Below are 118,394 nucleotides of genomic sequence, written 5' to 3'. Positions count from 1 at the left end.
CTCTGTTTTCCAAATACCCAAATAATCCTGCTCTCTTACATATTTTTTCCCTTTGATTTATCACATTTCCTCTCACATGATCCCTCCCCCTATTATTTAGTTTTAACCTCGCTCTACCAGTTTATTTAAATAGCTGGCAAGTACACTCATCTGAGAATGGTTCAGGTGAAGGCAGTCTCAATAGTACAATTCCTACTTTCCGTAATACTCATGCACGTACCCCATGAAAAAAACATATATCTCCCACCACTACTTCATCTCACCAGTCATATTAAGCCTATGTCAATTTGTTCATGGCTCAGATAATATTCCAGTGATGGTTACCTTTGTTGTTCTGCATTTTAATTTCATCCCTAACTGCTCATAGGACTGAATCTCATGATATTTTGACTAAGTGTTATGGAAGATTTCTTTCCACAAAGCATACTAAGTTTTCTCAAGATCCTGTCCCAAACTCTCTTTGTTAACCATCTACTGTACACCCTTCTCGTCCAATACTTGCCTTTATTCTATCACTCGCTGCAGCTGGGAGAACTTGCCACAGCTGGGATACTCCGAAATAGACCAGTATCTCTGGTTCTGCCAATGGCTGTTGTGCAGTCATACAGAGCATGCAATTTGGAGGTTGTGACATTTTCCCTGTATGTGATAGAGAAGGGGAAATTGTTGCCTTGCTATGTGGACAGGGAGTTTCTTGTGGAATGGTTGGTACAGTAATGGGATTCCTCTCAGGACTAACAGCCTCTGCCAGCCTGGTCAGAGATTGGTGCCCAAATCACCCTGATCTCAGCTGTCTGGAATATCGTTCAACAGAGTAGGAAAAAGGTCAGTTACCTCCCACCACTGTGTCTGGGTAAGTGCCATCATCATCTCTCGATATCTCACATTCAATCTCTACCATGGAACCATTGTCCCACCAAGGCTCACATTTCTACCATTCTCATCACTGCGTGCAACATCTTACTTCACTCGCTGTCACTTGAGGAGAAAGTGAGGTCTGCAGATGCTGGAGTATCAGAGCTGAAAATGTGTTGCTGGAAAAGCGCAGCAAGTCAGGCAGCATCCAAGGAACAGGAAATTTGACGTTTCGAGCATAAGCCCTTCATCCTCATTCCTGATGAAGGGCTTATGCCCGAAATGCGAATTTCCTGTTCCTTGGATGCTGCCTGACCTGCTGCGCTTTTCCAGCAACACATTTTCAGCTCGCTGTCACTTGCCCAATACTCCCCCACCACTAACCCTGCATGGTCTTTGTGCTGCCTGCATTCTCAGTCAGGACACCTCACCACCTATACCAACACTAACAACAGTACCACCCACTTTAATCTGACCTTTTCTTTCTTCATAGTAGAACAACCTATATGCTCTAAAGTGCACGATTGAAATGCAGAAGCACATTCTAAGTGGATCAGCAAAGTGTCATGATCAATGAAACTAAGCTGCCTTTTCTTCCAAATGGCATACAAGAACCATCTGATTTTTATTTTTGGCTATATTTTGCTAATTTAAATATGTTAATTTTTCTGCCTTGCGAAGTGCTCTCCAGTTGGAGATGGAGAGACAGGGACCTTGGAGAGAACTGGTGAGCAAATTGCCAATTTCTCTGACAAATATATGTTGGGTTCATTTCATCAATGATAGGAATATGTGAAGACTGAGTGTGATGATATATCATGATTTTGACTTTGCCTTCTCTGTGTCTCTCAGGACCTACAACCATACAAAAATTGTTGCAGGATATCTATGAAGGTGATTCTTCAGCAGGCCTCATTTCTCACAGGACTTTAGTCCAACACTAGCACAAGATCTTGTCCCAGGATGAGTTCACTTTATCTGTTGGTTGGGTTTTCTGTCAGTCGTTCTCATCTAAGAATGATCTTGAGTAAACATTTGTGAGAAAAACAGTCATGAAGCACCTGTATTATGGGTGCATTCTCTCCTCAATCTTTTCTCAAGCTCTTTTGAGCTATGGTGTGGAGGGGCCACTGTTGGACTGGGGTGGACAAAGTCAGAAGTCACACAACACCAGGTTATAGTCCAGTAGGTTTATTTGAAATCATAAGCTTTTGGTATGCTGATCCTTCGTTAAGGTAAAGTATCAGGAATTCACTTAATGAAGAAGGAGCACTGCGAAAGCTTGTAATTTCAAATATACCTGTTGGACTATAACCTGATGTCATGAGACTTCTGCCTTTGTCTATTGGACTAGACATACATGTTGAACATTGGGGCTATTTCTGAGAAGGAAAATGCAAAAGGTGCACAAGCACATTGTTAGGTACTGCCCACATTCCACTTAAGTGAAGAGAGGAGCCCAACTCCATTATGGATTTGTGGAATATTGTATCGGAGGAAGGTCCATCCTGGAGGCAGAATCTGATCAATGGAACTTCACTCAAGGCTAGATTAGAGTGGCGCTGGGAAAGCACAGCAGGTCAGGCAGCATCCAAGGAGCAGGAAAATCGATGTTTTGGGCAAAAGCCCTTCATCAGGAATGAAGGCAGGGAGCCGCTGGGTGCTGCCTGACCTGCTGTGCTTTCCCAGCACCACTCTAATCTAGACTCTGATCTCCAGCATCTGTAGTCCTCATTTATGCCTAGTTGATTTTACTCAAAGTTGTCAATTCAGTAATTCAGGCTCTCACCACACCCATTCAAACTTTCGTTGGTAACTTATCTGTTACCATGCACCTGTTCTGTGTGGCACAGCATGGTTAGTACTGCTGCCTCACAACACCCGGGGCCTGGGTTCAATTCCATCTTTAGGTGACTTTCTGTGTGGTGTTTGCACAATTTCCCCATGTCTGCATGGGTTTCCTCCGTGTGCTCCAATTTCCTCCCACAAAGATGTTCAGGTTAAGTGGATTGGCCATGGGAAATACAAGACTACAAGGATTGGGGGGGGGGGGGGGGGGGGGGGGGGCGGTGCGGTGTCAGGATTGGATGCTCTTCAGAGGGTCAGTGTGGACTCGATGAGCCAACTGGCCTGCTTCCACACTGTAGAGATTCTATGTAGATGTGATGAAGACATCTTATACATGGCCTTGAATGTTAGTGACCTCCAACAATCTAGTCTACAGCAGGGTGCTTGGAAAAATGTTTCTGGCCTAGGACAGGGACAATATCTAAAGGAAATATGGAGGTGGGAACTATATTCACTTGTTACATTTGGAGTATTTTATTAAGTTAAGAGTGCAATATTAAATATAAGTTATGTGGTTTCCTAGTTGATGGAACTATGCAATATTTCTCTCATCTTGATTGTCAAAAGATTTATATATTTAAATCATAAATATCAATAAATCCCTTTGCAGTCATTTGGGGCTGTTTTTCATGCTGTAAAGACATCATTAACAACATGATTTATTGTCCTCACATTCCACTTAATGTCAAAGTTTCAAAAAAGGAACAATTGAAACTGTGGAGTCAAGCGAGTATGTAAGGTCCCTTTATGATTTTTAGTTTTTAATTTTTGCAGCTACATCACATTTGACTTTGTCTCATTTTTTCCTCTGCCTTCAAATTAAGGAGAAAACAAACTCAGGCTAAGTCAGGAAGTAAGTTCGAGAAATTCTCTTCTGATTCCTGACAGAAACCGTGAAAGGATCCGTTCAGAGACCCACCAAAACCAGTGACTCATTCACGTTCTATTGTTAGGTCTCTGAATACTTGCTTTTGGCAAATGGGTAGTCGCTCTAACTCTGAGCCAAAATGTCAGGATGCAAGATCTACCTGTCCCAGAGATGTGTTGTAACATGTCTGATTTTATTTTTAAACATTTGCGGTTTCATTCAGAATCAGTACAGTGAATCAGCAAATTACAACTTGTTTGTCTAGAAAGAGAAACACCTCCGAGTTCCATAGCTTGAATTTCTATCTACTTCAACCATTAGTAATTCTTCCATGATTTTAATGAAGATACTTTCTGAACATTTATATTTTTTCAAACTGTAAAAAGGGCCAGGCTTCATGGCCTTTGTAAGTCATAACCATTAAAGAATCTTATGTCATTCCTCAGAAGCATTTCCAGGATTCTTGTGTCACCTGCTGGGGGTGGAGGGGTGGGGGAGTTGTGTTTGACAGAATCCAGGAGAGGGAAACATGGAATGCAAGGTGACTTACTTAAATAGGGTAATGATTTTGATTCCCAATAGCAGGTTGAGAAGTACAGGTAAAGTGAGTGGCATGCTTATGGTGTGTCGAGCATTACTCTGGGTGATACTTGTAATACATTTGCCTGTCTTGAATGCACTTTTCTCAGAGAATCATAGAACCCCTACAGTGTAGAAGCCATTTGACCCAGCGAGTCCCCTCCAAAGAGCATCCCACCCATACCCCAACCATATTCTCAGAACCCTGTATTTCCCAGGTATAATCTACCTAACCTGCACATCCCTAGACACTATTGGCAATTTAGCCTGGCATCTGCCTGGCCTAACCTGCTGGTCTTTGGACTGGGGGAGGAAACTGGAGTACAAAGGAAATGCACACAGACTCAGTGAGAATGTGCAAATGTCACATAGTCACCTAATATGGAATCAAACCCGGGTCCCTGGCACTGTAAGGCAGCAGTGCTAACCACTGAGCCACACCATTAAGAGTAAAATGTTTTCTATTTGCATCTTAATTAGAAGATTAAGCCAGCAGAGCTCAGAAACCTTATGGCACCCAGTTCATGGTTAAAAATGGTGTGCATCAATGGCTTCATGCAGTTTTGTGTGAGGTCAGTGCTTTTCCTTGTTTAACACCACTTCATAAGGGAGGCGAACAGGAGAATGGTGTTTACGTGGAGGTTCAGCACTGGCAAGGGAGAGTCAGTGGCAGCGGCGTGGGCTCAGGTGTATATGGGCATGAAGTGAGAACAGTCTGGCATCCTGAGTGCGATGAGGGTGGAGGTTAGTTGTAGGAACTGTCAGTCAAGATAGGCCAAGTTGGCAGGCTATGAGCCAAGTGTAGGTAAATGGGATTAGTGCAGTTTGGTGTTTGCTTGTTGACATATACATTACTGGCCAAAGGGCCTACTTCAATGCTTCGTGACTCTAATAACAAAATAAGGGGCCAAAAAAGCAGTGCCCTCTTGAAATGTGTGTCCACTACAGAGTGAGGCTGGCAGAGTCCTCACACAGAGTACACCTGCAACATTTTAATGATCCCCACTGAGAGTGAAGATGGACAGTGTCCTTCACAATGCAGAGAGAGCCTGCTGAGTCTGCAGGTTCAGCTATGTCTCACAGAGTGGTAAATGTAACATTGGACAGGATGTAAAGCTTTAATAAAGAGTGAACAAAAACACAATATTTATCTTTCACAATAAGGCAAATGTTCTTGGCTCCCATGTTACCATCAATGTATGTCACACATGAAGTGTGCCAGTGCGTTTAGCTGAACTAAGCCAGTGTCAATGAATAACAATGCTGTACACGAATAAAGTGAAACAATGCAATCTGAAATACTTAACAGGTGAAATTCAAAATTGAGAAACAATTATGCCAACTTTGTGCATACAAAGAAGTCTCATTTAAATGGGAACAGAGTTGGCAGGATAATTTTGACCGTGGTGACACACAGGCTCCCTGTTTCACCAGGAGACTCTTTTATAACTGATCTGTAGCTGCTGCATCGGCAGCTGATGCAGGTCTGGCAGGTCAGGCAGCATCCAAGGAGCAGGAGATTTGTGTTTCAGGCAAAGGCCCTTCATCAGGCTTTTGCCTGAAATGTCACTTCTCCTGCTCCTCAGATGCTGCCTGAGCTTCTGTACTTTTCCAGCACCACACTCTCGACTCTGATCTCCAACATCCGCAGTCCTTTTGCCTGATACTAGGTCTGTCCACTGGGAAGATTTCACATGTGTTTCCTGTGCATACCTTTGGCACTGTAAATTTTAATTGTAACCACATGGGAAATGAGGGTGAACATGACACACACAGCTCCAGTTCTTCCAGCAGAAATGATAAACCACTGCCCAAACTCTTCCTAATGTGAACTCGATATATACCTGGACGCTACATTCAATGTGTGACTTGACCAAGGCCTTACACAAAGTAAGTAGTTTTTAAAAAAAAAATTAGATTTAGTTATCATAGTAAGAATCCTAGTACTACTTATTTACTATAGCACCATAAGACTGTAAGAAACTACAGAAGTTGTGTGCATAGCCCAGACCATCATGGAACCCAACCTCCCATCCGTGAACTCCATTTACACTTCTCATTGCTACAGAAATGCTGCCAACATCATCAAAGACTCCTTCCACTCTGGTAATACTCTTCTACAACCTCTTCCATCAGGCAGATGACACAGAAGCTTGAACACGTACACCAGCAGGTTCAGGAACAGCTTTTCCCCTGCCATTATTAGACTGATGAATGGACTCTCTAACTTCAAATAATGTTGATCTTACCCCACACAGGTCCTGTGCAGTGTAATCTGTATGCCTCATTCTGTCCAAGTGTTTTTCACTCAATGATTTGTGTGTCCTTGCTTACTATGATCTGCCTGTACTGCTCGCTAACAAAACTTTTCACTGTACTTAGGTACGCATGACAAAAAATCAAATCAAATCAAACATTCATTATTGACATTCTTGCTTAGCTACATTGAACGTGCAACTCAGTAGGGTATAAAATGTTAAGATTTGCACTCACCTCAGCACATTGAACAGCTTAATTAGCAACAGTGGAGAGGACAAACAGTATTCACTAAAGTTTTGGGACTGAAGAGGGTGTAGGTCACATTTAAATGCAGGGAGAGCAAAATAAAGTCTGGACTCCATTCTGGGACCTTTAAGTTCTACTCTGGGTAAGTTATTCTTCTGAAGTTATCTTTAGGTGTAGGTCACATGTGGTTTTTCGAAACATTGTCATGAAGCATGCAGCAAGGCACATTTCTTCAATAATAGATTTAGGTGGCAACCTGGATTATGTGCTCAAGTCTATGGGACTGGAGGAAAAACTGTTGCTGGGTTTTGATCACTTCATCTAATTGGAGTGGCTGCAGTTGGAGAAGGTGTTATAAAACCAAACTATTTTGTCCTCTTGAACCTCCCAACTTTGTGCTGCCTTACAATGTGTTATAATATATCTGAACATATTACTTAATAGTGGGTCAATCCAGAGTTAGCTGGCTGTTACCTGTACCTCAGTGAGCTGGCCTTTGTGGAATTTGTGACAGGGTCTCTACACTTGGATAGAATGTTAATATCAGTGTTACAATGCAGATAGAGAGAAACCCTAAGGAATTTCTGTGCCATGTTTTGCCATCACCAGAAAGATAGGTGGGAAATTAAGATGTGAAGAAGATGCAAGGGGACTACAAAATGTGGATAAGTCAGGTAAATGGGCAAAGATCTGACAAAAGGAGTGTAATGTGGGAGCATGTGAACATTTTGGCAGGAAGCATTAAAAAAAGGCCTATTGCCTAAATGAAGAGCAATTAAAGGTCTCTGAGATGCAGAGGTCTCTGGGTGTCCTATTGAATGAATTGGTAAAGGCTGGTGTGCAGATGCAGCATGTAATTAAGAAAGGTAATAAAATGCTATCACATTATGAGGGTGTTAAAGACAGAATCAAGGAGATTGTGCTTCAGTTGTACAGGGCATTGTGGGACCATATCTGGACTATTGTGTGTGCACTGTTGGTCTCCTTATTAAAGGAAAGAGGGTATAAATGCACCGGAAGCAGTTCAGAGACATTTGCTAAACTGCTTAAAACAGAAATAAAGCATTTTTTCCTTATAGAGGGACACATGTCTTTGGAACTCTTCTTCAAAATGCAGTGGAAGCAGAGTCCTTGAATCTTTTTACAACAAAGGTTGATGCCTCTTGTTTATAGAACATACAACATAGAACATTACAGCACAGTACAGGCTCTTTGGCCCTTGATGTTGCACCGACCTGTGAAACCAATCTGAAGCCCATCTAACCTATACTATTCCATTTTCGTTCATATGACTGTCCAACATTTAAATGCCCTTAAAGTTGGCGAGTCTACTATTGTTGCGGACAGTGCATTCCATGCCCCTACTACTCTCTGAGTAAAGACACTACCTCTGACATCTGTTCTATATCTATCACCCTTCAATTTAAAGCTATGCCCCCTTATACTAGACATCACCATGTGAAGAAAAAGGCTCTCACTGTTCACCCTATCTAACCCTCTGATTATCTTATTTAAGTCATTTAGTATCTCAATTAAGTCACCTCTCAACCTTCTTCACTCCAATGAAAACAGCCTCAAGTCCCTCAGACTTTCCTCATCAGACCTTCCCTCCATAACAGGCAACAACCTAGTAAATTGCCTCTGAACCATTTCCAAAGTTTCCACATCCTTCCTATAATGCAGTGACCAGAACTGTATGCAATATTCCAAGTGCGGCCACACCAGAGTTTTGTACAACTGCAGTATGACCTCATGGTTCCGAAACTCAGTCCTTCTATTAATAAAAGCTAACATACCATATGCCTTCTTAACAACCCTATGAACCTGGGTGGCAAATTTCAGGGATCTATATACATGGACACTGAGATCTCTCTGTTCATTTACACTACCAAGAATCTTGCCATTAGTCAAGTACTCTGCATTCCTGTTGCTCCTTCCAAAGTGAATCACCTCACACTTTTCAGCAAAAGTTTAGCAAAGGGGTGAAAGGTTAAAGGATGAAAGATGGGACTGTGGTGTTCACAATGCAGCCAGATAAGCCATTACAGGGAGGAAGAGGATCAAGAGAGTGAGTGGCCAAAGTCTGCTTCTAATTCATAAGTAGAAAGGCAGTAAGTTCCTTCTTAACCTTACAACACCGATTTGTTTTAACTTTCATAACTCTCATATTCTTTGGCTTGCACAGATGATGCTTTAAAGGGGATGGGGTCATTGTCTCTCATGCTTTTCTGACTAAATTAACATATTCAACGCTGCATAACATGACATTGTCCAAAACTCTGCTCAGCATATCCTTTGTCACACATAGATTCTATGTGTTCACTTATTGCCATGATCAGTATGTTTTGTGTATTTCAATTGAATAATAAATCAAATTCAGCAGGAAGATTTTGTCAGTATAAAATTAAAAAGGTTTCTTTATCTCTTGTACTTACGTCAATCTCAGTGAAATGTCTCTCACACTCATTTTTACATGCACGCCTCTCTCTCAAGAACTAAATACTGGAAAATATAATGTACTGTTGGATTATAATTACCTGTTCCTGGAAAACTGTTGTGGTATAGTGGTAGTGCCCCTACCTCTGGGCCAGGAGGCCTAGGTTTAAGATCAACTTACTCCGGATGTGTGTCATAGTATACCTGAACAGGTGGAATAAAATAACGTGTTATCAGTCTCTGATTTAGGAACTGATGGCCTAGCGGTATTATTGCTGGACTGTTAATCCTGAGACCCAAATAAATGTTCTAGAGACCTGAGTTCAAATCCCATGACAGCAAATGGTGGATTTGAATTCAATAACAGCCTTGAAGTAAGAGTCCACTGATAACCATGAATATTTTGCTGAGTGTCATAAAAACCCATCTGGTTCACTATCATGCACTTTAGGGAAGGAAATCTACCATTTTTCTCTGGTCTGGCCTACATGTGACTCCAGACCCACAGCAATGTGGTTGACTCTCAATTGCCTTCTGGGCAATTAGGAATGTGCACTAAATGCTGGCCTAGACAATGACACACTCACCTCATGAATGAATAAAAAATAAATCATTAATCTCCTGTATTGCAGGTGTATAGTTTCCTGAATGGGTTTGTGCTTTTACAACAAAAGGCCTTTGATAAGGTGCCACAGGGGAGGCTGCTGAGCAAGGTGAGGGCCCATTGTGTTCGAGGTGAGCTGCTGGGATGGATTGAGGATTGGCTGTCTAACAGAAGGCAGAGAGTTGGGATAAAAGGTTCTTTTTCAGAATGGCAGCCAGTGACGAGCGGTGTCCTACAGGGTTCAGTGTTGGGGCCACAGCTATTCGCATTATATATTAATGATTTGGATGAGGGGACTGGGGGCATTCTAGTGAAATTTGCCGATGATACGAAGTTAGGTGGACAGGCAGGTAGTACTGAGGAAGTGGGGAGGCTACAGAAGGATCTAGACAGGTTGGGAGAGTGGTCCAGGAAATGGCTGATGGAATTTAACGTGAGCAAGTGCGAGGTCTTGCACTTTGGCAAAAAGTATAAAAGCATAGACTACTTTCTAAATGGTGAGAAAATTAGTAAAGCCAAAGTACAAAGGGAATCTGGGAGTGCTAGTCGAGGATTCTCTAAAGGTAAACATGCACGTTGAGTCCGTGATTAAGAAAGCGAATGCAATGTTGTCTCTTATCTCAAGATGGTTGGAATATAAAAGCAGAGATGTGCTACTGAGACTTTATAAAGCTCTGGTTAGGCCCCATTTGGAGTACTGTGTCCAGTTTTGGTCCCCACGCCTCAGGAAGGACATACTGGCACTGGAACGTGTCCAGCGAAGATTCACACGGATGATCCCTGGAATGGCAGGTCTAACATATGAGGAACGGCTGAGGATCCTGGGATTGTATTCATTGGAGTTTAGAAGATTAAGGGGAGGCTTAATAGAGACGTACAAGATAATACATGGCTTGGAAAGGGTGGACGCTAGGAAATTGTTTCCGTTAGGCGAGGAGACTAGGACCCGTGGACACAGCCTTAGAATTAGAGGGGGTCAATTCAGAACAGAAATGCGGAGACATTTCTTCAGCCAGAGAGTGGTGGGCCTGTGGAATTCATTGCCACGGAGTGCAGTGGAGACTGGGACGCTAAATGTCTTCAAGGCCGAGATTGATAGATTCTTGTTGTCTCAAGGAATTGAGGGCTACGGGGAGAACGCTGGTAAGTGGAGTTGAAATGCCCATCAGCCATGATTGAATGGTGGAGTGGACTTGATGGGCTGAATGGCCTTACTTCCACTCCTATGTCTTATGGTCTTATGAGGGTCTGTAAAGCAAATGGTTCATAGTAAGGTTTCTTGTAGTTGAACTCCACGAGTCTGATTCTCAGGTGAATTTGAAACGAACATTTTGAGGAAAACTCAGTTAGAGTCGCCTACTTTCACATTTAATTGCTTTGGCTTTAATTACTTGTAGTGAATCTATGTTCTGGCTTTTTGACCAATGGAAGTATTTGTTCAGTGGCTTTGTTGGAACCTTTATGCAGATCAGTAAAATATTGTTCCCTTACCATATGATTTTTCATAAGTTCCAAGTCTTTTCTAAATAAAGGAAGTGTTCATAATGATTTCACAATCTGTGTTGTATTTAATACCTTTTAAGATTTCCCAGTCTAGTTTGGATGGGGAAAAATATCCTGATGCAGCATCATACAATGATACTGGTCATATCTTTTCACCTTCCACAAACTGAATTTTGATCTTCGTTTTTGTTCAGCCTGAAGCAGGAAGACGTAGTCTAGAAACTCTCTTATCCTTTGTGTTGGTTCATTTCTCAGATAAAGAGAAATGCAAATTCCCTGAATGGTTCTAACTATCCAGATTTAAGTAAGTATTCACCTGAAACTGTCAGTAGCACAAATGCCAAAGCAGCAGCCACTTCAATAGCTTGCTTATGTCCAGTTTTTTTAAATCATTGACAATAGGATCTTAATATGATGCTTCACTTTATTACCTCATTGCCCACTTACATTCATTGGCTCTCAATCACCCATGCTGTTTTTTCTAATATTCTCTCCTTTGGATTTATACCCTTTCATCACCTTGACATTTCCTATCTTTCTAATCTTTCACAGCCAAGAATCCAGTTTTCCTGCAATACTCTTATTTTGCACATATCTTTCAGCTTTCTCAATTCTAAACTCTGGAAATCCCTCCCTAAGCTTGCCCAGCTCTCTCCTTTGAGCTGTTCCTTAAAATTTACTAGTTTAGCTAAGTTTTAGTCCAATTGTTCTATTAGCTACTTTGGTTTGGTATCAATCTTCATCCTATTTTGCTTTTGTGAAACATCCAAGGATATGTTCCTAACTGTTAGCTATGACGTAAATCCTAATTGTTGTCTTCTGCATATTTTTGCTTGGTTATATGCTGGTTTTGCTTGGAAATGACTGGGTCACTGTACAGCTATCTAAATTTACAAATATTCCATAGAATCCATACAGTGTGGAAACAGACCCTTAGGCCCAGCAAGCCCACACCGACTCTCAGAAGATTATGCCACCCAGAAACATTCCCCTATTACTCCACATGTACTCCTGACTAATGCACCTAACCGACACATCCCTGAAGACAATGGGCAATTTAGCATTCACCTAACCTGCACATCTTTGGATTGTGGGAAGAAACTGGAGCACCTGGAGGAAACCCACACAGACACGGGGAGAATGTGCAAACTCCACATAGACAGTCGCCTGAGGCTGGAATTGAAGGCAGGTCCCTGGCAATGTAAGACAGCAGTGCTAACCACTGTCGCCCCAACTAGGTTTTGGGTTTCTTCCCACATTCTTCTAAAAGCTTTTGAAGTATACACCTTATCCATAAATATAAAATGTATGAAGTCATTTGGCTTGTTTCACTGATGGCATTTGGAGAGCTATTTAATCCATCCCAACAATCAAATGTTTTATTAATTGGAGCCACTGCAATGGTTTCTATTCCCATTCACACCCAGGTGTTGAAACAACCCAGTGAGATGATTCAGAAAAACCAAATAACTGAGGATGCTGGAAATCAGAAACAAAAGCAGAAATTGTTGGGAAAACTCTGGCAGCACCTGTGAAGAGAAAGCAGAGTTAACATTTTGGTTCAGTGACCGTTCAATGAAATGATTCAATCTATTAAACCTTAAGGGTGCCAGAGCCAAGGTTTGATTCCAGCCTCGGGCAACTGTCTTTGTGGAGTTGTACATTCTTCCCGTGTCTGCAAGGGTTTCCTCTGGGCGCTCCGATTTTCTCCCACAGTCCAAAAATGTGCAGGATAAATGGATTGGCCATGCTAAATTGCCCATTGTGTCCAGGATATGCAGCTTAGGTGAATTAGCCATGGGAATTACAGGGTAAGGTGGAGATTCTGGGTGTGATACTATTCGGGAGGTGGGGTGCAGGGTAGACTTGATGGGCTGAATGGCTTGTTTCCGTATTGTAGGGATTCTATGATTCTATATGGGGATTTTAATTTGGAATGGTTAATTAGTGGTAAGGATCACGGGTTTCACCATGGCATGATGTCAAGATGATTGTGGAACGGCTAGGAGTAGCTCCAGTTGGTCCACAGGGCCATTTTTTTGTATGACTTCATCATCACTATTGGTGGTAAAACAGTTCAGAGAGTGTTCAGCACATGGCAAGCAGCTCTATTCTGAAGTGGTAATTGGGATCCTTTGGAAAATTTGTGATCATGAATTTCATAGTAAAAGGACTCTAATTACTTAAAGCTGTGATATTGGGCCAACAATCAAGGTGGACATTTGCCCAGATATTTCAATCAGCGTCAGAAACCCTATTTCCAAATTTGACCCGGCCAACTTGCTTCTAGGTATCATCTCTGCTGGAGTTCCTATAACCAACTTGTCCAGGAATTCAGTAGTAAAGGAAATCCTGTTGGAGACCACATCCCCTTTTGGAGCAGACTACTGTGTTCTCTATATTAAATATCTAGTAGCACAGCTAGCCACTTTGATAGCTCCAGGAAGAGGCTAGCTATCTCAGATAAGTGTGGGGTTAGAATGCCAGGTGGGTGGGGGAATGTTGGTTGTGTACCAGATAAACATGGTGAATAGGATGTCAAGGTGCCAGGTAATTGAATGAAGGATTACGGTAGTTTGGAGGCATTGTCCATTCTAACACATGGGTGGGATGTGAGGGTAGACACAGTTTTTTGGGGAAGAAGTCAGGTCAGTGGGGAGGGGTTGAGTGTTACCAGGCCCAGAATGCGTGAGGTGGGGAATGTCATGTCAAGGTCCGGTTGAGGATGAGGAGTGACAAGTGCAAGGGTCTAGGTTGGGTGGAGGTGGTGATGACTGGGAGGATGGATGTCAGGCCTATAAAGGTCAATTGGGCTGGGGGTGGGTGAATTGTTTACAGGAGATCTAACAAGGGTCTAGGTGTTAACAGCTGGGAGGATACAGATGGGAAGGAGGGTCATTTTTGAGTTGAGAGATCAATTTAATGGTTACATAACTATTAATTTTAAATGAAACTGAATGTTATGAAGCGCCTGACAGTAAAGGGCTTTTACAGCAAGTTCCAGTTGCAGTGGCACTACCCTTTGGTATTTTCAATAGGACACTAAAGGCTGACAACTAGACAACTGCCCTTCTGAGGCAAGGAAACAGTTGGGGTTTAAAGAATATACGCTGTGATGTTAAAAGTTCAGGGTGTGGCAACACAGTCTGCCTACCTCTCACAAAATGTCTCCTGAGCCAGATGAGGGTCATTCTTTCCTATCGTTTAATCAGTTCCTTTATCCACTGCCAGGGTTTACTCTGAATCCTCACAGCTTTGATTTTAATGAATGGGTTTTTTGGTGTGAAATTTTCTCAAGAACAGTTTGGAAGTTGAGTTTGCACATTCCATTCAAGTTGTCTCTTCCTACAGTGTGGTCTCTTTGTCTCTAATGGTTGATATTTTATACTGAATAGAAGCGAGTCTTGTCTATAGTTATCAATGCCTACCCTGCTACATTTATTAAAAATGCATTAGCTAGTTTCCAATCATTGGTACTTCCCAGTGCCCACTGACTTCCTCAAAATGTTTAGCAGTTTTTCACAAAACTGTTCCCCCAGCTATTTCAGCACTTCAGATAACGTATTTCCTTCAAGAATTCCTCAATTTCAAAGGAATGTGGTGACTCTCCTCTTTCAGTCTAAATGCTTGTGAAGTTAGCTACTTAATTTCTCCATAATTACCAACCTGTTCATGAGATCTCAGTCTGAGTTTATCCTTTCACATGGACTACCAGTTTATTGATAATCCATCATGTTTGGGCATGGGATTCACTGTCTTCGCTAAACCACATTCCTCCTACACTATGAGCCTTCTCCAAGTTGGTTGATATGCCTTACAAGACACTTAGTAAAACACTGAGGTCCAGCACATCCTGAAGTTGAGCCCCTTCCAGAACTAAAGTTACTGCAGGGGTATGCAACAGATATTGATAAATCTTAGCCTTTATATCTGTAGTTGTAAGTAGGAGTTGTGCGATCATGTTGGGTCCAAATGGGCATGAAAGTGTGTTGCTGGAAAAGCGCAGCAGGTCAGGCAGCATCCAAGGAGCAGGAGAATCGACGTTTCGGGCCCCCTTCCAAATGGGTATACCTGGATTTCGATATAGCACAATATGATCTGTTTGGACTTATTCACTACCCAAACTGATAGCATTTTGAAATATTGCTACTTTCACATGGCAGAGCAATCTTGAACACAATGTTTAGTTTGGCTAGCCTTCTGAAAAACTGATTTACAAAATGAAATCATAGATTCATACAGCATGGAAACAGGCTCGAGAGCCCAACTTGTCCGTGCTGACCAGTTTCCGAATCTGAACTGATCCCATTTGCCTGCATGAAGTCCATATCCCTCTAAATATTACCTATTCACATACCTGTCTGAAAGTCTTTTAAATGTTGCAATTGTACACGCCTCTACCACTTCCTCTGACAGCTCAATCTATATATGCACCATCCTCTTTCTTAAAAAAATGCTCCTCAATTCCCTTTTAAATCTTCCTGTCACCTCAAACATATGTCCTCTAGTTTTGGACTTTTCTATCTTGGCTATTCATCTTTTCTATGTCCCCCATGATTTTACAAACTTCCACAAGATCATTCCTCAGCTCCCTAATCTCCAGAGAAGAAGTCCTAGCCTCTCCTCACAACTCATAAACCTTCCAGCCTCAATAATACACTTGTAAATCTCTTTTGTATCCTTTCCAGTTTAATAACGTCCTTCCAGTAGCAGCGTGACCAGAATTGTACACAGTATTCCAAATATGGCCTCACCAATGTTTTGAACAGCCATAACATAATTTCCCAGCACATCTACTAGTGTTCCGACTGATGAAGGCAAGGTGCGAAATATTAGCAAATAGGTTAATATGATTCGTTTGAAACACATGGTCCCAATGGTATTTCTGGTATCTCCTCATCTTCCACCTATGGAGCAGATGACTACATCAATCATGCTCTTTCTTCATTTAAATATTGTCTATTGTCTTCTGAGAGAGATCATCACGCAAGACCTCAGTTGGGTAGATGAGGTGTTGCGCTTTACTTTGCATACATTCCAGCCTTCCTGAAGTCTGACAATGAGTTGATATCAGCAGTGTGAATATTAGAGCCACTTCATAGAACAGCCTTGAATTTAAATATCACCTTGGTAGGTTTCTCAAGTCTGTGTGTAGGGCATGGTCAGTCTTGTTCTATAGCATAATGCAGGCAATTCCATTTGGGACAGCATTGGAAGCAATTTGATTCGAGTAGACTTCAGCATCTCTGACATTGTCTTTAATGGCAATGTTTGAATTTAAGTCCATGATCTTCACATGGCAAGTGCATAACCAAGAGGCAGAGCTGTATTCTACAGCAGGTTAGAGTAGGATCACTGTTACTGTGAAATTACAGCAAGTTTCAAAACAAGGTAATCCTGTTTATTATTCTTGGCCACTGGTGATGAAATGAAGTCAATGGGTAGTACCCTTTTCTCAGTATTTTGGGTGGGGAACATGAGTCATGGAAGTTTGAAATAAAATCTCAATTATGCAAATAATTAACTATTCACTAAACCACAAACAAATTAAATGTAAAATTAAATATTTAGAGATATGTAATACATTTCGTATTGATAGTCTTCTGTTCATACCTGATGAGATAGTAGTATTGTTACTGAACTTGAGACCAAAGCTACTATTCTGGGTTTAATTTCAATTCAATTAATGAATATGGTGTATTAAAGTTTGTCTCACCAATAGTAATCAACTTTCACTGACTTGTAAACGCCCATTTGATTCACTAACACCTTTCAGAAAGCTTTCCAAACACACCCAGTCTGCCTCACAAACACTTCTAGATCCCTGACAGTATTGGTGATGCATGACCAAAGTAGCTCAAACAAGTGAACATGGTTCAAGGGAAATTAGGGATAGATAATAAATATTGGCCTTACCATTGACAGTGCATTCCATGAAAGGGACAGGTGGTGGTGAAAATTCCAAAAACATCTGAGATCAGTGATCTTAACAGAAATGGAGTAAAGATTTGGTATCCAATGTTCCCCATGGAGGCTGGTCAGTCATTTACATGCATTAGTGAGGCTGTGTGCTTCAAATATTAGCAGCAATGTTGTCAAGGTTTGGGTTGGGACAGCCAACTGGACTAAACTTGTCTTAGGAAACCCGATGGCTAGGGAAGTTAGAAATAGAATATTTTATTCCTAACTGCAAGCCAAGAGGAGCAAAGAAGCTTGCCCACTGCCTGCCACCACAGTTTCAATTCACCAGTGTGGGATATAGGTGGATTGGTGTTACTTCTGCAATTCTGCAATTATAATTTCTGATACAAGGCGAATGAACTCACATCTGTGTGTAATTGTTTCAGCCAGGAGCTGAGTCAACAAGAATGGGAACTATGTGGAGGAAATGCATTTTTTTTTGTATTAGCTAAAAATGTATGCAAGAAAGAAACAGGACTGTAAAACAATGGTAAGATGCTGTGAAGACAGACAGTTAAACTAAATATGCTTGTATAAACAATCGGTATAAACATCTGTTTCTCACTTTTACAGAAACACAGGAACAAACCCCAATTAAAAGGGCTTAGTGATAAGATGCTGTGAAGGGCGGCACAGATGGAGGGAGTAAATAATGGCAAGGATGTGCCCACAGCAGGAGGAGGTCAAATGGCCTTGTGAGAACAGGAATAAGCATTTTGTCACAGACAAGGCTGGATAAGACAAGAGATAAACAGGAGTAATGGGTACCGGTCTTAGGGAAGTGGAGGATGTGAACAGCGGGGGGGAACAATGAAATAAGAAGAAAATATGTAGGAACCAAATTATATAAATATCGAGTATTTGTTGAATTCAGTGTGTTTTGTCCCTGCCTTGTGGACATCACACCCACTTGCAAGTGTGAAATAAAGGGCACTACTGATTCAGATCTTGTCTCAGACTGAAATTATTGAAGTGAGTGAGCTTTGTTTCTCACACCAGCAAACCAATCTGCTCTCAAATTACCCTCTCAAACTGATTAGCAAGCTTAAATTGTCAAAAGAAGTAGCTCACTAGAAGCTTCTCAGAGATGATTAGAAATGAGCAATAAATGCTGGTCTTGCCAGCAATATGTACATCTCAAAAATGAATTTGAAAAGAAACATTTATCTCTTCATCTTGCCATAAATATGGGGACAATCCAATTGTTCAGGTAAAGACAGAATTTCCACTTCCTGTTTATAAAGTAATACAAACACACAGTCTGTTTAAACTGTCAATACACTTTATTCTTAAATCTATTATCAAGATGTATATTCTACAGTGTTCCTTAGCTATACAAACATATACAGTTTAGTGTGCAATCCAGTACCGTAAAGACAGTGCAATCCATTTCTGAAAGTTTTGTATAACCGCCCTATGAGGGAAATGAAATAAACTGCTATCGCACTTTCTGAAGCTGTTAGTATACAGTGGCAGTCACTGAGGAAAACAAAAATAACTCGCAATAGAAATACAATTATTGCACATTTTACATCACTTCAAACTGACAAGCAAATTGTTGCTATCATATTTGGTTTATAAACATAAGACCAGTTTGGTCAATTTAAAAGAAGTTAAATTCCTATGCCACAGTCAGGAATTTCCACATGAACGTGCTCAAATCGCAACATCGCCCACAAACGTATTGTACTCATCTTGCAGAAGCTGGTTACTTTTCAAGCAGGCTTCGGACTCCATCCAAAATAGACCAGCTGAATATTGTTTGTAAACGACTGCTGGATCAAAATTCATTTTTAAAATATAAACATCAGCAATTCATAGGTTCTAGAGTATCCATTTGCCACAATATGCAGATAATTGTATACTCTAATTAAACAAATGTGCAATTCACAGAGCCAATTAGGGAATCTTTCTGCCGGATACATTGTGCATAAAGAATGCATTCTTGTTTATTTCCTATATACAAGAATACACTGTTCCTGTGTCTTAAATCACAGTTTTCTTAAAACTGAGAGCAAGCATAATTTTTTAGAATTTTAAGTATAAAGAAATTGAAACAATTTTGACCCATCATCAGTAACAGTGACACCAGTAAACAGTATCAAAATCAATAAAGAACTTTATAGTATTATACCGGTCAATATTATTGGCCCATCACAATTGAATACTGGTAAATAATTATGCAAACAATTTGAACTCAAATCACCATTTCAATGGTGTGAGTTTCTAGCTTCAGAAGGACAACTATTCATTGACATTCAATTCATTATTTTTGAATTTATAATTAAAATACTCAATTGTATAAATTAGTTAGGGTTTCAATTGAAACGAAGAGTATCTTTGGTCATCTGTTTTGCTCTTAATGCGCTTTGCATACAAATGAATAAATTGGAAAACACAGGTTATTTGGTGTAACAAAATCACATTCAATTGTGCGTAAGAACACTTCTGGAAATTAAAAGAAACCAAGGAAGACAAGAAAGAAGCTGCCAATTGACACCTATTAAAGGTCTTTGCCAGGAGTTTCTACTCTTTGGATCCAAAGGAGTTACAAGTTGATACTGAACCTGTTTGACCGATTTATGAAGACAGCTTCCATGGCCATTACGTCCTGGATTGAAACTTGAACCCAAAGCTTCAGAGGTAGATTCATTATGCCATCCCAGAGGATTATACATTTTTGAAGTATCACGGAAAATAACCAAATCAATCCAACTTAACCCAAACTAAAAGGCACTGTAACAATAAAATCAAATATCCAAAACAAACTTAAATTTTAAATTAAAGCTTGGTGTTCAGTAGAGATAATGCACTCTAGCCCCTATGGAGTGCTATTGGCACTGGGTATTCCTCCTCTATGGACACCTAAGCCTGGATGCAAACATGAAAGAGGGGCAGGAGAAGGTGAGGACTGCAGATGCTGGAGGTCAGAGCTGAAAATGTGTTGCTGGAAAAGCGCAGCAGGTCAGGCAGCATCAAAGGAGCAGGAGAATCGACTTGAAGAAGGGCCCATGAAAGAGGGGCAGTCAGTTGAACTCTGTAAAACCCACTGCCTGGACCGGTTAGTGGCCACGTATGCCAGGCCCAAGACCAAATCCATGAGAAGGTTCTCTGATCTGCCCATTCCCCTCCACTAGTGACCAAAAGAGTGCAGAGCTGAAAGTGCAACCAAAAATTAAGAAGCAGCCTTCAGCAAAAATGAAAGAAGATCCGTAATTTTGTGTAATCCACATAGATGTGGAACATGTACACCTCAAGGCCAGAGAAAACACAAGTGGCTTGAGAGTCTATGAAAAATCTGGATGACCTCCTGCTTATGACAATTGTGTTCAACACACCTCACACCAAACCTCCAATCAGCAGGAGTTTCTGTGTTCATCCTGTAAACACAATCAGCCGTGTTTTTTTTTTAAAAAGTTGTCACGGGATCAATTATTGTGTTTAATGGGAAAGGAATCAAGAGAATGGAATTCTGCACCAGACATTTCTTTACTTTATGTTAACATCTTTATGTTAACATTAGGAAGCCGCTAAATTTACAACAATTTATCAAATAGAATATTTATGAATACACAGTGTTAGATTCTCCTTAGCGTGCATTCTTTATAAAGCACGAAAAGATACTCTATAATGGAGATTTATTTTTTTAACTTTGTTTGAATTCAAGTTTTGTATTTTCTTTTAGTTCCTTTTCTGACCATCCCAGTTTCACATGTCATTCCTTAATCAAAAAGGCCAGGCTACTATTCCAGGAATCTCATGGAGCTATCATACACCACAAGTTACAATAGATCAGTAAAGATTAGCACTGATTTATTATCCCCTCTGTAAAGGCTTGCATTTTCTGCAGAGTGCACTGCCTACATTATGAGTTGTAACCAGATTATTCCTCTTATGATTTTTCACAGAATTTCATGGAGTATACAATATAGTAACAGACCGTTTGGTTTAAACAGTCCATGTTTACCATTATTTCCTACTTCAGCCTTCTCCCATTCTTCCAGATCTGATGCTGTCAGAATTAACCCTCATCATTTCTCCCTGATTTATTTATCTGGCTTCCTCTTAGATGAACCTTTGCTATTTGCCTCAACCATTCTCTCTGATAGTGAATATTTCGTTCTCAGTGCTGGAAAGAGGGTTCTTCTAAATTATCTGTTTGATGTCTTGATAAATATCTTAGATTGTTGGTCTCAGGTTTTGCTCTTCTGCACATGTGAAACTCTAAAGCTCTCTATCTACACCAACATTAAAACATACATGATTTACAAGATTCATTTTTCAGAACAAGCTAATCATCCTTTCCTCATAGGTACAACTTTGTATTTCTGATATCATCTTTACAAATCTATTTTACTGCTTCCTGAGTGTTTCTCCATCCTTTTGACAATATGTTGACAAAAATCATGTACAGTAAAAACTCAATTATCTAAATGAAACGGGCAGGGAGTATTTTGTTCAGATACTCATCCTTCGGGTAACTGATCTGATTGTAAACAAGGGGTAATTTGAGTGCCAGTTATCATACATGTCTCGGTTATCCAGCAATGCATGCCATAATGCTGTTTAATTGATAACCGAAGGCTGAGTTGCCTAACGACATTTTTAACGACCTTGAGATCTTGTTCAGATAATTCGAAATTCAGATAACTGATGTTCGGATAATCGAGGTTGGACTGTACATTAGTCCAAGTGGAGGTCTACTCTTGATACAAGGTTAATGGATCTTCTCTATATTTCAATTCTATCCCTCTAGAAATTAATTCTTCATTTGTCTTTTTCTCAGTGATCTTGTTAACCTGTGTCAATTTCATGAGTTTCATGAGTTTGATATTTGTGCTCCCAATTCCCTTGTTTCTTTAACTACATAGGTTCTTGTTTGCCAAACATGTGATTTACTTTTTTTTGTACTAAAATGGCATATCTTACACACTTGTACTATAATTCATTTTCCATTCCATCTCTTTTTTTCTCTAACTTTTCTAAATATATTTTAGATTACATTGCTTACAGTTCTGATATTTTTCACCATGTTTCAATAATCCCAATCACATTCATTTCTTTATCATATATTATTGCCTTTTGTTTCTCTGTTTCATATGGATGCAGTATAAAATGGTATAGAGAAGTTTAACTCAGCATCTATCATTTTAATTTAACCTTCTGCCCTATAACATTTTACTTACTATGTATGTAAATTTAGTTTAATCTATGCCATGCTCTCCTTTCCTTTTTCATTTATATTTATGCTTCCAACAGTTCTTATAGTTTCCTCCCCCAGCCCACCACTTACCAGAGTAAAGTATTTACAAAAAAACTTTGGCCTTTATGTTGATTTGCAATTAATTATCTTTTAGTCCATTGAAAGGTTTTGATTGTTATTTTCTCCCTTAGACTTAAAATTCCTACTTAAGCTAAATTCTCTGATTTCCAGTCCACCCACTTAACATTGTGACGGAAGTTCATTCTGTCCTACAATGCATCAGGCACAACAGACTGATGGGAAATTACATTTGCACCATTTGAATTCATAAGTTAAGACCAAAGCTAGCTCCTGCTAAATTGAGAACATGAAGTTCCATGATCTGAAATGGTTCAAAAAAAAAATAGCTACCAGTTGCCTTAGAATCAGAATTTTCCTTCCCTTGCAATTTTGTTAGCAATGGCTACACATCAACTTATGTAGCACTATCTGTCCCATTTAGATCACAATTTACAACACCTGTGTCATCTGAGGAATTTTGTGAGCGTCAAGGTAAAATTAGATTTACATAACAGTAAATCTGTCAGTGCCAACACATTGCAATCAAGTCCTTTGTTTTGGCGCAACAATATTTTCACCCAGTAGTGCAATAGGGACAACGTATTGTCATCTGCAGCTCCTATGGCACAGCTCCACTAAACGTAATGATTGGAAGACAGAGGAGTGAGTAGAATTTTGACAGCTGCTGCTGCATCTGAAAAGTAGTATGTTTCCTCAACTTCTGAGGCAGACTGTTTTCAGGCTTGTAACACACAGACACCTCACACCTATAGAAGACAAAATAATATAATTACAGGCTTTTTTAGATCAAAGGGTCAATACTGGGAAAAGCAGAACAATTTTGTACAGACCAGTTTAGGCAGTAATGATTGTTTAATTATTTTAAATCAATAAGCTAGAAATTTTAGCCCCTTTGATGTATGTACACTGCAATAGTTTTCTCAATGAGTAGATTGTTTCCTTCGAATGTTTTACTGAACGCATCAGTTTTAAAAGAATTTGAATTTCACATGGTTTGGAGTCGGCTACATAACGTGTGTAAAAATTATGATAAACATTACATCTTTGGATAGACTATAGAACCTTATTTATCCTTCATTGTTTGTATGTTCATAATTGCCTCTAATTTCCTTACTGTTACACAATGTTGGTTTGTTTACATGCCACAGTAGATTTCAAAATTGAATGCATGCCTTCTGAGATATTCAGAGGAAATGTGACCATAACAATTACTGTGAAATTTCAATGATTCTTTGTACTCATTAGAATGAGGAAGGCTCATTTGACCTGAAATGTTAACTCTGATTTCTCTCCAAAGGTGCTGCCAGACCTGCTGAGCTTTTCCAGCAACTTCTGTATGTGTTTCTGATTTACAGTATCTGCAGTTCTTACGGAATTTAAAGGAAGGTTGTTATTGCACTGGAGGGGGTGTAGAGGAATACTGACTGGGATGGAAAATTTAAGTGATAAGGAAAGGTTGGAAAAGCTTGGGCTGTTTTCCTTGGAGCCGAGAAGACTGAGGGGGCGATCCGATTGAAGTACACAAGATTATGAGGGACATGGACGGAACAGCTGCCCCCTTTAGTTGAAGGATTAGTCATGATGGTGCACAGGTTTCATGTGAGGGGCAGGAGGTTTAGAGGGAATGTGAGGAAAAACGTTATTACCCAGAGAGTGGTGATGGTCTGGTATGTGCTGCCTGGGAGGGTGGTAGAGGCGAAATGTCTCACATCCTTTATAAGCACCGAGATGAGCACTTGGCACATCGTAACATTCAAGACTGTGGGCCAAGTGCTGGTAAACGGCTTGGGTTGAAGGTCAAGTGTTTCTGACTTGTCGGTGCACTCTCGATGGGCCAAAAGGCCTGTTCTGTACTGCATGATTCTGTTGAAAACTCAGTTGGCTGGATGGCTGGTTTGTGGTTCAGAGTCATGCCAACAGTATGGGTTCATTGCTGCAAGAGCTGAGGTTACTGTGAAGGACTCAGCTTCTCAACCTCTTCATTTGTCTGAGGCATGGTGACCGTCAGGTTAAAACACCATCAGTTGTCCATGTTTAAAGGGAGAGTGGCCCTATGACCTGGACTATGATAACTTTACCTTTTTCCTTTTATAGCACTATCCTTCAGTTAGATAACAATATCCACATGCTAAACAAAAAGATTGTGTGGAAAAAGCAGATGTAGTTTATTGATCCATGTAAACTATAATGGTTTGCATGTATACCACTTACTAAGGAGTTTTCAAACAGTTGGACTTCATAGAGTAAGGACCGTATTAGCTGATAATGAGCAGGACTCAGTGGCTGGCTCACTTCACATCGACCCAGAAAGCTATGGGTTCAAATCTTACCCCAGCCTTGAACATTTAAATGAGATTGACTTCTGGTTCAGTATTGAGAGATTTTACATAGCTAAAGGTATTATTGGCTGGCTGTGGTTTGAATACAATTTCACAAAGTTATTAGAAACCCCACTGCAGGGAGTTCTCCAAGTAACCTAGTCGGTACTGCTTCCTCAATCAACACCACACAAAACTCACTCATTATGTTTGCGGGATCTTGCTGCTTGTAAAATGGCAAACACAGCGTTAGAAAGACTGCTAAAATTAATTAATGCATCTGAGGAATGTGATTGAAGTGATACATACTAAATTTAAAAATGCATTACAAGACGACCATTGTTTCTGCAATTGTATCTTTTTATTTTGAAATATATTTGCAAAAGGTGAAACAAATGGTGAGAAATGTGAACTAATTCTCCTACCTTGTTACACTCTGAAGAACCTTTTGCTCATCCTGGTCCAGACAAACAGCAAACGTGGTATTATTAATCCCTATTATCTGTACCTTGTCAATCTTGATTTTGGTCACGTTTATTTGCTAAAACAACAGAAAGAGATTGACATTAAGTATGTTGGTTTGTCAAACATTCTAAGTCATATGTACTCAGCATCAAATGTTCTGATCAAAGTTAATTTCCTTTCCAATAAGAGGACATCTCCCCCCTCCCCCTAACCCCAAGGTGTCCTCTTAAAAGTTACTTTTTGGTTTGGAAAATGACTTTTTCATTCTCACTAACTCCTTTATTGGTTGATTCAGTCATGTAGGAACATTACTTTCATATTTGTGTTGACATGGGTATTTGGATCACACAGAAGCAGCATTAGAAGAATTCATCCATATTCTCATAATTATCAATCCTCCATTAAACATAAAGCCACAATACTCTAGATACTACAGTACTAGAACTAATAGAAGTCAACAGACATAAATTAACAATAAAACTTATTTTTTCCCCAAAATAACTGAGCTACACTTCAACATCCAAAGCCATCACTCTAAACACATCTTCCAGATTGGTAGGGGTTACATCTAATGAGCTTCCATCATATATTCACAGAGCCAGAGTATGTTTACCAGGCAGTTACTATCTTTTATACTGCAATTTCAGACTTAAATTGAGCAATTGACAGAGTGTTCATTACAATAGCATCCACTACGCTTTTTCCAGTAGCAGCTCCTGAACAACTTTAAGCTAGAGATTCCACAATCATTTACAAGTAATTTGTTATCTCAGTGAGTTCAAGTTTTCCTATTTCCCTGTTGGCTGAGTGCTACTTTGTTGATGGGTTTGAATTTTTTTTACACTTCCTTGCAGTCTGCCTTCCGTCATCTATCCCCTCTGCATGCAGCCTTCCTCTTTCTCCCACCCTCACAGCACCCCTTTCACTCTCAAGCCTCTGTTGCAGCTCCACTTACTAGGCAGCCAATGAGCAGCCAGGATGGGAGAAAACCAGTTTGTGATTAGAGGAACAATCCTATCTTTCCCTTCCATTTAACTTAGCGGGGCAAGTTTTCTCTGTTTTGTCATCCCAAGATTGAATTTTCCCAGGCATTTGGGGATTTTAGGGGTAGACTCATTACCCATGTACCTTGAACATTGTTTACCAAATTATTTTTAGACTGAGTAACCAACACAAACTTGAATGCTGTTTGTTTACATGATTTGTGCTTATTCTAATTGAGCAGAAGGAACATTTTGGCCTTTGAGTTATACCATTGGATGGACAGTAGACAAAAACAGAGTTAACTGACACCAATTAAGACAGCAACAGGTTTGCCCTATGTTTGGGAAGGAAGTGACAATGACATAATAAACACCACCATTTCCCCACCCCAGCCCCTGGAAATGTGAGTGAGTAAATTGGAAAAAAAGATCAATTTTATGTTGGGATCTGAGTCCTTGTGCGTGTCAAAAATTCGAGTCCAAATCCAGTTGAGGCAGACAAGATGAAAGATTCCTGCTCACTTCAGAGATACATTCAAAAACATGTAGGTCCAGATTATATAAAAGCCATTCAGACACAATTCACCAAAATTCCTGATGAAGGGCTTATGCCCGAAACATCGTTTCGCCTGCTCCTTGGATGCTGCTTGACCTGCTGAGCTTTTCCAGCACCACATTCTCGACACAGAATTCACCAAAAGCTATGATTGCATTCTGTCAGTTGGAATACATAATATTGAAGTGAAAGAAGGGTATTCCAATCTCTGGTTTCCTTATTCTCTGGAAACAGCCAGTTCTAAAAGGCATTCTTCCTTGGTAATATTTCCTCACAATGTATTCTTAGAACTCTATAATGCTCATTGTTATACAACAACATAAAGATTCAGACCAAAGCACTCACAGCACTGAAATAAGCCAAATAGCCCAACAAGGTGAATAGTCCACACAAACTTAATTCCACTCTTTTTCACCTAACCCTATCAATATATTCCTCCTCATTTGTTTCTTGATCTCAATAATTAAGAAGGATAAGATCTTCAATTTCTAAATTCAGAATCCAGCTGTGAACTCTTGACAACTCATGACACTTGAATTTTACAAACAAGGACCGTGTAAACTAAAACCGGCAAGTGTAATTTGCAGCAACAACTGGAAAAAGGAAACATGTCCTTCAATCTTTGGAATGTCAGAGTATATGCAGCACCATATCATAAATGATATAAGCAATGGAATCAACAGGACATGTACTGAGAAATCACTCCCAGCCAAGATCCAGAAAATAAAGACATTGGTTATTGTATGTTTTTAAAGAGGTGTTGTGGATGTGCAGAAGAGGATGCCAGTACTGCAGTAATAAAAAAAAACACATGTTTCTGGCTGTGGTAGTCACAGACGAAAAGATAAGCTACACGTATTGCAAACTTGTAGCTGACCACTAAAGCTAATTGATAGTGTGTGTGCACACTGTCAACTGCTAACAGGGACAGCTGCAACTAAAACCACAGTACTTTAGTCTTTGCCAATACCTAAACAGTTAAATATATAGTATCATTGAGCATTAATTAGATTTGATAGTCAGCTCATGCACTAATTAATTTAAAGTGGTTTCATTAATCACATTAAAAATGACTTTAAACGGCCAATTTTGCATTTTTGTGCTCTGACAGGGAGTTTCATTCACTGTGACTACACATTGCAAATTGTTTTTTGACAATTCACAGGATAGTAGTGAGAAGGGACTGAGGAGTTTTCCAGGAGAGGTTGGCCCAATCACCACAAATGAGGTGGAGAGGACCAATATCTAAAAAAGCAGTGAAGCCCAAGTTTTATATTATTCTAGTGCTTGCCTGCCTCCCTCCTCAAGCCAGATAAGAGAGAGATAGAGAAGGGAAGTTGTTAGAAAATTTCTCTGAGGCTTAGAAAGAGCAGGGCCTCAGTAGTATGCGTCATAGTGACTAGTAAAAATGGTAGGAACTCTGGGAAAGCTTACGTGTGGCACATAAAATGTGGGAGTTTTGGATCCACAGGTGAGTGGATCTGCAGGAAGTGCCAGAAGGTGGTAGTTCTTGAACAATGTGTAGCTGATTTGGAGTAGCAACTCTCTTCACTGCACACCATACAGGAAGGAGAGAGGTGTCTGGAACAGTTATAGCAGAGAGTAGTTACTCAGCAAGGTCATAGGGAAGCCAAGAGGAGTGTAGAGACCATTCACCAAAAGGAGGTATGGGCCCAGAAAACCCAGTACTCCTTGGAACTGTATAACAGGTAGGAAATTTTAGATAACTATTCAATGATCTCCAGAAGCTGCAGTCCTCACTGTCGCTGAGCATCAGTGGTGGATAATTCAAGGGAAAACTATAGTACCATGGTGTTAGAGGCTAAGAACAAACCAATATAAATACCGGAAGAAACATCAAAGCAGCGCTTCACATGAGGCTCCAACAGCACTGATGATGTTCCCTAGCCAGGGAACGAAACGTTTGCAGCAAAAACTTCCAGCTCGGCAAGCAGAACCACAACAACGGATACCCGAGCTACAAATCTTCAATCAGATTTTAAAGGCTAAGAAAGAAGAGTTAGTAGGCAGAGTAAAAAGGTGTTAGTCGTGGGGAATTCAATAGTTGAGGGATAGGCAGTCTAGTTTGCAGCTGAGATTGAGTGCCATATGCCTCCTAGCTGCAAGGGCTTGTGACATATCAGAACAGCAGGATAGGCTGGGACTTTTCTCACTGGAGTGTAGGATTGTTGAGGAGTGACCTTTAGAGGTTTATCAGATCATGAGATGTAGATAAGGTGAATGACAAGTGTCATTTCCAGAGGCTGGGGAGTTTCAAGACTAGGGTTATATTTTTAAGGTGAGGAGAGAGGTTTTTTTTAAAAAAGAAGGCATGGGAGGTAATTTAGTTACACAAAATGGAACACAATACTCCAGAGAAGACTTGTGATGTTGAAAGTGAACAAAAAAAGTTTCTTCCCAACAGACAAGAGATAAGGGCAAGTTATACAGTATACATATAAATGCAAAGAAATGAGGGAATGCATTTTGGTAGAAGAAACATAGTGAGGCAGCGTAGTGGTACAACACTGAGGGGGGTACAGAAGCAGGGGGACTCTGGATTCGAAAGGATAATTCTCTGAATGTGGCCATGCAGGCTGAAAGATTGATAGGATTATTCAGAAGATTGATAGGATTATTCAGAAGATTGATAGGATTATTCAGAAGATTGATAGGATTATTAAGATTGATAGGATCCTTGTGTTTATAAATTGAGGCATAGAATAGAAAAGCAAGTGATGGTATACCTTACAAATCACTGGTCAAACACAGCTGGGATATTGTGTTCCATTCTGAGTAGCTTAATTAAGAAAGGATGTTAAAGCCCTGGAGAAGCTTACTAGAATAATGCCAGAAATGAGGGATTTTAGATACAAGGAAAGATTAGAGAAATTGAGCTTATTGTCCTTGGAGTGGAGAAGATTAAGATGGACAGTTCAAAATTTTTGAACAATTTTGAAGGGTGAAGAAGGATAATCTGTTTCCATTAGTAACTAGGAGTCACAGCAAGAAGAGGAGAAACTTCTTTACTCAGTTGTTTAGGATTTGGAATGTACTACCAGGGAGATAGATGGTGGTAGACTCCATAGAAGCTTCAAAGAGAGCTGAATGTAGCTCTTTCAGTTCATCACTTTCAAATCTATAGAGTTAGGGCTGAGTGGTAGGTCATTCAAGAGCCAGTACAGATGTGACAGTCCAAATAGCCGCCTTCAATACTAAAATTCAGTGTTTCTCTGCTTCTACTTGTGACCACAGTGTGTGAATGGACTCCTCCAGGAGCACAAGCATGCAAAATTACTCTTTGTGCTTTTAGTTTCAGGACAAGGCTGTACTCACTTGGTTATAACCTTTCTTGGATTTAGAGTTCTGTCGTTTCACCACCTCGGTCATTGAAAGATGAAGGTATTCTGTATTGAATTCTGAAACATGCAATATTATATTATGTTAAAATATAATACTAAAATTCAAATGCATGCAGGAGATCTCTATTTGTTTTAGAATACATCAGTTATCTTGTACAAGTGCTTAAAAAGTGATAGTACTGAATCTTTAAGTAGCATAGTTTTATGAATTTGGTGTATAATTTTGAAAAGTCACTTTTGTAAACTACTATGAAGCAAAAATATAAACAATAGGAGAAACAACATTAAATATTTAAAGTGTTAGACTCTGTCTCCTCTTAGTCTTAAGTACTAGGTTTGCACAATTTTTGTGGATATTAAGGTAAGTGAGGAAAAAATCCTTGTATCTTGGAGCTTTATTCTTTAATTTCTTTTCACAAAGTTGTTCAAAGTAGTTGACTCACTTTACCTTTTTTACAAAGTAGTTGATTCAGGTTATCTTTATACCTTTCTTTCTTTCTGATTATCCTGAAGTGATTACCTCTGTCCAATCGTTCTGAAATTTAAATTGTGTTCCTAACCAATGAGTGTAGACGATTGCACCTGTAGCAAGCAAAATCCCTAATGTTCACTCTCCTAGCATCTTCCTGCACAGACTGAAGGACATTGATTGGGAATGAGTCTTGTTCAAAACATTGCATCACATTCCTGCTCTGGAAGCAGTCAGAAGTCACCCAACACAAGATTATAGTCCAACAGGTTTATTTCCAAGCACAAGTTTTTGGAGCACTGGTCCTTCAAATGAAGTGACTAAGGAGCAGTGTTCCTTAGCTTGTGATTTCAAATGGTCCCAATGGACTATAACCTGGTGTTGTGACTTCTGACTTTGTTGACCCTAATCCAACATCAGCACCTCCACACCATATCCTAGAAGTACTAAAGCCAGGTGTTTGGTGCAAATGTATCCAACTGAAGTCTATTTTGAGACACAATAGGTTGTGTCACTGAACGCTGAGGCCCTGAGTTTAAGACCAACTCTAGGTTGAAGAAGTTGCATTTGTAATGGGGTCTAACAGGTTGAATGCAAACTTGCAATTCCTCCCAAAATCAGGTAATGGTAGGCTGTAAGACAGGGAAAGATTCCCAATTAACCATGTAATGGAAAGAAGATTGGAGTTTCTACAATTTCTAACAGCAGGCCACAACCAGCACATGAAAAGTACGTGTTGCCGATGCAAAACTGACTCCTTGGAAGACCACTTGGCTGGACAGCCTGATTGGTACCAACAGCACAGGGTTCAATCCCTGTTCCAGCTGGAACTTCCCTCCTTGCCTTACCTGAGGCACTGAGTTGTACCTCAGAACTCAAGAAAAGAAAGATCCAACTGAGATAATTTGACGTGGCGCATGCCTAGAATTGAACTCATGACCTTGGTGTTGTTTTGACAAGTTATGTCTCAGCTAAGTGAGATCAATCGAATTTTGTTATGCAATGGGTTCTGTGATGCAATGGTAGTGTCCATATTTCTGAGCCGGAAGGCCCAGGTTCAAATCTCACCTGTTCCAGAGATATAGGAGAAGATAGGGACTGCAGATGCTGGAGATCAGTGTCAAGAATGTGGTACTGGAAAAGCACAGCAGGTTAGGCAGCATCCGAGGAGCAGGACAATCGACATTTCGGGTGTAAGCCCTTCAGCAGGAATGAGGCTTGTGGGCTGGGTGCTGAGATAAATGGGAGGGAAGTGGGGCTGGTGAGAAGGTAGCAATAAATAGATGAAGGTAGGGAGAAGGTGATAGATCAGAGAGGAAGGTGGAGTGGATAGATGAAAAAGACAATGGACAGGAAAAGAGGGCAGTGACAACTTGGAGGCTTGAGCCTGGGATAAGGTGGGGGGAGGGGAAATGAGGAAACTTCTCCCCAACTTCATCTACCTATTGCTTTCTCAGCTACCTTGCCCCCAGCCCTCGAATCTCATTCTTGATGAAGGGCTTATGCCTGAAATATTGATTCTCTTGCTCCTCGGATGCTGCCAGCCCTGCTGTGCTTTTCCAGCACCACACCCTTGACTCTCCTATACAGATATGTAGTAATTACCCTGAAAAGATAACTGAGAAAATACCTTGTACGCTAGCTAAGGATATCTTGTTATTTCATACTGATTGGATGTCATACATTGAGTCATAGAGATGTACAGCACAGAAACAGATCCTTTGGTCCAACTCATCCATGCTAATCAGATATCCAAAATTAATCTCATCCCATATCCCTCCAAATCCTTCCTATTCATATACCCATCCAGATGCCTTTTAAATGTTGAAATTGTACCAGCCTTGACCACTTCTCTGGCAGTTCATTCCAGATGTGCACCATTCTCTGCATGAAAAAGTTGCCCCTTAGGTCCCTTTATCTCCCTCCCCCCCCCCCCCCCCCCCCCCCCCCCAAACCTATGCCCTTCGGTTCTGGATGCCCCCATCCCAGGAGGAAAAAAAACTGACTATTTACCCTATCCATGCCCCTCATGATTTTATAAACCTCTTTAAGGTCACCCCTCACCCTCTAATACTCCAAGGATACAACCCCAGCCTAGTCATTTTCCTGTTGCTCAAAACCTCCAACCCTGGCAACATCCTTGTATATCATTTCTGAACCCTTTCAAGTTTCACAACATTCTTCCCACAGGAGGGAGCCATAATTACAAACAATATTCCAAAAGTGGCCTAACCAATGTCCTGTACAGCCACAATATGACCTCCCAACTCCTATACTCAATGCTCTGACCAATACAGGCAAACATACTAACCACTTTCTTCACTATCCTATCTACCTGCGCCTCCAATTTCAAAGAACTATGAACCTACACTCCAAGGTCTCTTTGCTCAGCAAAACTCCCCAGAACCTTACCATTAAGTGTCTAAGTCCTGCCCTTATTGGAATTTTCAAAATGCAGCACCTCCCATTTATCTAAATTAAATTCCATCTGCCACTTCTCGGTCCATTAGCCCATCTGATCAAGATCCTGTTGTACTGAGGTAACCTTCTTCATTGTTCACTTTTGTCCACACCAATTTTGGTGTCATAGGCCAGACCAGGTAAGGACAGCAAGAATTCCTTCCCAAAAAGGACATTTAGTGAACTGCATCAGTTTTTAATAACAATCAATAGTAGTTACATGGTTGCCAGCAGGCAATCTTTCTATTCCAGACTTTCGTTGAATTCAAATATCATCATATACCATGGCAGGATTCAAACCCATGTCACAAGATTATTAGCCTGAGGCTCTGTATTACTGATCTGGAGACATTATCACTACGCCATCACCTTTGTAATGGGAGCAGCCAAGCATGTAATTGACATTGAATGTCAATTACAGAATAAGGGCATGACAATCACTTTTCTGCTTCAGCCTTCTGTTCCTTGAAATAAGTCTCCAGTGTTATGTTGGTGTCTTGCAAGTCAAAATATGTGAAATAAAAGCAAAATACCATGGATGCTGGAGACCTCAAAGTGCTGGAGAAACTCATTAGGTTCAGCATGTCTGTAGCGAGGAAAAAGTTAATGCAAACTCTGAAGTGTCACAGGACTCTAAACGTTAACTGTGTTTCATTCACCACAGATGTGCCACACCTGCTGAGTTCTCCCGAACTTTGTTTCTATTATAAGTGTGTAAAAGTGTTGCATTGGACTAGTCATTTTAATGACAACAATTTTTTTTTAAGCAATCTATGAACCTTGTGTAAACTTTGCAAATGGTGCAAACTTCCTAATGCACTGATAAATGGTGTTTACAGAATTAACAAGGTGGCTAGCTGGAGTGACTAAGTAAATACAAGTTCAGATTGTTGATCTCAACACAGTTAACTTGGTTGCAATGAATAATATTACCCAGCTCATCATATTTGTTGCAGGCCTTGCTAAGATTTACAGATGTACAGTTCTTCTCTACATTGTTCCATTGGTTTCTTCTGCTGACTGTGGCCTGTTGGAAGACAAGAAAAATTTACAATTAGAATGAGGTGACCCATCGCTGGTCTGTGTTTTGTCAGCATTGTGAATTTTAGATCAAGATTTTAAAGTTAAAACCCTGTGCACTAACTTAAAAAGTAGATAGTGTAAATGATTAGAGAATAACTTTTTTTTTCGAAGTCAGTTTCCCAGTAGATTTAAATGAGCTACGTTTTGAGATATGCAGTGACAACACCAGCATTTATAGAGGAATCTGATAGTTCCCAAGACCATCTGATTCATGAAAGAAAGGAAAAGTAATTTGTTTATTAGAAGCAGATTAAATTTTAATTTAGTTGTGAATCTTCACTCCAAGTAGATATGTTTAGTTTTAAACTGGATTCAGTTTTGCAGTTTTCACTGACTTCCATTGGTGCTCTTCAGTGTGATGGTGCAAGTAGCTAATCAAAAAACTGATCTGGAGCTGAGCACTAAGCAAAGATGCAATGAACTGAATGAAAAGCGGTACAATTTAACCACTGAAGCAATTCCACTTCAGACCATCTAAGGCATATGATCTTACTTGAAACAACTTCTTGCAAATTAGTGTACAAATAACTTTGAAAAAAACTTTATCAGGAACTACAAGAACACCCTCCTCCCCACTCTGCCACTAACATACGGCCAGGATTACAAAACCTAACTGGCCATGTGATGTGTCAGGTCTTTAAATGGCTTCTCATCCAAATTGTTTACAGTTCTCTGCCCAAAGCTTTTACATTAATATATCACTCTGACAAAACAAATTTCAACCAAATATTTAGTGACATTCCTTAAACTTTATTCCTCTTCCTAGTTGCTTGGATTCTGGACTAACTTGCTTTGAAAGCTGTGGTGGCTGCTATATTTCAACAGACTGGAAATAGTGCTGCAATTTAAAAAATATTTTTGTCATTTTTTTTACACAGGATAGAAGAAACTAATTGTAATCATTAACTGATATATCAATTTGTCAAAATCATACAATATTGGAAAGGCAATGGTCTTGTGGTATTTATTGCTAGACTATCAATCCAGAAATTCCAGGTAATGTTCTGGGCCCTAGGTTTGAATTCCACCATGGCAAATGGTGGCATTTGAATTCCCTAATTAAGAGTCCAAGGATGACCATGAAACCATTGTCAATTGTCAGAAAGAACCATGTCATTTGCCATTCTTATCTAGTCTGGTCTACATGTGACTCCAGGCCCACAAAAATATGGTCAACTCTTAGTTTGTTAGGCCATTTCAGAGAAAAATTATTTGTCTTCATTTTTCTATAACAGTATTGATAAGTGTGATGATGGAGTTTAAGTCCCACCTTCACATTGTCAGTCCTATACAACACGATTTAAAGTATTATCATTATAATAAATGGGGCAGACCTCAAACAGATATAGTAACTAGACACTGAGCATCCATGAGATCTGTGGACCGTCAGCAATAGAATCATAGTCTTACAGAATCTGTAACCTCGTGGCCCAGCATATTCCCCCACTCTGCCATTACCAGCAAGCCAGGGGACCAACCCTGGTTCACTGGAGAGTGCACAAGGGCATGCCAGGAGCAGCACCAAATATGCCTAAAAATGAGCAATCTGGTATAACTGCATGCCAAGCAACAGAAACAGTAAGTGATAGACAGAGCCAAGTGATTTCTCCACTGATAGACCATAGATCTGATCTGTAGTCCTGCCATATCAGTCATGAATGAATGTGGGCAATTAATTGACTCACTGGAAGAAGTGCCTCCCCAAATATTCCCATCCTCAAAGATACAGGAGCCTAGCACATCAATGCAGAAGAAGGCTGAAGTATTCAAAACAATCTTCAGCCAGAAGTGCCAAGTGGATGATCCATCTTGACCACCTCCAGAGGTCCCCAATATCACAGACGCCAGTCTCCGGTCAATTTGTTTGACTCCACGTGACATCAAGAAATGGTTGGAGGCATTCAATACTGCAAACACTATGGGCCCTGACAACATTCTGCCAACAATACTGAACACTTGTGCTCCAGAACTTGCTGCTCCCCTAGCCAAGCTCTTCCAGTACACATGTTACGCTGGCATCAATCTGACAACATGGAAAATTGCCCAGCTAAATCCTGTACAGAAAAAACAGGATAAATCTAACCTGACTAACTACCATTCCATCTATCTACTCTTGATCAACAGTAAAGTAATGGAAGGTGTCATCATGGTGCTATGAAGCAGCACCTACTCAGTATTGACCTGTTCAGAAACATCCAATTTAAATTTTGCCAGGGCCACCCAGCTCCTGGTCTTATCCCAGAGTGAGGTAAGAGTGACAGCCCTGGACAACAAGACCCCATTTGACCAAATTTGGCATCAAGGAGTCCAAGCAAAACTGGAATCACTAGGAATCGGGGGCAAAGCTCTCCCTTAGATGGAATTATACCTGGTACAAAGGAAGAAGGTTGTGGATGTTGGAGGTCAGTCATCTCAGCTCTAGGGCATTTCCTCAGGTATTACTCAGGGTAATATCTTCAGCCCAACCATTTTCAGCTGTTTCATCAATGACCTCTCCCCCATCAATATGGTCAAAAATGGAGATGTTTGTCAATAATTGCACTGCATTGTACAATATTCTGCATCATTTGTGACTCCTCAGATACTAAAACAGTCCATGTTCAAATGCAACCTGGACACTATTGAGGCTTCAGCTGACAAGTAAAATTTGCACCACACAAGTACCAGGCAATGACCATCCCCCATAATCTAACCACTGCCACTTGACAATCAAGGTGCTACCATCTCCCACTATCAACATCTTAGGGTTACCTTTGATCAGGACTGGGCTAGCTGTATAAATACAAGAGCAGGTCAGAGGCAAGGAATACTGCAGTGAGTATTAACTTTCTGACTTCCCAAAGCCTGTCCTCCATCTACAAGACACATATGCAGGAGTGTGATGAAATATTTCCCACTTGTCTGGATGACTGCAGCTCCAACAATCTTGATACCATCCAGTGTGTTTGATTGGCCTCATATCTACACCTATTTACTCCCTCCACCTCTGATGCTCAATATCAGCAGTCTGCACTATCTATAACATGCACTGAAAAATTTCACCAAAGATCCAATGGAAGCACCTTCTAAATCCAATGACCACTACCATCTAGAAGAACAAAGGCTATAGATACATGGGAATACCATCACCTGCAAGTTCCACTCCAAGACACCCACCATCCTGACTTGGAAATATATCACCGTTCCTTCAGTGTCACTAGGTCAAAATCCTGAAATTCCCTTCCTAATGGCATTGTGGATCAACCTACAGCACAACAAGGAAGCTCACCACCACCTACTAATGGGCAACTCAGGACAGACAATAAATGCTGGTCAGCAAGCAACGCCCACATCCCACAAGTGAATAAAAAATTGCTTCCAGTGTAATGTGACTCATACTATCCTGTTTGTGTAGTGTTCTACATCCATTTATTAAACTGTAACACAAATCTGCTTACAGCAGCATTATCCATGTAATGTAGCAGTGCAGTACACACTGAATCTTACCTTGCAGTAGGCAATCTGCAGCGCTAAAGGAACTGCTTCTCTGTCCCCATCAATGCCAAGCCTTTTACTCCCAGGTCCTACATTGTTTTAGAATTAAAAAAAAACATTAAATACAAGTTTTAGAATCCACAAATCTAACAGGAAGTAAACTTATGTATTCACTCTTCAGCCTTTATGAAAATGTAACTCCTTTTTAATAAACCTTTCTGTGTGTCAATCTAGTAATATTGTGATCTAAGACTATGAGGAAGCTTGTTGTGCAACATTCAGGGAGTTACTGTGATGGATTGACAAAACTGGCAAAGACATCAGAAAATAATGTGGGTTAGCCCATGAGCTAAATAAACTTCTTCTGAGTTTCCGTAAGATCTACAGTTACACCCAGCAACACCACAGCTGTGCTGTTTTAACACACAGAAACAAACATGTCTCAGCAAACTGATTGCATGTTAGTCAAAATTCTGCTTAATTTAACATTCAATTTGTAATATTTATTACAATACTGCTTGAAAGAATTTAAACTTGGCCGATGTTTCCAAATACATATCTTTGCTTTTAAAAATCAGAATTTTAAAGCAGCACATGCCTGGATAACTATTTTGCATCTAAATGAAAAGTTATCGTTGCCTTAAAAACAAATACGTGTTTGTTGTGTCATATTCAGCCGAGGTTGAGGATAGACATTCCTTGCCTCTTCAAACCCTTAGATTAGCCTGAAGTTGTTAATTGCAGGAACTCATCCTTGGTTAATGTGCCAAAAAAACGTTAATTGGATGCCAACATCTTTCAAGATAGAACCATAACAAACATTGTAGGTAGATAGGAAAATCTTTTTTATCAGATCCACATAAAGTAAAGCAAACCTGAAGCTTTAATTGCTCTTGTAGCAGCAGATTGTCCCAGTTCGAGTGAATAAACAAAAACCTCAGATCTCCTCTCACCCCCTGCCAGGGTTAGCTGTTAAAAGAATGTGCAATTCATCAGATTTATTTCTCTGCTTTGTGCATGCAAACAAGTTTTTCTTGTATACTCTCTGCTTGCCATGCAAACCATGCAAAGTATGGCAGTACTGTGAGTCACTGATTACAGTTAAACACATTGTACACATTAATGAGAAGCTCATTATGGGCTAATCGAGCAGCTATTTATTTTGGCACCACTGCTGAAACAAAGTTTCTGTCACTATCGTGAACGAAAATAAAGTGACTAATCATTTCTAATATGTAGGATGGGGAAGTTACATCAGACTATGAGTTCATTTATCTGAAGAACTCACCCTGTATGAAGAATAAAGGAAGTATTCAACTTTCATAGCTGATCAGCAGCTGCAGTATTTAACTTGGTAAATGACATACTTTGCAGAATAGCAAACACCAAGTTCAGTAATAAACATTGGCTCAGACAACAGGACAAACTTTTTGCTAAACTTCAAATATTGTGAAAAAATCTTTTATGTCCACCTGAGAAGTCAGCTGGGGATATGGTGTGAACTATCATTCAAACTACAGCACGGTTGACAATGCAGTACTCCTTTCGCTTTGCATTGATGAGACAGAATGGAACATGTGCTCCTGTATCTAGAGTTCTGTTGAATTCACAATCCTGTGGCTCAGATGGGAGTAATGTGGGAAAAAGGAATTATGAGCAGGAATAGGCTACTCTGGCGTGTGTCATGCAAAGAGGTCACAGCTGACCTGGCTATTGGTTCCACTTTCCTGTCTGTTTTCTCAAACCCTTGCTTCCCCATCATTAAAAAGTTAATCTAACTCAGCCTTGAAAACATTCATTGACCCAGCCTCCACTGCCTGGGCAAGTAGAATTAAAAGGCTGACTCTTCAATCATTATTTATTTTGATTATTTTTGTTTGTGGCCTATTGGATTCATTTATTACTCATCCCTAGTTGGGAAAGTAGTGCTGAGCCTTTGATGTATTGTGACTACATACATGATTGAATAGATCACTAGGCCATCCAGAATAGATCACTTCATTGTGGGATTACTTGGTGGGGTTCATATGCACTGCTTCTGGATTAGGGTGAGCCAAAGGGTTATGAGGCTTCAATTATCTCAAAAAGCAGCTCAGAGACAGACAACTACTCTGTTTGAAACAATCTATGAACCCTAAATCTTAGGAACATTAGAAGCAAACATTGAGGTCAAAAGGGAATTTTATTTCAGCCTTGATTGAGAATTGTCTCCTGTCCCAAAGAGAACCAAGGAGGAGAAAGGGAGGACTGCAGCGAATGTGTTGCTCAGAAAGCACAACAGTTCAGACAGCATCCGAGGAGCAGGAGAATTGATGTTTCGGGCATAAGCTCTTCAGTTTATGCCCAAAACGCTGATTTTCCTGCTCCTTAGATGCTGTCTGAACTGTTGTGCTTTCCCAGCACCACACTCTCGACCAAAGAGAACCAAGCAGAATCTCTTCAGAGATTTCAATGCTAGAGTTGGGTCTAATGCAAACCTCTGGAAAGCGGGATTGGCAAGGATGGTGTAGGGAAAACAGACAGCAACAAAGTTAACCTCTTGACTGAATTCCTAAACAAAGTCTGGTTATACAAACACCCTGTTTTATCAGACATATAAAGGCAAGGCCTCAGGCAACTCTTTCACACTAGACATTGGCACCTGTTTGACTAAGTCACCATTCAAGAAAAGGATGACAAAGAGGTTGGCATTACCCATGCCATGACAGCAGTCAATGACAATTAGACTGACCATCAACTAACCTAGTCTACCATCTCTATTAGTTTGGCCCAAAACCAGCATCAGCCATGTTGCACTCTGACAGTAAATCAAAGATCAATGGACTGAAATGACCTACTCAGTCGGTGCCTCCTGGCCAAGCTGACAACACTCATTGAGTAGAATATCCATGGCACCTCATCTGACCTTAAGCACAATCATAAATGGCACTTGTGAGTACACAGAGTAACAATGAGCCATCACTGGAAAGAACAGTTGTCAGAGATATATGAGGGAATTGGTTTTAAGCTAAACAACATCTAGAAGACAACCATCCTCATTCAGCTCATCCTGCCGGACAACACTGTCTCCTGACGATTGAGATCTGGAGTGAGCCATTGGACAATGTGGATCAATTTGGGAACCTCTTGTCAGTGAGTGCAGGCATCACCAATGAAATTCAACATCACCTCTATTTATTGCTCATCCATATTTATGCTGGGAAAGTGGGAGGTTTTGATGCATCGAGACTAGTTACACAATTGAACAGATCACTAGGCCATGTAGAATAGGTCACTTCACAGTGGGATTACTTTGTTAGTGCATCCTGAGAAACAAGCAGAGTGTTTGCTTCAAAGCTAACATTAGGCTCATGGACTACAGGCAGTAGTGTTACCAGCCCTCCTGAATTATTTGGAGATGTGGACAATGCACAGCAGACTCCTCAAATCTCTTGAGAAATATTATCGGCTAAACATCCTACAAATTTACTGGCAAAATTAGTGTTCCAATACTAACGCCCATTCACAGGCCAACATCTCCAGTATTGACGCATTGATCCCAATCAGGCTGGTGCTCTGGGAGGGCCATGCCTGACACCAGACTTCCAAATCAAGTCTCTACTCTGAGCTAGCAGTTATCAAGAGGGCAGAGGAAATGCCTCAAGAATATCCTCAAATCTTCCCCAAAATAATCCCTCCACTAACCTTTGGGAATCTCTTTCACAAGACTAAATCTGTGAAGGAACTAACAATTTCAAGCTTCTCAAACCAGCCTGGAAGAAGAACAATTGCAAGCAGCAGAAAGGGATGTTTGAAAACATGAACATTGCAATGCCTCACTTCACAAAACACCACTTCTCCCACTTGTGGCAGGTTGTGCAGACTCAAAATTGGACTCAGGGATCACACACCAAAGTGGAAGAAAGTCATCTTCAATCAGGGGGATTGGCCTAGAAACAGATTGGAAAGTGTTGACAGGTTGATTAATCAGTGATGGGATTTCTAGTCAGGACTTCTGGGTCCTATGACCACATCACAATCACCTTTTAATGCAATGTTTGCTTTATCCACAAGTAAGTTGGATTGATTATTCACATAACACACCACTCGAGACACTCAACATACTGTCAATTTAAGCAATTCAGAAAATGCCACAGAAACTGCTTCATGTGATCATCCCAGAAATTCCTAACTGTCTAAGACGTTTTTTTGGGAAAAGTCACAATGAACCTCAAAGCAACTAACAAATCCTATACAAAGGCACAGAAAATAAATAAATCACTGAGGAAATATCACAACAATGCAGATGAATTGATTAAAATAGCCACGTGGTTTGTTTCCATTTACACATCAAAACAAAAAATCAGCTCACGACCTTTGAAGTCAACCTCACTGTCCTGATAATGTCGTGACAGTAAAATTCCGCAAATGCAATGAGACCCTAAAATGTAGACATACCTCTGCTTGGTAAAGCTGGACCAACACTGGATAGGCAGCATTCCGGCAATAATAAAGGATCAGGTCACCCAGGATGGAAAGCTTCTCTTGCACTCTTTCAGCAGGCTCATTCTCAGACTTAGAAGGTTCCTACAAAGTAACCGAAAAAATATATCAGTAACCCATTACAAAAGGTTTTAAATGGTAGCAGTGAGATTCATAAGAAATATGCCTCCTAATAATTTCTGAATTATTGATAACTTCATTTCTACTTGAAATTGTGCTCCTACTTGTCTCCGAATTGAAACATTCCTTACTCTTTTTTTCCACCCTCCTTGTCAATAAGGAGGCTATCTGCTCCATGTGCTATCTAATAACCAGAACCAGCTCAGGTTTAGGATACAGTGCTGCTACTGATCGACCTTTCTACATTGGGTTGAAGAAGTTTCTTGGTTGCAGTGATGAAGAGGTCACCCACACATCGGTTAATAGTGACTGGTAATTTCCCATCTTCCAACAGGCTCACATTAATTATTTGCAAAAATAACTAATAGGATTATAGAATTCAGGTCATATGACCAGGTAGCTGAATGGCGTGCTACATCAGGGCAATAAAAATCTCTTTCATCCTCAGTTTATTAAAATTTTAGGCAAAAGTGAGGACTGCAGATGCTGGAGATCAGACTCTAGATTAGAGTGGTGCTGGAAAAGCACAGCAGGTCAGGCAGCATCTGAGGAGCAGGAAAATCGATGTTTCGGGCAAAAGCCCTTCATCAGGAATATCTAATGTTGCAAACATGAAGCAAGAAGTTGTGCCAATTGCGGTTCTTAGCAGCAGCATTAGATGAAGTGTTCACTTTAACCCCAACTCTGGACAGACACATCAGGTTACACTGCACTTATGGGCAGCCTGCAGTGTAAAGTTTCACATTGAAATAAAGACCAATTTTCCTTCATTTTAAACATATATTTTTGTAAGTCAATTGTAGTAACTAAACATATACCCTCATCAATTTATATTTTTCCCACACGTATTTTACTAAATTGGGACATTTTTCATTTATCTGAGGCAGATCTCATTAAAGAAAGAAATGTTTTACAATCCTTGCATGGGTGAGTCTCAATGGGAAGAAGCACGTGGCTTAACATAATGGAGGAATGAATCGGAGGCTTTTGGCAAGTTGTGTTAATTATTTTTGGCGGGCTTCTTGTTGCAAGGCCTGGTCTGACCAAACTCGCAGCATTAATTACCCACCATTAATTACCCCTATGGTGTCTCTTAGGTTCAATTTCCACCCCTTCTTACCATTTACCATTCCTGGAACAACTTATTACTCAGTCAATAACCTGGGAGTCACTTGTGCCTGCCCCACCTTTAAAAGCCTATGGTGCACCAGGCCAAGAACTGTTAGTCCAGAGCTTCCCTATCCAGTTGATGATATTTACCACAGACATGGCAGACAGAGGAGGTTGATGCCCCACTTTGTGAGCAGGGACCTGAATTAGCCAAGGTAAAAACCCATGAGGGTTACAGAGATGGGAGTTGGAGGGCGGGATGCTCTTTGCAGGGTTGGTGCAGACTTGATGGGCCAAGTGGCCTCTTTCTGCACTTAGAGATTCTAAGATTCTATACATTCATAGATGCAATGTGCTTTTTCTAAAGCTTGTTAGGCAACTGTTAAAAACAAAAGCTTAGTCAAAGGCTTGTTGCTATAGTTGTGTAACGGACAAACAAATTGATATATTTTCAGGTCTGAGGATAATTTTCAAGAGAGGTAAAACTTCACAATCCAACTAGACCCGCGACCTTGAGAAGGGCACCTTGGAAAAGAAAATATGACTTAACAAAGAGAAATAAGATAAAGCATCAGATTATTGTAAAGTAATTACAAGGGACGTATTTGTACAGAGATAATTATGAGAAGATATTAGAGGTAGCTGTATGTTCCTTCCACTGGCTGCTAGATTTGCAGCACATTTAGTTTCTGAGCTATTGCCATGCCACTGAAGATAAACTCTTTCGAACCTCAATCTCTCATTGATGGCCACAGTCACCACGTACACACAAGGATAGTTTAAAAACAGCAAGCAACATATTAGTAAAAGGAACTCTTGAGAAAATATATGAAAGGTAGTAGTTCTTTTTTGACTGCAGGCTGCCGCACTGCAGAAGAAGCCACATTCAGAGTAAAGGAACGTAAGGGAGAAGGAAGGAACAAAAAAATCCTAAGAATGATACAGGAAGTAATTCCGCTATTAAGTACACATATCCAGGATATTTGCACTTACCTGGCAAAGCAGAGTTGTTGGTAAGGTCAATAAGTCTAGAACATTTCGTTCATACCAGGAATCCAACATTCCAATATAGCGTGCAATATTATTGGTACTATCTTTGTCTGCTGCCTCGACTGAACTGAAGTCCTAAAATAATAACAACCTCATGATAAACACATAGAGTCATAAAGATTAGATTAGACTTACAGTGTAGAAACAGGCCCTTCGGCCCAACAAGTCCACACCGACCCGCCGAAGCGCAACCCACCCATACCCCTACATATTACCCCTTACCTAACACTACGGGCAATTTAGCTTGGCCAATTCACCTGACCCGCACATCTTTGGACTGTGGGAGGAAACCGGAGCACCCGGAGGAAACCCACGCAGACACGGGGAGAACGTGCAAACTCCACACAGTCAGTCGCCTGAGTCGGGAATTGAACCCGGGTCTACAGGCGCTGTGAGGCAGCAGTGCTAACCACTGTGCCACCGTGCCGCCCACAAAGTCATAGAGATGTACAGCATGGAAGCAGACCCTTTGGTCCAAGCCATCCAGATATCTCAAATTAATGCAGCCCCATTTACCAGCACTTGGCCCATATCCCTCTAAATCCTTCCTATTCATATACCCATCCAGATGCTTTTAAAAAGTTTTAATTTTACCATCCTCCACCACTTCCTCTGGCAGTTCATTCCATACATGTACCACCCACTGTGTGAAAAAGTTGCCCTTTAGATTCCCTTTAAATCATTAATATTGAAAAATTAAGAAGTACTTTTCATTTTTAATTAAGTATTCTTTTGATCAAAGATTTTCATTTTGCACTCATCAGGATAACTCACAAGAATACGAACTGGGGGAAAAGCTAACATTTATACTGGTTGAAAGGAGAGGGAAATACCTGATTTGAAATCTACACAAAGCCTGGCAGTTAACAATCAATCATCATTCACTGCTGCATCAGTTACTCTAAAGTCAAAGATTTATTACATTTGATCGCATTGAAAAAAAGCAAATTGTTACCAGTTGTGTTGGCGGTCTCTGCTGGTTATCTGGGGAGAGGTTTGTAAACTGTACTGCACTTCTTAGTGAGTCTCTTTGCAAAGGAATATAAAAAAATTGCATCCTGAAGTATTTTGTGAGAAAGGGACATTTACTCTCTTGTAATCTGAAAGAAGAAATGATTATTATTAATTTGTGACATGGAACAATTCTAGTTTAGTTTGTGACATTAGTTTGTTAATTAACTACCATGACTTTTATGTTAGAACAGAGTTTTATTTTCTCAGGTATGCATTGTGTCCAACATATTTGCACAGACACATTTTCTGTTTGTACTTTGATGTGAACATGCTGTAATCCTAACTGAGATTTAACTATTCTGGATTTGTCATCATTGAGGTGGCAAGACACTCATTTCTAAATTAAAGAATCGATGTGATCAATAATGTAGTCCTTCTTTTACACCATGTAAATCGATCGGTCTCAAACAAAAATATAAAACTTCCAAGAAAAACAAAATAGGCTCCAAGAAAATGGAATTTTACAAGAGAAAGGTGGATTGTTGATAAGTATGATACTACAAACATAAGCAATTAAAAGCAATTTACAGCATAATCCTGAATACACTACAATAACAGAAAATTAATGACAAAATTTGGCTTATGTGCGTCACTTGGGATTGTGATTTCCCTCAAATTGACCATTTTGTGGAGGATTGGATGACCAATAGAATGTTCCTGGATGTCTTGAAGCTGGATTCCCTCTCTCTGCAACTCCATGTTCGCTCTCACTGTAACTGTTTGGTGGGCTTTCCCATCAGAATGAAGATGGGGTAACATCCACCATTGACACTAATTGCCAGCATTTAACAGGTCAAAGCCTCATCTGAGATATCACCCCCATTGTCACTTTCCTTTATACTTCATGTCCTATTTGTGAATAAGATCATGAGGTACTTATTTTACTGTTTGTTTTGTATGTGCTTTTTTCTCATGTCTAGGGAATATGGTGCATCACATGCATAAAACTATATACATTCTATTAACATGTACATTCTATTAACACATATGTTCTATTAACTATATTAATATGTGGATTAATCAAAGGTACACAGCCTTCAGTGAATTTATCAATGAGGACATGTCCATCCACATTTTCCAATCTCCTCCTATTTAAGATTTATTCTGAATATCTATTCCTCCTTCCAAAGTGGATAACCTCACATCTTCCCATATTATTTTCCAGTTGACACACTCTTGTGCATTCACGAGACCTATTCAAATCATTGTGAAGACACTTTATATCTTCACTTAGCCTTGTACCATCTGTAGATTGGGATATAGTGTATTTGGTCTTTACCTCCAAACCATGGATACACATTGTGAATAGCTCGGGTAAAGTACTAATCCTTGCAATGCCCCAGTAGTCACAACTTGCTAATGCAGGAATGATCCAATTATTCCTACTCTTTGTTTTCAGGCCATTAGCTAAACATTGATCTATCACATTACATTACAAATGGAGTGGGATGTAATGAACTTTATCAAAAGCTTCCTGTAGTAGAGGGGAATGTGGAATTCGAAACACAACCAAATCATTATTGAATCCATTTGTTCATTGAACAAACTATTGAACGGCGGAGAAGCCTCAAGGGGCTGAGTGGTCTACCCCTCTCCTAATACAGACGTCTGCACGGATTGGTACCCTGCTGCATTTTTAAATAAGGTTTGTGCCTTTTTCTGCACTTTCTTCCTTGTTGTATTATGGTAACTAAAATGGTGTTCAACACAATGCTGAGGGGATGTAATGTACCAAATAGTAATTGACAAACTCTGGATTGCTGGCTGCTGTACGTACCTCATTGAAAAGTAAGAATATTTAGTACTTCCGAACCAATTGGGATATTTTGTTACGGATTTCTCAGAAGCCCAGAGTCCAAGAACCAAACTGACCATGACATGTTTAGTTGTAACTCTGACTAGGGTGTTGGCTTCACTCAATTGTCTTTCAACCATTGACCAGACTGGATTCTGTGAAGACCTCTTACCTGAGACGGCTGTAGGCTCTTGCGACTTTTCCAAGAACTTTGTCAGTACCAAAAATAACAATTCGCAGTGTCATGGCTTTACACTCATCCTCGAAGCTGAGGTATGGTCTCCTTTTGAAGCACGTGCTTTGTTGTAAATGTCGTTCAAAACAATGATTAAAGGTTGCATGTTGCGGCAGGGAGTTGGAGCGCCTGGACTTCATCGGAAGTTTATATTTGATCTCGGTGCAGCCCAAGCTTTCTGCCCGGCGAAGTGGTAAACTACTCGATGATAAGATGTAGCTGCTTTTACTCAGGTTTGTGGAGGACTTGTTTAAACAGTATCTCGGATCTGCTTTGTTTGTAAGGCTGTTCCTGGCTCTGAAGAAGTTAGATATTTTTTCCGTTAGTTTCTTTCCCACTCTACAGTGCTTTTCCTCTTTCTGGTCGGACACACTTGTTGTCTCAGGTGAACTTTCATCCCCATCTTCTATATAACCACTGTCCATACAGTCTGAGAGATTGGAGACAAATGATTTCATGTAATCTCTAGATGTCACAGATATTGTAGATATCACGGAATCTCGCTCATTTTCAATTGCATCCTCCTCCCCTTCCTTCTCAAACTCCTCTTCATCGTTATTATTGTCAGACAAGGGAAGTAATGCCATGTCAGGAATCTCACATTCTTTCAGAAGAATATCACGCAAAACATCTAAAATAAAGTAACAACATCCAGTCAGAGGCAGACACATTGACGCACTTATCGATGTATCTGATTCAAGACCAACTCTTTGCTGTTTGCTTACCAAAATTATCCTTGTCCCAGTGGTAGCTATAGCAACTGGCAACTGGCAATGGAATTGTTTGCAGTTTAGCATTCTGGCCTATTCAAGATTACAAGAAGGCAATGGTCATTTTATTTCACATCATTAAAAGTGACAAGTAAACGCTAAGCTGTAAAGTTCCAAAAACAACACTCTTTCGAAATGCTTCTTTTCCCACAATGACTGTCACTGGATGTAAAATGGAACCATCATGTGGAACTTTGTGAAACCCCAGCCACTGATGGGACCCAACGTACAGCAGCTGACACATTTGAAAGCTTGCGGGTACACTGTGTATTCACAATGTGTTAAAAACAAAACAACAGCAGCAACATTATAAGGGCCATTGACTGAGAAAATGTTTTAGATGATTCACGGGCAAATATCAGACAGAAATTGCCTCTGAGCTATAAATGCAGATATTAGGAAGGGCTGTCAAAAAGCAGAATTGATTGAAGATGGCCAGGTTTAAGCTTCCTATCAGTCACTCGCTGAGAAGAGGTCTTGATGGTGATAAAACTTTCAGCCCAATATCAAATCAAATACATTCACAGATTTTCTTCTCAAGACTGGAACTTAAAGCTCCACCTTATGGACTGAGAACAACAGATGTTCATCTCTTTGGCAACTTTTACCGATTATGAAGTAATAACTTCCTTTAAAGTTAATCTTGCTGAAATGAGTTACACGGTTCAAATTCAGTCCAAAGTTAACTTAAGGATAGACAATAGTGAAGATGGTGGGAATCGGATGGCAGAATCCAGCCAAGCTCCCTCCTGGTAAGGAGCAGAAGGTGATGGTGGCACTTCACTGTGCGGGAATTCTGGGGGGAGTGAAATCTCAACAGCAACATGAAGATGAGCAAGTCAGTTGGAGGAGGATTAACTGTGGATCATAGCTCTTGAGAGCAGTGCATTTACAAACCTGGCATATTTTATACGGCTGGGGAACTGAGGTCAATAGCAGAGGGGAACTGGAGCAGCAGTGCATCCTGTGATGATCCATCCTGGGACAGTTTACTGGCCCTCTGCCTCCCTGGCACCTCCTGGAGTCAGGAGGTGAAGGAACACCTGGAAGCAGGTGGGTGTGGAAGAGGGTGGCATCACTAACCTATGGGCCACTGGGTTCTGTGTTCAGCCACTTGGTGAACCAGCTGATCGGGATGCCTACATGGGTGGGAGAGGGTTAGTGGCATCAGGACCAGCCTCAAATCCCAGAGACCCCACTGTCTTATAGGTTATAGCTGTTCCCAAAGACATCTGGCCTTGTGATCCCACAGGATCAGCAGCTTCTGATTGGCCAAGCCTCCCGGAACCAAGGCTGGCTAACTCTGTGTAATCAGCTTGTCCTTGCCAAGAGGGGAATCCAGCTCTCCTTCAAATCTGCTGGAAGAAGATTGCCTCCCCTACTACAGATTTATGGCCCAGTGGATGACAGTGCCATAAGAATCTCATGGTGTGACTGTCTTTCACTGGAGGCAAAATTCAACTTTGTTGCACTCACTAACATGGACCCATAACCAGTTCAGTTGGGATTTGTGATCTGTATGAGTACTGACGTTCACTGAGTTCCAGGGATAGGCAAATGCCTCATTTTTGTATTGAAATGAGGTTCCTGCACCTATTTCCAACTCTGCCCACTGACCCCCCCATTTTCAGTTAGATTGTTGGAACATACACTGTGCAAGATTCACCCAGTACTTCAAAGTCATGAAAAGGATCTAGGAGCAGAATTTGGCCATTCAGCCCATTGGGTCTGCTCCACCATTTGACCATGGCTCATATGTTTCTCAATTCTATTCTCCTACTTCCTCTCCGTAACCCTTGATCCACTTACCAACCAAGAACCTATCTATCTCTGTCTGCAAGGAAGTTATTACTTTATAAATGCTAAGAGTTGTCAAAGAGATGAAAATCTGTTGTTCTAAGTCCATAAAATAAAGCTTTAAGACTCAATAACTCGGTCTCCACAGCCTTCTGCAGCAATGCATCCCATTGATTCATCACTCTCTGTCTGAAACAATTCCTCCTCACTTTCGTTCTAAAGGGTCATCTTCTCATTCTAAGGTAGTGCCCTCAGGTCCTACTCTCTTCTATTAATTGAAACATCTTCTCCACATCCACTCTATCCAGGCCTCTCAATACTTTGTAAGTTTCAGTCAGACCCCACCCCCCCTCCCCATCCTTTTAAACTCCACAGAGGATAACCCAGGGTCCTCATCCACCACCCTCTAATGACAAGCCCTTCATCCCAGAATCATTCTTGTAAATCTCCTTTGCTCCCCACCAATGCCAGCACATACTTCCTTAGCCGCAGGGCCCAAAACTGCTCTTGATATTCCAAATACAGTCTGACTGAAGTCTTAAGTAGCCTCAGCAGTATATCCCTGCCTTTGTATTCCAGCCACCTCAAAATTAATGCTAACATTGCATTCACCTTCCTAACTGCCAACTGAACCTGCATGTTAACCTTAAGAAAACCCTGAACTTGCACTCCTAAATCCCTTTATGCTTCAGATTTCCAAAGCCTTCCTCCATTTAGGAAATAGTCTATGCTTCTATTCTTTCTACTAAAATGCAGAACCTCACACTTTCCCACATTGCAATCCATCTGTCACTTCTTCATCCACTCTCCTAGCCTGTCTGTGTCCTCCCGCAGCCTCCCTGCTTCCTCAGCACAATCTGCCCCGCTCCCTATCTTTGTGTCATCTGCAAACGTAGCAGCAATGCCCTCGGTTCTGTCATCCACATCATTCCAAAACCAGGGCCTCAAACCTTTGCGATATTTAGTTTATCTTTGTTTGGAAATAGACATGGAACAGGAGCTGCTGACCAAATAGTACAAATGCAGCTGCCTTTACCCCCAGCTCCCATTTCCTGGTCATTCCCAGGTATATCTGAGGACTGAGGGTGCTGACCAAAACTGATGCAGACCAACAAGTGAACTGTATATGGTACTCAACGGTCACTCTGACATACCCAGTCCACATTGGAATTACAACCAGTTTCTGGCACTTTCTGATTCTGAACTCTACTAAAACTGGTTTTGAACCCGAGAGAGAACCTAGTCTGTTTCCCAGATGTGTAATTAATAAGCAAGTCAAGGACATAGTACACCAGCACCCTCTTGTGGCTGCTCTGGGTAATATCAAGGACTGGAGCTTTGACCCTGTTCCAGAGAGTTAAAATAAATTAACTACATGTTCCACTAAATTTAATTAAAAACCTTTTAATTGACATTTTGAACAGTCAATTACTAATGATCCACAATCTATTTCTAAGTCCTAATTTGTTTGCACACAACTGGGAATTTCAAATAAGTATTAAATAACTTCACAAATTTACAGTTAGAATTACTTATTATGATTCCTATTCTAATATTATTTACAAATTTGAATAATGCACCCTTTAGCTCTACTTGTATCCAAATAGTTGAGAAACACTAGAGGGCATAGGTTTAGGGTGAGAGGGGAAAGATATAAAAGAGATCCAAGGGGCAACTTTTTCAAGCAGAGGGTGGTACATGTATGGAATGAACTGCCAGAGGAAGTGGTGGAGGCTGGTACAATTGCAACATCTAAGAGGCATTTGGATGGGTATATGGAGGGATATGGGCCGGGTGCTGGCAGGTGGGACTAGATTGGGTTGGGATATCTGGTCGGCATGGACGGGTTGGACCGAAGGGTCTGTTTCCATGCTTGTACATCTCTATGAGTCTATGACAGGCCTTACTCTGACTTGTTATTGCTGAATGCAGCAATGCTTAGCTCATCAAATCCACACAAAATGGAAGGAGCTGAGTGTATTGCAAATGGCATTCTCAGCTGTTCTAACAAATCAAAGTGGTCTCAATGCAGAGAGTCAGAAATAGCTTTGCTATGTATATCAACAACATTACTGTATGACTACAGTGAAATCAAAATTTCAGCTTAGAGAATATTATCGTATGGTGAACTAAGACAGTCTTAACACAGTAACACAGCTGGTGACCAACACAGTGGACAACATCTAAACATGTGCATTACAACATGGTGATGTCGTTTAACATTCAATCTTCAACTCAAAAAATAATCACAATGCATTTGCACGACCCCTGAAGCTACAGTGAATGTCTGTTCCACTTTCCAAGCAAGAGTGCTGCTCCAAACCCTTCTCCCCTGAAATCAGTAAGTCCTTGCTGTTCCCACCTCTGCCAAGCTGACCTCCCAAGGAGCAATCCACAAGGTCGGAATCGAGGCAGTTGGGTGTTAGCAGACAAGTAACTTAGTAGGTGGGGCACCATCTGGGGAGAGAGAAAGCTGAGGTAACCTTTCAAGTCCAGTGGTCCTTCAGAAGAAATACTTTTGAAGAAAGCTCATCAGACTTGAAACATTAAACTTTGCTTTTATCTCCGAACAGATGCTGCCACAGCTGTGACGTTTCTCCAGCAATCCCTGACCTTGGTTCTGGCCATACTATTGTACAACGAGCACTTTCCAAATTTCAAATTACAAGTTTGAATTGGAATTCGGAATTCTGGCTTTCCCTTCTCGGTCCTGGGAGGAGTGAATCAATTGGGTCATTGCAGCCGGGGATTTGTATTCAGGGCGTTGCCATACGGCATTCCTTGCTGATCTCTTGTTCTGCAGAAGGTTTGGAGCATCAATATTCCATGCAAACAAACAAAAAACAAATCATACCTGTTTCTGGGAGCACTCCAAATCTCTCCTTTATCTCCTCTAACTTGTTCACTAAATATTCCTTGGCTTTAGCAGGATCCTCCATAGTTGCTGCGATCTCCATAACATCAGAACAATTCGAGAAAATATCCAAAAGTTCATCTGCAGCTTTAGTCTAATAAAAAGCAGAACAGGTTTATTGTAGACCTCTAACCAGTATTTGTCATTTTAAGCAGCAGTAGAACTTAATATCATTTAATGTCAGGACAAAATTCAGCTGAGAATTTTGCTCTGACACCGTCCAAAAAGAAGCAGGAGATTACTCTCAAAGTGTTGGCCACAGTTTATCCTCCAGGTGGCAACAGTGAAACAGATTACCTGGTCATCTATCATACTGCCCTTGACTGGAACAAGTTACTGTTTAGATCAGAGTGGTGCTGGAAAAGCACAGCAGGCCAGGCAGCATCCGAGGAGCAGGAAAATCGATGTTTCGGGCAAAAGTCCTTCATCAGTAATCCTGGTTTCCAGCATCTGCAGTCCTCACGTATAAATGCCGGAAGAAACATCAAAGAAGCGCTTCGCAGGAGGCTCCACAGCACTGATGATATCTCCTAGCCAGGGGACGAAACGTTTGCAACAAAAACTTCCAGCTCGGCGAACAGAACCACTACAACAAGCACCCGAGCTACAAATCTTCGCACAAACTTTGTCCTCACGTTTGCCTGGAACAAATTACTACAGATGCTGGAATCTGTACTGAAAACAACAAATGCTGGAGATCACAGCGGGTAGGGCAGCATCCATGGAAAGTGAACAAGCTAACGTTTCTCCTAACTTGTGTTGATTGGTTGCTTGATTGGTCACAATATGTATAAAGAATATACTGGTAAGAATAACGATTGGTCTTAAGGAAATGGAAGGTGCTATATAAATACGTCTTATTTCTTTCCTTCAAAATTTACAGATTTTCTGCCAGACTTGCTGCAAAGTCTGTGCGCTTGTGACCTTTAAACAGCCAGAGACTCACTCACGTCAAGACGTGAGTGCCCTGGAATTGTGGCTAACACAAATGAATGAGGTCTGTTCTTAGGGTGATTGTTGGTATTTATGGTATTAAAATGAGGTGCGGCAAATGTTAAACTGACTCGATGGTCTGTTAATTGAGGAGTTGTGATTAAATTATTTGGTTGATTAAAACATGAGACAAAACATCAAGGGTTGATGTCTTGAAAAAAAAGCACCATAGTTTTATCATCAAGGAATCACAGGATGGCTACAGGACATCAGAAGACCATCCAGCCTTATGTGCCGGTGCTGGCTCTCAATATTCAAGGCCAAATTGGCTAAACCAAACATTCCCTCACTCTTTCCTTGCAGCCCTGCATTTTGTTTCTCTTCAGAAAATTATGTAGTTCTCAGACAGTGTGTTCTGGATCCTAACTATTCACTGCCTTAAAAACAAACCTTTTCCTCATGACATCTTTGATTATTTTGCCATTCATGAACAATTACTGTCTCTTGATTCTTGATCCTCCGTCAAATTTCAAAATTCCAAATTTGGATTGGGATTGGGAATTCTGGCTTTCCCGCCTTAGTCCTGGGGTGAGTGAAACCAACTGCCAAATCCTTCTTGCCACATTTTTGTGACTGAGGACTTCGAACCCAGCACTTGACAAGGATTCAAACCTGAATAAAGTCTGACAGTGTCATTGGTTATAACTTTTACTTGTGAAACAGTTTCTCCGTGAACTCTGTTGAGACCCCACATGAGTTTGAGCACCTCATCCAAATCTGCTTTCAGTCTGCATTGCAAACCAGCCATCCAGCCAACTGAGCTATATATGGTTAATAATACACATGGAATCCTACCACAGAAAGAAACTCCCTGTTACTGGAGTCTGTCATCTCCAGAACTATTTTTACAGACCCGGAGGGAAACTGGAGTCCTCCTTAAACCTTCGTTCACTTCACGTTTCATATTTGCTATTTTTTGTGCAGCAATGAGACCGCAAGTAACAGTGTCCAATTAGTAACTCAGCTTCTGCATACATTAACAGATCACGAGTATATGAAACCAGAGGACAGGTTTCTAAGAATTAATGTGGTTTGATTCAAACCAAAGATTTATCAGATGCCAGAGTAAAAAGTGAGGTCTGCAGATGCTGGAGATCAGAGCTGAAAATGTGTTGCTGGTTAAAGCGCAGCAGGTCAGGCAGCATCCAAGGAACAGGAAATTCGACGTTTCGGGCAAAAGCCCTTCATCAGGAATCAGGATTCCTGATGAAGGGCTTATGCCCGAAACGTTGAATTTCCTGTTCCTTGGATGCTGCCTGACCTGCTGCACTTTAACCAGTAACACATTTCAGCTTTATCAGATACCATCCTCCCCAATGTGGTGTGATGAAAAATAAGAAGGTTCTGTTCTTAGAAGGAATGAAAACTAATCTTCACATGAAAGTGGGATAAGGGACAATAGTCACCTGTGCCATGAGGAGCTGCGTCAAGGCCAAAGATGGTCAGCCCACAAAATAAGGACAGGAAGGAAAGACAGGGCAAGGAGATCCAGGGAGGGGAACCACCATCGTCCTGAAGGAAAATCAGCAGTTCCCCTACATCAGCCTGACAGAAGCACAAAGCTGTTGTTACTGTGACTGACAAAGACTACCACTAAAAAACTGCAAGACCTCTAATCCTCCATTTTAGAACGGATTCAGGATCAATGAAGAATCTTATCTGTCACAAGGTGTGTATTTCCTTTCTTTGTGTAATAAAGTTAAAGTACCATATCTAGATTGCTATTTCTCAATAGACTATCAAAAAACTGCTATAAATTGCTGACTGTCTATATTAGATTACTGTGATCATGAACCCCTTACAGTCAACAATCCACTCTGCACCAGCTCTAAAGCATACACAACAATCATGATCCCTAGAATTGGACACTGTACACCTGGAGAGGCTGAACCAGTGTTTTATGGTTTTTTACCGTAACACTCTCAACTTACCTTCCACAGTAGGAATTCCATGTGACTTATTAATCATAGGCAGCTGATTTGGCTGAATGGCTCATTTGTGATGTATACAGCATGGGTTCAATTCCTGCACTAACTGAGGTTACCACGAAAATCTCTCCTACTCAATCTCTCCCCTCACCCGAGGCACGGTGACACTCAGGTTGAACCACCACCACCACTTGTATGTTTCTCTCCCTAACAAAACAGTAGCCTACGGTGTGGTTAGACTTTTTACTGTAATGTATATGATTTGTTCCTGCAATTCCTTTAGAATTAATCCAAGTGACTGAGAACCATGTACTATCTCCCATACAGAACGTCCCACCATATTAAGTGCCAGTCAGGCATTTAATGGGTCACTGTTGAGCCTCTCCACAATTTAGATTCTTGGGATTGGGAATCCTACCCCCTGCTGGCCAGTTAGAAGCCAGAATATAGTCATTGCAGACAGCGCCACTAGGAGGATTGGTGTTGGCTGTTGGTATTGCACCCAATAGAGGCCAGGGATCAGTGAAGGTTCCAGACCGCATGTGCAATGGCATGTTGGGAATTATGAGCTGGAAGTTGTGAAAGGAGGCAGGAGAGAGTCAGAGGTGGGAGTAGGCTGATGGTTTTCAGTGGGGCCCTTTCCCAACTTCCTGACTCAAGGTCCCTTGATTAGGCACTGAGGGCCTGACAACGAAGAAATCTGGCGAACCAATGAGCTAACAGGCCAGGGCAGAAGGATAAGCCCCTAAAGTAAGCCTCAATCAGCAATGGGTGGGAAGGCTATCCACATCCTTCCTGCCCAGATTTAACCAAGACTAAGGCAGGAAGGTGGTGAGGTCTTCCCCCAGCACCCTCCCACACAATTAAGCTCACCCTCTGTGCCCTCACCCACTACCTCAGGGGAGAGCATTAAATGCTACCCTTCAATTTATATTGCTTCACCTTATTCTTCCAAGCAAGATGTATTCCTCCACACATCCCTGCATTAAATTTTGTCTGCTACCTGTCTACCTATTCCATCAGTCTTTGTAATGTTAAAATGATCCTCCTTTCAAGTTTTGCCCCATCTTCAAATTCTGAAATTGTGCTCTGAGAATCTAACTCTGTCTCAGTTACAGAGATCAAACAGTGGTCCAAGTCTGGATCTGTAGGCACCCAAACAGGAAACAGCCTGACACCACTCTTGGTTTCCTGTCACTCAGCCAGCTTCATATCTATTTGGACACTGTCCCTTTAATTCCATGAGCTCCAACTGTGAATCAGAGCATGCTCATTAATATCAACTTGGAGCTTCCTTACCTCAAGTGCATTTTGAATGTCATTCAAACAATACTTGACACCAAAAACGGCCTGGTACATGTGCTTAACCAAGGTGATGTAAGAGGTTCCCAGAGACTGTTTGTTGTTGCTGATTTTCTCAGCCACTGACAGAAACTCACTGGATACTTCGGCTGGATTCAGTAGGAGTACCGTTCTGAAGAGTGAGAAAAATAAGAAGTGTAAACTCACAGGTACAAACTCAAACACTGCTACAGTCAAGCCTTTGAGGAATAAATTCAGCCAGACTGCCTTTATTCTGGCAAAGCATTTGATTCCATGACCTGTTTTCTCAAGGACGGGGTAATCGACAAACTGGATCTCATATAGACTAGGTCCCACTGCGGGCCAACAGTCTGTCTTTTCACCAAACCTCTGCTCCAGAAGGTGGTGAGTTTGAAGGCAGGGTGGAGGAGTACACTGCCTTCTGCCTGGATTGGGGCCATAGCAGGAAGACTTTCCCAACCCATTGCTGAGTGAGGCCCTAAAGTAGCAACTTAACAATGGTTTCAGTGTCCTGGCTATTGAGATGAACCCAGCTACGAGTGGGCCCAATGCCAGAAACCCACCCTGTTTGGGTATCAGCCATTCCCTGTCAGTTCCCCCCGTAGGGCCACTTAAAGAGCAGAGGACAGGCCTGAGGTGGAAAGACGAACCAAGGAATGCAGCCTGGCAGCCTGTTAAAGTCAGAGTCAACTGCAGACAGTCCAGCTTGGAGCTATGATCAGGATTGTGTTGCACGTTAGTGGAAGAAAGGGAATCCTAAAGTGGAATCATCCACTCTTCAACTTTATAAATTTCAGATTTAAAAATTGGCCTTTGGAGCCTCTGAGAGAGAGAGAGCACAAGAGAGATTGAGTGAAGAGTGCCTGTGCATCTTTATGCCTGTGTGTTTGTGTCTCAGTGTCTGTCTGTATGTGCTCATGTGTCTGTCTGTGTGTATGTGTGTGTGTGTGTGTGTGAGAGAGAGAGAGAGAGAGAGAGAGAGAAGACTGGGTGGCTGAGTTGCTGTAGAAGGATATTTGCCCCTTCCCCTTATGGCCACCAGGAGCCAGTGAAACTGTTCCTGAGACTCCCATGGAGCTGGAGGCTGACTGGAAAATCCCAGTTAGTCTCCCTCTACCAGCCTTTAATTGGCTGGTAGTCCTGCCTTTCCCCCACCCTCTCTTTCCCACTTTCAGGAAAATGGCTCATAGGTGGGAAGGAGTGGGAAGTCAACATGCAGGCCATCAGTGTTAAATTCCATGTCCATCTACCTCAGGCTATAAATTCCTTGGTTTCTGTTGTCATAGTTGTTACCAGCTGAAAATGTGTTGCTGGTCAAAGCACAGCAGGCCAGGCAGCATCTCAGGAATAGAGAATTTGACGTTTCGAGCATAAGCCCTTCATCAGGAAACGTCGAATTCTCTATTCCTGAGATGCTGCCTGGCCTGCTGTGCTTTGACCAGCAACACATTTTCAGCTGTGATCTCCAGTATCTGCAGACCTCATTTTTTACTCGAAGATAGTTGTTACCAGACCTACTGAGTACTTCGAGAAAAAAATGCCGTTTATTGCCAGTAGGTGTCAGGATTGAGACAAACAACATATGGACCCTGAAAGTGTGTGATTTTCACCAGTCTGCCCATGAAAACCCCAGAGAAATGGAACAGCTATGTTTAGGAAAAGCTTACTGCTTTGTAAGGCCTAGAACTTCCATTCACCTCTTCAAGTGCCACATTTATTTCTTTATTGAGTGTGCTCGCAGTCACGGACCAAGCAGTCGTCTTGTCAGAAATTACATGAGGCTTTTTAGGCTGTCCTTCAAGTCAGAAGGTACTCTCTGACAATTTGAGCCATTGTTTAGGAAAAAAGTATTTTTAAGTCAACTGTTCAAGGTTACTATTACACACCTCCGGAGGAGGTGAGACTTGAACCCACACTTCCTGGTCGAGGGGGTAGGGGTATTAACTCTGCACCATAAAAGTGCCCTGATTTTGTCATCAACCTGCTCAGGGATGTTATTCTTTAGACTGCAGCACAGATGTAGCCCAGATGGTTTTGGAGACACTACTGAAGCTGAATGGCTGCATAGAGGCCTTGGTCAGCCCCGGAACACTTTAAAAGTGAACCGTGTCACTGAGGGTGATTAAAGCTGGGTGTATGAGCAGCCAGGTGAAAACAGACAACCAGGGCTGGAATGCGAAAGTAGTTTCTACTGAGTGTTTTTCTTCTGGGCAATGATTAGTAAGAAGTCACTCCAAAAGACTTGTGAAGCAAATTTCAGCAGTTTCAGCAGTGAGGGACGTCATTGGATATGAACTGCATGTGACCAACTGTATCAGGATGCAAAGAATGACAGACCCACTGCTATCTATTTAACGGAAATTAATGTCTTACTTCCAAACAAAATAACAAAATGAATGTTCATTATATAACATAGGTGTCCTTTTAATATATTGTTGATGAAAATGTTTGCGTAGTTATTTTGGTAATTTAGATACAGTTTTAAATGTTTCTCATTGTCCTCACTTGTAACTTGAAAAAATAGGTAAGCTAGTCATTAATTTCATTTCAGTTTATGACATTGCTTATCCACCTACGTCTACCTATGAACAAAGACTGAAATTCATTTTAAATTAATACATGTGAAGTGCATTCGAGAGACATCCTATTGTATTAATTTAGGTTCTTTCAAAACAGACACAATACAAATGGTGAAAGTGATTAATTATCAATCAAATCTAGTCATAATGAACATGCATTCTTCGGGAACTGTTTTTGCACACTTTTACACAGATTGAATCAATAAGTAGATACTGGCAGGATATTTTACGATGTCATGTCATATAATTTAATATATGGATGAGCTCTGGTGCGTGGAATTAATGGCAGAATGGGAACACTTACTTGCATGCAAAGTAGCTTTTTCTGAAAAAAAGCAAATGTTATCCTGCTATGCTGGCAATAGTATCATACCAAGCGCTCCCTCTGCCACATTTCTTCCAGGCATGCTTTACAGCAACTGCAGTTCTTTCGGATTTTATTTTGTATTTAACTCTCTCCCTACGTTGTTTGACATTATAATACCATTAATTAATCCTTTTTTTTAAGCTGTACACACATTGCTTGGGATCATCACAATGCTGGTTCAGAGCAAGTATCATTCTTTTTGTATTTGGTGGTGGTTTGACAGCTGGATGACTTTCCTGTGTCTAACCTTTCCCAATTATCCAGGCTGGGCACTGGCACCAATACACACTGGCACTCGCCTGAGGTCAGCAGTGGAGGTCAGGCAAAGGATTCCAGTGGTCTACATGTTTCAACAGTTCTATTGTAGTTTAGAAACTCTGTCCATCCTCAAGAACGAGGAGATAGCACGTCAGCCAACAACTGGTGTGAGCTTCAGACATAGGAACAGTGATGTGGAAAGAAATACCATTAGAAGTTTCTTGCATTATTTTTGAAATTTACATCATGGTGAAATGCTATTGCAACAGCTTTGCTTTTGGTGTCAAGAGGTTTAGATGGCTTTACTCATTTTTACGATCAGCAAATCAAACATCTTCTTCAAACTACTTTCAGTTGACAGGGTTGAGAATGAGATATGATTGGTCTGTTTACACTTTGGGTGAAATGGTTAAAGATCCATAGACAATGTGAACATTTCTCTAATTATCTGGTCCTTACATTGTTTTGTTTTGAAGGTTTTTGGTTGTTAACCCTTGTTCTGCTCTCACCAACCTCTGGAATGAGATTCCTACAAGGTGAAACAACTTGTTAGCATGAATTACATTCTTTATGTCAATTTATCCATCAAACAGCAAAAGTTGTCAATTAGAAATTAAAATTTCTTTAGTAATAATAACAATTCAAAGCTTACATGCTGTAATTAATTCTGCAGTATAAACTCAGACAGATCAATTCTTGTTGCATACTTATGGATGAACAGTTAAAGGCTTTATATCATTGTTCACAGTAAGTTATAACTACATAAAAAAAGTCCGAATTAAACAAATCAAATACATTGCTATAATAGTCATGAATTTTAAAGCAATCTTTCTGGATTTGATTCAACATAAACCAGACATGAGAAATAATGCCACTTTGCCCACTTTTTGCCTGTTTCAGATACGATGACAGGTTGTCTGTGTTCGTACAATCAGGTTTGCATCATTTGACTGAACTGGATATCCCCTTTAAGTGTGTGCAATGATTAGTCTAGTGGAAGCAGCATCAAAGTGAGAACTCCAGAAAATGAGAATGTACCCCAGTCCCCCCATGGGGTATGGCAGAGACAGACTGCCTTGTGCCTTCCTGCCTCACTCTGAACCTGCATCCCATGTGGAGGTGCCCACACCTTGGGTCTGGTGGAGATCTCAAGAGGCCACTTGACAATTAAGTGCTGCATTCCAGCTCTTGCAGCAGGGTGAGGTGGGTGTTCCATAGCTTTTACTGTGCAGGTTGGTGTCAGACAAAGAGATGGGCGCTGGGATGTAGTAGGGATTGCTGATGACTATGAAGGCTAGGAGAGGGGTAGGGAGTGAAGGTCAGCAATAGGGTAGGGAGTGAAGGGCAGGGGTGGGGTAGGGAGTGAAGGTCAGGGGTTGGGTAGGGAGTGGAGGTCAGGGGTGGTAGGGAGTGGAGGTCAGCGATAGGGTAGGGAGTGAAGGTCAGGGGTGGGGTATGGAGTGAAGGTCAGGGATCTGGTAGGGAGTGGAGGTCAGGGGTGCGGTAGGGTGTGAAGGTCAGGGGTGGGGTAATGGGTGGAGGTCAGGGGTCAGGGAGTGGAAGTCAGTGATAGCGTTGGGAGTGAAGGTCAGGGGTGGGGTAGTGGGTGGAAGTCAGGGGTCGGGGAGTGGAGGTCAGTGATAGGGCAGGGAGTGAATGTCAGGGGTGGGGTAGGGAGTGAAGGTCAGTGATAGGGCAGGGAGTGAATGTCAGGGGTGGGGTAGGGAGTGAAGGTCAGTGATAGGGTAGGGAGTGAATGTCAGGGGTGGGGTAGGGAGTGAAGGTCAGTGATAGGGTAGGGAGTGAAGGTCAGGGGTGGGGAAGGGAGTGAAGGTCAGTGATAGGGTAGGGAGTGAATGTCAGGGGTGGGGTAGGGAGTGAAGGTCAGTGATAGGGTAGGGAGTGAATGTCAGGGGTGGGGTAGGGAGTGAAGGTCAGTGATAGGGTAGGGAGTGAAGGTCAGGGGTGGGTTGGGTGGTGAGGTTCAGGGGTTGGGTAGGGTGTGAAGGTCAGGAGTAGTTTAAGGAGTGGAGGTCAGGGGTTGGTGTAGGGAGTGGAAGTCAGGGGTGGGGTAGGGTGTGGAGGAGAGCCATGAGGATGTGGAAGTGACCCATAGCCAGATGATCCACATGGATCCTATGCTTTAACCCGGATTCCACTCCTGGACCATTAAGCAGCTGCCAGAGACTTAGAAATAAGGCCTGAAAAGACAGAAGAAATTTGGGACAACACACATCCCAGGAAGGGCTGGCCCAGGACATGAGATTTCAGGAAAGGACTGGAAAATCCGAGATGGTCAATCCCCCTGAATTAATGTAACTTTCCAAAGGAAACTGAATATATATTGAAACAAAAATATTTGCGGGGTTGTATGAAGACCAGTAAGGTCAGGATGGGCTGAATAGTCTCCTTTTTTGTTGTAAGGTTCTTTTGAACTGTCAAGGCAAATAAACCTCTCTCAAGCCTTTCTCTTGTTTTGAAGGTAACCAAGCAAAATAGTCCTGGACTTGGGGCTGACATTTACAATGTACATTCCTGAATCCTGATGCATTGCACGTCTCAGATAATATTACCAGGTTCTCAATTAGACTGAAAATTCCATAAATATCAACAAAATTATTAAGTGCATTTAGAACATACTCAGGCAAGAAATTACCCAGACATTAAAAGGAACAAAACAGAAGCAAATTTTCTGTTGCCGGAATTGCAAAAAAATGGACTCCAAATTCCCCTTACGTTATTGTTTATTCACCAACTCAGATTGTCTACATCTTCTGATTTCAATTGCTTGGAAATTTTCACTTCTGCTTCCCATTTTAAATATTTAAATTAGAGATCAAAGTGTATTTTTTGAGAAACCAGCTGCATAGTGAAGCATGAGCCTGAGCTTCAGCTTTCGATCTGTTCACAATTACACAATGAAGTAAAATCCACAGCCATATCCACAAAAGAACTTGATATTCTCAATCAAAATCTGTTTCTGTTCCCATTTAATCAAATAATTTGATAATAAAACTTTAGTTGATCCACAATGAGATTTAAACAATGCATTTTTCACTCAGCATAATTGTGATCCAAGCCATTTGTTTGCTCTAAACCACTCAGAATTCTATCTCAAAGCACAGTTGGTAGAATTCCTGCCTCTACACGGGAAGTTCTTGGTTCAAGTCCCACTCTGGGACTTGATGGCCAATGGGTGTATAATAATAACGTGGACAAATAGGTTGAGTCTTAGCTTGTTAAGTGCTGCCGACCTGAACCTACAGCAGGCAGAAAGAACAGCAGATTCCTCATCAGCCGTGTGATAGAAAGAAATTTGAGTTTCTATCATCATAATCCATGGTAACATGCCTCTAAACATACATGCTGCTACATCAGCTCAGGGTCATGGAGCAGCTGTTGGATGATGGACAGTGTAAATCTGATTGGTTCCAACAACACAGGGTTCGATCCCAGTTCTGGTTGGGCTGGGTTAATGTCCTGCACTCCTTTCTCTCCACATGGTGGAGATTGTGGTGCTATGAATCAGGATCTGCCCTTCACACAGAGAACTCAAGCAGAAGCATTTGGGAAACAGTGATCACAACACCAATTGGTTCAGAGTGAAGGACAATGAGTGAAGGACAAGTACAAACATAGTTGTGAAACATATTCATCAGGAAGTTATCAGGCTTTAGGGAGTTAAGAGGGAAGCTGATTCAGGTAAGTTAGAATCATAGATTGGTAGATAAATCAGTAAATGAATGTTTGGTTGGCTGGATGGCTGGTTTGTCATGCAGAGTGATGCCAACAATGTAGGTTCAATTCCTGCACTGGCTGAGGTTACCATGGAAGAACCTGCATCTCAATCTTTCTATTTCCCTGAGGCACAGTGACCCTCGGGTTAAATCACAACCAATCATCTCCCTCTAATAGGAGAGCAACTCTATGGCCTGGTATAATGATAGTAACTATTTTTAGTTAGGGTGCAGACTTAAGGCATTCCCAAATGTAATGCAAACATAGAGCTAAAGCTCCTTGGGTAAATAAAGATTTAATTATTAAAATGAAACAGAAAGAGGAAGCTTATATTAATGCCAGATTCATTATTCAGTAGAAAATTATGTTAAATACAAAAAGCACAACGTGGCAGATGCTTAAAAAAAGAAACATGAGGGGAAAATATTAAAATAGATTAGTGGGTGACATAAAAGGGAATCTAAAACTCCTTCTGTGAAAGGGGAATCAAAGAAAGGGTTACAGATCAAAAATTAATCTTCTTGTGGAGGCGGATAAATTGCTGAGATAATAAATAAGGACTTTACTTCTGTTTTCATGAAAATAGAGTATTATTGTCAATGCTACAGGAAGGGCAGAGGTGGTCATGAAATTTTGATAGGATAAAATAATGAAAAAGAGCTGACTAAATGATTGGAAATACTCAAAGCAAAACAGTCACCCAGATGATATAAGCTGCATACTCAGTTGCTAAGCTGAAAATTGTGGAGGCTCTGATCACGGTCATTACTGGGGATGTGGTAGTATATAGGTTATGGCATTGAGAGTCAAATCACAGCAGGTGGACTGCAGCATTTCAAGAAGGCAGCTCACCACCACCTTCTCAAGGGCAACTGGGGATGGGCTATCAATGCTGGCCCGCCAGCTGCGCCCACATCCCACAGATGAAAAAAAAAGTCCCCAGACTGATAATTCAGAACCAATGGGCTGAATCTTACTTTTATTTTGGCAAAGTCAAAGTTGTATGGAGTGTTTAAGGAGTTTACACCATAATGCCCATTCACCATACTGGCCCTATTAATTATTTACCATAGTGGTCTCATATCCAATTTCCATCCCACCTACCTCACACTGTTCCTGGAACAATGTGTCACTCATTGAGTACCCACTAAAACATAGGCATCCCATGTGTCTCCAGCAACAGTAAAAGTGATTCTGCACTTTTCTGCAGACGGCCCCTGGCATTCCAAAGGTGGCCAGGGTTCTTATGTGAGAGAGAAGGGGAAGATGACACTCTGACTCTCCTCCGATAGGGACCTGGAGGTTCTGGAGGATGGGCTGGTCCAGAAGAGGCAGCAATACCAGACCCTGCCAGCCTGGTCCACCCAGGTCAGTGCCATCTCCATGGTGCAGCAGAATTGTAAGCAATGCCACAAGGCAGCTTCTTCTCTTTTGCTTGGCCAGGGTAAGTGTCACACTCCTTTCTCTGATAATTCACACTCACTCTATCTCTGCTACATGCTCTATTGCTCTGTAACACCTTCCCTCACTCACCGTCACCCTGATATCCCTCCACTCCTACAGCAGTAACCTTGTCTGGCCTCTGTGTTGTCTACTCAGTCCCTCAGGCTGCCTCACCATCTTACCTCAACATGTTCCAGTACTAACAGCCATGGTGCCCACAGTCCTCTCATTATATCCCCCCCTACAGTCCAGAAGGGGAGACCCTGAGATCATATACGGGGGGTATTCCTGCCATTCAGATGCTCATCTCCCACAAGGAGAGAATCCAGGCTCCCACAGGAGTAGGCCCGGAGCACTCCTGCAGGGATGCAACAACATCCTCCAAAAGAGTAAGTACCTCTCTTTATTCCATTGACACTCGCCCATTAACCCTCAGGGGCTGCCGAATATTCACATGCATTTACCTTCCATTTCCAATCTATTTGTCCTCAGGACCAAAGATACGGTGACAGAGGGATCCAAGTGTGCTCTCCAGGTGGCCCTCCCTCACCAGGAGATGGGCTGATGCTAATAGGCAGCCAAGTGGAGGAGGAATCACACACACAGGCCCCTCAGAAGTCTCCCGTCTGGACACTCCACTTCCATCCTGAACCCACTCCCTCCCCAACCTTGGACATTTAGGCACAGGAACTTGCCTCTGACAGAATGGCACTGAGCATATGTGGGTATGTCCAGATACAAGCCATCCACCCCATTCAAGTCACCCCACCAAACTTCCAGGGTCAAACATCTCCACAGTCAAACTGGCTCCTCCCACTTCAGCTGCAGGACAAGGAAATGCAACAAGATGTAGTGGGAGGGAGGGGCAGAAGAAACCATTTTGAAGGCACCTTGAGGCCAAGGGTTCCTGAATGTGGATCACCACTTACCCTCTTCCAGCATTTTGCCCTCCCCTTTACCATATCCTTCCTTTGGAAACTACTGCTGTCCTCAATCTCTGTTCTCCTGAGCTGAAGGCCTTAGGCCAGAGGGTAAGCTGTGAAGCTCAGTCCCACAGCAAAACCACCCTTTCCCCTCCCCCACTCCTCCATCTTTCCCTTTAGTTCCTGTCTACAGACCCAATGGACTGAATATGACCCACACCCCTGAATGACATGGTGAGATGAGGATGGCCAATCCCGGATTGGTGCCTCTATATCTCCTACACTGTATTAACCCACATTCTGAATTGGTAGACAAAGAACTGACTCACTTGTTGGACTGTTTTTAGCATGGTCACCCATTCTCACTTACTTGTAGGCTCATTATCACATTATATGGGTTGCATTCAGTACAGCTAACCCATTTTCTCACTCTTAGTTCTTATTATCTCTTAATCAGCTTTACTGCTGTCTTGCTGTCCATTATTTCCTTGTTTGCCCACTCCTTGCACATCTCTGTCGCTCCAGGCTCTGTCTCTTCCTATCAACTCATCCTTCCCCTCCCCAGCCCACCAACCCTCTTTCACTTTGGCTTCATTATAAACACCAGATTTTCTAGTTACTAACAGTTTGGATGAACAGTCACTGGACATGAAACATTAACTCTACTTTCTTCCCACAGATGCTGCCAGACTGAATGAGTTTCTTCAGCAATTTTGGTTTCTGTTTCAGAATAAAAAGCCATTCTTGGTAATGGTGACCATGAAACTAATGGATTGTCATAAAAGCACAACTGGTCTATTAACATCAACAGAAGCAAATCTGCTGTTCACACGTAGTTGGGTGTATATGTGACTTCAGGTCCACAGCAATTTTGCTGACTCTAAGTTGACTTCCGAAATTAATGAACAAGCTCCACAGCTGAAATTGAGAAGGTGGCTCCAGAACACTACACAGTTTGTGGGCGGCACGGTAGCACAGTGGTTAGCACTGCTGCCTCACAGCATCAGAGACCCGGGTTCAATTCCCGACTCAGGCGACTGACTGTGTGGAGTTTGCACATTCTCCCCGTGTCTGCGTGGGTTTCCTCCGGGTGCTCCGGTTTCCTCCCACAGTCCAAAGATGTGCAGGTCAGGTGAATTGGCCATGCTAAATTGCCCGTAGTGTTAGGTAAAGGGGTAAATGTAGGGGAATGGGTGGGTTGCGCTTCGGCGGGTCAGTGTGGACTTGTTGGGCCGAAGGACCTGTTTCCACACTGTAAGTAATCTAATCGAAAAAGAGCCATTCCGCATGGATAACAAACGCTCGACTTATCAGCTATATCCTCACTGTGAATGAATAAACAAATCTTCCAATCCTTCTCAGATGTGGGATTAATACCAAAGGAGTGGAGAATTGTAAAGTATTACAATCTTGATCAAATGGAATGATTAACTCGACCAAACAGTTTGCTGCCAGTAGTAGAAAACTTTTAGAGAAAATAATTAAGACCAAAATCGATTGGAACTTGGAAAAGAAGTGATACCAAATGAAAGTTACAGCAGATTCGTTAAAGACAAATTATGTTTGACGAATGTGACTGGGTTATTTGGTAAAGTAATAGTGGCTGGATGACAGTTGATGAGGTGTATGTGAATTTCCAAAAGGTATTTCATCAATAGACTCTTTAGCAAAATTGAAACCTAAAGGGGGATCCAGGAGACTGTGGCAATGTGGATATGAAATTAGCCAAAGGGCAGAAAGCAGAGAGTAGATGAATGATTGTTTTTCAGACTGAAGAGAAGTATTATGAAGGTCCTCATGGGATCAGGGGTTGGGATCACTTCTCTTTTTGACGTCGAACTGAGTGTACAGGACATAATCTCAAAGTCTGGAGATGAAATGAAACCTGCAAATGTTGAAACCAGGAGAATAGTAACAGATATCAAGGGGTCACAGACTGGTTAAATGGGAGATATGTGGCAGATGAAGTGTCAATAAGAGACTCATTCAAAAAAGGGTGTCAAGAGATCACTAGTACAGGACAATTAGTTAAATATCAATGTTAGGGAACAGTTTGTAAATTTTTAACAGGTAAACAAAATAATATGCATATGGAAAGGTTTGAGTTTATCAAGGAGAACAAATATCTCCTCTACCTCCAACTCCAGGCACATGTTCCTTCCACTATCTCTGATCAGCCCTACTCTCACTGTAGCCATCCTCTTGTTCCTCACTTAAGTGTAGAATGCCTTAGGATTTTCCTTAATCCTACCCACTGAAGCTTTCTCATGCCCTTTGCTAGTTGTCCTAAGGAGGAAGTGAGGACTGCAGATGCTAGAGATCAGAGTCGAGAGTGCAGTCCTGGAAAAACACAGCAGGGCAGACAGGAGCAGGAGAGTCGATGTTTCGAGCATAAGCCCTCCATCTGGAATGAGAACACTCTCGACTCTAGCTCTCCTGAGCTCTCCTTCCTGACTACCTTGTAACCCTCTAAAGTCCAGATGATCCTTGCCTCCTCAACCTTAAGTAAGCTTCCTTCTTTCTCTTTACTTCTTCCACATCACTTGTCATCCACAGTTCTTTCAACCTACCATCCCTTCCTGCCTCAGTGGGACAAACCTATCCAGCACTATCAGCAAGTGCTCCATGAACAACCTCCACATTTCTGCTGTGCATTTCCCTATGAACATCTGTTCACAATTTAGGCACTCCAGTTCCTGCCTAATAGCATTGTAATTCTGCCCCCCACCCCTCCCCAATTAAATACTTTCCCATACCGTCCGCTCTTATCTTTCTCCATGCATACAGTAAAGGTCAAGGAGTTATGACCACTATCACTGAAATGCTCTCCCACTGAGAGATCTAACACCTGGCATGGTTTGTTGCCAAGCACCACATCAAATATGGCTGCCCCTGTAGTTGGAGAAAGTGAGGACTGCAGATGCTGGAGATCAGAGCAGAAAAATGTGGTGCTAGAAAAGTGCAGCAGGTCAGGCAGCATCCAAAGAGCAGGAGAATAGACGTTTCGGGCATGAGTCTGAAGAAGGGCTCATGCCTGAAACGTCAATTCTCCTGCTCTTTGGATGCTGCCTGACCTGCTGCGCTTTTCCAGCAACACATTTTTCAGCTCTGCCGATTCAGTTGGCCTACCTATATACTGCATCAGGAATCCTTGGTGGACCCACCTGACAAAAACTGCTCCATCCACACTATTTGAACGAAGTAGGTTCCTATCAATACTAGAGAAGTTAAGGTCACCCATTGACAACAACCCTGTAGGGCAAGTAGGGGAGGCCCTTAATGAATACTTTGCTTCAGTATTACTACTGAGTGGGACCTTGACGTTTCTGAGGACAGCGTGAAACAGACTGATACGCTAGAACAAGTTGATGTTAGGAAGGAGGACGTGGTGAAAATTTTGAAGAACATAAGGATAGATAAATCCTCTGGGCCAGACGGGATATATCCTAGGTTACTGCAGGAAGTGAGGGAAGAGATTGCTGTGCCTTTGGCTATGATCTTTGCATCCACACGGTCCACTGGAGTATTGCCAGATGATTGGAGGGTGGCAAATATTATTCCCTTGTTCAAGAAAGGGAACAGGGATAACCCTAGGAATTACAGGCCAGTCAGTGTTACGCCAGTGGTGAGAAAATTACTGGAGAAGATTCTGAGAGACGGGATTTAAAATTACTTGGAAAACCATAGGTTGATTTGAGATAGTCAGCATGGCCTTGTGAGGGGCATGTCATGCCTCACAAATCTTATTGAATTCTTTGAGGATGTGACAAAACACACTGATGAAGGTAGAGCAGCGATGTACATGGATTTTAACAAGGTGTTTGATAAGGTCTCCCATGGTGGGCTCATTCAGAAAGTAAAGAGGCATGGGATACAGGCAAATCTGGCTAGCTGGCCCATAGAAGACTGAGGGTGGTGGGAGATAGAAAGTATTTAGCCTGGAGCTCAGTGACCAGTGATGGTCTGCAGAGATCTGTTCTGGGACCTTTGCTCTTTCTGATTTTTATGAATTACTTGGATGTAGAAGGGTGGATTAGTAAGCTTGCCGATGGCATGAGGGTTGGTAGAGTTTTGGATAGTGTGGAGGGCTGTTATAGCTTGCAACAGGACTTTGACAGGATGCAGGGCTGGGCTTTTAAGTGACAGATGGAGTTCGACCTAGGAAAGTTTCAAGTGATTCACTTTGGAAGGTTGAATTTGATTGTAGAATACAGGGATAAAGGCAGGATTCTTGACAGTGTGGAGGATCAGAGGGATCTTGGGGTCCATGTCCATAGATCCCTCAAAGTTGCCACCCAAGTTGATAGAGTTGTCAAGAAGGCATACAGTGTGTTGACTTTCATTAGCAGAAGGATTGAGTTTAAAGCTGTGAAGTTATGCTGCAACTCCATGAAACCCTGGTTAGACCACACTTGGAATGTTGTGTTCAGTTCTGGTCGCCTTATTTTCGGTAAGGTGTGGAAGCTTTAGAGAGGGTACAGAGGAGATTTTCCATGATGTTGCCTGGATTGGAGGGCATGTCTTATGAAGAAAGGTTGAGGGAGCAAGGGCTTTTCTCACTGGAGTGAAGAATGATGAGAGGTAACTTGATAGGGGTGTACAAGATGTTGAGAGTCATAGATTGAGGATAGCCATGGAGGAACTGTCGATCACGAGGGGACATCATTTTAAGGTAATTGGAGGAAGGTATTGAGGAAATGTTAGAGGTAGATTCTTTACACAGAAGGTAGTGGGTGTGTGGAATGCATTGCCAGCAGTGGGAGTAGATTCAGATACATTAGGGACATTTAAGCAACTCTTGGATAGGCACATGGAAAATAGTACAGTGAAGAGTATGTAAGTTAGTCTGATCTTAGAGTAGGATAAAAGGGCAGCACAACATTGAGGGCTGAAGGGTCTGTACTCTGCTGTACTGTTCTATGTTCTATTATCTTTGTTCTAAATACAAAACCATTATTTTATGCAACAAATTATGATGATCTGGAATGTTCTATCAGAAAAGATAGCAGACATATACTCAACAGTAATTAAGAAAAAGATATTGGATAAACATTTGAAATGGAAAGAAATGCAGGGCTTAGTGCCAAGAGCAGAGATGAGGCAGTCATTGGACAGTTTTTTCCAAAGTTCAGGAGAGACACCTTGAATCATAGGCCCCTTTGTGTCATACCAATGTGTGATTAAACAATTCTTGGAAATTGATACCCTTCCTCAGGAGAGTTGAATAAATTGAGTTTGAATCTATGCAAATACAAAAGGCACAGCATGGTCTATTAATCAAAGTAAAGACTGAATGCCTTTTACTCATTCTAATTTCTTCACGCTTTCTTCAGCATTAGTAAAGCCTCTTGGGAAAAATGGGCAGGACTAAAAAATATTTGTTACATCGCAGTTTGGCCAACACAGCATTAGCATAAAAACTAACCACGAGCATTTACTATATTTATAACGAATGAATGTCTTTAGTAGAACACACTGACAAAATTCAAACCATAAGACCACAGACTTCTGAATTGACAGAAGCAGACATTTAAATGAGGTCATGTAAATATTCAAGAAGGGGATATCCAAGTTACGAGAACAGGTGAACCACTCTGTGTCAACAAGTGTGAACACAAAATGTGAAGAGACTTGGCTTGATTTTCAAAGTCCATATTTAGTGGAACAACACAAGGACACTTTTGATTTTCAGTGCAATTGGACATTATATGAGGAGATTGTAAAGCAAATGGAAAACCCCAGATTTCTTCATGGAATTCAAGCCCTCAAACTTTCTTGAATAGTTTTACATTTTCCACATTTCAGGACATTATGAAGGCAAAGCTAAAAACAGAATTTATCTGGACTTTTAAGCAACAAACATCACCATATAAAACTTGAAAATAATATGACTTACTGTTGGGGTTCTGTTCGCCGAGCTGGGAGTTTTTGTTGCAAACGTTTCGTCTCCTGTCTAGGTGACATCCTCAGTGCTTGGGAGCCTCCTGTGAAGTGCTTCTGTGATGTTTCCTCCGGCATTCATGCAGGAGGCTTCCAAGCACTGAGGATGTCACCTAGAAAGGGGACGAAACGTTTGCAACAAAAACTCCCAGCTCGGCGAACAGAACCACAACAATGAGCACCCGAGCTACAAATCTTCTCCCAAACTTTGAATATGACTTAATGTACTTGACTAATATATCAGTTAACATTTGATCAGTTAAGTCTTGCAAAGAAAATAATTTTATGCTTATTGAAGAGGCATTTGACAGATATAAAACCTTTTCTAAGTATAGTCCTCAAAGAACGTAATTACAGGACTGTAGTTTGTAAAATACTCCCACCTGGTGCCTTCATTTCATCTTGGATAAATGTTAGAAGGTCCTTGCAAATATTACAATAAGGTATGGGCCACGTCAGAAGACCATGGTAGATATTGTATGCATTCTTGAGTAGGTTACATTCAGGCGGAAAATACGGAGTCTACAAATCATAACAGAACAGATTAAGTAAATGAGCAAAGACTAAACTACCCTATCAAAAGAATAATGATTTAAAGGAACTTCAATTAATAGAAAATTATCTTAATTTTCTGAATATTTTATAGTTTTTGTTTTAAAGATCAAATGATCTATTCTTAGGTGTCTTCAAGAGCCTGTCAATAACTAAATATTCAAGAGTAATACTAAGATAGCATCTATACACTCCTGCTTTGATAGATGAGAATATTTCCAAAAGACCAAAAGAAATAGGAACAAGAGTTGGCCATTTGGCCCCTCGAGCCTGCTCTGCCATTCACCAGGATCATGGCTGATCTGACATTCCTCATGTCCACTTTTCTATTCTTTGATTCCGTTACTGATCAAGAATCTATCTATCTCAGCCCCAGCTATGCACATGGACTCTGCCTCTACTGCTCTGTGGCAAGGAGTTCAAAGGACTCATAAACCTCTGAGAGAAGAAATTCCTCCTCAGCCCAGTCTTAAATTGGCTCCCTTTATTTTGAGCTGGAAATGTGTTGCTGGAAAAGCGCAGCAGGTCAGGCAGCATCCAAGGAGCAGGAGAATCGACGTTTCGGGCATGAGCCCTTCTTCAGGAAAATAAACTCCAGCATCTGCAGTCCTCACTTTCTCCTAGAAGATTTTAACCTACTGCGAATCCTCTTGCAAGGATGCCTTCCTTGAAGAAGCTCTCTTCCTCCCTCTACAAGGATTTCAGTGAGTCCCTCTCTCACTGCACACCCCAGGTCATCTCCTCTGCCCAGAAGCTCTTCAAATTTCCTGAAGAAGGGCTCATGCCCGAAACGTTGATTCTCCTGCTCCTTGGATGCAGCCTGACCTGCTGCGCTTTTCCAGCAACACATTTTCAGCTCCCTTTATTCTGAGACAATGTCCTTTGGTCCTAGACTCTCCTGCGATCTCCCAAATTCTCTCAACATTTACCATGACAAGTACCTTAGGGATGTTTCAATACGTTTTAATGAGATCACCTTTCATTCTTTTAAGCTTCAGTGAGCAGAATCCTAATCTGTTTAGCCTTTGCTCAGAAGACAATCTCTCCAATTGAGGATCAGCCTATTAGGGATCATTATGTAAAATGCATTACATTAATAAAGCGCTTTAACACGGGGAAAATGTCAAAAGCACAGAATAGAAAAAAGGAAAAAGAAGCTGAGGCAAAGAAGATAGGCTAGTTTTGGTCAATTAGTGAGATTTAAGGATGGTCATAGACAGGAAAAGGAGAGAATGGAATCTAAACAACTGAGTGAACAATCAGAAATGATGTGGAGAAATGACCAAAGGATGGGTCCAAAAGCAATGAAACAGAGAATTCAAAATGAAGGGGCTGGGAAGGCGTGGGAAGCTTAGCGAAATGAGAAAATGGTGCACCAGGGATTTAAATACAAGGAGATTTGTACTTTTGAGAGGATAGAGAACTTCACTTTCCATGACCTTGAGATCATTTGTAAATGTAGTGTTCAGAATTGGAAAAATTCTCCAATTGTTCCCTAACCAATAGTTTCAAATGTACATTATTTTTGTACATAAAGAAACACACTGCACAGTGAAAAGAGCTGCATTTTTTCCCATTAAGGTGCTTACTCAAGCAAAAGTTAAAACTTCACAATGACTCTGGAAGGTTTCTTTTAAAAATCACTTCTACTTTCTAAATGTGATGTTAGAATATCACACTATTTGAACAAATATATTTTTCTATTACATGATTACTTTTACTTACTCGTAGAGTAGTAGAATAAAACATTAAAGCTAGTGGCACCAGTAAGTCATACTGACACATTTCCTGCACCTGCAAAACATAATTCACATATGTCAGACATCATACTATCCTCAAAAGTGATTTATCATTTGTTCATACAACATTATAAAAGGAAATGGGTCATTAACATATGTGTTCAAATTGATTTTCAATGTTACACCAGGATAAAATGTTTCAGGTAACTTGGTATCTATTTTTGTTTCAGCTGATCAATGGAAATTATCATTTTTTTTGGAAATAAGAAAACACTAAAACAGAGTTTGTGTATTGGTACTTCGATACAGTCGCGTCAAAGCCACAGGATGCAGGTTCAATGTGTGCAATTTACCACAGAATGGGAGGGGGACTTCCTTGCTTCATTGTAAAGAAATATATATCCAGGGTTTTGAATATGATAGTGAACAGAGGAAAATTTCCCAAAGATCAATAATCCACAAAAGCAGAAACAATACAAATAAATCTTGGAACTTTGCTCATGCAGCTTCCTTACAAAGATGAAGTAACCAATTATAAAGGCTGGGAAGGAGGGTGCCCATTTACTCTCATGCCTGGGAGGGCGGGGGGATGATTAAAGAGAAGGAGCTCGTGAATGGCATATCACCAGCTGAAAGGCCTGTTCTCCTCCTGTAAATTCTATGCAATTGTAATTTTAACAGTTTCAATTAGTTTGAAAAATGAATATTTTCATCCTTATTGTTCTTTAAACTAAGTGAATTGATTTGATATCTGGTTACTTTCCTCAGGAAAATTTCAACCTTTCTTTTGAAGGTGGAAATCCATGAAGATGGTTTTACCAAAGACACCAACTCTCTGATATCTCATGCAAGTGGTTTGTGTGAGACCTGGGTGACTATTTTAAGTTGAGAAGCATCACAGTCCAACGTAATGGTGTCCTCCAACCTCATCATCCACACAAACATTGTTTTTAGCTGGGGCTTACCAAGAGCCGGTAATGATTCATTTTCTAAGGTAGTAAAACATTGATAAAATTTGATAAACAAGCAAGGTGCTTGAGACCTTAATTGGTGGCTTAGCAGCTGTGTCACAAAGAATGCTGTTGACCTTTCAGAACAGGAATAGGCCATTGGTCTCAGTAAGTACTTATGATCCATATGAGACTCTTCCCATCCTACTTTACCTAAACCTATCCATATTACCTTTCTCTCTCTTTTACCTAACTTTTCCGTAAATGTATTCATTTCAACTACACTGTGTGGTCGCAATTTCCATATTCACACCACTCTGCTTCAATACAGTTTGTTGGATTTATTGGTGATGATTCCGTGCCTAAGAACCTTTATCTTGAACTCCTCTACATCTACTCTATCAACCTACCTCATAATTTTAGACATATACTGGGTCACCCTTCAGCTTCTCTGTTCTAGAGAGAGGAGCCCCAATTTTTTAATGTTCTGAATACTGCCCCTGACTGAAATCAGCAGAGAGCTATAATTGGAGGTTTTGAGGTGATTTGCTAACTTTTGGGAAAGTAGTGAACTCAACATGGTTTATCAGACTGGTATCAACCACAAATGCTTGGTTACTAATTTTTTTTTAACAATACTCCACCTTCGAACATTGAACAAATAAGTAAATGGCTTACAGGAGGGATTTTGCCCCTCCATATTTCACATCATTTCCATCCACTCAAATGACAATCAGCATCATTCCTGAATGGTTAGAAAAACATATCCAATACTATGGTCAATTTATTGGAATGTACATTCTCATTGTCTTATTCTCAACATTAAACTTAGATAAAACAGTAAGGGACCTATAGTCAAAATTCTGTGGGCATTTGTGAAATGCATTGTTTTCCCTGTTGTGGTTATGATCTCAACAACAAATACACACCATATAAAATTAGTATTCTGTGGTGATCTCTTTACCAAGAATCGCACACTAACCTCACAGGGAGGCACATTTGTGTTTCATGGTGATCTTTATATCAGGGCTGCAAATCTGCAACTAGTTTGCATTCTTAGATAAAAGTTGCATGTGTCAAATCTGCCCTACAACGTGCCCCAGCCCAGAGCAATCTGCATAGAGTCAGGCTTTAAATCAAACTCCATACGTTAGAATCTGTAACAGCTTAAACAGAGTATGCTTTTTGTGACATGAACTGCACAAAGTATGTTAAATTGCATTATTTCTTAGTTTGGATTTGATTTGAGAAATAGAATTCAAACCAAACATTGAATAAGAATAAACTCAAGAACAAGTACAAGAACAGTTCATCTACTTAGGCATCTAAATGAAAATTGTTAGTTTTGGTTGTGTTTTGAAGCAGGTAGTTCATATTGGTCATTTTAGTTTTCAATGATAATTTTGTTGATGCATTTTGCTCCTCATGAGTTAAGCTCCTTGAATGTGTTTACCCTCAATGCCCCTTAGTTCTCAATAAGTTCTCAATTTGTGGGCTTGTTCCTTCTTAGATCCTTCAACAGCTATGAACCAAAGGTAATGTCGAGGATATTTTATAAGGCTTTGCTGTGGATTCAGGGGAAGGAGGAATGCTCCCTTGACTCCATGTGATCACCTTCCTCTTGTGGGTTTCACTTCACTGAGAAGGACTTGAAAAGACATCACCTGGTCAGGGGAGAGTCTGTCTGAAAGCACATTCAGCTCAATCTAATTATTCAGGTCAGGAATTTTTAATGATCCTGGTTCCTGAGTCCTTTCAATATGTGATCATAGAGTCATAGAGATTTACAGGAAACAGACCCTTCGGTCCAACTCGTCCATGCCAACCACATATCCCAACCCAATCTAGTCCCACCTGCCAGCACCTAGCCCATATCTCTCCAAACTCTTCCTATTCATATGCCCATCCAAATGCCTTTTAAATGTTGCAAGTGTACCAGCCTCCACTACTTCCTCTGGCATATATTCCATATATGTACCACCCTCTGAGTGAAAAGGTTGCTCCTTAGGTCTCTTTTGTATCGTTCCCCTCTCACCCTAAACCTATGTCCTCTACTTCTGGACTCCCCCACCCCAGGGAAAGGACTTTATTTATTTATCCTATCCATGCCCCTCATGATTTTGTAAACCTCTATAAGGTCACCTCTCAGCCTCCAACGCACCAGGAAAAACAGTCCCAGCCTGTTCAACCTTTCTCTATACTCAAATCCTCCAACCTTGGCACCATCCTTGCTGAACCCTTTCAAGTTTCACAACATCTTTCTGATAGGAAGGAGACCAGAATTGCTCGCAATGTTCCAACAGTGGCCTAACCAATGTCCTGTACAGCCGCAACATGACCTCCCAACTCCTGTACTCAATACTCTGACCATTAAAGCAAAGCATACCAAATGCCTTCTTCACTATCCTATCTACCTGTGACTCCACTTTCAAGGAGCTATGAACCTACACTCCAAGGTCTCTTTGTTCAGCAACACTCCCTAGGACCTTACCATTAAGTGTATAAGTCCTGCTAAAATTTGCTTTCCCAAAATGCAGCACCTTACATTTATATAAATTAAACTCCATCTGCCACTTCTCAGCTCTCTCCTTCTGCAGACCACTCCAGGTTCATTTTCTCCCCTTTGTCTCTGAACTTGGACACAGATTCACAGGAGAGAAAAAAAATGTCCGATAAGGGAGTGAAGAGGAAATTTCCCTGAAGCAGCAGGAATTAAATAATAAGAACAAAGACTTAAACAGTAGCTCCAGGTAACCAAAGAAGAGATGGAGGAAGCAGCTTCAAAGTAAGAAGCAAAATAGGGAAAATGGGAAGAATTTGAAGAAAGGATGTTTAAAGCCAAAGGCCAAAAGCAATGAAGCAACCAGCCCAGGAATACAATGACAGCTCAACCCAGTTCTAAAGCTTGGGGTGACAAGTGTCTCACAACAGTTGGGAGAGCCAGCCAATACTGGACTCCTCAAGGCAAGGTCTATATGAAGGTTTATGCCCGAAATGTCAACTCTCCTGCTCCTCAGATGCTGCCTGATCTGCTGTGCTTTTCCAGCATCACACTTTTCAATTCTGATCTCCAGCATCTGCAGTCCTCACTTTCTCCCACTGAAGCCATTGCCGGTCAGTTTGTGGCCCCCTGAAGGAACTAAGGCCCCAGGGACAGAGACTCTGTTGTCATGAGTGAGCTGCTGATCAATCAGAGGCAAGCATGGGCAGTTCTTAGGAGAAGCCTCATTCCTGATGAAGGGCGTTTGTCCAAAACTTCAATTTTCCTGTTCCTTGGATGCTGCCTGATCTGCTGGGCTTTTCCAGCATCACACTCTTGACTCTAATCTCCAGCATCTGCAGGACTCATTTTCACCTGTTCTTAGGAGAAGCTGTCCCACTATTTTCTCAACACCTTCACATTGGGGGAATCTCCAAATTATTGTAGTCTGAATCAAATGCATGTATTCTGACTAATCTAAAAATGCACTTGTGAACTATTCAATCTCATACTCACGAGTTACGAAACTAAGCAGTTCAGTATGTCTAAAAATGCTTCTGATTCTGAAAGTAACCTGTAAAGTATTGTCTATCATACATTCACAAAGTTTTCCTTATTATGGCAGTTACTTTTTTCACGAAAACATGCATTATACCTTTCACAAACCAAACCAATCAATTTCAAACAGAAGGAAGTGTCTGTAAACTCTGCTGAGATGTCCCTTACCTCCTGAGTTTTGAGCAGTATCTTCTCAATGAGGATTAAAAAGCTGTGGGGATCTCTGCTCACGAGTTCTTCCAAGCTCCAACGGTTCACACAGAACCCAGCTGAAAAAGAAAGCCAGGATTGGTTGACAAACTAACAGCAGCTAGGGACTCAATATATTTATGTAATGGGATTGAATGCAAGATTTTCCCTGCCGGATGGGAAATGATTGAAAGCAGATCAGTTACCAGCCTGGATTGCTCATCGTCTGATTCAATATTCCATTGACTACATTGTGCCAACTTGTTCAATAAGATGAGCAGAATTGCCAAACTTTCTACACGACATCTACACATAGACATTCAAGGTAACAGTCACTGGATAGCAATTAGCAGAGAAAGCATGATTCCAATTCTAGCATCTAGTACATTTTTGATCTTTATTCCAGCACCAATGGTAGTCATGTGTTCAGCCACCAAGCATCTTAAGCTTTGTAATATCTTCCCTAAACTCTTCACCTTTCTTTATCCTTGAAGACCAGGATTTCTGTCATCTGTCCTAATACTTCTTTAGGCACTCTTGTGTCAAACTTTGACTAATACCGCTCCTGTGAAATACCTTGGCATTTTTAAAAATGAAATTAAAGATGATGTCTGAATGTAAAGTGCTTTTTACAAATATTATCTATGATGCTCCTGTTGGATTCTACTAGGAAATAGGAAATGAATAGGAAACAATAGAAGTTTGAACATGAAGTAGAATTTTTTTGAAATGCTTTAACTTTGAGAATGATTAATAAAAGTTAGGGGAACTCCTGGTTTTAAATGCCTCGGGTTCAGAACAGATTAATTCTGTGTTTTTGACATGGCAGAATAAGTGAAAGCTGGAACTCTCTGCAATGTTGCATAAAAGTAATATTCTATGAATATTTTAGAATATTAGTTGTTGAAAATCATTGCATTTCAAGTTAGTTCCCTTTTCTACCCAGATGTATGAATCTAAATCTTTCTGGTGCTGAGTAATTATTGCAGTTTCGGAACAGTCTTGTGTACTGTCAAGGCACTATTTACAGAATCTATTACTGTCAATTCAGAACTAATTTTACACAAATTTGTCCTTCAGAAAGCAGTTTTTCTTTTACACAATGAAGTAAGTCATTTGTGTTGATCATTTCCCTTTATAAGCCTGCAAATGGCAAAGGGCATCATACTCAGAGGCTGGGACTTTTTCCAGTGAATTACCCCATTGAATATCGAATTGATTATGTGAATGAACGTATGTAAGGAACAAAAAAAGTATGATTTAACATTTATATCTGTGCACTTGGGTACCTAAATCAGTGTTTTGAAAAATAAAATGTGCAGTTATGTTGAGTCTGACATCATCACAAAAGAGCTTTACAGCCAATTAAATATTTTCAAAAACATTTGCTACTGGAATGTGGTGAAAATTATTAGTTACTTTGGACTGAAAGAATCCACAAACAGCAATGAGATAGTAACTGAATAATATAATTTCAGGGATCAGAACTGGCTCAGACACTAGGAACACTTCCTTGGGATCTTTAACATCTACTCGGGAAAACAGAGGTGCCAATTTCAGTCATCACTAATGCTTTCTTGCTTTAAAATGTAGGTATCTTGATTGTTCCAACTGGTATTCCAGTTGCTGAAACTGGCCTTGAACCCATAACCTTCTGACCCAGCCTACTACCAAGTCAAATTAGACACCTATGAAATTATACTATTCTGGTAAGAAGAAAATATCTGAATAACACCAGTAAAATGGCTATATTTAAAAGATTTCAAAAAAGAAATAATGTATAAGTTGAATCAATGACAGCTTGAAAGAATCTTTTTAAACAATTATTGGGTGAAATGCTAACATTAATAAATCATTATTATCAGTCCCAACAACATTCAGTTTGCAGGTAAATCAAATACTTTTGCAAATAAAGCAAAGAAATCATGTTCCAGAAGATATTCTTGCCCTCTAGTCGAATTTATGTCTTCAGCACATTCTCACATAGGCTCATATTCATTTATTTATGTGTACCGAGGAGGAGGTGGAAGTGAAGATAGTGAAAGATACTATGTCAGGCCATATGTGTTCTTAGAAGTGGGGAGGATGCTCACTTTAAATAGCAGTTTTTGTAAACAATGTGTGTAACATTTGGCAAAAATGATGAGAAGTAATATACTTATCTGTTCAGTCTGAGTTGCTGAAGTGTGTGCATGTCATCTACTTAACAAACTCCAGATCTTACACCCACTGCTACTGTGGTTTGATCAGAATATCATGAATGTGTGATCACTAAATGCTTAGCATTATAAAAAATGTTATTCATGATCTAGAATGTATCAGCTTACCAGGAATTCATTTTAATGAAATGGGACATAAAGTTATGGTTAATTTATCTTATCTGCAAGGGACTTTTAAAAATAATAGGTTTATACTGCTACTGTAACTTTAATTCACTTTAATAATAAACATCAATTAATCCTGATGAAAGGTTACAATTGGAAACATTGACTCCCCCACCTCCTCTGATATAGCTTGACCTGCTCTGATTTTTCCAGCTTCACTCTTTATCCACATTAATCAATCATTGACCACATCTCTCCATCAATGACAACAAAACAAAGGAGCTGGTCTTTCACTTCCAGAAATGGAGGGAAAGGCATGCCCTCGTCTGCATCAATGGTGCTGAGCTGGAGATGGCTAAGAGTGCCAAGTTCCTGAGAGTAATGATCACCACCAATCTGTCCTGGTCCACCCGCATCAATGTGAGGAGGCTAAGGAAATTCGTTTTTTTCTTAAGGACTCTTAGTGACTTTTATAGATGCACCATATCTGGATGCATCATAATATGGTGTAGCAACTGCTCTTCCCAAGAACACGAGAAACCATAGAGAGTTGTGAACACACTCAGTCATTATGCAAAGCAGCCGTCCATCCACTGATACCATCTATACTTCTCACTGCCTCAGGAAAGCCACCAACATAATCAAAGATCCTCACCACCCAGGTTATACTCTTTTCCACCCTCTTCTGTTGTGCAGAAGATATAAAAGCTTGAATACGTGTACAAATAGATTCAAGAACAGCTTCCACCCCGCTGTTATCAGACTTGTGAACAGACCTCTCTAATGTTAATTCTGATCCCTCTCCCCGCACCTTTTCTGTGGCTGTAACACTGTATCCTGCACTCTGCTGTGCCACCCAGATGCACTCTGTGTGGTTTGGTCAATATTGATTATCTGTATAGCAATCAAAGCAACACTTTTCACTGTATCTCTTTACATGTGACAGCAATAAATCAATCAATCAATTTTGTTTACACCTTCATTTATAAATTCAGATCTCTGCTTTGTGATCAAGCATATACAAGACTTCTCTAATGTAAGTAGAATCAATCAAGGAAAGATAAAACTTGCTTAACTATGAGGTCAGACAAGTTAGAGGAGAGATTAAAAAAAGAACTGCAGTGAGAATTGTTTAAACATTGGCCATTTTCAACTATTTCAGAGCAATAATTCAAAAACAAACTGTACACTAAATGATAATCCCAAATCAGCAAAATGAATGTCTTGTGAATAACAAAATGCTCTGATCAGATTACATCTTGAATGATGCACTTGGCTAAATGCTTACTGAAATACAAGAGGATTATTCAATTATAAATTGACCACATTTGAACACATGATCTGAACTGGCACCTAAATGTAAAACTGAGGGAACACTGTAATGACAACAGTCACTGACACCTCTGCCATCCCAGGAGGATGTAAAGATCTCATGGAACAAAAGGTGACTGGGCCAGAACTCTCCTTCAGATGAAAATAGTACAACAATGGGATATCAATGTTGCCAGGGGATTGGTTTATGAACAAGGGTTGGAAAAATCTTGCGCTTCACCTTGGCAGAAACAAGAGGAAAGAACTTTTCAGAGGTATTTAAGATACCAAGTGGAAGGGAATAAACCTAGTGAAATCAGGGGCTCAGATGGTAGCATTCTAACCTGAGTCAGAAGGTCGAGAGTGCAAATTTCACTCAAAGGACTTCAGCACAGAAATTTGAAGTGACACTCCAATGCAGTATCGAGGGAGTGCTACTTTACTGTTGGTGCTGTCTTACAAACGAAACATTAAACTAAGTCCCCAGCTACTCTCTCAGGTAGATATAAAGTATCCAAAAATCACTATTTAAAAGACTTGCAGGAGAGGTATCCTGGTGGTTTGGTTCATATTTACCCCTCGGTCAACATCACAGAAATAGGAATCTGCTCAATATGGTGTTACTATTTTGGGACCTCGCTGTGCACAGAGTTGTCAGTTGTATTTGCTGCATTTTAACAATGACTTCACTTCAGAAATGCTTCATTGGTTGCAAGGCTCTTCAGATATTCTGAGGTTATAAAAGGTTATATAAATGTTAGTCTTGCCTTTTCGTACAATAACATATTAAACAGTAACTAAATGACTACACACCCAAGTTAATTTAATGAACAATTTGATTTTATCCTTCTCTGACTGGGTGTTTGGGCTTTACAGCATTTCTGCTGAATCTACTGGACTACACAGAGTCAACATCCATGCTAATCAGGTCAAATCTTTTTCTGTGTCACAGTCAGTCTGCACTTTCCAGAACGTCTTTAAACTTACTGAGTTGTAATTGTTACAATAGTAGTAAATGTGCGCAATCAAATTCTAACTTCCTTCATTCTCCTGGTGTCTATGTGGGTTTCCTCCGGGTGCTCTGGTTTCCTCCAAAGTCCAAAGATATGCAGGTTAGGTGGATTGATCATGCTAAATTAGCCCATGGTGTCCATGAATGTGCAGGTTAGGGGAATTGATCAAATTAAATTAGCCCATGGTGTCCAGGGATGTGCAGGCTAGGGGAATTGATCAAATTAAATTAGCCCATGGTGTCCAGGGATGTGCAGGTTAGGGGAATTGATCAAATTAAATTAGCCCATGGTGTCCAGGTATGTGCAGGTTAGGGGAATTGATCATGTTAAGTTAGCCCATGGTGTACAGGGATGTGCAGGCTAGGGGAATTGATTCTTCAGGAATGGAGGAAGAGAGCTCCTTCAAAGAAGGCATGCTTGCAAGAGGATTCCTGAAGAAGGGCTCATGCCCGAAACGTCGATTCTCCTGCTCCTTGGATGCTGCCTGACCTGCTGAGCTTTTCCAGCAACACATTTTCAGCTCTGATCTCCAGCATCTGAAGTCCTCATTTTCTCCATGTTAAATTTGTCCATGGTGTCCAGGGATGTGCAGGTTAGGGGAATCGATCATGTTAAATTAGCCCATGTGTCCAGGCATGTGCAGGCTAGGGGGATTGATCATGCTAAATTATCCCATGGTGTCCAGGGATGTGCAGGCTAGGGGGATTGATCATGCTAAATTAGCCCATGGTGTCCAGGTATGTGCAGGCTAAGGGAATTGATCATGCTAAGTTATCCCATGGTGTCCAGGGATGTTCAGGTTAGGTGGATTGATCATGTTAAATTTGCTCATGGTGCCCAGGGATGTGCAGGCTAAGGGGATTGATCATGCTAAATTAGCCCATAGTGTCCAGGGATGTGTGGGCTAGGGGAATTGATCATGTTAAATTAGCCCATGGTGTCCAGGGATGTGTGGGCTAGGGGAATTGATCATGTTAAATTAGCCCATGGTGTCCAGGGATGTGTGGACCAGGGGAATTGATCATGTTAAATTAGCCCATGGTGTCCAGGTATGTGCAGGCTAGGGGAATTGATCATGCTAAGTTATCCCATGGTGTCCAGGGATGTTCAGGTTAGGTGGATTGATCATGTTAAATTAGACCATGGTGTCCAGGGATGTGCAGACTAGGGGAATTGATCATGCTAAATTAGCTCATGGTATCCAAGGATGTGCAGGCTAGGGGAATGATCATGTTAAATTAGCCCATGGTGTCCAGGGCTATGCAGGCTAGGTGACTTGATCATGCTAAATTAGCCCATGGTGTCTAAGGATGTGCAGGCTAGGGGAATTGATCATGCTAAATTAGCCCATGGTGTCCAGGAATGTGCAGGTTAGGGGAATTGATCATGCTAAATTAGCCCATGGTGTCTAAGGATGTGCAGGCTAGGGGAATTGATCATGCTAAATTAGCCCATGGTGTCCAGGAATGTGCAGGTTAGGGGAATTGATCATGCTAAATTAGCCCATGGTGTCTAAGGATGTGCAGGCTAGGGGAATTGATCATGCTAAATTAGCCCATGGTCCAGGTATGTGCAGCTTAGGGGAATTGATCATGTTAAATTAGCCCATGGTGTCCAGGGATGTGCAGGCTCGGGGAATTGATCATGCTAAACTAATCCATGGTGTTCAGTGATGTGCAGGCTAGGGGAATTGACCATGCTAAATTAGCTCATGGTGTCCAGGGATGTGCAAGCTAGGTGAATTGATCATGCTAATTTAGCCCATGGTGTCCAGGGATGTGCAGGCTAGGGGAATTGATCATGCTAATTTAGCTCATGGTGTCCAGGGATGTGCAGGCTAGGTGAATTGACCATGCTAAATTAGCTCATGGTGTCCAGGGATGTGCAGGCTAGGGGAATTAGCCATGAGAAATGCAGGGATGGTTTGGGGCGAGAAGGTGGAACTCTGCAGGATGGGTTATGTGTGGGATGCTCGTTGGAGGGTTGATGCAGACTTGATGGGCTGAATAGCCTCTATCTGGATTGTAGAATCATAATGTCCTACTGTAAAATCACAAAGTCATACAACATGGAAACAAATCTTTCAGTCCAACTTGTCGTAGCCAACCAGGTTTCCCAAACTAAATTAATCTCATTTGCCTTTGTTTGGCCCCAGCATCCACCACTTCCTCTGGCTAATTCTGTGATTCTGTCTGATTGTAATACATGAGACCTTTCAAGGACAATTCTCTTTTAAGCTGCTAATTGCACACCAATTCAAGGCAAAGGGCAAGATTTATACTGTACTAGAGGAGATTGTTGATTGGACTGATAGAACAGGGCTCTGCATATTAATATATGTAGCTTCCAGTACACAGAAATATACTCAACTACTCGAAGGTAGATACATTAATATATGGGGCCCTGGTCTTTGCAGACAGAAAGAACATCTACGTGCATTGTGTCTGTTACAACTCAACAAAACAGGTGACAGACATTCAGTGGTTCATCTCTTTAGGAATGTCCAATGCAATCAGAGTCAACCTGCTTGGTTTAAAATTTCAATGAAGCTGGTATTTGACAGTCAATCATCATTAATCAGTGCATTCGCCATGGATATGCCACTATCAATCTAAGTCAAATTGCAACCCAATCAGCAGTTTCTTTTCATGCAATAAAAATGCTGGCTTTCCTTTTGAATTGGGATTTTTGCAAATTACCCTGATGAGTACAAGTTTTATCAAAATGTTTCTTTTTTCACCAATATTCAAGTCTGTACTCCCAAAGGATTATTATTTTTGCATTATTTTCCTTAGGTTTCCCAATTTGATTTTTTACATCGGTCAAGTACGTAAACTATTGCAATGCTTTTCCTTAGAAATTCTCTTCTCTGATCGAGCCAACAGTTGAGATTAATCTGTATGAAACTTAAAGGAAACATTTTTCACCCATCTGTCTGAAGAAGCATTTGGCTAGAGTTTCTAAGGAGTGGTATACAGATTGCCACTCCAGCCTCTCTTTCTTTTACAAAAGGGAGAGAGCTTCACATTTCTAATAGGAGATTCTGATGAGGTCTCCCACAGAAATGGGGAGCTGTATTTCCTTTCTGACAGTTCTTTCATAGCATACCACTGTCAGAGGAAGGTGAACCATATCCCCTTTCAACAGCAGTCAGCTACTGTATTCTGAAATGTAAAGGTGATGATAGATGCTCTGACAGGTGCAAGTGTAACCATAGTGTGCTTCAAAGGTAGGGTACCAGATGAGTATGGACGACCATTGCCAGGTAAGTCAGATGCCAGGTTGTCAGGAAATTATGAAGCTAGCTGAGTTAGGGTGCCAGGTGAGTAAGGAGTCAGGTACTGGGATTACGATTTCAAGTGGAAAGCTGATTGGATAAGGTGTCAGGATGCAACTTGGCAATTGAGCCATATGAGTGATGCACGTATAGGGTAGTTTGGGGTGGTTGGGAGAAATCAGGTCCAACAGGGGATGGGGAAGATAGTTGCTGCGTCCAGGAGTTTCAGGTCTGATAGTGGAGAGTTCAGTTCAAGTTTGGATATGGGTGATGTGGGGTTGGATTAAGTGTGGTTGGGGGAGGGGGTGCATAGTAAGGGAATCAGATCTTGAGTTGGTGGGTGACAGGTGAGGTCAGGGTGTGATGGAAGTGTACCTTGCTCAGGGAGTTACACTATGTATTTAATAGTCTAACTTTATCCTGAATAACCATTTTGCTTAAATTTATTGGAATCTCCCAAAGTTGCTGATTTAACTATCAGAGAGTTCCAGGAGTAAAAGAGAAAAATAAATTTCCTGCTCAATTGCCGCAGTGGGGATTCCACAGGATCCCCATTCAGCTCCCATCCATACTGAAATAACGATTGCTGAGCCACCAGAAAATTTGGGCTTTTGTTCTTTCTTAGCTGTATTTTTGATGAACCCAATACTGTTTAAAGTATGAATGATCAAATGATGCAGAAGTTTTACTTTTATTTCTTCTCAGTTTCTAAGTGAGCCCATTACAAGGGATACAAAGAACAAAGGATGGACTATATGATTGAAGCAGGTGGGGCAAGTATCCAAATAATAACAGGATGTGTTCAGTCAAATCACGTATGTTATCTCAATTCAGAAATGAATGCCTTTTTCTCTGGCACCAACACTTTGTACGCATACAGAGAGCTCGTGCTAGAATAATCATTCAGATTCCAGTCTAGAAAAAAATAGCAGATGTACAGACAATGGAAACATTAGCAAATCATTCTAGAAGCACAGAAGAGCAAGTAGACCATACTGGAGAGGGACAAGAATAATATTCCACCCATCTTTCTCTTTCAGCTGCTAAATGAACTGTTGTTCATTTCCTGTATTTCTGACTTTACCTTTGGTAACATCTGTTTAATTTAAGTCCATATTTATTACAACTGTAGTTGAACTTGCCTTTCCACTGATTCCACAGAACAGTCATCCATTCATATCATGCAATGGTGTGGCAGGATACAGATTTGCATTTAAGATTATTTTTACATGATAACTTCCCAGTTTTGACTCGGCTATATGAGCATGACAAACAAAGACTAGGTATTTCCCCAAAGTGAGGCATAAGTAAACTAGGGTCTCATACATTTTGCTTATGGTTTCACTGAACCCCTTGAGTGCAGAAGATTTCATAGATTTCATAGAATCCCTACAGTGTGGAATCAGGCCCTTTGGCCCAACAAGTCCATACCGACCCTCCGAAGAATTTCCACTCAGACCCATTCCCCAACTCTATTATCCAACATTTACCCCTGACTAATGCACCTAACCCACACATCCCTGAACACTATGGGCAAGTTAGCATGACCAATTCACCTAACTTGCACTACTTTGAATTGTGGGAGGAAACTGGAGCACCCGGACGAAACCCACACAGACACGGGGAGAATGTGCAAACCCCAGACAGACAGTCACCCAAGGCTGGAATCAAACCCAGGTCCCTGGCGCTGTGAGGCAGCAATCCTAAACACTGAGCCACTGTGCTGCCCTGTTTCAGATATTTTATCAGAAAATTGATGGAGCTGAGTTGGGATAAATTATTCCTCTACTGAGGGTGTCAGGAACATGGGCCGAATGGCAATATGTAAAATTGGAGCCAGGTCATTCAAAGCTTATGCCAGGAAGCATTTCTTCACGTAAAGATTTCTGAAAATCTGAACTCTCTCGCCCAAGTAACGGGTGAATTTTCAAAACATATAATTTTGCATTTGCAGTAGGCAACAGTTTTAACAGTCACCAAACATAAGCAAGTAAATGAAGATAAACTATGAATGAATTGAACGTTGCAACAGGTGCAAAGACCTATTACTGTTCCAATGTCCTTTTCTTTTCTTTTGATTGACTAATGCTTCTACCACTACAGCCTCCAATACCCATTATACATCGTTTTCCCTGGAATTTTTCTAAGCTCCTAGAGTCATAGATATACAGCATGGAAACAGACCCTTCGGTCCAACACATTCATGCACACCAGATTTCCCAAAGTAAACTAGTCCCATTTGCCTACGTTTGGCCCATATCCGTGTAAACTTCCCTATTAACATAGCTGTGCATCTATCCTTTAGAAGCTGTAACTATACCTGTATCTAGAACTTCCTCTGGTGGTTCATTCCATAAATGCCACACTCTCTGTTGACAATGTTGCCCTTCAGGCCCCTTTTAAATCTTTCCCATCTCACCGGAAAAGGTTTGAATTCCCCTACCCTCAGGAAAAGACCTTTTCTATTCGCTATATCTATGACCCTCATGATTTTATAAACCTCAACCTCCTACGTTTAAGTCCCAGTCTATCCAGACTCCCTCCATAACTCAAACCCTCTAGTCCCAGTAATGTCCTTTCTTCACCCTTTCCAATTTAATAACATCCTTCCTATAGCAAAGCAGCCAGAACTGTATGCAGAACACCAAAAGTGGCCCCACCAATGTCCTGTACAGCTGCCTGTTGAAGTACACACTCTATGCTGGTAATGTATCAAATGTTGTTTATTTATTCAGCTAATCCTTTGAGCCAAGTGAAAAACATCTTAATTTACGATTTAAGGTGAGCAGTCTACCACCCGATCTGTGTAGAACATGCCCTGGGCAATTTTCCACACTGCTGGTTAGATGCCAGTGTTGCAACTGTACTGGAAGAATTTGATGAGGAGAGTTCTGGAGCATAAACCTTCAGTATTATTGCTGGAGTGTTGCCAGGGATCAGAGCCTTTGCAATATCCACTGCCTCAAAATGTTTCTTGACATCGTGTGGAGTGAATCGAATGTCTCACTGAATGGAAGACTATGCTAGAATTACATCTGTCTGTCTTGCGAATGCTTACTGCTGACATTACTAAGGACGTTTTCAGTTTCTGCTAGTTACCACACAGGCTCGTTCGAAACATGATTTGTGGAGTCAGCCACTATAGGGGTTATTATCCTTCTTGTTGTGGTGCTATGAAATGCAGGGAAATTGAGGAAAAACAGATGTCCCAGCAAGCCTAGGACTAGCAGCCAGTTTCACCGGATGTGAAACAACCTCAATATGATGAGGCCTCATCTCAGGATGTGCTGGAAGTACAGAAGGCCCAGACTTTAGACTCCTTGACACTTTTTCCTCCAGATACGTGAGGCACAGTGTCCTGGAACACTGTCATAGAACTAAGCTGATGCTGGAGTAGGACATGCGATATAATGGGGAGGGTAGCCATGTTTATCCCAATTATTGTCAAAGTGACAACTACAAGACACTTTTATATCACCAGTTGCTTCTGAGGATACTCTGGGACTCTGTGTGGGATCTCACAATCCTTAAACCACAAATGGATCTAGCCTGTTATCAAAGGCCTTGGTGTGAGATTACATCACATCATCTGATAAGGTCAGCATTTCAGTGGGCTTTGCCAATATAACTGGGTTCTGCCTAGTACAGGGCACTACAGGCTGGATACAGACATTGTGTTGAGAGCGCCATATCATAACCTGGCAGAGTGCACCCACAGAAAGGGGTTTCTTTTCCAACAATGTAGAAGCCATCTGTGATCATTAGTACCACAATTTAGAAATCTGTCCCAACAGCCCTGGGAACTTCCATGAGAATTCTCAGTTTGCTGCTCCACTTCTGGATGCCTTTTAAGGATATCACTGAGAGATAAAGGCTGGCTGATGATACTACTGTGCAACCCCCTGACTGAGGCTGAACATTGAGATATCCTTTCACTAGGCTGTCATTGAGCTAAAGGGCTTGCTGAAGATGAGGTTTGGTGTTTAGGCCAGTATGGAGGTTGGGGGAATGTGGGGGCAAGTGCTTATAAGAGAAAGATGAGGGCTATGAGCACTCAGCAAAACAAGCTACACTGGAGTTAATCACCTCTCATTTCCAACAGAAATTGTACAAGGTACAATGATCACTCATTGACTATAAATTTGTTGGTACTCAGAAGGTGTACTCAATCAGTCCCAGCCTGCTCCCACAGCTTTGCTTTATTTGTTTATTCCTTGGTTTGATTGGTGTTATATAAAAGTGAATAATTCCAACCATTTGAAGACTTTCCGGTGTGTGGTGGTCCCACATTGATCAATGAGAAGATGTTGGGTTACACTGGGCATTGAGGAAAGGGTAGCACTCCCTCAGACAGAATTCTAAGACAGGATGACACTAAGGATGGGTAATCTGTGTAGCTCGGTCCCTAACATGTCATACATTTACAAATGTGCACTTGTTTTTGCAATGAAGTGTCAGCCATGACACCTACACGTTCTGAGCAGTATTTAATTTTAGTTACGTGCACGGTGAAGGGCAGTTCCTGACTGACCTGGTATGTGGCTGGGCTTTAAAAATAGTACCAGCACTGGGGAATCCTGGATGTTCCTGGCAGTGGTGAATATTTCTGCCTTTGGTGGAAGGGGAGATAGGACCAACAAAGCACCCTAAAGGCATTTTGCATAGGTAATGTGCAGATTTTTAGGCAAAGCGTGAGAAAACCCAATTACGCTCACTGAGGAAACCTTTTCCTGAAACCAATAATTTTGCTGAAACTCAGCAAAAATTATATAGCCGTTTCCTGGTAAAATTCAGCACGATGATTTGAAATGATTTCATTGATTGTAAAGCACTGGGTCATCCTGATATCCAGAAATAGATTACTTAAACGCAAGTTTTTCTTACTTAATCATGATGTCAAGCACAAGATCCAACCCTCAGCATATGGGGATTCAAATTAAGACTTCAAGACTATTGTACAAGATTTTTACAACATATTGATTGCTGTGAAATCAAGAAGTCGAATCCAAATCAACGATTCAACTAAATTTCTAAAACTTGGAGGCAATACTTGGTTTTACTCACATTAATCTACGTAAAGAAAGTTTCATGTTCCTGCATTCCTACATTGGATAATGCTTTCAACAGAACATGGTACAAATGAATTTTAATCCAAATCCAACTTTCATCTCATAATTATTTGATCAAGGTAAAAGGAGGGTAAGCAAAACTCCTTTACACCATGCTTGGTATTTGAAATACTACAAATCTAAATGAAAATTGTTCTCAGAGTAATTCAATTCTAGGCCATTGTAGTGATATTGACAATAAAAACAGAATCATGACTGAGAGTATTGTCTACTTTCATTTCTTAAAGCTCAATCTATGATAAACAGCTCAAATTGTATTTGTTTAAACTTTTATAAGCTGAAATGAGATTGAAGCTCTCCAGACTCAAATGGTCGAATAAGTTGTGAACCCATTTCCTTCCTGCCATTATAGGTGTCACAGTATAGCTGCTCTAGTGAGTTAAATGTGGACAATGATTATGTGGCATTTTTTGTTAAAGGTTTATATTCAAACCTCGCTTTGAGACAAAAAGGGTGAAGCTCATTTGGAAATCAATAACTGCAACTTACCCTAAACAATGGCCTTTCATCAGACTTATACCTTTGCTTTCTCCTCCACAGATACATTGAACATTTCCAGCATTTTCTTCATATTCCCAACATCCAAATTAAAATTATGTTAAAGTGAGGGTTTCTTCAATTTTAGAGAAATCGCAAACAAATTTTAATCGTTAAGAGAAATATACTTCTTTGAAAAGCCAGCAGGTATTTCTTATAACTGCGTGAAATGGGGTATTTCAAAATATTATTATGGAAATTACTGTCTTGAATTATAGAATCCATACAGTGTGGAAAAAGGCCATTTGACCCATCAAGTCTGTACCAATCCTTTGAAGAGCATCCCATCCAGACCCAACCCTGCACAATAACATTGCATTTACTATGGCTAATCCTTCTAACCTACACTTTCCTGGACAATATGGAGCAATTCGGCGCAGCCAATATACCTAACCTGCACATCCTTGGACTTTGGGGGGAAGCCAGATCACCTGGGGCTGGAATTAAACCTGGGTCCCTGGCGCTATGAGGCAACTGTGCTAACCACTGAGTTACAGTGCTGCCATTACTTGCAGTCACTATGCTTTCCCATACAAATGACCAAGTAACAAACATATTATTTGCATACATAAATTTGCATGTGCAAAAATTCAGAGAAGGGATAATGCTGAAGCCTACATAGATTAAGATTATTAAAACATTATTAATTATAATATGACAAGTATTATTTTTTAAAAATTCCCTTTAAGCCAGTTTAGAGAATGATATATTAGCCCATTTATCAATGAAAAAATGCAAAGTCATTGTAAATATCGTATGCAGTGATTCCTATTTGCAATAACTTGCCATTATTAGTGTTTTTATATCGTAAAACTTTGCAAATTCATTTGCACGAGAGCCCAATATGCTCATGGACCAAATCAAACTTTTTTTAAACTTTACTAAAAACAGCAAGGGTGCTTACCACATACCACTCAAGACCAAAATCTGAACATTCAAATTTTAAAAGTTTGCCCGAAATCAACCTTGACTCAGTGGTCACACTCATGCTTGAGTTAGTAGTTTGTGGTTTCAAACCTATTCGAAGGGCTCAAGCAGATAACAGAGATTTCGTGTTAACATGAACGAGGATCGGGACTAAATGTTTATGGCTACAATGTATATTCATGAGGAATAGGAAAATGGGAGACAAGGAAAGGTGTGAGGCAGTATTGATACAGGATGATGTTATTGTTCTCCAAACTTATATATGCAAATAAAAATGTTTTGAATTGTACATTGGCCACCTGTTCTGGAATGGATAGTAAGCACTTGTAACATCAGCATTCTCCTCTTAACAATAATTTTTATCATATTATTTTGAAGTTCCCTATTTCACAGTAACACAAAATGTACTCACTGGCCGATCAAAGCATATAACTCAAGGGTTCGAATATTGAACCTAACCATTTGGAGTTGAGGAACTGGAAAGGTGTGTTTAGGACACTTAACCTTACAAAGAGGGACAGTAAATACAAAGAGAACATAAGCCAAGTTTAACCTTACAAATAACTAGTTAAGCCTGAGCTCAGGTGTTGTGCAGAATCTTGGGTAGTACATGTTAAGAAAGATATTTAAGCATTGGAGGGGAGGTTTAAGAAGAATGATACATGATACAACTTTGGTTATCAAGAGAGATGGACAAAGGTGGAATTGTCCTCCTCATTAAAGGGAAATTAAAAGATTGAGAAGATGTATTTAAAATTAAGAAGGGTTCTAATCAAGCACATCAGGGCGAATGCTTTTCTTTGGCAAGTGGGTTGACAACCTGAGGTCAAAGATTTAACATAATTGACAAATGAGCTAAAGGGGATATAAGGAGATTTTCTTTTCATACAGGAGATGAGATCTGAAATGCACTACTCAAAAGGGTGGTAAAAGTAGGTTCCACAGGAACTTCCCAAACGCTATTGGACAGATTTTTGAAGCAAGGTAGGCCTAATGTGTAAAAACAAGGCCTTAGGTGCTCCCAGCATGGTGTGCAAACTGCAGAGAGTGAAACACTGGAACTTGAGCTAAGTACGGGAGTTTAAGGGTATAAATCTTAATCTGTTGCGTTCGTAAAATCTAGCAAACTGCTTTATGATGCAATGACCCTATGTACTTGAAGATGACTAATTTGCAGGGTTATGGCTAAAATGCTGAGGTGTGAGATTATAATGGACAGCTGCTAAAGTGTTGACAAAAGCATGATAGGCTGAATGAAATCCTTTTATGGTTGTATGACTCTACATTAGAAATATTTTGGAAAAACTACTTCAGGGTAAATTTTCATGAATGACTTCATGATTGCTACACTGCCAACAACAAAACGGGATGTAGGAACATTTCAGGGTGTTACAGTGTTTTGCTGTGCGTCTAAATCTCATCAGCAAGTTTCAATATGAAGCATTAATGAAATCATTTCTGTGCATTAAATCCGGAATCTGGTATATTGTAGCAAGGATTGTATCCAATAGACAGATTCCTGTTATAAACACTAAACTTGCATTTGGCCCTTATCATTTGCTATCTAAGATCAAAACTATCTGAATCTGGTGGGACACAGGGGTGTACATGTTTATGATTTTGAGAAATTCAGTAGTGCAATGAGTCTGTGCTTCTTAGCCATTGAGAAACTGATTTCTGAGTTTTCAAAGACACCAGTTTCACAGGGTATGGTGTTTTAATTGAAAAGGAGGATAAATGCTAATTACTGGCAACAATCCCCACTGTCACATTCAAACCTTTCATCTAAGCTGTTAAAGATGTTTACTGAAATAACACAGGCAATAAAGCAGAGATTCAGAAGTATGAATAAACTATACTAGAAAATAATTTGAAACAAAATGACTCACCCTTCCAATTAGAGGAGACAGTTCTATCCAATCCGTGTAGACATCTCTCCAGGGCATGATGGATGCGATCCTCTGTACAGGAGGTATGCTGCATTTTATATCATCGCCTTAAAAAAGAAGGAAAATTTATACTTGCCATTACTGGCTGATTGGTTCAATTAAGCAAAGATGCCCACTTGAGTCTGGAATACTAATAAAGATCATTGACAGCCATTCTTGAAAATACTAACAATACAAAAACTTCAATTTAAAACTCATCTCCCACTTCAGTAGACTCAGTTTTTCAAAGTGACTTTCTCATATTAAAGAGGGTTTTCTTGAAGTTTCCTCAATTTCATCATCCCAAATAGTGCCACTAAAGTCAGGAAGTGATGCATCATACAGTCAACAGGCATATGATGTCATGGTGCTGGGCACACAATGTCCAAATAGACAGTCACATGGGTAAACCCACCATTTGCCTCACCAGAGTTCATTTCTTCACTTGTGCATGGATAAGTTAGTTAGAACAAGCAGATAGTGTTCTGAGGAAGGGTCACTTGACCCAAAATATTAACTCTGATTTCTCTCCACAAATGCTGCCAGATCTGCTCAGTTTTTTCAGCAATTTCTGTTTTTGTTTCTGATTTACTGCATCCACAACTCTTTTGGTTTTTAAAAACAGAAAGTTCTGGAGCAACATAGGAGAAGATATTGACATATTGGATATTTTCTCTGGTCTAGTAATGCTCTGGAGAAGTGGGTTAATCATCCCACCATGGCAGATGAGTTCAATAAGAATCTGGAATTAACAAAAGGTAGCCGAAAGGCCACTGTGCAAATCCTTATTGTCTTTTGTTTTAAATAAACTATCTGATTCACTTGGGAAGGAAACCTGCCATCCTCACTTGGTCTGGCCTACAGACTCTCAGCAATATGGCTGAGTCTTTACTACCTTCTGAACTCGGCCTTGCAAACCACTCCGATCAAGAGTGATTAGAGCTGGACAAGAAATGGTGACCTTGCCAGCAACATCCACATCACGTACAAGAATAAACAAAAATCTATGGTGACTACACTGAAAGAGAAACAGAATGAAAATATTGTGAGTCCAACATGACTTCTCTTCTCTCTCAGGAATAGTAGTTGAGTTTCTCCAACATCTACTGTTTTTATTTTGGATCTCCTGGTTCTGAACTATGCCTTTGTTTCATTATACAAAAAGGGAGGCAATGCCACTGGACTGATATTCCAGAGACCCAGGTAATTTTTAAAAATTAATTCATTCGCAAGCTGCAGGTATCTCTGGCTAGGCCAGTTTTAAGTGCCCATTCCGAATTTCGCAGAAAGCAGTTAAGAGTTAACCTCATTGCTGTGGGTCTGGAGTCACATGTTGGTCAGACCGGGCTAGCAGCTTCTTTCCCTAAAGGGCATTAGTGGACTAGAGATGGTTTTTTTATGACAATCAGCAATGGGTTAACGGTTATTATTAGACTCTTATTTCCAGATTTTTAAAAGTCGAATTTGAACTCAAATTCTACCATTTGCCGTGGCAGGATTTGAACTCGGGTCCCCAGAGCATTACCTGGATATCTTGATTAACAGTACAGTGATAATACCACTTGGCCTTCACTTCCCCAGGGGGTTGTCAGTGGTCCCAAGTCTGAATCTCACCATGGGCGATGATGGAATTTTAATTCAATAAAGTTCTGGAATTAAGAGTCCGGTGATGACCATGAAACTGTTGTTGATTGTCAGGAAAAGTCCATGTGATTCACTAGTGCCCTTTAGGGAAGCAAACTTTTGCCCTTACCTTGTCTGGTCAGCATGTCACTGAAGACCCACAGCAATGTGTTTGGCTCTCAACTGCCCTCTGGGTAATAAATGCTGGCCTAGCCTGTGGCACTCACATCATTGGAATGAATTCTTTTAAAAAAGTAATTGTGTCACCTTTGTGAAAGTACACACCTTTTTTTGGTTAGTTTTACCCACTTGAATTATACAACACTGCTGTTCAATCTGTAGTTTGGAGTAGGTAGATTGCTTGTATTAGCACTGACTGAAACATTTAGAACAAAAACTACTCTTCCTTTTCAGTTTAATCATGCATGATATGTAATAGGAGAAGATGAATAGAAGCAACAGCAGCCATTCAAATAATGAATCAGTTCTCGCAAGGTTTGTGAAGGTTTGTAGCTCAGGTTGAGGTTTAGGGTGTAGGTTTGCTCACGGAGCTGTAGGTTTGATATCCAGACGTTTCATTACCTGGCTAGGTAACATCATCAGTGGCGACCTCCAAGTGAAGTGAAGCTGTTGTCTCCTGCTTTCTATTTATATCTTTCTCCTGGATGGGATTCCTGGGATTTGTGGTGATGTCATTTCTTGTTCATTTTCTGAGGGGTTGATAGATGGCATCTAGATCTATGTGCTTGTTTATGGCGTTGTGGTTGGAGTGCCAGGCCTCTAGGAATTCTCTGGTGTGTCTTTGCTTAGTTTGTCCCAGGATAGATGTGTTGTCCCAGTCGAAATGTGTTTTTTTTATCCGTGTGTAGGGCTATGAGGGAGAGGGGGTCGTGTCTTTTTGTGGCTAACTGGTGTTCATGTATCCTGGTGGCTAACTTTCTTCCTGTTTGTCCTACGTAGTGTTTGTGGCAGTCCTTGCATGGAATTTTATAGATGACGTTGGTTTTGTCCATGGGTTGTACTGGGTCTTTTAAGTTTGTTAGTTTTTGTTTGAGAGTGTTGGTGGGTTTGTGTGCTACTAGGATTCCGAGGGGTCTCAGTAGTCTGGCTGTCATTTCTGAAACTTCTTTGATATATGGTAAGGTGGTTAGGGTTTCTGGCTGTGTTTTGTCTGCTTGTCATGGTTTGTTCTTGAGGAATCTGTGCACTGTGTTTTTTTGACTATCCGTTCTTCTTGAATACGTCGTATAGGTGCTTCTCCTCTGTTTTTCGAAGTTTGTCTGTGCTGCAGTGTGTGGTGGCTCATTGGAATAGTGTTCTGATATAGCTTCGTTTGTGTGTGTTGGGATGGTTGCTGGTGTAGTTGAGTATTTGGTCAGTGTTCGTCAGTTTTCTGTATACACAGGTTTGTAATTCTCCCTTGTCCTTTCTTTCTACTGCGACATCCAGAAATGCGAGTTTGTTGTCAGTTTCTTCCTCCTTGGTGATTGCATTACTACTTATGTATATTTTCCAACTTCCTTTCAACATGAGGACAGTGGCAGTGACAGAGAAAAATCATCCAATTCTAGATGCCAGCTACATATCTGAACTTGACCAAAATAAATATTACCGCAAAATTACATTAAATAACTTTGTGCAAATTTATCCACAATAGATAGAAGGACATAATTGCAGTAAATGTAATCAGAGCTTGTGGTTATTAAAGATTAAATTTGACACCGAATTCTATCGATTGTATGTACAGTGTCAAGCCATCAGAACAAAACATTACTGTCCAAATTGCCTTGTTGCCCCAAGATCTTCACCACTGCAGTACCTTCCCTAGTTCTCACCATTCAAACACACAAGGTGCATGGAGCTGCTGTATTTTTAGACTATTTATTGATAAAGTGAGTTTCTTTTAGAAACTACTGTAGGAAAAACTTAATATTTTGGTAAAATACATTTAAAAATTGTATTAGCAAATGTGAAGAAAATAAATTCCCCTACAGTTTTCATAGAATTTTTGTGGTTTCTTTACAAGGGGAGAAAATAGGAGTTTTTTTTTGTTTTAATAGATGTTGAATTTTTATTTTGTTTATGTTGAAGAGCATTTTAACCCTTTCAGTCTTGTGATGTAATTGACAAGGAGGGCATCACTGGACCCAGTGACTCCATCACCCATATAGTAGGACCTTCCTGGAAGGCAACTCTATGTTTTAGATCATATTCTTGTCTCCGTTTTTCAGGATCATCTGAAAGGTACCTGCTGATCTGGGGATGGCAGTGGTACTCCAAAGCCATGACTGATTAGTAGAGAGAAGGACTGAAGTTTTTACACATTTGATCTTAAGGTGAGCATCACACAGAAATTTCCAATCAGGACATTGCAAATCACTTATTTCATTTCCACAAGTTTAGAGCTGCAATAAAAATAATCAATTAAAGAATTTCTAATCAGACTTCACTAAACTTACCCCATAATGAGGAAATGCACCACAAAACAGCTACAAATTATAGAATTGAAATTCTTGAAAAATTCTGCATTTAACACAGTTGTATGCTGGGATCCAAATGACATGTCATCATCATATAGGCAACTATAAATCCGAGCAGCATGTGCATTGCCCACAAGACGAGTGCGATTCTATTTTATCATTTCCTCAGTGAGATCAGGTACTTTCATTATCAAAATGACCCCTTTGAAAAATCAAATATTTGCAAAAAAAAGTTGATCAATGTTAGAAATTTGTGATTTGGACTATTCAATCAGACAATTTTAACAACACTATTTAAACACAAAAATGCTAATGAATTGATTAAGAATATTGCTCTAGGAGGATTGCTGACTTATTGACCTCGCAGTGCTCATACTGTATCTTCGCTGATGATAATTTATCTTTCTTTCAAAATAAAGCCTTAACGTCCTTGAGGAGATAGTATTGTTATGGTAATATCACTGGACTAGAAATCCTGAGATCCAGGCTAAACATCTGAGGACTTGGGTTCAAATCACACCACATAGGTGGTGAGATTTGAAACCAATTCATAAATCTGGAGTTGAAAGGCAGCTTCAGCAATGGAGTCATGATCATTGGCTGTCGTAAATCCGTGTCCTCTAGGGAAGGAAATCTGCCATCCTACATGTGACTTCATATCCACAACAATGTGATTGACTCTTAACGGCCCTAGAAATGGCCTAGCAAACCATTCAGTTCAGGGGCAATTAGAGATGAACAACAAATATTGGCTTTGTCAGTGACACCCAGATCCCATGAAAGAATAAAGAGAAAAAGCCTAGATAATGTCAACAATGTCAACTTTTAAACATAAAAGTTCAAAACTAAAGGAAATGGATAGTGCAAAATTAAAGGTTATAGTTGATCAAAATGGTTTAATGTTTCAAAAGTACTTGATTGGGAAGCTCCTTTGTTATTATCTGAGATAAATGCTATAACAATTCTTCCATGAACATGACAGAATACAGTGGGTATTTTGCATTCGATTTGCCCGTAAATCTTCACCTCTGCCTGTACAGAACAATTCATGCAATATTTCATTATCTCTGAACCAACTACTCACTGTTCCTATTCATTTGAAGTGAATCAATTTGAACTACTGAATAATTTGATTTATTTATTTTATTCACAGAAGGAATATGTTGAGTTTAAAGTAATAGTCTCTAACTGCTGACGGCACAAATCCTTCTACATCACCTGATTGCAGCACAACTTGAGAACAGATGACCCTGATTGTGGCTTGTTGCTTGTTTATATGTAATCCTTGCTGTGTGCGTTGTACATACAGAGGATGATGTTTCTAACCCAGCTGAGCTTGCTTTCTGTGATGATTTTAATCGCCATAAGATCATAAGTTCCCATGAAAAGCTTATCCTTGTACTCTTCTATTTCTGTAACCACGATTTTGGACCTAGTCATTTTGTACTTACGATGACACCTTGTGCGGTGACATTGTACACTTTTCACTCTACTCTTATACCTTGCACGTGAATACACGTGACAATAAAACTTAAATATTAAAAAAAATCTCCTTCACCCTTCCATGACAGGAGTTTCAGTCACATTCCTCATACTATACGTATGAACACAAATATCCAAAATGAATCTAAGTTGTCCACTGTATTTTATTTTCAATGTGACTGGATGTTTACATGGTTTCCAGTAACAGACAGCACTGACGATTCAGATATAAAGGTCAAAGCACATGACAATGTTTAGCAATCAATTGACTCATTGCAGATGTTGCTGACCATTACCACAATCGTGACATATTGGTTTGTCCTTTGCTTTGGAGGATATGTAATAATTTCCTTAAAATGACTCCAGTCTATTTCCTTCATGTGGTTTTTATGTTAAACATCCAAAATTACAATGTGAGTTGCAAACAGCAAAACAACATTGTTCATGATTACCACCTGTCTAGTAAAGATAAGATATAGCCCAACTGGCTTTTTAAAAGTTCATTTTAATTTATCTTTGAACTTTCCTATCAAAAATGTTATCTTTTCTTATCCTGTCTGGTGACACCAATTTACTGACAAGCAAATTATTTTTAGTCACGTACGAGTGGTGGCCATCATTGACAAAGCCAGAATTTATTGCTGGTCCCTAAAGAAGGTGGTGCTAGATGATTTTCTTGATTTAATGGAGTCCATGTGCAGTCAAGAGGTTGCTCCAGCATTTTGAGTCCTCAACAATGCAGAAATGATGAAATCTTTCCAAGTCAGGTGAGTGCCTTGAAGGGGATTGTACAGATGGTGGTGATCCCAAACCTTTGCTGTACCTGATCCATCTAAGAGTCCAAGCATGCAGTTTCAATGGTGCTGTCAAAGGGGCCTTGATGAGTTGCATGTTGATAGTGGAGAAAATACATGGTAAGATGATGGATGGTACGCCAGTCCAGGAGGTGGCTTTATACTGGGTGTTATCAAGATTCCTAATTGTTGATTGAACTGTACTCATTCAGGCAATTGGAAAGCAATCCATTGTACCTGCCCTGTAGATACTGGACAGGCTTTAAGTAGTTAGGGGTTGAGCTATTCACCAAAGAACATCTGATCTTTGATCTGCAATAAATCTGCTTCCCTTCACACCGCGGGAGAATGTGACTATTCGTAACGTTAACCATCCCTCCTAAAATTTAACTCAATGCTTATCAGCATGAAACTCAACTCTGAGCATGTAGTACTGGAAAAGCACAACAGGTCAGGCAGCATCCAAGGAGCAGGAGAGCTGACGTTTCAGGCATAAACCCTTTATCAAGCTTTTCCTGATGAAGAGCTTCTGCTTGAAACATCGATTCGCCTGCTCCTCAGATGCTACCTGACCTGCTGTGCATTTCCAGCACCATACTGTTGACTCTCATCTCCAGCAACTGCAGTCCTCACTTTCTCCTGAAACTCATTTCTGTCTGATGTCATATCTAGGACAAAGCAAGATAGCCATGCTTTGGTACGTGTTTCTGGCCGCTGATGGCTCCAAAATGTTGAGGTTTCAGCAATATTAGTGTTGTTATATTAAATGAAAGTGTGTAGCTTCTCTTTTGTGGGAGATGCTCATTGTCTTTCAATTATGTGGCATGGATGTCATTGGTCAAAGTCTGAGTGTTGAGAAGGTATTGTTAATGCAGGCTTAGATTGTTTCAGTACCTGAGGAGTTGCAAATGTAACTAAATACTGTATGATCATCGACAAATAGTTGCGGATTAATGATGAAAGGGAAATAATTTATGAAGTGGTTGAAGGTAGCTGGGCCAAGAACAATACCCTGAGAACCGTTGTTGGCCCCAACTATCTTCCTTTGTGCTGGGTACGAATCAGATAGTGGTGAGTTTCACCTTAATTAACATTGATTTAACTTTCGCTAGGGATGCTTGACACTATGATGAGTCAAATTCTACCTTGACATAAGGGAAACAGACTCATTGCAACTAAAGGTAGTAAGAGATATTGGAAAATGTGAGCATATTCAGTTAGATCACAAATCGCATGATTTAATTGATTGAGTGGATAGTAAATGGTCAGGATGGAATTGTCTGGCTTCTGTGGGTTCTGCACTGAATCAGCTTGCCTAGAGGAATGGCTGAGTTTGGAAGAAAGGTCTTTAGCACCACTGCTGGAATTCTGTCAGACCTTGCAGGCTTTGCTACATCCAGTGCACTCAGACACTTCTGAAAATTCTTAGGGTGGACTTCACTTTTGAAAAAGGGAATCAATTTCAAGCCTTGCAGATTTACCTGGATGTTCAGAGTGGATGTTAATGATTTTTATCGAACAAGACTTTCTAGAAATCACATCATTAAGGATAATTGCTCTGATTACTGTATACCCCACTGGAGCTATTTTGAATAGTGACTAACCTGGAGACACTCTTATTTTATTTGATTCAGTTAGTGGAAAGCCTGCTAAGAACTAACTCAATTGGAGGAAATATAACAAAGAGCTGCAGATGTTGGAGATTTGAAACAGAACCAGAAATTGTTGGAGAAGCTCAGCAACCCTGGCAGCATCAATGGGAAGAAAGCAGAATTGATGATTCATGTTTGGTGACCTGCTGAGTTTCTCCAGCAATTTCTAGGGTTTTTTTTTAATTGAAGGAAAGCTGGCTAAGAGCAGGCTACCATAATCGGGTTCAAGGTGAAGCTTATTTATTCTTTTGAAAGAATATTTGAAAGAAAATTTCAAGATTGTATTTCCTGAGCAAACTGTCTGCAAGATTTCAGAGACAACCATACATGCTTTGTTACTTGACCTCACGTGCCAGAACATCAGAGCTACGGATTTGGAGTAGTCGACACTTTGTCCATGGGTCTTAAAGAAAATCCATTAGCCAAACTGTGGAACTGGAATGTTGGTGCTTTCCTTCAGCCTTGGTTATAATCAAAGGAATTGGAGTCAATCAAATTAGCTGAAGGCTGACATGCATGAGGGGGACTTCAGAAAGAGGTAGAGATTAATCACCTATTTAGCATCTCTGGCTGAAGACGTTGCATATGCTTCAACCTTGCCTTTTGTGCCAATGCCCAGGGGTCTCCTTTCCACAATGATGTGGATGTGTAGGCTCCTCTGCAGATTAGTTGTGTACTGTTCATGTACATACATGACTGAATATTGCTTGCCTACAGAGCTTTGATACCAATCCATGATCGAAAAAATAGTCCATTCATGACTCAGTCAACTTGATCAGCTATTACCGAGCTATTGAATCATTCCTGTGCTGCAGCACATCATGTGACAGGATGTGGGGAAGGATTTAAAGGATTAAGATGCTCACTTCCTCATATGTTCACTTCAACATTTTTAGCAACAGCTTGCCTCTTCTTCACCTTTTCATATACTTGTAAAAATTCTTGCTGTTTTTATATTTCTGGTAGCTTCTGATACTCTCTCATATTCCCTATTTATCCTCCTAATTAACTTTTAGTCATCCTTTGCTTAGAAGGAAGAAATACGTTAAGAAAAAAACTTCGAATATTTGAAAATCCATGTATTGGTCATACTGGACTTACATTTTGAAAGATACAAGGCAGGTCAGATGCCTCATTTGACAATTTTTTCGTTTTTTTTTCCTTCTAGGTGCCATTTTATAATCTGTCCACTCACCTTTGTGGAATGATATGCTTTTTCCTTCAGTTTGATGTTTTCCCTAATTTCTTTAATTAATCATGGATGGTGGACCATTCCCTTATAATTTTTTTCTTTATAATCACAGTGAAGTGTATAAATGCAAGATGGAAATTACAAAGGGCTAAGATGGATTAAGTATAGTGATTGTAATGAGGTCACCCAAATAGACCTCATTGAATATGAGATCTGATTAACAGCCCCAATCGGGGAGACCTGGCTGACAGATACGTGTGTGTGTGTGTGTGTGTGTGTGTGTGTGTGTGTGTGTCAGTGACAAGGATAAAGCACAATCCCAAAGAAATTTGCTCCAACAGTCATCTTTGAGTTGGGGTAAACATTTCTTACATCATGCTGTTGTTTAATCCTGTTTGATCCTGCCGTCAAAGATGTAGCAAGACTGTGTTAAGTTTTCTGGTCAAATGCTATTGGGGCAGACGAAAAGCAACAGGTAATTCTCCTGACAGCTTTTTCAGTTATTAGGAGCCTAACGTTCCTGAGACACCCCATATTAAAACCTTTCAAGAGTTGATGGATTCGTCAAGGAATATCATGACCTCCATCTGCCTATAATTCTGACATGCTATACAAAAGCCCACCTACAACTGGTTTGGAAAACTTAATTTGCCATGCAATATCCAAAGCAGAATCAATAAAAATAAGTGTCTGGTTAAATGGTCACTTGGTTTGAATGGAGGTCTGTATTGGTGCTGCTGTTTCAGTGATGGTAGGACCAATTTTTAACAAAATTTTCACTTAACTCCAACCCTTAAGCTTGTGCAAGACCTTGGCTAGGCTAAGTACCTAAACTGGGGAAAATCTACAGATTAACGGTATAAATTCAGGTAGAACCTCGTATGAGAAGCTGCTGGTTCAATTATCAGTGCTTGTGATAAAAGGCTCGGGCCCAAGTTTGATTGGGTGAAATTGATTGTGAGAGATTCACCTTGATTGGCTCAACATTTTTCAATTAGAAAATGGCTGCCTAAGTGCAATTCTAATTTAATACCTGTAAGTACAGAGGGTAGCGGTGGAAGGGTATTCTTCAGGCTGATGATTGGTGACGAGTGGTGTTCTGCAGAGATCTGTACTGGGACCTCTGCTGTTTGTGATGCATATAAATGACTTCGGTGAAAATGTAGATGGGTAGCTTAGTAAGTTTGCAGATACAAAGATCATGGAGTTGTGGAGAGTGTAGAAGGTTGTAAAAGGATACAACGGGATATAGATATGGTTGCAGATATGGGTGGAGAAATGGCAGCTGGAGTTTAATCTGGCTCGGTGTGAGATGATGCATTTTGGGAAATCAAATATTAAAGAAAAGTGCACAGTTAAAGGCAGGACCCTGAACAGCATTAACGCACAGAGGGATCTTAAAGTTCAAGTCACCGAAGGATCTGTTTCCATGCTGTACATCTCAATGACTCTATGACTCTAAGTCCATTGCACCTTGAATGTAGGCATGCAAGTAGATAAGGTGGTGAAGAATGTGTATGGCATGCATGCTTTTATTAATTGAGTCACTGAGTACAAAAGTCAGGATGCCATGTTCCAACTTTATAAGACATTGGTTAGGTCATACTTCGAATATTGTGTTCAATTCTGGTTGCCAGATTACAAGAAGGATGTGGAGGCTGTGGAGAGGGTACAGAAGAGGTTTACTAGGATACTGCCTGGATTAGAAAGTATGAACTGTAAGGAGAGGCTAGGAAAACTTGAGAGAAATACTCTGAGAGCTGACTCTGAAGAGGCGGTACTAAAATCAAGGACTGTTCATGTGTGAATAAAGGGTGACTTGATGATTGGATACCAGCCTCTGTGGAGTTATTTCATTAACCAAGTTGTCAAATCTTTGGTAACAGAATTACACTGTGTGGCTTGAGATCATTGGCTTAATATGAAAGAAAAACAAATCACAACATATTCTTAAAGGTGAGGTATCAGAAACAGTAAGGAACAAAAAGATTTAGATGCCCATGTACACAAATCATTAAAAACTCATACACATGTACAAAATATAAACAAAATGTAATGTTGAAAATTTGGCTGTATTCCAATCTCATTGAGGAAAAACAAATGAAGGAACGTGTAATACATTTACATAGAGTTCAATGGTCAGACCCCATTTGAAGTACTGCACATAGATTTGGGCACATTTTTCAGAAATGATATACCAGTATTCACAAAGATTAACCAAAATAATACCAACACAAGTCACTTTCTCTGAACAAAACGTTAAACAGAATGAAAGGTAATTGAGAGATAAGTTTACAATTCAAATGATGTGCAAGATGATTTGCATTTCACTGGTTGCGTTGGCAATAAAAATTCTCATCAGCAATGTTCAGACATAAATATTCTAGGTATCCATTACAAACACATCTTATAAAATGTTTATAATTGTTCCTCCTGAACTCCTTCTCACGGAGGTCAGACTTTAGCTTATTTGATTAACTCCAATTGATATGGTTAGAACCAAGGATAGAGGAAAGCACCAACACGCTAGTTCCACTACACCACTGGTCACAACATAACAGAAAAACTGTTTTTTACAAAGATGTGCAATTATACACCTTATCTACATTAGGTTTTAAAAAGAATCCAGCAACCATATGTCTTAATAAACAGTATTAAAATTATAAATGTTATTCAATCATACATTCAAGACTATGGGCCTAATGTGGGAATATGGGTCTTGTTCAGACTCAATGGGTTGAAGGGCCTCTTCTGGACTGCATGATTCTATGATTTGTTAATCTAATTTCATTAAGTCTGAAGGAACATTTTGCTGTGGAGCAACAGCCTATGTTTAAATATGTGTGAAAGATGCTTTGATATGATGATGCAGTTGTACAATTTGAAGGTATAATCAAGTAATATGATAATAATCTGTAAAAATACTTTAAATTATATATTCAAACCACATTTTTACACTGACTTATCCTGTTAGCGCAGTCAAAGAATGCAATTTTACTGCAAATTAATTCAAATTTTCAAAAATATAGCCCTGTATTTCATTTATTTTTATTGGATCTCCCTATATAATTGTGGAATATTTTATGGAGGACGATGAGTTGTTTCATAGGTTATTCTTTGAAATAAGTCAATTCTGTTGTTAAGATTCTGGTGCAACATCACTCAATATGTTTTAAGGTTATTGTTTCAGCATAAGCAACAGAAACAAGAAAGAAATATCATTATGTCCGAAAAGAAAAGAAAGTTGGAGTAAATAGCAGATTACAAGCAGATCCTCAAACATTGAGGTTTAACTGTGGGTAGTCTCGATGCCATAACGATAAAGTGAATACAGCCTGAATCCAGGGCAGAGCTTGAACTGACTTTAGAATGGAGTGGAGTCACATTTACTCCCTGATGAAAATCATCATTGTTTTGTAGTAATTGCACTCAATGTCAATGCATTATCATATGAATCCACCTTAATAAACAGCTCACATTTTGCCCTCTACCTTTATTATTAATGGTTGGTTTTCTAGGCTAGCAAATCCTTTAATTTACTCAGTCTTTTCCAATTTAAATACAAAATAATGGTGTTATGCCACATAGTCTGCACTAATAAAGGCCTGCAAGAGAATGGAAGCAAAGTGGAGGTTGATCAAGTAGTTTTGGGAGGGGGGGGGAGTTGCATGTGGAAGTAGTTCCAACACCATCTTGTCATCGGCATAGATTCTAGCCACTGGCAAACTAGGATGCAGGCTTCCATGAAGCTGAAAGCAGATTCGAATAATTGTAACCCCAATTAGGGGCTATTGCGAAAGGCCACAGGCCCTTGGTCAATGGCAAGATAGCCCCTGCCATAGTGGAAGACTACGTGCTTCATGGAGACTACCTCCTTATGGCAGGCCATGTGGGAATTGGAGGCAGAGACTACAGGGCCCAAAAGAGAGAACTGTGGATAGGAAAAGAATAGCAGCTGTGGAGATGGCAGGGAGTATAAGTAACATGGTTACACAAAATGGGTTTCATCAATTTACCAAAATAGTAATAAGATGGAACAGGGTTATTTGGTGGAATTCTGTAAATTAACTTGTTCATAATGAAGAATTTCATGTATCTTTGAAGTTGATGAGTGGTTTCCATTTTATAATATCACAACAATGCCTTTCATTCCCAGAACTATGAAAAAAAATTTAAAGGCCCAAAGGTAAAATAAAATCAAGAAGAATAAGAAAATAATAAGCTGAACCTTTCTTGTGTGGGCACCCAACAGGAGCAGGACATTTGGGACGTATACATCTTCAAAGAAGATCTCATTATTTTCCCCAGGCTGTCTGGATGGCAGGGATATACAGCTGGCTCCAGCTTATCTTGTCTGGGATATGTGTTTGAAAACCAAGCAGGAGAAAGGAGTGCAGATACAGTAAAAAAATCCTGATAGTGGTGTGAGCAAGTTGGAAATATGGAAAGCTTGCATGCAGTCAATGATTTTACACTAATATGTTTATTCCTCCCTTAATCTCTCCCTGTATGTAATCTTTATAAATCTACAGCCATAACCATCTCCTTGATACTCTTATCTTACAAACCCTAATCTTCTGGCTTCAATCAGATAACCCCTTGGCATCCCAACTTCATTCAGGAACATAGGAATTCAGAGTGAGAGTAGGGAATTCAACCCTTCAAGCCTGCTCTGCCATTTAACATGATCATGGTTGATCTTATCCTGGTCTCAATTCCACTTTCCTGCTTGCTTCCTATAGCCCTTAATATCACTTTTCATCAGAAACATATGTATTTCTTTCCTGAATCCACATCCTTCGATAGTGTGCTGCAGTTTCCCTCTTCATCCTCCTCAATCTTTCATTTGGATTATTCCCCTTACATGTCTTTCATTTATTGTTCAGCTCAATCAAATTGCCCTCATATTGATTGATTCTGCCTCCACTGCACTCTGGGACAGTGAGTTCCACAGATTCACAACCCTCTGAGGGAAGTAGTTTCTCCTCATCTCAGTTTTCAACCAACTTCCTCTCACCTTATATCTCTGACCTCTTGTTCTGGACTGCCCCACATTGTGTGACATCTGTTCAATATTCACCTTATCAATCCCCTTTTGTATTTTATGTACTTCAATCAGATTTCCCCCTATTCTTCTGAATTCTTCGTCCAGAAACATATTGTCATGCAAGGCATTTCAAACTCTCATTTCCCTAACTTTCAGCTTTCTATCAATCAACTTCCTTTTATGACCCTTGTAATTTTTTTTCCCTCAGGTACCATTCTCTCCTCTTTTAAAATACATGTTATCAATCACTTTCACTTAAAACAGACTAATAGTATCATTGTCCATAAAACATACTGCCCGATCCTAATCAATGTTCCCTCTAAGCTGTGCGGTCACCCAGCTGATGTTTAGTGTGCTGACACATTCACGTGCAGTTTCTGCAAATGCAACTGTGCATGGACCCTGGAAATCCAGGCAGTGGCTGGAGAAATCTGAGGGAATACAGATTCCTAGCCTCCTCTTTTCACCCTGAAACCATTGAAGATTTTGTCATTCCCCCTAAATCCATGCCAATTCCTCTGACACTATGTCTGTCTTTCCTCAGATGGGTTTCTGCTGTGCCTCCTCAATCTTTCATATGGATTATTCCCCTTACATGTCTTTCATTTATTGTTCAGCTCAATCAAATTGCCCTCATATGGTATCCATCATATGTATCCAATTGTTTCTTAAAGATTCTATCCAACTAATTTATCATCTTCAGGCTGGTATTTCATCCATTGTGCGCGATATGTTCAATCCACCCCAAATTCTACCAATCATATTTTATTCCACCTGAACAAACTCATTCTTGCACTGCAAAACCCTCCCTCACCCCTCCTCCCAACAGGACTCACTTACTTTGGTTCTTAATCATTCAGTTTAAAATTCTCATCCTCATTTTCAATGTTTTTATAGCCTTATCCTTACCCTCTTGGTGAGCAATGACACGTAGCCCACTCACCAAAACACTCCATTTTTCTGACTATACCGTCATTTACCCTTCCTTTCAGTCCAACGTAAGTGGCAATAATTTCAGTTGCCACACACCCTGCAATTGCCTTGCTAACTCTCATTTCCCTACTCTCATTTAAACCCTATTCAAAATTCACTTTGTAGATTAAAAATTTGTTGATAACTCTCGCTGGCTAACTATGTTTTTGTGAAACACCTTTGCACCTTTTTCTCCATGAGAAGTGTGTAACAGAACTCTGTCCTATAGATGATGATTAACATGAACACCCCTCCTGATGGTGGTAACATGTGAAAACATCCAAATCAACACTACTTGTTGAAGTAAAGTAACTATAACACATGCTTTGTACACATATCTACTTCTGCTTTTGTATACTGCAGAGCCTGTTGAATGCTCCTGCTTGATGGAAAGAAGAAGTGTCCTTTGTTCCATGAGGAAGTTATGAAGAAACTTCCTTTTTCATGGATATAATACATTCTAAGAACTGTGCACTTTTGTACTTTGGATTGTATAGTTTCCTATCCAAAATTACAATTCGGTTTAATATGCACTGCTTTGATGCGAAATTGCGAAGTTGGATTGAAATTAGATAATCCCAATTAATCAAACTGCAGAACTTAACTTTGCAGAAATACTGATAACTGCTGATCACACTTAGCACCTAGATGATAATGTTTGGTGTTTCTATCCCAAGTTGGTGCATATCTCATTTATATAGCATGTCACAACTGACATTACGGTCCTAAATCTAGGTCTACATAAATGTCCATTCGCCATCTTGAATTATGCAAGAATCACCCTGTATCTGAATGGACAAAAACCATTTCCTCACTCACAAATGGCTAATATTCAAGGGAAATAAAAAGCAACTGTATTAAAGTCATGCTGAAGCTTTTCCAGGAACATGGCAGCATTGACACTATGGCTGGAAGGAGCTTGCTGCAACTTGTCCATCAGGCTGCACCATGCTTTGAGTCATAATATTTTAATGATGAGGCAGAACAGTGGTAGCAAAGGAAAGAAAGGAAATAAATTTAGCGGTCTGGATCCCACTATGTCATGGGATGTTCTGGCCAATGCACCCAATGATCTGTGGTTCGAGAATTAACTTAATAGTCATATGAAGACCTATGACAGTAAGCTGTAACCCTGAGTTCACCTCATTCTTGAATGGCAACAATGAGCATTTGCCACTACTTACCTTCCTCCAGCATTAGTAAGAACCAGCACACATAAATTCATCCACAAAGTTAGTTACTGAACTGTGAGGAAGACCATTGGCTGAAGTACAGAACGAGATTGAGGAAGAGAAAGCGCTCATGAAAATGGAAGAAATGTAATTTGCTGAAAAAGTTTCTACATTTGGGAAAGTAGATGAATAGTTGCCAATATCCTAATCATGTTCCCTCTGAATACCACACCTTGGAAGACAAACGCAACAAACTTGTACCTTGTAAGGCAATATTATTAACTTGTTTCAAGTGCAAACAGACCTCCATTGGCAACACTGTCCAGACCAACAAGTTTCTTCCTCATCTGGGAGGGCTGGTAAAAAAAATCTCCTTTTGCTACAGAACCTAAGAACTTGAACCACACAGTACCTGCTCAACAAACACAATTTGTTAGTTCAGGATCAATTATTCAGTGTTCCATACATCCTGTACACAAAGGGGCACCTACAAAGGCATTGAGAACTCATACTTATGCAGGACTGACTGATCAAGATCATAGCTAAAAATGTGTTGCTGGAAAAGCGCAGCAGGTCAGGTAGCATCCAAGGAACAGGAAATTCGATGTTTCGGGCATGAGCCCTTCATCAGGATCATAGACCAGTATGGAGACCACTGTTACTTCAGAAACCAGTGCAGCAGAACTTCCTTTGGCTGAGGTGCTACTACCCAGAATAAATCTCCTTATGCCTGTTTTGACTACACCTTGGACTGTAACTTTCCAATTTGTCTTGGCTGGATTCTCCTTTTGGTGAACTAAATCTAGCAGCAATTTTCCAAACAATTTCATGATCTATTTGCAAACAGACATTGAAGGGATGTTCAACATCAGTATAAAGGCAAGATGTCATACAGAAGATCACATTCTTTCAGGATAAAATCAAGCATTGGGAGAATGGCAGGAGACAAATCTCTTGCAGAGAGCTAGCATGGACGTGATGGGCTAAATAGCCTATTTTCAGTATTGTAACCATTCTAGAAGTCTGTATTTCAGCTACTTACTCAAATAATTACCAATGTGTCACAACTTCATGCATATAGGTCTGAGCAGCCACTGTCTGAATATTCATGGTACCTTTTGCTTTCAGATGGAGCAACAGGTTTTTCAGACAGGGCTTGAAAGAGGAGAGCCACTTGCAGGGAGCCTAATCCTAATCATGGGGTCAACAGGTTAAAATTGAGCTATCTGAACTCAGTGAGGATGATGAAAGAGGAACTGGAGATTTTCTCAATGTTCAACATTACAATATACAATAGCAGGGCCCTGCAGCTCTCAAACCCAGCTGTCACCTCTTTGCCTGTGGTAGATTCAATAACCACTGCTCTGGATTTCTATCCATCGTGGATATTTCAGTTTGAAGCTGGAGGCATTTGGAAAATCAAACAAGCTAGTGTTCACTAGTATCAACCATGTCTCAGATACCTACTTTCCAAAGGATTTTTTGTGTTCTCCATGGACCCCAGGAGTCAATAACAAAAGACTTATCACCTTTGTCACTACAAAGGGTTTTACTGGTATGATGTCTGGCTGTTCTGTGACCATTAGCAATACTTTCCAGACAAGTGCTACAACATGTCTTGTCGCAGTTTAGCATTATTTTTGATAAAGATACAAAGGCTGCCTGGTCACAGCACTAACTGTTGTACAATGGGGATAACCACAGGTGAAGAGGTCTTTCTATGACACAATGACACAATATGATGTTGGAAGCTAAAGCTGTAAACGTGGAGCAGGCATATTTAAAACCTCTTGTTCATCACCTTCCTGTAAACATGGAAACTAATGCACTATCTCTGCAAAATTCTACATTATAATGTATGTATTATACCCCAATGACTGTCTGCTTTCCTGAATTCGTACCTAATATAGGTATAGTTTGTGAACATGAAATTGAAAGAACAAATAGAATCATACAGTCAAACAGCATGGAAACAGGCCCTTTGGTCCAACCAGTCCACGCTGACCATGTTCCTAAACTAAACTAGTCCCACCTAATTGCACTTTACCCATTTTCCCCCAAACCTTTTCAGTTCATGTACAAATACCTTTTAAACATTGTAACTGTACATGTATCTCCCACTTTCTCTGACAGTTCATTCTCACACGAACCACCTTCTGTGTAAAAAAAAAGTTGCCCCTCATTTCTTTTTTAAAACTTTCTTCTCTCACCTTAAAAATATACCCCCTAGTTTTGAACTCCCCCATCCTAGGGAAAAGAATCTTGCTATTAACCTTACTCATGGCCTTCATGAATTTACAAACCCCTCAGATCACCCTCAACTTTCTATGTACCAGTGAAAAAAGTCACAGTCTTTCCAGTTTATTTTTATATCTCAAACCATCCATTCCTGGCAACATCCTGGTAAATATTTTCTGAACTCTCTCCAGTTTAATAATGTCCTTCCTGTAACAGGGTGACCAGAACAGTGACCAGACACAGTATTCCAATTGACAGTTTTTAACTTTGTATGAAAAGACAAAATGGAAGACTGTGCATCAGCACCCATTTTACATCCCTCAGATTATTTCCATTGACTTCAACTTGATTTTCATATCACATTTACCTAACTCTACCACTTCAATATTAGTCATCTACAAGTAACTTCACCATCAGGTTGGAAGGCTGCCAGTGCATTCATCACAGTGCAGCCAAAAGTGTCTTGTGGCAGAAAGGTAGTGTCCCAATGTCTGGACAAGAAGAACAAAGGGAACAAAGAAAATTACAGCACAGGAACAGGCCCTTCAGCCCTCCAAACCGACACTGATCCAGATCCTCTATCCAAACCTGTCACCTATTTTCTAAGGTTTGGGTTCAAGTTCTACCTGCCTAGAGGTGTGTGATAACATGTTTAAACAGATTGATCACATACTGAGTGGCCTCAGCTGCAAACTCACTATCCTGATGTTTTCTGGCAGCGGAGAAGGCATGCTATCAATAGAAGACAGCCATTCACATTATCACACTCACACTAACTGAATTCCCAAAGTTTTAGAAATAAGTAAAATATTAGATATCTGTGTTGTGATTGACAGTAGAGGATAAGTAGAGCCCAAAGCCCATTTGGCACAAACTTGGTCAACAAAGATATTAATGCTAAGGCCATAAAATTCTTCTGTCAGAAAGAATTCCTACATTGAAAGAAAATTAAGAATTTATACAGGGCTTCTCATGATTGCGGACAATGAAATGCTTTGGAAGTGTGATCACTGTTACAATATGGGAAGTGTTGAGAGTCAATTTGCACTTATTAAGTTTTCACAAACAGGGATATCCCTGAAATATTATTTTAGTACTGTTTATTGAAGTAGCTAGAACACCAAGAATAACCTTCCTAACCTTCTTTGAAAGAGTGTCATGGAAAGATTAATGCCCATTTGAAAGAATGAATGGAATCTTGATTTAGCATCTTAGCCAAAGGATACCATCAACAAATTGACATCCTCCTCAGATAAGTACTAAGTTTTATATAGAAATCTGCTGAGTGGAATCTGAAATTTTGATTTTGAGGTGATGGTGCTCCCAACAAACCATGGCTAATGGAGATAGCATGCGTTTTCATGCAATTGCTTTTGCTTCCAATAACAACACTTAAATTTATTTTGATTAAACAAATAAACTGTTTCCTCTTTAGTCACACATTATAAGATCATATAAGAAACCAGATTATCATTAGCCACCACAGTGCACTGTAGAAATAAAACAAGGCACCTCAGACATGTTTCTGGTTACATTCACATGAAACCTTAGCATCTGTTTACTTTATATGATGATTATCTAACTGATAGATCCAGTATCTTGATATATTAGTAACTTGTGCTTTGCACAATCAAAGTATATCTTCAGCAGCCTCTCCAAAGGCCCTTTCTTGGTCTAATTAAGTTCAATAATTTAGCTTTAACTATATACAATTCATCACTGAGAAAACTCTCTCTGCTCTTGTGTTCAAAGAGTCGCAGTCAGGGTCTCTGAGAAACAGAATAGGAACAATTCTCAATAGCCTTCCAAATTATCTCAACATTCAGCACCTGTGAGAAATATGCCAACATTTCATGAAATAATTAACATGGACTTTAAAACAGCCCATATTCTCACTTTTTGTGTTAATGTTTAAAATAGATTCCTCTAGTGTTTGCTGGAAATGTTGTTCCAATGAATGGGGTTGATACATCAATTATTGAAATATTGTTGTAATCTCTCCTGCTTATAGTCATTGGCTTCTTTCACAAAATTATATTGAAAATAATTTACAATGAGAGATATGGTTATACAGCTGACCAGGTTTTCCAAACTAAACTAGTTTCATCTGCCTGCATTTCACCTATATCCTTCTAAACCTTTCCTATTCATATACCTGACCGAAAGTCTTTTAATTATTGTAACTGTACCTGTATCTACCACTTCCTCTGGTGGTTCATTCCATACATAAACCATCCTGTGCATAAAATGGTTACCCCTCAGGTCCTATTTAAATTTGCTCCTCTCATTATGAAATTATACCATCTAGTTTTGAACTCCTCAGGGCAACCAGAACTGTACACAATACACCAAAAGTGGCCTGTACATTCACAACATGACATTCCAACTAAACAGAACTAAACATTGGACAGAAGAGAACATTCTTATTCTGTTTTCTAGTAGAACAGCAGCATTTTCATCCTAAGATGAGGATAGTCAGTGTAGAGAATGACCTTGACCTCTTGAGACTCTATGCAACCAATCTTTAAATCAACTAATTGCTGATCTGCTACAATATACACTGCGCAGAAATGTTGCCATTTCTGCTGATAACTCGATTGGTTGGTTGGCTAAATGGTAGTTCTGATGCAACACCAATAGGGTAGGTTGACTTCCCACCATGCCCTCTCTCTCAGAGTAAAAGGCAATAGCAATCCACCATGGACAAAAACAGCTCAGGGTGTAGCAACTACAGACAATGAGACAAGGACCTGCCTTTGGGCAGAGCACATGTAATATACTCATCTAGGATGGGCACCTACTAATAGGTCATTATTTGTTTTTTATAATAGGTGCAAGGTCCTTTCTGTTCATAACTAACAAATATTGTGTGTCAATTTGTGGTAATTCATCGGTTGCTTTGTGCTAGGAATTCATCGACTGATTGCTGCTGGGACAAATGCATCCTGACTGCAATGAAAACAAGAGCAGTTTCCAATCCACCAACTCCTGCGTACCTAAATGTCTTAAATCGAGATTTCTTCACATTTAGAAAGATTGCAGGCAGAAAGATGATGTTCTCGTCCTGTCAGACCAAGCTGGATTAAAATATAGGACCTGATAGCGAAAGTAGTACTAACCCAGCACACAACTTTCTCCACTTCATTGTCGGAGCCTATTCTCTATGGTCTAAAACTATGCTTCAATGTGACACATTAAACAAAAACATTCATATTTAATGGATTAAATTCAGGGAATTTTGAAATATTATTGTCTCTACAGTGCAATGCTTTTTCAGATTCTAACAATTTTTTTAGTTCAGTGATGTATTTAGATGATGTTTTAATGATAATTACAGAAATTAACAGGTGAATAGATAGATATTTATTGCACCAGAATGCAGCTGGTTGAACACATTTATGCAAGAACAGCACCCCTCCACCACCCCCCTCCACTACCCTCATTAATTTATCAGTATTCTGAACTGTGATAAGAAACTGAAGGAAAGAATATGTCAAAGTTACCTTTTCCTTTGAAAACATCAGGAGGTTTCCCATTCCCTGTCGGTGAGTTCCATTTAATGTTTTTCTTGACTGCAGCGTATAGTTAGACACTTGTAGAGACCCCAAGTGCTAGAGTTTAACCACATCCTTGATTAAAAAGATACTAAATTTTTTTAAAAAGTTGCTGGCAGAATTTGAAATCCAAGCTTTGTAAGTTTGTCTGATATGTACGCACTTAGAACAAACAGGAACTGAGAACATATATAGTCTCCTCAACAGGAAATAGAGGGTGGAGGCTGGAAATAACAGAGAAAAAGGAGTGGAGTTTGCAGTCCTGATCCAATCATGTTCTACTTACTTTTCATATGAATCAATTTTTGCAATGAGCATTTTAGTTTGCATGTTGTAGTGGAGTGCAAGATAATCAAAGGCTGTTATAAAATAAAATGAATCA

At 40.4% G+C, this 118,394-nt stretch overlaps 1 protein-coding gene across 1 annotated transcript; it reads right to left on the bottom strand.

The window, feature by feature from the left end:
* Window positions 1–18,479: 18,479 nt before the first annotated feature.
* Window positions 18,480–118,106, bottom strand: pik3r5 (phosphoinositide-3-kinase, regulatory subunit 5). Its single transcript, XM_060844206.1, has 19 exons — window positions 117,962–118,106; window positions 95,768–95,874; window positions 79,340–79,440; window positions 74,670–74,738; window positions 72,776–72,914; window positions 60,808–60,877; window positions 57,121–57,295; window positions 52,841–52,994; window positions 48,145–48,222; window positions 47,357–48,050; window positions 45,331–45,475; window positions 44,319–44,450; window positions 42,051–42,179; window positions 38,489–38,582; window positions 37,626–37,702; window positions 33,990–34,083; window positions 30,102–30,184; window positions 25,187–25,302; window positions 18,480–23,189 (listed from the first exon to the last, which is right to left on the bottom strand). The coding sequence occupies exons 2-19, from the start codon at window positions 95,859–95,861 to the stop codon at window positions 23,042–23,044; spliced, it is 2,592 nt and encodes an 863-aa protein (XP_060700189.1). The 5' UTR covers window positions 95,862–95,874; window positions 117,962–118,106; the 3' UTR covers window positions 18,480–23,041.
* Between the last annotated feature and the right edge of the window lie 288 nt (window positions 118,107–118,394).

This window comes from Hemiscyllium ocellatum, chromosome 25, assembly GCF_020745735.1.
Source record: "Hemiscyllium ocellatum isolate sHemOce1 chromosome 25, sHemOce1.pat.X.cur, whole genome shotgun sequence".
In the NCBI taxonomy this organism is placed as follows: Eukaryota; Metazoa; Chordata; class Chondrichthyes; order Orectolobiformes; family Hemiscylliidae; genus Hemiscyllium; species Hemiscyllium ocellatum.
The sequence above is the reverse complement of the archived record's forward strand: the minus strand, read 5'-3'. Positions and strand labels throughout refer to the sequence as shown.

Bases quoted from the DNA above. Each gene is read 5' to 3' on its own strand.
- pik3r5 (XM_060844206.1), bottom strand. From the start codon at position 95,861: ATGCAGCATACCTCCTGTACAGAGGATCGCATCCATCATGCCCTGGAG. The intron at 45,476-47,356 runs GTAAGAGGTCTT...TTCTTCTTTCAG, and splicing joins AGAGCCTACAGCCGTCTCAG to ATTACAAGAGAGTAAATGTC. The intron at 34,084-37,625 runs GTAAGATTCAGT...GTCTTCCAACAG, and splicing joins TGCAGATTGCCTACTGCAAG to GCCACAGTCAGCAGAAGAAA.